The 143877-nt window shown below is 32.8% G+C and overlaps 15 protein-coding genes and 1 pseudogene across 19 annotated transcripts in view; 7 read left to right on the top strand and 9 right to left on the bottom strand.

The window, feature by feature from the left end:
* Positions 1-2523: 2523 nt before the first annotated feature.
* LOC145595655 (U-box domain-containing protein 62-like) lies at positions 2524-10761 on the bottom strand. Of its 2 annotated transcripts, XM_081652074.1 has the most exons (8): positions 9918-10761; positions 9027-9336; positions 8625-8706; positions 5703-5760; positions 5411-5499; positions 5086-5181; positions 4931-5001; positions 2524-2912 (listed from the first exon to the last, which is right to left on the bottom strand). In XM_081652074.1, exons 1-8 carry the CDS (start codon positions 10414-10416, stop codon positions 2789-2791), a joined length of 1329 nt encoding a protein of 442 aa, XP_081508200.1. In that variant the 5' UTR covers positions 10417-10761; the 3' UTR covers positions 2524-2788. The 2 variants fall into 2 exon arrangements, 1 of the variants encoding a protein (XP_081508200.1); XR_014102984.1 differs by lacking the exon at positions 2524-2912 and having other exon boundaries at positions 4929-5001; positions 5086-5204.
* Positions 10762-12497: 1736 nt separating this feature from the next.
* Positions 12498-17166, bottom strand: LOC145595657 (uncharacterized). The gene is made up of 7 exons (XM_081652075.1): positions 16622-17166; positions 16424-16517; positions 14736-15887; positions 14460-14522; positions 14141-14361; positions 13893-14011; positions 12498-12972 (listed from the first exon to the last, which is right to left on the bottom strand). Exons 1-7 carry the CDS (start codon positions 16688-16690, stop codon positions 12864-12866), a joined length of 1827 nt encoding a protein of 608 aa, XP_081508201.1. The 5' UTR covers positions 16691-17166; the 3' UTR covers positions 12498-12863.
* Positions 17167-21251: 4085 nt separating this feature from the next.
* On the bottom strand, positions 21252-22338 carry LOC145595658 (uncharacterized). The gene has a single exon (XM_081652076.1). It carries the CDS (start codon positions 22097-22099, stop codon positions 21398-21400), a length of 702 nt encoding a protein of 233 aa, XP_081508202.1. The 5' UTR covers positions 22100-22338; the 3' UTR covers positions 21252-21397.
* Positions 22339-27557: 5219 nt separating this feature from the next.
* On the top strand, positions 27558-30283 carry LOC145595660 (chalcone isomerase-like protein 2). The gene is made up of 5 exons (XM_081652079.1): positions 27558-27702; positions 28569-28649; positions 28979-29134; positions 29275-29498; positions 29934-30283. Coding segments are annotated over exons 1-5 (624 nt in total). The 5' UTR covers positions 27558-27701; the 3' UTR covers positions 30096-30283.
* Positions 30284-31111: 828 nt separating this feature from the next.
* LOC145594397 (RING-H2 finger protein ATL78-like) lies at positions 31112-31732 on the bottom strand. The gene has a single exon (XM_081650708.1). The coding sequence runs from the start codon at positions 31730-31732 to the stop codon at positions 31112-31114; it is 621 nt and encodes a 206-aa protein (XP_081506834.1).
* Positions 31733-37155: 5423 nt separating this feature from the next.
* Positions 37156-42929, top strand: LOC145593704 (LOB domain-containing protein 4-like). The gene is made up of 2 exons (XM_081650029.1): positions 37156-37599; positions 42271-42929. The coding sequence occupies exons 1-2, from the start codon at positions 37423-37425 to the stop codon at positions 42604-42606; spliced, it is 513 nt and encodes a 170-aa protein (XP_081506155.1). The 5' UTR covers positions 37156-37422; the 3' UTR covers positions 42607-42929.
* Positions 42930-45453: 2524 nt separating this feature from the next.
* On the bottom strand, positions 45454-47189 carry LOC145594398 (F-box protein At2g05970-like). The gene is made up of 2 exons (XM_081650709.1): positions 47134-47189; positions 45454-46774 (listed from the first exon to the last, which is right to left on the bottom strand). Exons 1-2 carry the CDS (start codon positions 47187-47189, stop codon positions 45454-45456), a joined length of 1377 nt encoding a protein of 458 aa, XP_081506835.1.
* Positions 47190-51618: 4429 nt separating this feature from the next.
* LOC145595662 (eukaryotic translation initiation factor 4E-1-like) lies at positions 51619-54643 on the bottom strand. 3 transcript variants are annotated; one of them, XR_014102985.1, is made up of 4 exons: positions 53385-53958; positions 52807-52972; positions 52603-52728; positions 51619-51750 (listed from the first exon to the last, which is right to left on the bottom strand). XR_014102985.1 is itself a non-coding variant. In XM_081652082.1 (4 exons), exons 1-3 carry the CDS (start codon positions 54052-54054, stop codon positions 52700-52702), a joined length of 249 nt encoding a protein of 82 aa, XP_081508208.1. In that variant the 5' UTR covers positions 54055-54643; the 3' UTR covers positions 51619-51750; positions 52603-52699. The 3 variants fall into 3 exon arrangements, 2 of the variants coding, with proteins under 2 accessions (XP_081508208.1, XP_081508207.1); XM_081652082.1 differs by lacking the exon at positions 53385-53958 and adding an exon at positions 53981-54643 and having other exon boundaries at positions 52827-52972; XM_081652081.1 differs by lacking the exon at positions 53385-53958 and adding an exon at positions 53981-54392.
* An 11220-nt stretch (positions 54644-65863) lies between these two features.
* On the bottom strand, positions 65864-67707 carry LOC145594399 (putative F-box protein At5g55150). The gene is made up of 2 exons (XM_081650710.1): positions 67539-67707; positions 65864-67189 (listed from the first exon to the last, which is right to left on the bottom strand). The coding sequence occupies exon 2, from the start codon at positions 67016-67018 to the stop codon at positions 65864-65866; it is 1155 nt and encodes a 384-aa protein (XP_081506836.1). The 5' UTR covers positions 67019-67189; positions 67539-67707.
* Positions 67708-69849: 2142 nt separating this feature from the next.
* Positions 69850-86069, top strand: LOC145593705 (uncharacterized). The gene is made up of 15 exons (XM_081650030.1): positions 69850-70392; positions 71675-72068; positions 72152-72326; positions 75098-75237; positions 75432-76629; positions 76714-76814; positions 76891-77035; positions 77400-77468; positions 77549-77594; positions 79451-79722; positions 79951-80030; positions 80136-80271; positions 84059-84263; positions 84348-84430; positions 85584-86069. Exons 1-15 carry the CDS (start codon positions 70284-70286, stop codon positions 85716-85718), a joined length of 3288 nt encoding a protein of 1095 aa, XP_081506156.1. The 5' UTR covers positions 69850-70283; the 3' UTR covers positions 85719-86069.
* An 11209-nt stretch (positions 86070-97278) lies between these two features.
* Positions 97279-99579, top strand: LOC145593706 (expansin-A8-like). The gene is made up of 3 exons (XM_081650031.1): positions 97279-97524; positions 97936-98248; positions 98890-99579. Exons 1-3 carry the CDS (start codon positions 97386-97388, stop codon positions 99191-99193), a joined length of 756 nt encoding a protein of 251 aa, XP_081506157.1. The 5' UTR covers positions 97279-97385; the 3' UTR covers positions 99194-99579.
* Positions 99580-101936: 2357 nt separating this feature from the next.
* Positions 101937-104455, top strand: LOC145593707 (expansin-A8-like). The gene is made up of 3 exons (XM_081650032.1): positions 101937-102178; positions 102688-103000; positions 103748-104455. Exons 1-3 carry the CDS (start codon positions 102043-102045, stop codon positions 104049-104051), a joined length of 753 nt encoding a protein of 250 aa, XP_081506158.1. The 5' UTR covers positions 101937-102042; the 3' UTR covers positions 104052-104455.
* Positions 104456-110604: 6149 nt separating this feature from the next.
* Positions 110605-112398, bottom strand: LOC145593708 (expansin-A10-like). Its single transcript, XM_081650033.1, has 3 exons — positions 112193-112398; positions 111681-111993; positions 110605-111350 (listed from the first exon to the last, which is right to left on the bottom strand). Exons 1-3 carry the CDS (start codon positions 112332-112334, stop codon positions 111047-111049), a joined length of 759 nt encoding a protein of 252 aa, XP_081506159.1. The 5' UTR covers positions 112335-112398; the 3' UTR covers positions 110605-111046.
* Positions 112399-125011: 12613 nt separating this feature from the next.
* On the top strand, positions 125012-130018 carry LOC145593710 (uncharacterized). The gene is made up of 7 exons (XM_081650035.1): positions 125012-125312; positions 128254-128302; positions 128397-128499; positions 128615-128710; positions 128792-128866; positions 129219-129288; positions 129631-130018. Exons 1-7 carry the CDS (start codon positions 125064-125066, stop codon positions 129703-129705), a joined length of 717 nt encoding a protein of 238 aa, XP_081506161.1. The 5' UTR covers positions 125012-125063; the 3' UTR covers positions 129706-130018.
* A 94-nt stretch (positions 130019-130112) lies between these two features.
* Positions 130113-136157, bottom strand: LOC145593711 (reticulon-like protein B16). The gene is made up of 6 exons (XM_081650036.1): positions 135764-136157; positions 135507-135672; positions 134254-134434; positions 133994-134135; positions 133227-133296; positions 130113-130388 (listed from the first exon to the last, which is right to left on the bottom strand). The coding sequence occupies exons 2-6, from the start codon at positions 135652-135654 to the stop codon at positions 130222-130224; spliced, it is 708 nt and encodes a 235-aa protein (XP_081506162.1). The 5' UTR covers positions 135655-135672; positions 135764-136157; the 3' UTR covers positions 130113-130221.
* Positions 136158-139802: 3645 nt separating this feature from the next.
* The window catches only part of LOC145593709 (UDP-xylose transporter 3-like), a 9038-nt pseudogene continuing 4963 nt past the window's right edge, over positions 139803-143877 (top strand). The window contains exons 1-3 of the transcript XR_014102795.1: positions 139803-139900; positions 140059-140116; positions 140226-140412. The product of XR_014102795.1 is annotated as a UDP-xylose transporter 3-like (transcript). The remainder of the gene's footprint in view (positions 139901-140058; positions 140117-140225; positions 140413-143877) is intronic.

The raw sequence follows: 143877 nt of genomic DNA on the forward strand, positions 1-143877 counted from the left end.
TACTGTATTAAACAATCATATATTAGGGTTGGGCTCTATAAAGAAACCTAATAGGTAAACTTGATAAACAGTAAAATAAATTATCTCGCTAAAATTACTTCATTCATAATGACTGAGTCATTTGACCTAAATTCAGTATGAAATTTATAATCCGAGTCACTCGACATATATGAAATTTATCTAACCTGATTTGTAAATAACATGACTCATCACTTAAGTATGATCGAAACTAAAATCACTCGAATTGAGCCCAATAAAGAACGGTAAACTTCTAAAATTTGATAATCATTCACATTCACATAAGAAAGCAGCAATGTTTGCTTGGCTGAAAACTAACACAATTTTTAGGATAGTATAAAGGGAGAATCACTGACTTTATACAACAATCATTAAAGTATAAAGAGAATAATGAACATCATACATCCAAATATGGTGAAACTTTATCCTATTCATTTCCCCCTTAATTTTCATACTTTTATGATTGTAAGGGAATGCCAAATTTATAGCTAGATGGATGAGAGGAAGTGATTTTTGTCAATTTTAGAAGTTACTGAGGACATTACATACAAAAAAAGGCTACGGAATATAAAAAGCAATCTCATAATAAGTTATCTCACAAATCACAAATTCACAATAGTATCATACAATAAGGGTCTGTTCTCATTGACTGAACTCAGCTGAACTGAACTGAACTGAACTGAATATTTTATAAGAGAAGGAAATTAGGAGCTGAACTGAGCTGAACTGAACTGAATTGAGCTGAACTGAACTGAACTGAACTGAACTCAGCTGAACTGAACTGAACTGAACTGAATTTCAACGTAAGAAAACAGGCCCTAAGTTGTGTAAAATGAGATCACATGAAACTTGCTCTTAAAATAAGATAAAGGAAAAACAAAAAGTGTTCCATTACCCTAAAAAAAACTAAGACAAAAACAAGTGGTCCAATACTTAAAAAAATATATCCAAAAATCATCGGATTTTTGCACTAAAAGAGAAGAAAACCCATTCTTTTCCACATTCTTATCCACAACTATTCAAAATGTTGAATCCTTTAGGGCTTTAGAGCTAACTATAACCATTTTAGGCTTCGTTCGGCATCGCTGTGGTTTTCTATTTTTTGGTTTTTTGTATTTCAAAATCATATGATATATATCATATAATGAATACAAAATTAGTCAAATTTATTAAACCCATGGTAATTTTAAAAACTGACAACTGAAAAGTGGAAACACCTTTTTCTTGTTTCCTGTTTTTGGTTTTTTGCTTTCAGAAAAACGAAAAACTGAAAACAAAAAACGATGTCAAACAAGCCCTTAGTAAAATATTTTCAAAATTGTCAAGTCATACACTTGGACGCATACTCGTGTCAGACATGGATACCTGAGTGCGAGTAACATAGTTGAAATGTCTAGCTGAAAACTTGAAACTAATTTAACAGTATTCGAAGAACAGAGGAATTAGTTCGTACTCTAAATTATTGTTAGACAACAAAAACTTGTGTGATGCATTATTTGGGGAAAGACTAAAGGTGTTATGGTAGGGACTAAAACAAAGTTTTTAGGGGAAAAGAAAAGGAAGTGTAAACATCAAAATGTGGAGAATATTACACAATGATGGAATTGAATATAAATTTAGCCATAACTTTGTAATTCCACTTTATTGAGAGACGAAAATGATTCTCACTTTAACTTCGATTTTATGGAGCGCATGTACGTTGTTTGCCTTTGTGGAGCAGGGGTGTTAATAATGATAAAACCCAATTATTTATGTATTGTCATTTTTCCATTTATTTTCAGATGTACTCGGAAAAAAACATGTAAACAAAAATATGTTTATTTTTTTTAACAAGATAATTTTTGGAAGTAAAGATATATGCAATTTGAAGATGGTTTAAAACCTTTAATTGACATTATCATTGTATTTAGAAATGAGTACAACACTTCATTTTAAAAGAAATAAGTATGAGAGTGAGGAATAGACGGATAGCTCAAGTGGTTAGAGCTTCCCTCCTGACCCGATTCCAGGAGATCTTAGGATCGGTTTTCATCCCCGCCCTTATAGCTCTCTTAACACCAAAAAGAATTAAGTATATATATCCCTTTTCAAAGTTTTAGTAGTCTTATACACATTTTAGAGCTTGAAGTCATTACATTTACCTTTTAAAACATTCACTTCTACTTCCGATTAATTTAAACGTATACCTAGGTGTATGTAAGAAATTCTAAAGAAAGATAAGGCATAAATATCGGTATTTTAGGGCGAGTTTTAGAAATTCACTTTGGCAGTGAACCTCTTTCATTTGCACAATATTATTGGACTGGGCTTCTATCAATGTCCTTCACTAAAACAGTACAACTGCCTCCGGGCCGGGTGCTCTGTGAATCTGGGCCGTGGTTCGATTCTATCATCATAAAGGTACCAAACCTTCCACACCAAAAGCTCCCTTAGGACTTTATAGATCATGTTCCTATGAAGATCAGAGTAGCTAAGTCTATTTATTTTTTATTTTTTTTTTTCAAATATAAAAGCGCATATTTTTTTATAAAATGGCTTGTATTAAAATACAAAAGTAGGATTTAAAAAAAAAGTTACATACAATGATACAACGGAATAGAAGTAATACAAAGGCGCATATACTCATAGCCCCAGCAAAGTTCCCCTATCCTATGGCGAAAAGTGAAATGGCTCCCTCTATTTACAAGACCTCAAAGTGTCATCTTCAACCTCTCAAGATCCTAACCTAAAATTGTTTTGTTAGATTAAACACCACCAAAGCATGTTGTGGCTACAGCCAATTTGGTGTCACCTTCTCTGAAATTGGCTTTGAGGAAGGGTTGTCTGGAACCTTTTCCAGTGACCGATATTGCAGTTTTACACTCTCTGCATTGTCCAGTGTCTTCACCACATACCTAACAAGTGAATCAGGGATTTTCAGTAATGTTCGTGACAAAGGACGCAAATTATACCATTAAAGCCAAACTAGATGCAAACTGATAACTGATTCAACAAAAGCTACAATGGACTCTGTAATAAGCAAGCTAGCTTTATAAAGAGAAATAAGTAATCTAGAGAGTTGAGACTAGAGATAACAGCGATTGGGAGGTGGGTTGAACTCCAAGCTTTATTAATATTATTATTTTAAATGAATGAAATTACTCAATAAACCAGCTTTGTGGGATGGTCATAGTACTCCACCCAGCAGCCCACCTCGACACTTTTACTTGGTCACTATCTTAAACTCTTAAAGAACTACTCCGTATAAACTATCCTTTATAACCAAATTTTTCTAGAAGAGTTCCAAACTACAATGTTGCTCAGACTCGGTAAACTTTCTGAAAACAAGTGTGTCATTGAGTCAAACATTAGCATTTTGCTCATTTTAACATGTTTTTGAATCAGATTGAAGTGTCTGTCCATATAAGCAACCATGTCAAGGCATCTGATACCCCAAGAACTTGTTTGTTTAAGGTTTTATATTAAATGAGTTCAGAAGTTATCATCAAGTCATTTTTGATTAATAAGTTTTTGATCTTTAATAATGCACCTCCATCATCAAGTAGCTGATTCTCTTCACTGATTTTTATTACAACAATAGTACAATTACCACCCAAAGATATGGTAGGAACTAGATAATAAGAATAAATCAGTGTTTTCTGATCGTAGATGTGTATGACTTTGGACATTCACATGAGATGTAAATACTCCTTAAACAAAATCGTTACCAATCATTAGTTTATTACCTTTCACCAAATGAGCCATTACGAATAATGAAGAATTAGGATGCATGAACAACAAAGCAAATTCAACTATTCAAGTGCAAAAAAACTCATTGTAGAGTTCTTCTCTCTCTTTTTGTTTTCTTTTTTTCTTTTATTTATTTATTCATTTTTTTTTTGGGGGGGGAGGGGTGGTGGTGGTGGTGGTGGAGGAGGAGGAGGTGGTGGTGATGGGGTATTAGGTTCAAGACCAACATGTAGTGGGTACCACAGGTTTCAGAAAGGCTATGTAGAAAAATTAAAAAAGAATTAGTTCAAGGGTGGCAAACACATTCCTCTTAGTCAGAAGGAAGTTAAGAGAAGCTTGGGCAATTGGCACGGCGGTGCAAGGAGCATGCAAGCCTGTGCTGGTCATGGTATTCCCATGCCAAGGAGTATTTAGTTTTCTTAAAGATGTGTAAGTTTAGGATATAAAGAGGCCTAGAATATATTTTGGTGGCAGTAGAATTCCATGTCCTATATGAGAAGGTAATGGGTTATTTACTCACTACCTATGTAACTATGTTGTTTATGAAAGTTCTCAACACTTCCTCTTACACTCTCTCTATTACTTTATCCACTTTTTTTTCCTTACACCCACTAATCACAATACACTCTCCAATTGCTTTACTTTATGTGCAGACAGTAAATGTTAAGAACTTTCAGAAACAAAGGTAAAACTTATTTTGTGACTTGTGGATAGACTTGTGAGGGTTGTGGTGAACACAAGAGGACAGCCAAGGGGTGGTGTAATTTATGTAAAAACAGCCTAGTTTAGGTGTAAGTATGAATCTTACACCTTGCGAGAATTTCAATGTTAAAAGCCTTGCAAGTATACATTAATGATGTAATCTTAGGAAGTTAGAATCCTAGAAGGTTGATATTCTCTAAAGAAAGGTAGAGTAAGCTAACGGTTGAGCGTTCTTGGGATGAATTTACATACTAACACGATCTATGGAGATTGTCTCGGTTGTGGTCTATCACTAATAGGCTTGATTAGTTATACAAGATTGTGGATTTTTCACCTATTTGATTAGTGAAGTGTTCTCTACGTATATTTTGTGGTGATTAATATATTTTGTAGTTTGCACACCCTTCCATTGGATGAGTAATGTGTGTGTTTTCCAATAAGTAGGGGGGGGGGGGGGATAGGACGTAGTAAGTCAACTGACCATCCATTCAAGCATTGTGTCGTAACAATTGCCTCACGGCCCACAAAGCGTTGTGGTGTCCTCTTGTTTCCCTGATAGAAGTTACAGTTCTATCATCAGTTTCTAACCTCAAAGAAAATGGCCAAAACAAACAAAAACGTGAATATTTCACTAACCTTGATGATGACTCTGTCGGTCACAACAAATGGAAACTGTACACCTCTTCCTCTTGGTGAATCTAAGAAAGATGAATCACCATAATTACCCTTGTCCTGCATAACAGACAGGCAATCAACTGTAGTTCGTTTCAGTTACCACGTAAAATCTAGTTCGAACAAGTCTGATTGTCTACTATTCGCATCACACATGAATTGTCCACTCGCCCCTCACCCTTCCACCCAACAACTCACACTAAAAAAGCCATCTCTTGAGAATACCTAAATTTTCCATTAGAAGGAAAAAATAACAGTTAATTTGAATTCACTAGGAAACAAAAGAAACCTGTTCAAGCCTCTCTCTTCTCCTTTTGGAAGCTTTGTACATCTGCAAATCTTCATCACGTCGAAAAGCTTGAACAGCAGTTCGAAGAGCTGAAAACAACCAGAAAATTATATGAATTGTAAGAATAAAACACAACCTACAACTAAACTAAAGGTTGAAATTCGCACAGAAATTCATTTCTCCTAAGTGGATACAGCAGATTCACAACATGAAGGGAGTTACATTGACCTCAATATCATGAGCAGATTATTCATCGAAGCTAAAGTTTCAATCTCTGTATTTAATCACTTACAGAGATTTTTTGCCACCGACTCTTCAGTTACAGGATTCGAGCACGTATAGCAAGCTTTCTGCAAATAGAAGAAAAGACATAATTTGATCATATTTTCTCAAGAGGTAATAAAGTCAAAGCTTGAGAAAATGCTGAACTCTCCAACACATTAGTAAGTAACCAAGTATGAAGGATTTTGTTAGCAGGCTCCCGTGATTCAGTAATTCACTGTTCTATTCTACTTTACATTAACGTTGACCAAAGAACAAATGATAGTCATTACATTAACAAGGAGAGATGTAAAATGCCTGATGAATGACAAAAGGCATTACTGGGTATATACATTTAAAACTGAAATCCATAATATTAACACGTGTGTGTGCATGTGCTAATCAGACACAAAAAAACACTCTCACACACTACCCTACAGTCCTACACAGGAGACACACTCAGAGAGACAAAGCATTTTATAATAGCAAAGAAATGCTGACACAGGTTAAGATTCGCCAATAATGGAATACTCACAGAAGTTCTCAAGGGAGCATGTATTACTGTGCAAAGACAAAAATTTCCTTTCATGAAAAGGCTTATCTGATTTTCTAAGTCTGAATGAACAAACAAGAGAAGTTCATGACTTTAATACTCCTCCAGAGCCTCACTGACCAGGATCTTTCCTCAGGTACATAAATTACAGACAAATGAATACAGTAACCCTGCCCAAATATCTGTCAAGATTGACAGGTATCAGAAGTAGGATAAATTTTAGGATACTTTGGAGGACTCTTCTAGCTTTTGTGAGCTACCTGGAGAAATTTGAATCTTCTGGGAAATATTTGGGAAATAATATCAAAGGTATATAGAATATATCAAAAGGTTGAGTCAGTTGATTTCGCGACGATAAATTTTCTTATTAATGAATAAAATTAAAAACCTTGCTGATTAATAGTAGTGATATTTTGTATATTTTTTTAGGATAATTATGCTCCCTGCATTCAGGAAACTTCTCATTTCTCCTGGGCAGAGGTTCAAAGTCTCAAAGAAGAGAAATTATAGTGGAGTTTTGTTCATTAATAGTGAATAAATAGAGATAGGTATAGTAGAATGATTTTCAGGGAGGGAAGATGAGTGAAAGGGGGGACCCAAAGTGGGGAGGTTAGAGAGGATTAAGAACAATCTTTTCCCAAATGAGATTTGGGACGTTTGATAGGGGATAAACAGTATGTGGGTAATGGATGGAGTATGAAAGTCTAATGAGTGGGAAGACAGACCATTTGATCCAAGTTACATAGTGGTTGGATAAGAATGTTCAAAATATATTTCTCCTTGAATAGGAGTTTTGTGAAATCTCTTTGTTCCCTTTTAAACAAATGAACAAAAATACTTCGTACATAAAACCAAAGTCATTGATAAAAAATTGTCTAGTTCCTCTTTAAAGCTTCTTTTTTGTATTCAAAGAGTCATTTGTACTAGTTACCCAAATCATGAGCTTGCAAAAAACTGTCTTTTAACAAGCCTTGATCCTTTCTGAACACAAAGTGTGGGAAGTATATAGAAGTCACAAGACCTATAATTAGCCAAGTAAGAATTGACTAAGGAGAAAGTGCAACAAGAGTAAGAAATAGCCTAGTATGTAATTGTCTAGAGAGAAATATATAAAATAAAGCTTCTTAAATAAAAAATCGTCTATTACAATAACAGCTGAAGATCAGGTTTATTTAGCTAACATCAAGGGCATGAGACAGACAAGATTAAAATGTGATAAAGAGTGTATTGGATATCATGCAGTTTTCAACATTCGTCTGGAATGAAAATAATTATGTGTAATTGTAGTCTTTACTGGGGTTACTATTAACCAGATCAGTTGGAAACTAGTGTCACCTCAGTTGGTTTTGAGATTCAACAGTGACCATTCACTTGCTTTAAGGTTCCACAAAGTGATAGCCTAAGCTCTAAAGCTCGTTGGGAGCTTGTGGATAGTCGGATCATGAAATGTATGGATTGGGGGGATAAAGAACACACTTTTCATTGGGTGGGAAGATTAAGTTGCTTATAATATGTCATCCTTTACAGCCTTTGAGGACATAAGAGCATAGCCCGGGAGGAGGGGGGGGGGGGGGGGGGGGGGGGGGGGGAGTATGGATTCAGAACTTGTTAAGAAATTTCTTATTATTGAAGAGATGTTAAAGGGTTATAGTCAAGGTCGATATCACTGGGTTGATTTCTTTATCAATTGACAATTTGCTCACAAAACTCCTCAAAGAATGTCTTGAATCACCTATATCCATCCTGAAATGGATATTCACTCGTGAATTCAAGATTAAATGGACATAAAAATAATTTGTGGAAGCTTTCTAAGGATCATTAATTCCTACTAAGTATATTCCAACCAAAGAATTCATATAGCTGAGGTCACCACTCACCAATCAGCAAAGGGCTTTAATGGGTGGGTTTGCTGGCGTTCCAGCTTAGTAATAGATCAACAGGCTCTGATAAAAACCTGTGCCTACTCAACCTACATGAGATTCATACACTGAGTTTTATAATATTCACAGCCATTCACCAGGCAGCAATTTAAGCATTGCAATACCCTCATGAAAGAAGTTAATTGATCATGGCTCATCAATAACATATGGAGTATGCAGGAAGGTAGGTAAACAGGCATAGGCGCATAAGCCCATATAGCACATGGAACCAAATAATCCAAGCCAGAAACTTGGGTTATGCTGACAGATCAGTGATCAAATCACTATATCAATCAATACTATATATGCCAAGTTGCCAAAAAAGAAGGTAAATCAACATTGCAGACATATCAAATTGACCTTACAACAACTTCATATAGAATGCATCAAGATTCAAGGGTGCTAGGGAGGGGAGAGAGGAGGGGGGTGGAGGTGATCATCAGCTACATTTCATTTTACATAGGAATTTCAGATTACTCACCATTTTGATAACCTGCTGAATTCCACCGCCTCCAAAGGAGTGTCCACAAGGTAATATCATTGCATCATCCATTAGAGCTCCCCTGTGTAACCAAAACTTTGCAGCATAAACACTCAGATAAATATTTGGGTCATGGCGAGCTAGCGAATAGAGTCTTCAGAAATCACTCACTTGGAAACTCTAAGATAGAATATAATAATACAAAACATAAAAGAATAGCGAAACCCATAGTCTTAGGCTTCAAAGGAAAGTAGGGGAAACTCATATTCCATTCAATTGAACCATTATTGGCTAAATCTATGACTGATTCCGTCTGCATGCCTTTAAGGGAAAGTAGGGGAAAAATAAAGTATTTCAGGCCTCTGGTCAAACAAGAGAAGTTTAATTTCCACAAGCACTCACGTTATTGGATCAGAGAAAATTGCTCTCAGTGACTCTCCTGGATCACTAGAAATAGCGATGTCCTTCCTTCCACTGAACCCACAACCATTGTCCCCAGCTATATCCTTCTGACCTTGGCTGCAGCCTTCTGTTCCTTGCAACAACTGCATATAATACACATCACCACCATCATGCTCTGCAACTGTAACCATTTTTTGATAGTTCCCTACTCTTCCTTGCTGGTCATTCTCACTCGTAGTGACTCTATTCGCATTACCCCCTGGTTGCAAGATACCCCCATCCTTGATCATTATCTGCCTAGTTGATGAACCTACCATCACAAATTAACAGATTAACCAAAAGCTTTCACACCCAAACAAATTATAGAACTGGTCCATAACTTTTCTTATCATTACTCCCTCCCAATTTGAGATATCCAAATTCCTCGATACTGTGCATAAGATTCTAAACAATAAGTTTAGGCTTGAAATTGCATCCATTTCTCTATGAGGTGAAAAGAATGATCACATAACATCTCTAAATTAATTGAACTAGCAACTTCCAACCATTATCTATTTCATACTTTCATAGCCAACCTCCCTAATTCAAGCTATAAAAACGAATCAAATGCAGCATATAAAATCCTACAAATTGAAGATAGACACTCAATATCAACCCCAATTCTATCTCCATTACCCAATAGCCCAATACCACTACAACAATCACCACCACAATGCCACAAAGCTAATAGCATTCTCATACCGCGAATTGGGTAACATTGATCATCACTACTCATGAATTGCTAATTGTGAAATAAATTCAGACTTAAGATCACATTTAATCAAATTCATTAATCTAGAAATTAAGTAAATAAACCATGAAACTGATAAAATAAATTAACACATAACTTACCCAATAAACCATGATCCTTGGAATTACCAACCCCAATTTTCTCCCCAATTCCACTACTACTCCCTCCACAACCACTACTATGACTATTCTTCCTCCCACCAACAATTCCCACCAATCCCAACACTTCACCATCACCTTCCTCATCCTCCTCCTCCTCATCATCCTCATCCTCATCATCATCCTCCTCCCCGCTACTCGGTGTCGAGGCGGGTCCACCCCCATTCCAATCCCGAGACCCGCCTCGCCTCGGAGAAGCGGTCCCCTCTTCATAAACACCTACACCATCGCCACCTCGCCGGAGCTCCGGCGAGAAGTACCCCCTCTCACGGTGATCCATATCAAAGAGCTTGTTATCCAAATACCCGGGTTTTGAACCCGGATTAACGGGCCCCCGCCCGAATCTTAAAGGGTTGTTATTGCTCTGAAAAAGGAGCTGAGAATTCAAGTTGTCTTCCATTCTTTGAGTTGGAACCAAACCCATGTTCTCTGACGCCGCCATTTTTGGTCTGTGACCAACCTCAATATTTGACTATTTTGCAAAATTAAGGGAGAAAATTGAGGAGAAATGAATTTTGGGTATGTAAAGATTTATAAATTCGATATTTTTAGCAGAAATTAGAAGACAACCCCACAAAAATTGAAGTTTTTTTTGGTAATTTTTTGAGGGCAAAATAAAAATGAGCTTGGTGTAGGATACATAAAGATTGAATTTTTAATGCTAATTTCTAAGTTTGATCTTTGAGTGTGACTTTTTTTTTTTTGAAGACTCTTTGAGTGTGACTTAAAAGTGGGGAAATATAGAGATTTTGCTGATGATAAAGATCGAGGATAGGTTTGGGGCCAAAGAAGAAAAAAGTAAGCATAAATACATAATCATGAATTTTACATCATGCTGTTTTTAATATATGCAAGAAACTATAGACTGCCATGCTCCTCCTATCTGGAAGGAAATCGGAGATAGCCTTAGTTGGGGAGTGTAGGCTCATCACCTCATGTGACTTGTCAATATGTCTCGGGCTTAAGCAAATAGTGCCAGATTTTAAAAATAGTTATTTTGTGTCGAGTTTGTGCCTTTTATTCGTATAATTTTGGATTCTTGGTAAATTGGTAAGAAACAATTAGCTCGTGCAAAATATAAACAAATATTAATATTCATGCACGAATCATGGCTCACCGGTGTGCCTTATGTGCCAAGTTAGGCTTGTGACGAACTCATGTCAGATTTAGTCATTTTCTTATCATGCATATCAATTGATCAGCCCTCAATCCCTCATGCTTAGGCCTGTTCACAGATCGGATATCCGGTCCGAAATGTGATTTCAGATCAGATATCCGAATACTCGGATATCAAAAATTGATATCCAAATCCGATTTGAAAATTTTGGATATTCAAAATTTTCGGATCAGATGTTTCGGATATCCATTATCCAATATTAAGTAAAATTGTTATGATTACAATCTAAACTTCACTAATTTTACCATTTTTTACCCCTAAGTTGTACAACATATTTTCTTTTGCAATAACTATTATCATCAAACATATTAATAAGTTAATAATACAAGGTTACTTTTATATGAACAATTTTAAAAAATTTATATATTTTCACTATTTTAAGCTTTATATTTCGGATATCAGATATCCTAAATTTTGAAAATTAATATCCAAATCCACGTCCGATATCCGATGCGAGATGAAAACTCGGATCAGATATCCAAAAATTCAGATCGGATAATTGGATTTTCGGATTGTTTTGTACAGGCCTACTCATGCTAGCCCACCAAGCCAATATGAAATATACCGAGTACATAGCATTTTTTTTTTTTTGGGCAAGAGTACATAACAATTAACCACTTACGAACCAAGGATATATTAGGCTCGGCTCGTACGATTTCAAGTGAAGACCAAACTTGAGTCAATCCAGCTATGATAATAAAGAAATTTTGATTTATTAATCCCAACTTTTCATAATATTTTGAAAAAAGCTGTTGAAAATAAATTACTCCAAATTACTCACAATGTGAAAGATGACGACAACGACAAGACAACAATTATAATACGGAGTACTATATTAGTGATAAGAATAAATTGTTGAATCAAATCCTAAGCTAGTTTGAGTGATCTTACATAAATTACCCTAAGTCTGGATGTGGAATACACCAACTCTCCCAAGTGAACGAGCCTATCTAGTTGACAATTTTGTCCAAATCTAATGCTGGTAGTGTCATGAGTGTAATCACAGGCCTTCACAAAATGCTGCCAATTCACGACACACAGCCTACCAAAGGCCTTACGATAGACCACACCCCAAGCAGGTTTATACCGGCCTGAATGCTAGTACAGCCTGCTGCTACTTAATATAGAAGTATAGAACAGATCCCGCTTGTATTCCAATGAGGTATTGTAGGGTGTAATATTTTATCAACATAGCAAGCTCGAAAATTAAAACATCAGAGATCCAGGCTTCCAGGTATAAACTAGGGCTCTTATTTTGGTCATTTCTCTCTGGTCATGCAGAATTTATTGTATTTGCCATGTTAAGATCAATTGATTCAGCAACAGCCAAGCAGACAAAAATCAGATCTGAAACAGAATTATTCATTCCTCTAAATACAATAAAGCTCAATGGCTTAGCTACTTTCTACGAGTAGCATCGAGTAGCAGTAAAAGGGTAAAGAAAAACTTCTCCTAACCACTGACATGAATATCCAACTATCAGTTTCTACACCTAACATCTAAGAAAATTGAATGGATACATGGGTAAAGTCACCAGCTAATTCTACATGAAACAAGCTCAGACAGATCAATATTCCGCCCGGGAACAAGGTGAAATCGGTAAATGCACATGGAGATCAGAGGATCTCCTCGAACTATGAGAGAAAAAGGGAGGGGGGAAAAAAGAGTACTATAATTGAAAACAAGGGATTTAGAGATGTTGTGAGGAATGATCAGCAGCAGCTGACGTTTTCCCTTGAAGATAGAAAATTGCATGTCGAGTATATAGAAGCTGCAGCAGCTCTCACGGACAGATCTTTCTCTGGATCATTAATCTTTGATCTGTAGTCAAAAGAAGAAAAGGCATACCTTAATAGATTTATAAATCTGACCATTGGTTGATGGACACAAGTCAACTTTAAAAATCATCATATCCAAATAATTTTGCAAAGCTAAAGAAACGCAGCTTCTAACAAGCTTTAGTCAAAAAAAACCATTTTTAAAAAATCATTAGTTCACAACATCAGTCCTCATTTTGTTAATGCAATTGATTAAATTGGTTATCCTTGATATTAGTTTTCCATCAAAAACCCTTCTATAAGCTCTTCTCTACTTCTTTAACCTCTGTCAAAAATCAACTAAGACAAACATTGGTGTGAAACACGAGGTTTAGAAAAAAAGAACTAAGACAAGGACTCAAGGAGAGGAAATAGAATTTACATGCTATAAGCTTCACATTCAAATATACAACCAAACATCACCCCACTATGCATGGAGTAATAAATTTCCTTAAGCCATGTGATTGCAAGCACACATCATTCACACCCCAAATAAAACCCTTTTTTTTTTTAAGTACAAATCTTCTTTTTCTACATATATATTTATGCCTACAATTCTCCTAAGGTCTATAAAAACACTTCCTTAGATATGCCAAGCAAGCTCTTACACTCATGCCTACAATTCTATGCTTCCCATATATCACTGATGAATTATGTAGCCAGAAATCATAATAGAGCCAATTATCAATAGCAACCATGGTAAAATTTTCTAGTAGAATAGAGCAAACAGTTTTTGCAGATCGAATACATATAAGAACCAAAGCACGCATCAGTGGCATAGGAAGTTATCAAGTAATAATAAGCAATCACATCTTCACATGCTAAATCAGTTTAATCAAAAACTAAGCAGAAATCAGATGGTTAGCATAATGAAATGAACATATACTCTCATTAAAGCATTAGTGAAAAGGACTAAAGCTCTACCTTAAATTGTTATCTACAATTCCCATATGCTGCATCTCAAATATAGCGTTCCAATGTACATGTTGCAGGCCTTGATCACAGTGAAGCATCATTTCATTTACTTGATTCAGCCAGCATTCCTACCACAGGTGAAAGAAGGGTAATTTTAGTTGCTTTCATCTAAGTAACATATTAGCAAATGACTTTTAAGGAGTATATACAAAGTGCTCAAATTGTAATACTAAATTACCAACTTCCTCTTAACTTACCAGCTGTTTCTCTTCTTCGGAAAGAGAGCTATCCATCTGATTGAACAACTTACTCCAGTGCGACTGATGCAATTCAGCTGTGGCCTTATTAGGGTTACCAGAAGCAGAATCCTTCAAAACACTAGGATCATTTCCCTGGTTGGGAGGGAATTCTTTTGACAAGAGGAAAGGCAGCTCAGTTGTAATAACAGCACGTACTCTCTTCTTACTACGTCGCAAAGCTGCAACAGAACCATAATTACACCAGCCCATTTAAATAATCCACTCATCATTAATAATGAAAGCTCACATGTAAAGCGGTCAATGAATGCAAACTCACCCGCAAGACGCCCTTTTATGTCCTGATGTAGAAGTTGTAGCCATTGGGAAGCTACTGTAGCAGCTGAGCAAAGGAAATTAAAAAGTGTTAAATGGTCATCCAGAGGATACCTTTATAACATAGCCAATAACCTTTGACTTCAAAGAATCAAAACAGGAACAAAAGTTAAAATAACACACTGTCGAGTTATGTGCTTCACCTTAAATGCATTCAATAAACGCTGCAACAATGAGCACTTAAAGCAAAAAAAAAGCCAAAATATGGTTAAGAACTCACCTTTCACAGAAAGAGTGTCAACACTGCTACCATTTGCTGATTCCTCATTTGAAAGACAGCTAGTACTTTCTGAGGCTTTAGTTGAAGATGCCAACTTTAGAGCAAGTATATCATCCTCAATATAATTCTTGGAGTTTGAAAATAAAGATATGTTTGGATAAGACCTCCTCTCCTCTGTGGCTGAATCCCTGTATCCACTCCTATCTTCTGAACTATATAAGGCAGAACTATGTTGCGGAAAATGGTTCTCACGGATTGAATTGCTTTCTGGCATAGAACCGAGAGATGAAACTACATAAGAGAGACCAGATCCATGAACCCCAGAAAAGTTTACATTATCTTGTTCCGTGCTTCTTTCAGATGGCCCTCTACTCTCAGCTCTCACCTCATTTGCTTGTCTACGATTTGCCCGTTTCTCAGATTTCACAAGTGACTGAATTATTGAATGCACCTGCTTACTATTCCTCACATGGTTAATAATCCCAGGGTTCAATCCATTTAGCAATCCACTAGGAGCAGCAATCTTCGTAAACCTATCAACTTGTTCTTTCTTTGCTTGTTCCATCTTCTGCTTGAGCACCTCATTTTTGCTCTTTCTTCCGCGCTGCTTAGGCGCTGCTGGTATGCCTCCATAGCCATAAGAAGATGACATAAAACCATTTTTCTTCATCTCTTTCCACTTTCTTAGAGCATCTTTATCCTCCAAGCGACCTGTAGTTTTCCCACTATCAGAAGTGTCCCTCGTTTGCTGGTTATTTTGAGATTTATGGGTGTTAAAAGGTTCATGATTAGCTGAGCTAGCAACGTCCTCAGCATTAAGATCCAAGCAATTGCCACCCAAAGGCATACGATTATGCTCAAGGATTGCTTTGCCTTTTGCACTTGAGGAATGCTTTTTGGGACCTTCTAAAGACACAACAGCAACATTATAACCGGAATTTTCATCAGTGCACATTTCAGTATTGAGATCCAGTGGCATAGAATCATTATGGTCAACCAAATGTGTTGATTTTGTCAATCCTCCTAATTGTCTTGTATCTGCATTTTCAATGGCATTCTTGTCAAGAACTTGCGAGCTCTGGGTCTCTACAATGTCCATGTGTTCTTCAGTTTCATCAATTTTAGAGCTTTCAGGTTCATGAGTATCAATTCCTGTGGCAAAAGACCTCATTAATTTGACTCAAGCGGTTATAATAAAATAGATGCACTATTTTTAAAAATGCAGTTCTGAAACAAGGCCAAATGAGGATTTTCATTGTTAATAGTTTAATACATCAAAACGAAAGCACAATAACTGCTCGAAGTATCATACTTAATCTTACGCGATATACATAGTACATCATCATTGCCATATAACAGTAAATTCTTAGTTAATTAAAAAAATTACCTACACCATGAATTGCATATACCAACATGTTGAACCACATCATTTTTGACACATTTAGAGCGCAAAATTATAGAAAAATTACTCATCATCATTTATTCAATACCTACTTTGCAAACAATTAAAGAGGGTTTACAATTCTTAATATGATAATGTAGATAAGAATTCCACTATATAATAACGATCAAAGCAAGCCTGCCAACCTAAAAGCAATTCAGATCAAGTAAAGCTAGCCAACAACATCTATACAAAGCAAACCAACACCAAAATTTCGAAACTTTCAAAGGCAAACCGATCATTATACCTTCCGATTGAAAATCCCCCGTTTTAATCTGCTTCCGACTAACATGAGAATCATCCTCCAACTCTTCGCCTCGCCGCTTGGCGCCCACCACCACCTTCAAATACAAAATCCACAAAAACAAGTCAAAATTTTCAAACGCATAAATCACACCAACAAAAAAAACAACTTCTTTCTCAAAAACAAAGTCAAAATCCTAACCTTAGAATCAGATTGTGGGATCTTCCCAGATGCCTTAGAAGCACCATGAGAACACATTTCATCTCCCATTACCAACTCACACCACAAAATTGACCTCTTTGAACAAAACCCAAATCCCCAATTCGAACAAAATCAACCAAAAATCAAGAAACAACCCCAGATCAAAAATCACACAAATCTGAAATTGCTGAAAAGGGTTGGTAGAAAACTCTTCAAACTTTGATGGGTAGTTGATAATTTCGAGAAAAACTCAGAAATGAAGTGGGGTTGAGATGAAAATTGAGATTGGGGAAGCGCGGGTATTAGGGTTTGTTTGTTCTTGAGGGTTTTGAAGTATAAACAAGAGAACCTTTAGGGATTTTATATTTTTAATTGAAGAAAATCATAAATTGGGGATTTAATAAATTTAAAAAGAGTAGAAAATTGAATTGAAAATAGAAATGGATTTTGAATTCAAGTGAAGCGCGGTGAGATTAGTGTACTTACTACTGCCGCCTCCAATTGTTAGGAAGTCATGTGTATTTTCTCTCTCATAAAAGGGCTAATTCCCGCAGAAATGAAAGAGGGTTGGACAAAATAATGTGCAAAATTTATTTCAAATTCAAATCAATTGGAGGGTAATTGGTCATTACTCATTATTTCTCCCTCGGTTGTCCCTCCCCCCAATTTTTTGGACAACATTATAATTTATTAATTAATTAGTTAGTCACTAAAAAAACTTAATTAAGTTCTTTGAAAGAGTTTGTGATTGATTTTGTTAATTTTTGCGAAGGTATTGTACTTGTAGTATTGTGTAAGATTGGACTCCCGTTGAGCCCATTATACAATTATATGATTATATCATATTTTGACTTTTTAACACGGAGTATTAAATTAAATTTTGACTTTTTTATTATCAGATTTTGATTTTTGATATCAAAATTTGATACTCTTGTACTCCGTATTAGATTTTGACTTTTTCAAATCAGATTTTGAGATTTTTTTATATATATATTAAAAAGATTAGCATTTGATATAAAAATATTCAATATCTAATACGTAGTACTCCGTATAATTTAATATCTAATACTTGTGTAAAAAATATTGATAACATTAAGAACCAATTTCAGGTCTTACAACCTTTGTTTGAATCCCATTACTCACCTTCTTCACACTACCACCCTTAATATCTAATACTTGTGTAAAAAATATTGATAACATTAAGAACCAATTCCAGGTTTTACAACCTTTGTTTGAATCCCATTACTCACCTTCTTCACACTACACCCTTATATTTAGATCCTAAAAACCCCAACCTAATGACCTTTTGAGAATTTTGGCGGTTTTGACGCTAGTCCTTGAGGCTCAAGTACCTCAGAGTTCCAGACGATTAAGAGATTTATTGAGTGATTGCTAAATATATGGTTATTTGTTCATTTTTCTACTTCACTTCGGTTCAACTCGGCTCATAGTAGCTAGAAAAAATATGAATAGGGCTATGTAACTAAAAAAATCCAAAAAAATTCTAGTAAATGAATATAAAAAGCATGCATGTGGAGGTTTTTAGAAAAACAAAATTCTAAAAAAGTAAGACATATAACAATAATAATGGTAGAAAAATAATAGCTAGCTAGGATGAGTAGGATCCAATATATTTTTATGAGTTAAGGCAAAGAATTTATCATATTTAGCATAAAATGTCTTTTTTTTGTAATAAATGGAATTCAAAAACTTGCGGTGTTGGATGTTTTTGGCTCCTTAATTTATCATAAATATCACAAGTAGAGAAAAAAATATTAATATGTCGGTGTACACTATCACGAAATGTACAATTAATCCAAAAATACAAGTTTCTCAAATTGAGAACCATTTTACATATTTCAAAGGGGTAAATTCATCATTTTTATCAGTAAGTTAGGTTAATGTTGTAATTTTGTCTAAAAAAAACTGTATCTTCAAGCAAAAACAAAACCCTCCAATGGAAAACCGCAAAAATTCAATGGAGAAATCAATGATGGTAAAATGTTTCAATGGAGGAAGATGCAACCTTTCCTTGGAGGGCTTAACCATGCCATTTTCTCTCTTGTTGGTTAGGATTTTCGTTTAATACAATAGCAAAATCGCCAAAAATATGGTGCTGAAAGTGGTGGTTAATGAGCCACTTTCAATGGATCGGAGGAGGTGGAGGAAACCACGAAGAAGATGGAGGATGAAGAAGATGGAGTAGGAAGAAGAAAAACAACAACAACCAAAATATAAAAATGTACAAAAAAATATTAAAAAATTCACACAATTCCTTTTATTTACAAATATGCCATTTTGAGAAACAATCCATATGTTTTTCATGTTGGGAAACTATGCTAAGGCTCTCTCGCAATTAAGTATCTAACATTTTATTTTGGTTGGCCCAACTTGTTCTCCAAATAAATTGTACCATCGAACCATTAACTTTACTTCTCGACCTAAATCTTTTTATCATCGTCATTATTAATTTATTACTATGCACTATTATTGAAAATTGCAAATTAAAGACATAACAAGGAATCTTATGGGAATGATATTGTAACATGTACACCAATAAGATCATCATCAGTTCATCACATAAACTTTAATTTTCTCCCCACATTTCTTAAAATTTTCATATGAATTTGCTAGAATTTGGGTGAATTTAACTTGTAAATACATATTTATACACTTTTTGTTAGAGCAAATGGTTGATAATGAAGTAATTAGCAAAGAACAATTAAGAAATTTGGTAGTAAAGGAGATAAGAAATTGGAAGGTGGGAAAATCCTTCAAGCAATTGCTAATTTGCTATTGCTTGAAGACCATAAAACCCACCCAAGAACAAGGAGAATGTTTGTATTGATTTCAATTAGTCTTTACAAGAGTAATCTCTCACTAATTTTCAATCTAAAGCACAAGGGTTTCAAGAACAAGAACCCTAGCTCTAATTGTGCTACACTCAATTTCGGGATAATAAACAAAATAACCCCAAATAGGACAGAGCATCAGGTAGGCACGGATATGCCAAACAAGCCCAGATAAATCATTCCAGTAGCTTTTGCTCGTCTGGAACTGCAGCTGCACAGACATGCCATATATGGCACAGACGTGCATCCCTGTTCGGGTCAGCAATAATAGCTCATAGTAAAACAATTATAACTTCCTCATTTCTCATTGGAATTAAGCTTATAACCTATCGCTGGAAAGCTCTTGAAACAAGCTTACACCTCCACCGTAAATCATCTCAAAACTCCAAGTAGTTTGAGAGATATGCCTAGTTGAAGTTGACCCATCCAATGCTTTCTTGCTTGACACAAGTAATTCATCCCCTTAATTAGCTTATATGACAAGCCTCGATTGATTCTCGAGTCATATCCCAACACTTTTCTCTTTTACATTCGGGTATCTTCTCCAAATCAACAATGACTTTGAATAGAACATTATCACTGATTTCTTTATTATATTCTCTCAAGTCAATAACTTCTTTTTATTTTCTTGGAAGAGGCTCCCTTAAGATTTTGCCTGAGCTAAACAAACATAGGTAAAGCAACATTATCTGTTGGAGTTATCTTGAAAATTAATCATGGACTTGTCATCCAAGCATTATTCCTGCAATTACAATTCGAGTACCATGTATCCGCTTGTAATCAAAGCCATAACTTTGAGACTTTTTGTTTTAACTATCTATTATTACATTTGTTAAACATACACGAATTACATACAAGTATTTTTTAATAACTATTGACACTACCAATGAAGATAATTTATAAGAAATATTAACATACCCATAATAATAATGTATAGTTGACTAGCTGTATATAGAATACCTCTTATGGCCTATGGAGTTGAACATACATCAATATCAGCCACTCATTATAAAATAAATTAAATGTAAATTGCGATTTTTTTTAAAGAGCCAAAAGGGCGGGGTGAAAATCAATCTCAGGATTTCCTACAACGGGTGGAAAACTCTAACCATTGAGCTATTTTTTACTCTCAAAAATTGCGATTAGTGAATATAAGAGTTTATTTTCAAATCTATACATAGAGAATTTGGCATCAATATTTTTAGATATCACATGAATAGTTTTTTATGTACTTTGTTGAATATATTTATCAAAGAATATATTTATGTTACCTAGTTTCTTCAAGTATGAATGTATAATGAATTAAGCTTTGCATGGGTTTCTTTTCCTCCCATGTGACTATGTGACTATGTGTCTATGTGACTCTACGAGAAGAACTTTCTTAAGCAATACTCTATACTACTTCGTAGTACTACAACATAAAAAATACGGTCATAATTCATAATACAGAGTATTTAATTTCAAATGCATTATTTCTCAACAAAAAAAATGTGGTCATAATAGTTATTGCGCACTATTAAATAGTGTAACAAAATATCTATTCAACATATTACGTGTACGTACTTTTCACATGTGGTGTATGTGAATGATACCCGATTTTAGGTAAACCACACAAGTAGGCAAGAATCCGAGTTTCATCGACCAAGAAATTCCATAGAGAAATAAACAATTCACAATCAAGTTGATAATAATTCTGTGCAAATTGTAGAATCGCATTGCTTCAATCATCAAACTAAATCAAATCTTTTGTACAATAATAGAGTGAATCAAGCAACAACTAATCAAATTGTTCTAAAATCATAAACTATATTATAAATTGTTTTGTACATCTTAAACAACCAAATCTCTTGAACATTATCATAATTTTCACAGTTCAATTCCAAGAAATCCATCATCGCCCATACTATACTAATAATGATCGACACTATACCAACCAACAACTCGTAAGTTGTGACCGAGCCGTTTCCCTAAAACTTTGAACCTTGACCAAACAATAATGTGTGCAAAACACCCCCAAGTTACCGCACCCAACTCTACTAGTCTTCAACAAGTAACAAGCAACACCCCCATCCTCCCCTTTGCCTTGTATCAACACTCCCCACGCCTTTTCGCAATCCCCGTTTTGCCCCTCGACTTCTTCGAAAATACCCATATCGTCCTCTTTTAACTCTTCCACAAGTATGATCCCTTCAGGAGAGGGCTCCTCCCCTTTTACCCATTTACCCTTCAACTCACTCCAATTCTCTGCAACCGCTTTCTCTGTTTTTAGCCTACTCTCGGGTCCTCCTCCACCGTACACGTGTACGAACAAGGGCGCTTCTCGTAGATTCTTTACAATCTCACCCACTGATTCTCTAATCCAACGGTCAAATTTCTCCGGCTCACCACCTCTCATGTGGGACCCACTTTCTTTCCCTCTTGCCACCTCCACCGCCGTCAAAGCCACCGTTGCACACTTCGCTGTCATTGTCTTAATCTTTCGTGTCGTGTCGTATCGTGTCGTGCTCGAAACCCGAAATTGATTGTTGTTCAGAGTATGATTATTCGGTAACTTGTTGACCCAGTCTCCAACTCTGTGCCCCCGAATCGTTATTTCTCCTGCTGAATGGAGACCCAAACACGCCATCTTCCCAAACAACTCCGATAAATTCAAAAATCAAAAACAAAAATCCCAGAAAATTTCAAGAAAATACCCAGAAAACAATCACCAGAAAAATTCAAAATCAGCAAGAATAAAATCAAAGTCGGAAATTGATGAGATGGGTAGGGTTAAAATCAAGAAATATAAAGAGGGTGAATGTTAGATTTTTGATTTGGGTTAGAATTTGAGGAGAGAGAAAATTCCTGGGTTTATATTTTCGAAGATAAAATAAATAAATAGATCTGAATTTATTTTGGAAGGAAGGAGTTTGAAGGAAGGTGGGATTGTTGCAAGGCGCGAGTTTTTTGTGTGCCAGAATTGCCACGTCATGAAATTAAAATTGCCACGTAGGAAAGTAAGGGAATAATTAATGACAGCGTGGCAGGAGAGAGGAAAAAGGGGTGAAATAATAAGTGCCACGTAGGATGAGTGATTGGTTGGTTGAGGAGGGCACGTGGTGGTTGTATGTTAAGCGCGCGTAAACATATGGTGAGATTGAATGAGGTTGAGCCATACGTTAGTTGTAGCTTATACGCGGCCTTTTGCTTGCGTCGAAGTTTCTTTTTCTCGTGGTAAATTAATATCCTTAAAAAGTTATTTGCGCCGACTATGTTGAATTGTTGACGGCCCAATCATTTGGCCCAACTTTAGCCCAATTAGAATCGAGATAGAGTGGAAGCCATATTATTGGGGAAGTAATTAATAAAAATAATTTCAGTTAAATTGTTTTTTGAACGAGAAATAATTCCAGTTTAATAAAAATAAGTTTCAAGAAATGAAAATAGTAACGTTAAAGAACATTTATGATAGAAGATCAGTAAGACAGTAATAATAAGTTTAAATAAGTATAAAATAACTTTAGTTTGTCAACAATAATTTTAGTTTTACCAACATAATGTCAGCATGATCTAAATCATATTACTCCCTCCGTGTTTTTTAAAGTGATACATATTGACTGGCACATAGTTTTAGGCAATTTAGTTGACTTAAATAAAATAAGAGGTAAGTGGGGTAGTGGAGTATTAAAAAATTGTTAAAGAAAGATAGTGGGGTTAATAGTTTATTGAAAAGTAATATATGTGAGAGGAAAGATATAATAAAAAAGTAGTAGTGGGTTTGGGTGAGGACCATGAAAGGAGAGAGATATAATATTTTAATGTATTGTTTTGCCAAAAAAGGAAATGTATCACTTAAAAAAACACGACCGAAAATGAAAAATGTATCACTTAAAAAAACACGGAGGGAGTAAAAGTTTTGATAGGTAGCAAAATTGAAATTGAGATGTTTGTGAGGTAGCAAAAGTCAAATTTCCATATTATTATTGTTAGTATTTCTAATATTAATACTATGTACTATATAATATCTAAATTAAAAAAAATAATATCTTAAGTCTTCATCATCTCTTTTTATTTTATATATCTGTCTTCAGTTCTTGACTACCCCAATTTTATAATTAATTGTTGATCATCTAAAGTTCAATATTTTTTTTTAAATTGCAAGTAATTAACTATAACATGTACTTATATAGAATACGAGTAAGACTTATGGTTTTTTCCTACTCACCGTGTCTTCATAGTTTATACATATATCTCGCTCTACCCATCGTTTTCTAGTTCTTTCCAACATTCCCCATTTGTCCTATTCCCTACACTTGACGTAACTCTATTGTAAATAATAAAAAGGGGATGTATAATAAGAAAAATTATATGGAGTATTTAGTAACATGTTAAGTGCCTAGTGACCTTTTCTTTGAAGTAAATTGCCTACTTTCAAATCATCAAGATATCCTAGCTAAACATTAAAATTTTGATGGAAGTAAAAATTAAAGAAGAGTCACTCGTCGTATAGGCATTGTCAGATAATATAAACTCCTTAATTAGAGTGATTTCCATTGATCAATATTTATAGGTTACAATCAGAAACCTAATTATATTAGGTAATAATCTTATACAAAATATATCCTAAACTTAGGTAGGGATATTCTCTATCACAGTCCCGCAGTCGGAGCGGGAGAAAAATTGAATGCTCAAACTGGATCTGAATCTTGCATCGAACAGTAAAGGATATTATGGTAACCCACGATCAAAAGAGAAGCAGCCAAAGAGTGCCGATGATGACGAGGAGAAGCAATAGCCACAATCTACGCATAAGAGAAAAGAATGCTGCTAGGCCAAGTAGAGATTGAAGGGCCGCGCACGGGTTGCGAGTTTAGGCCATATTGCAGATTCAGAGAAAAGGAGAAGATCGTACCACCGTCGAAAGAGAGAGCACTAATGCTGCAGGAAATCACAATTGAATAAAAGCAAATAAAATTGCTTGGAATATACTAAATTCCCACCGCTAAACCACTTAAAAACATCTACCTATTAAAAAAAATGACCACACGAAGAGATAAATCCCACCAAAAACTAATACAAAGTAGTGGGTGCATTTAGAGAATGACAAAGCCCACCGTATATATGCATTAGTAAGAAAATTAAAATTAATTTAAAAGGTCAAAATTTATTGGCAATTTGAGCAAAAATAATCTAACAACTCCCCTCTCTTTATATTGTACGTGAACATGACTCCAAAGAGGAAAGATGACCACTGTTTAAATACCTCCGCTTGGAAGGGTGGCATGGAGTGTGACGACAATAAATTAGGAGGTGGAGGAAGATTCTGCCTTTGCTGCTACCGCTGCCGATAACGTCAAGATGGAAAAAAAAATATTTAAAAATGAAGGGTGGTTCATCTTGTGGGTCTAGTTCATCTCACACTAGTGATACCTATGCAAGATTGCAAGTCACTCACAGATTAGGTTAAAGAATGAGGACTATGAGTGAGCTAGGTGGTGTATTAAGTGGAGAACCAAGATATAGAGGTGGTGCACAAAGCTCCCGTGCGGTGGGAAGTTGGAGCACAAGAGGGGTTTCCGGTGATGGTAAACCATCGTACCCCATACTTAAATTGCGGAAGCGAAAAAAAATGTATTTTGTGTAATTGTTTGTGAATTCCGCCGGTGGGTTTAATTTTCTAACCCACCGGCAGGGGAAGAGAAAATTTTAGATCTAAACAATCCCAAGATCTAACCTAAGCTATAATACCATGTCAGATAATATAAACTCTTTAATTAGAGTGATTTCCATTGATCAATATTTATAGGTTACAATAAAAAACCTAATCGTATTAGGTAATAATCTTATACAAAATATATCCTAAACCTAGGAGAAAATATTCTAGGGATATTACCTAGGATGAGAATATTTATAGGTCCACTAACAGGCATGACAAATTGCTTGACTCATTAAAAAAAAGGATCCTTGTTGACTCATTAAAACTCTTCTATTTTCATCTTTCTAAATCCATATTTAAAGTTTCACATTTTGTTAAACTAATGGCTAAAAAGTTAGGTAAGATCAACGGTGGCTATTCCCCAATTAAATATTAAAAGTCAACGGTGGATATTGATTATTGGGGCTCAGTGGCTCACATACATGGGTTAATTACATTGTCTTCAATCTTCAAATTATCTTGAAAGGTAGTTGAAAAATACACCAATGCTTTTACTATTCAGCTTGTTAGGTAATATTCAACTATGTATCTTGACTTAATTACTGCGTATGTATCTTCACCAAAAAAAAGAAAAAGAAAAAAAAAACCTTAATTATGCATACAAGCTTCAAATATGGATGCTATCATGCTAATAATATTCAATAAAATAGTACTTGTATTGTATAGTCAATTACATTTTATGGACTCGTCAAAAAAAAAAAAATATATATTTTATGGAAACACATTTTCTGAATCATTCAAGTCGGACAGCTCCAATTTTCTAGTCCATTAATGAGACTTTGACTGTTATGTTTTACTTAAGTCCAAATTGAAGTATAATTTTTAAATAGAAGTCCAAATTGAAGTATAATTTTTAAATAGAAATATAAATGTGTATTTTGTTGTAAGGGTTAATTTTACACTATCTTATATTCTGCATCCTACATGTTCATATGTTGTACGTAAGAAGAAATACGTAAGATAAACACAATTTTTTTTTTTTTTTTTTTATAGCTATAACAAACGAAACATAAATGATTTTGACATACTCCGTATATATGTAGGGTTACACACTTGCACTGTTCTTTAAAAAGATGATGATATTGAAGTCTAATTTAATTTTCTTTCAAGTTTCAAGGTTGAATGGCAATTAATAAGTGATCAACTTGTAAAAGCATTTGGACTTTATTGTTAGCCTAAATCTTCATAAGAGAGATGTTTTAAAGCTTGTACGCATGTTCTATATCTACAGGGTCTAAGTTTCTTACTTTAGACCCTCTAGAATCTGGAATTCGAATTCTACCAAGTGATGATGCTGGGGGTAGAGATTTTGGACAAAAAAACTACAGGGGTTAATAAAGTCTAGTCAGAGTTCTCCTTACCATTAAAAATATTATTAACAAGATTATAATAAACAATAAGAGGGTTTGGGGGCCTGTTCTCTTACGTTGAAATTCAGTTCAGTTCAGTTTAGTTTAGTTTAGTTAAGTTAAGTTAAGTTAAGTTCAGTTCAGTTCAGTTCAGCTCAGTTCAGTTTAGTTCATTCAGCTCCTAATTTCTTTCTCTTATAAAATATTCATTTCAGTGCAGTTCAGCTCAGTTCAGTTCAGTTTAGCTGAGTTCAGTCAATGAGAACAAGCCCTGACTTCGACATTATTCACATGCACCATTTTAACCAATGATTATGCTTTAAAAATAAGATAAAACAATCCTGTGAGTGATTGTTAAAATCATCTCAATGCATAGTATCCAAATATCAATTTTTTTTTTTTTTTATAATTTATAGTTATTGATAAATAAAGAAATAATTAATCAAACTTTCACATTAACAAGTGTACTTGTCAAAATAGGACAATTAAAAAAAACATATACTATTATACTCTCTCCATTTCGTATTAATCGCAATACTTTCCTTTTACATCGGTTTTATATTAATTGCAACAAAACATATTTGGAAATGATCCACAATTAATTTATAATTTCTCTACACTAACCCTACTTTTACAATATTTTATTATTTCTCTTTCCTACTAATCTCACTTATACTACTGTACTTTTTTTATTAATTCTGTTTTGGATCATATTTAATAAATTTTCTTAAACTTTGTGAACACTCCAGTATTATGTTTAATATGAAACAGAGGGAGTAATATGAAGTGCACCTAACTCATGAAAAAAATTATCTTTATATTTTCCGTTACACATGGACCCCATAAAAATGTCATTAAAGGAGGGCGATTTATGGAGCTTAAAATAGAGCTCGGCGGGCGGTGGGTCCCACCTAGACCAAGAAAGAAGGGCAATTATAAAAATAGGTACACAAATTTATTGACTAGAAATTGAGAACGTAGAGAATAGAGCAACCTCTCTTAAGCTTTACCTACCCACTTTTCCTTTGATTGTTAGCTACCCTTGAATTGTATACTTTTATTTATAACTCAACTAATTTTAATTTCTAACATTCATACACTTTGCACTACACTTATTTCCTCTGTTTTCTCTATCATCTATTAGCTCTGCTTTGGAAGTTCTTCTTAATTATCCTACTATTATCAGTAAGTAGTTTTTTCCTTTTTTTTTTTCTCTCTAATTTATTAGATTTGTGTATGATTAAGTTGTTTTCATTGATGTTTATGAATAATGATGTGATTAAGACTATATATGTATGTATGCATGCCCACATGTATAACTTGTTCATCATCTATGATATTTTTATTCTTCTTTTTCTTAAGCTATATGACATGTAAAATTGTTAGTTGGTCATTGTATAGGATGTCGATGTCGTATGACTTTATTTCAATGTATTTTTTCACAGTAGTTGCATTTGATCTTAGGGTTGCATACTTGCATATAACAAGTTACAAAAAAGAATTTTAAGCTAAATCAGTTATTAATTAATTATACCAATCAACGCAAAAATTTGTCACATGGTTGCATAATTGCATACTACTAAAAAGTAAAAAAAAAAAGAAAAAGAATTTTAAGCTAAATCAATCATTAATTAATTATACCAATCAACGCTCAAGAGATAGTCACCATACCCTACCCAAATTGACATTTGATCGACAAAAAACAAATATAGGTGACATATCATGTTAGCTACCTTAATTGCTTAAATGATATAGTAATAGTAATTTTGTTTTGGGTAGTATGTACAGAATTTGGATCAAGTCTTTTCTAGATCATTATCTTTTGTGACTTTCTAAAATTCGAATTAGTTGGTACGTTAAGACTAAAATTCTTTATACGAGTATGTAGTTATGTGGATGAGAAGGGGGAAAAAGTGACTAGTGTAAGCAAAGTGTCCTTAACAATATGGCACCAACCAAGCACCTAGAAGGCTAGAACTTGCAATTGCTTATATTAACATCAAACCCTATTTTTAATTTGATCACTAATTTGGTTTTTACTAATGATGCAGTGGGAAACGATGTAATGGTTGATGATATTGCTTTTGCTCCTGAACTCACATTGACAAAATCACTACCTTTATTAGGTTATGGTAAGTGATTCTATTTAATCAAGCTTTTCTTTTTGTAATCAAGCTTGATTGTATCATCATTGAACATATAATTGAAGAAAATCAAATTATTTCCTAGATGTTTACTACTTAACTAATTGCAATGTTATGGTAAGCCCAAAGTGTACATTAGTTAGAAGAAATTCATCGAACCCGGGCCGAGAGCCAGGGGACTGAAGGTGCACCTAGTTGTGCAGCCTAATTACACATCACTAATTAGTTGCATTATATTATCAATCTGTTAAGATGATCTGATTCTGTTTTGCATCAGTATCTAAGCAAATATGAACAATCTGTTTTGGACACAACAGGGTGCACAGAACTAGAAATCCACTTTCTGCAAATAAAGTTCACAGCAATTGGAGTGTACATGGAGAAAGAAGTGGTACAACACTTGCAGAAATGGAAGGGTAAATCAGGAAAAGAACTCGCCGAGGATGATGATTTCTTTGATGCTCTTACCGCAGGTAAAAATACATGCACAAATAGTAGCAGACTAGCAGAACAAACTGTCTTTAACAAATGATTTGTAACTTTGACAATTTGAAGTTCTGAAGAATTATAATGCTAATGTAGCTTCTTTGGATGATGTGTGTTTTGTTTGCAGCACCTGTCGAAGCAGTGATTAAGGCGGTGGTGATCAAGGAGATTAAGGCCTCACAATTAGGCACGCAGTTGGAGGGTGCAGTAAGGGATCGATTGGCAGCTATCGACAAGTACGAAGAAGAGGAGGAAGCTGCACTTGAGAAGGTTGCAGAGTTTTTCCCTACCAGATACCTTAAGAAAAACGCTTTCTTTACTTTCAGCTTCTTTGCTTCAGGCACTGCTGAGGTATACTTCTTATTTACTTACCTACTGCTCGAATTAGTAATGTTAGTAGCAATTAGTAAGTGCTAAAGAGTGGTACAAATATTGAAATATGTCTTTCACTAAAACACTCAGCTTGATTTACTGTACTAATCCGCATGATCAAACTAATTTTTCGAGTTTGAAGTGTTTTTTTGTGCCTATATTTCCTTGTGTTGGATTTACGGGGTTGGATCAAATTTACGTTTGTTTAGGGGGTGGAGCAGTTTTATCATTTCATGCCAATATGTGAATCTCAATTTTCGATTTGAAGTGCATTCTCAAACTAAATTTTCATGGTTGTTCAAAATTTCAAGTCTATGTTGTCATGTTGATTGGATTTTCTTAGGCAAAATATGGGTTTAGCCAATTTTTTGATAGGTTTACAAGTTTTGTTGATACGGAATATGTTGATGTCAGATCACTATAACAACGGATGAGAAAGAGGAAACGAAGACAGCAGTGGAGAACAAGAATGTCGCGGAGATGATCAAGAAATGGTATTTGGGAGGAAGCAGGTCAGTGAGTCCTTCAACCATAGAATGCTTGGCTAACAACCTCTCAGCCGAGTTATCCAAATGAATGTAATGTAACGTAACACAAATGGATGTAAACTCTAGTGATCATGTTGTGCACTTGTGCCTTGTTAACTTTGTGCTGTTTAGCAACTGGTGGAAACTAATGTATGTTTTGGTGGGATTTCTTTTGATTCATTATGTTTCATGTACTAATAATACAAGTGCTCTTTGGTAATAATAGCTCTTGCAAAACTCTCACGATCTTTCATTTTGGTGTCCTCTTTGATAGAGTATAAAACATATTCTTGGGCCTCAACTATAAGCTTAAGCTTTTCGTTTTGATGTCATCTTTTAAGCCACCATTTTAGGCATTATTGACTTGTATCGGTTAATACACGAAAGAAATTGATAAGTCGCAAGTAATCCGAGATGAATATGATGGTGTAGACTGTAGAGAGTTGATACCTGTTTAACGTAACAAAAGTGACCTATATGGCTATATACGATTATATAAACAAAACTAATAAATTGTACTTGTATAAAATTGTCAGATTCAGTCTCAAAACTGCATGCAAAAACTTGACCCAATTATGGCCCAAATTGAAAAGGCCTCACCTTTTGATCCAGCCCAAATATCTAGTATGATTAACAATTTAACATTAGAAGTAATATACTCCGTAATTGAAAACCAATAGAATTGAAAGACTAAACACCCAATGTATGACCCAAACCGAATTAACCCAACAAAACCAATAGTCCGAACAATGTATTTGCCACACCTAGTCATAGACTCGTACACGTCGTAGTACATCTAAATGATCTAATACTAAGAACGAAATAAATGTGTGAATGCAACTAGCTTTGTATCGTCTCATTAAAAAAATAAATGGTATATACATGTATTATGAACATACACATACAAAGTACAGTGGTGATATATTACAACATAATTACATATCTACAAAATATCTCATTTTTTTAAAAGGTGGTTCTTCAAAGGTACATTGACATGGATGCTTCACACAACTTTAGTTCATCTCATTCATCAATCATCATCCTAACAACCACACAATTTATTCTCTAATGCCTTTGTGTAGCATCTTCAACACCACGTACCTCACGATTCGAAAAACCCGTACGATTCCCAATAATTTCCATAGGCACCACAATGGCATCACTTGCCGTCCATTCCGATAGTGATTGCCGGCATGTAGGGCAAGTCGAGTGCGAAAGCAACCATGTATCAATACATTTACTATGATACCCATGTTTGCATTTTGGTAACACTTTTATGTTCTCCCCTTCAATAAACTCCCCTAGACATATCATGCAATCTGTTGACATAACACTTGTTGCAATATGATATATTGTTGTAGGGATTTGCCTTATGGTGCTCCTCTTTAGCCCTTGACTTATCGCCCCCACGTATGTGTTACCTAGCTCTTGCCGGTTGTGGTGGTGGTGGTGGTGGTGGTGGGGTTGGCCGGTGCAACAACGGATGGCACACCGGACAAGTGAGTTTAACCCTAGAACACATAACAAGGCAAAAAGTAACACTCCTAGGATGACTACCATGTTAGCATCTATACCGACATAATTAGCTCTTGTGACATGGGCTTCTTCGTCGCTATGTGGTGAGGTTGCGGTGGGTGGTGGTGCTACATGGAGGAGGTGGCGGTGAGGCGGCCGAGGCCACACCATTGCTAGCACTTGTGCTACTTCTACACTATTTGATGATTTATATAGGACAAAGTGTGTATATGTGTAGTGTAGGAGACTAATGATATGATTGTCAAATCTAATTTGGATGAAGTGAAATAAAGAAGAGAATAGTATTTGTGGAAAATTGGATGATATATGAGGAAAATCATGAGAAGACAATTCATTCATTCACACTTGTAGATTGCTTCAAACTTGGGGGGAAAATTATACTTGGTAGATTTTTTTCTTGTATGATTTTTGGGGGTAATTTCTAGGAAGATGTTATATGGTATATATGTTTCTTGTTAATCCACTAAAAGTGGAAGTGGCATCACAAGGAGGGTCGTATCAAGTAATAAAAAGGCACCCAATGTCTTGTCATGAGATTCTAACTTGATAACTACGATTAGCATTAAGAATATCACTTAATTAAATTTTAGCAAAGTGATTCTTTGTTAATTAGTAGGCAAATTCAAGACCGGTACGGTTTTGGTTCTTCGGGATAGAGTTTCTCATTATTCTTCTCTCCTTCACACTCTCAAAAGGCATGGCCCGTTAAGACTGATATAAGCAGGTAACACGTGTAGTGTTAAATAATCCTGCTACGTCATCTATGTTATTTATTTGAGAAAAATAATTATGTCAAATTGTCGATTATAATATGAAAAAAACTTATAAAGGGTGTTATTTTAACTATGTAATTATTGTATTTATATTTGCTTATTCTCTATTAGCCAATGGATGTGCTGGACCCTAACAATTGGGATAAAGCCATTTATATCATACGTACTTGATTGACTCCCAACATTAGGCATCTTGGTCTTTGCTTTATGAGTCATCTAAGTACCAAGAGCGGAAAAACCACATTCATGCTTTAAGAATCTTTGTATTATTGTCAATATATACTATAAATTAGCACCAATGAATTATAGACACAATCGGAAATTCCTAGAAACAGGGAAAAGACTGGGTTATATGCTTGCATATATAATGGCAATAATGCAACCATATATAATTTTGAAGTTTAAGAGCATAGTTAAAGTTAACAAGACATTGTTAAGGGAGAATTTTCTGTTGTCCATAGCTAAGTAAAGCCGGGCCTAGCATATTGTGTATTTGTGTCATACTCCAAGAAGTTAAGAGTTGGAGCTAGCCAGGCTGACCTAAAACATAGCACGGCCTAAGGGCCCGTTCTCATTGACTGAACTCAGCTGAACTGAACTGAACTGAACTGAACTGAACTAGCTGAACTGAACTGAACTGAACTGAACTCAGCTGAACTGAACTGAACTGAAATGAATATTTTATAAGAGAAGGAAATTAGGAGCTGGACTGAACTGAACTGAACTGAGCTGAACTGAACTGAGCTGAACTGAACTGAACTGAACTGAACTTAGCTGAACTGAACTGAACTGAACTGAACTGAATTTCAACGTAAGAGAACATGCCCTAACATGGGTTTAGCTTGGCACACATGACATTATGCTTGCTAGGTCGGGGTTGACATTGGAGTGAAAAGCATGACATGATATGTGGCACGAACAATTGAACATGGATTAAATTCGCAACACAGGCTTGTGAGCTATTATGACCTGAAACACTATCTGACACGAATGATCCGATAAATATAATTACCATTTTTATCAACTCAAATTTATGTATCTAACACCTAAACTCCTACATTGTTTCATAATCGCTTTATAATTTGAACAAATAGTCGAGATCATGCTGTAAAATAGTTAATTAGTGCTAAATAAAATCATAATAATAACTAAAAGCTAACATTGTATAATTAGATATCACATATCCATATCCAATATTTGATACCCAAATTTATAGGTTATCAAAAACATTGTATAAGTTTGGTTCATAAATAGCATTTTTTGTAGGTTATCAAAAACCTAATCCGATAACAATAATGGTTTGGATATTCGACTATGCTCATCTCTACTTGCATACTTGCATTAGGTATTTCCTTTTAGAGAGTGGTCTTTTAATGTCTTTTTTTTTTTTTTTTTTCTTACTCTTTCAAAATTAACTTATATATAGTGAAACTAATTACTAATAATAATAATTATATGAGTAACAAAAAAATCATAATTTTGGAGGGAAGAAGCTTATGTTCCGCAAAATTCCCATTCATTCATATAAGAACCTCTCATCACAAAAATTCCCTCCAAAAATATCGCTCCTCCGCCCACACATTCCATGTTAACGTCCCTTTCCTCTCCTCTCCCTTCTCTTTTCCTATCTCTCCTCCCTTTCTCCATTTTTTCGACGGGAGAATTCGCATCCTCCCGTCATCAATCATCACCACCACCACCACCACCAATAATTTTTCGAGAGGAAAAGAGATCAAACAAATTTTTTTAAAAAAATATAAAAACATAAAAAATAATCGCGGCACATATAGTAACAATATGTCCAGGTCAATGTCAATGGTAATGCTAGCGTAGTCTCTGTGGTAATGGGCCACCGGAGAGTTCACTCAGAGATCCTTTTACGAATTCCCGACGAAATTAGCTTCGGGGGTTCCATGGAAGGAGGTGATGAGGCTGATGATCTCTTGGCTACTTATATGGATATGGAGAAAATCGAGTATTTCGACGATAAACAAAATGATCCCATGAATTCTCATAACAATAATGCTCCTCAGGATCATCAAAATAACAATAATAATAATAGTAATCAAAAGCTTAGACATTGCATGTTAGTCGATGAGTTTTCAGGAATTTCGAGTAATAATGACAATGATAATGAAAATAACAATGATTATACCAAGATTAGCAATAGTAATAATTCTGGGATTGCTTCTTGTGAAGCTAAGAAGGCTATGTCTCCCCATAAATTGGCTGAATTGTGGATTGCTGATCCTAAACGAGCTAAGAGGTTACCCCTTTTCTTTTTCTTGCCTAATTATAATCTTATCTACTACATCCGTTTCTTATTATCTGTAACAAAAGAATTTTTTTATGTCACACAAATTATACTCCTTTTTTGCAATTAATCAGAAACGGAGGTAGTATAAACAAAGTACATGTCTATTTTTTATATTAATGTTGATTGTATATTCTCTAATCTCTATCACATATCAACAATTTTGATTTTCTTGGGGAAAAAAAGATAATGTGTGCAGGGGAGGATCTACATTAGAAGAATTGAGGTCAATTGTCCTCAATTAATTGAGTTTATATACTTGTTACTTACAAAATTTTAGTTATTATAGAACCGACCCCTTAACTTTGTTGTTTTATGACTTTTATCCCCTCTTAAAATTATATAGACCGTCGATGTTTATAAGAAGGAGCCTTTTGAAATGTGGGTGGGGGATCGGAGGGGATCATGAAGGAGGTTTTTGGAACAAATTTTTTGCAATCTTATTTCTCAATTTTGACATATTTCCCTCATGTACTTGGTGATTGTAATTTTCTTAGCAAGAATACTAGACATATACTTGTAAGTTGTAAGTTGTAACATATATGACTTAAAATGAAAATTTTCGTGCAGGATTCTGGCTAATAGGCAGTCTGCTGCTCGATCGAAAGAACGAAAGGCTCGATATATGCAGGAGCTAGAGAAAAGAGTCAAATCTTTACAAACTGAAGCAACTGCACTCTCCGTACAGCTCTCACTTTTTAAGGTTGGTATAAAAATTGTTTCCCCTGAATCTCCTTGAGCTTTACAAAAACATAACCCTTTGTACGAGTTTTCGTGCATCAAAGATGATAGCTAGTCAATTACAAGCTTAGGAAAAAACCAACCATGCTAAGAATTCTTTCTCTTGTCAGAAACTATGTGGTAGATGTTGTGTTCTAGGATGCATCTATACTGTAAATAATGTGATAAAATCTAGTGTTATAATTCATCAAAATTGCTTTTTTTGACTGCTTCTAAAACCAGATTTTTATGCATTTTGTTTTCCCATCTACAGAGAGATACAACTGGTTTAACAAACGAGAACATGGATCTCAGACGTCAATTAGAGTCAATGGAACAACAGGCTCAACTACGTGATGGTACGTGTAACCCCCGTTTACTGTCATAATTCTATGCTAGTAATGAATTAGGCATATTAAGGACATTGCAGCTACATTTAATAATGTTATATGTATAGTCTGAAGCATATTAGTATAATCAACTGAATCATGTTGGATGTTACCTTGTCAAACAGCTTTAAATGACGCGCTTAAACAAGAACTAGACAGGCTTAAGGCTGCTACTGGAGATACATCAAACACTGCAGACACCTTTGTTATGCCAATACAGAACGCGCCTCATCATTCGCAACAGCAGCAACACCCCCACCGCCAACAGCAGCAGCAATCATCCTGTCCATTCGACTCAAACATGCTCATGAGCCCTCATCACATCGACTCACATAACTCAAAAATGTCCTGTTTACAACCCTTTGAGATGAACATCTCCCGCCCTTCTCCAGCACTCGACTCACACCAAACAGAACAAATCGAAGCAAACATGTTCAATAACATTACTCAGCAACCAAAAGTACAACAACATTTTCCCATTGATAGAGGCAGTTTTCTTCCATTCGAGTCATCTAAACCAAGAATAATGCCACAATTTTGTACAAACGAAGCAAATATGAGTTACCCTCCTCAGGCAATGGACTCACCCCTTGGAAATATTTCACCATACGCGTTTGAATCAAACAGTCAAAGCCCTGAGCAAGAAGTATACACCACATCTCGAACACATATGCTTGGACAAATGCCTATAAATGATCATAGTAACAAATGGCAAGGTCTTGATAATATCAATGGTTTAGACTCTTATCATGTGAAAGTAGAAGGTCCATCTATTATTGCCAATGAAAACATGAAAGCATTTTAATCTAGCTAATTCCCCTGCTTTGTTTTTGTCAGCTGATTAAGATATAGAAGAAAGCATATAATTTTTTTTTTCAGCTTTCGAAAATCTTTGTTAGCTAGCCTTGCTTAATTGGCTTTCTTCCATGCCAAACAATCTCTGTATGTAATTTCAAAATAGTTCATTTTTTAATTTAAATTGTAAATGTTTTTTTTTTAATCAATGGTTAGAAATAGTATTAGCCTAGCTTCAAATCGGAAAGGCAGTAGATCGGATGTAACTATTAATAATAAGCGCTGAATACCTTAAATGCACCGTGCACCTGAATGTATACCATGGGCGCACCCAGGTAGGTAGAGAAAAGTAAACCAAGAGTGTGACAGGCAAAGGCGGAACAAATGAAAGCAAGACCCAACATGTAATAATAATAATAAAGTGGGTCTAAAAATCCAATCCGAAAACGATGTTAAGGCCCACCAAAATCTAGAATTCTTCATAGGTTGGGCCCATTAAAGATACTCTTGTCACTACAAAATTTTTCTATATAACGTCCACCAATTTTCACTTCTTAGCCCCCCTTTCCTCTTCTTAAACAAACAAACCAATACACTTGTCTTACATACTTTTCTAACTTTCATATATAATAACTTGCACTTTACTCTTGTCCATAGTACTTATTATTATTATTATTACTAAATAAAAGTAGCATATATTATATATAAAGTACATAAAAATCAAGAGTTGTTGGTTCGCTACATATATTTATTTGACACAACGTTTTGTTTAGAATAGAGATTGAGTTGCTAAGGATTAATCAAACAACATATTACAAAATCGAAGAGGTTGTACGTGTGGAACGAAAAATGAAGGAAAATGGAAGGAAACAAGGGGCGGTGTCTCCTTGTGCAGCATGCAAGTTGCTACGAAGAAGGTGTGCGCCAGATTGTCTGTTTGCGCCTTACTTTCCAGCCGACGAGCCTCAGAAATTTGCTAATGTGCATAGAGTTTTTGGTGCTAGTAACGTCAACAAGATGCTACAGGTACGCCACTTTAGTTCCTTTTTCTTTTTATTTGGTGTTTAGTAAGGGCATGTAATGAGAATCGATCCTATGATCACCTGAAATCAGGAGGGAAGCTCTGACCAACTAAGTCGTTATAGTCCCTTACTCTCACTTTAGTTCCTTTTTCTTCATTTTACATAGTTTCATGGCTTCTTATGATCATGCATCAACATGATTTTCATGACAAATTGTCTTCTCTTATCATTGAGCTAACTTAGAATTCTAAGGAATTATGTACGGTATCCTAATTTTTTTTTTGTTGCTTATCATTAATGTTAATAGTTAAAAGTTTGGTGGTGGTTGTCAACTTGTGAAAGGGATATTTTACCACCCTTGGCATGGGTCGTTCGAGATAATTAAGTAAAATTGATCGCTGAAATATTTTTAAAAAATCGAAAAAAACAAAAAAGAACAAGTTCATTAACAAATTATGAAACATAATAATGATATTACTAATTACATCCCTTGATTAATAATCCTAACAATTTCTATTTGCTTTAGAATAATTTGATTAATTAGAGAAATAATGCAAGAAAAGGTACGTAGGGGATTAAGGTTAGAGGATAAAAGTTGATTAATTAAGAAACAAGATGTAAAATAATGTATGTTGTGTGGCGAGAGGGGTATGGTATTAAAAAAGTTTGTAATAAAGTAGGTATGTATATATTGTAAAACTAGTTCATTTTGCTCGGATATTCACGGGGAAAAACTTATATTTATATATTATTATAAGTTTGTATTTGTTTATAGGTTGTGTATATTTTTAATATTTTATTTATGTAAATTTGTTGTATTGTTCTATTATTTAGGCTATATTTTTTTTTTTTTTTTTGAAAAAGGTTGTTTATTTTTTTTTCAACAATTATCTTCTTATTTTCTAAGGAAAATAATATAAAAATAAATAAATTAGTTTTTGGCGGGAAATGTTTTAATGTAAACGTGACACGTGTAATTCTAGAATATTCTTGGTGATTACTTTAGTATATAGTATTGATTGATGGATGTAAATAAGTTTATTAAAAAAATTAATTATAATTACGTCATAATTTCAAATATTGTCTCATATACAAAAAAACCAAAAAAAAATAAATAAATAAATTCGTGGAAAATAATGACCCTGAATATTGTCTAAGACATATATTAGTTTAATGGAGTATCATTAAATGTTGAAATGATGCACCAATTATCTACTTTTTGGCGGGAATGTATATGGTTTTTTTTTTTTTTTTTTTCAATTGAGTACTTGGTATTTCTTAATATGGAAGGATTATTGAATTATGATGGTTATGCATCCAAATTTTGTTTCGTATTCTTTTTCAACACACAAGTATTTAGATAAGATTATATTATAACTTTAGATTTTCAATTACTTATTGTTCAATATCTTTAATAACTTATTTCTAAAATATGAAAATTACTTTATTAAAATTATACAATAAGACATATCTAACAAAATTAAATTTTACAGTTTTATTTTTATCTTCTAAATTAGTAACAAAATTGCAATTAATCTTGGTCAAATTTAAATTTTACTCCGCATATAGACTAGATGAGAATACTCCCTCCATTTTTAAATACTTGCTCCAATTTTCTTGGGCACGTTTGCCGATACTAATTTTTGATCAATTATTTCTTTAATTATCCATAAGTATAGATTCTAACAATTAAAAAATATTAATAATTTATTCATCGAGACAATTAGAATAAGTACCCACGCGACTATATATTTTCTTATGTATAAATCACAAACATTTGTCAAAGTTGAATAAATAAATAATGCAAAAAATATAAATGAAGCAAGCATGTATTTATAAACGGAGAACGTAATTTACATCATAGTACTTGTATAAGACAAAACTTTATTACAATCATATCAAATCACCTTAGCTTAGGTGACATAAAGTCATAAATCACATAATACACTTACTCATGTTATTATTTTGAAATATTATCCCATTTATTTTTTGTTTTGACTTTTGACATATTATGTCATAAACTTTATTTTTTGTATTGCAATTTGTAAGGTTAGTTATCATGTAAAAAAACTCCTTCACGCGGTGCAAAAGTTGGTTGTCCCCCATAGCCTTTTGACCTCTATCAGTTGTAGCGGTTAATAACGGTCTGGGGACCTACTTTACTTTTTTTAAAGATCACTTAACCGTACCCTTTACCAATTAACAATGCGAGTATTACCTCAACTATACATTTTTCAAGTTGACATCATTTTTTTTTTTTTTTTTTTACGCTTATCAATATATTATCTTAACTATTAATATTTTTAATTATCGACATTGTAAAATTATGGAAAAAAAATTGATATACATCGAGATGATTCAAATAAAATTTCACATGATTATGTTTTTAATGTATCTATAAATCACAAAAGTTAGTCAAAGTATAATTTATGAATATTGCAAGAGTCAAAGTGTCAACTAAAAAACTGGGAAAATTAAGTTTTTTTATTATTACACTCTAACCCTTTAGTATAATTTTTTTTTTGATATACCTTAGTACCAATTAACTATAATTTATTTGACCTTATCACTACTAATTTGATTTGATTTGATATCTTATGTCTCCTTAGTCATTTTGCTCATTGCGCATTTTTGTCACTTTTCACTATGGCCTTAACCCTTTTTAATTTATTACTTTTTCCATCACTTTTAAAATCTTTATTAAACATTAACTGTTTTTTTGAAATAAAGATTATATTTGGTATACTAATTATTGGAATAATTAAAATTAAATAAAGTAATGCAAAGCACGCAGCAACTTTTTGACCACTAAGAAGCCTTTTCGTGCACATTCCTTAGCCTTTTTATTCGAAAATTATTATTATGAGTATATCCTACGCTTCTTAAGAGATTTGTAAAGCATGCACAACAAAAAAATGTTACTGATTTTGATACGATGGTAATATGTATAATGGCATATCATGTAGTTCTTCATTTTTTTCGTAAAATTTACTAATTATTCACGTCAAGATGATGTCAAATTGCTTAGCAAACTCATCATATTAGGTGATGCACTTGTGTTTACTTAAGTTTAAAGTCCCATTGATTGGTCTACTTTAGAAAAAAAAAAAAACGGATGTGATATGCAATTTTTATAAAAAAAAATGGTTGTAAATTATGGTGATTCACTTAAAAAAAATATATAATAGATGTGAAGAGAAAGACATAATAAAAATTAGGAGAACATCTTTAAAAAGGATGTGATACACACTGTTTTACATTAAAAAGAAAAAAAAATAATAATAAATAACAGAGGGCGGATAATTTGGTTTGGGTAGACTTTCTGGCTATGATCTACATCACTTGACCATGTAGTACCCTTGTGGCCTAGTACATAACAGGATTACAAGAAAAATGGTGAAGAATCAACTTTAGCCTAGACAAATAGTCAATGACTTTATTCAATTCATAGTTATGTTCTACAGTAATTTCTATAGTCTTAATTCTGTTATGTTATCAAGTTCAATGGTCTTAGAACATGAATATGTAAATGTCAAAAAGAAATTTAGGCAACATCATTTTATTTGAACCACTTATGTTCATTTATGTTTCCTTGGATTCTTTGAAACTAATTCATAATTAAGCCTTTAGTTTCAACAACCACAACAAACATGAATCAAAATTTTCACACTAGACAGAATGAAACACAAACAAACAATCTTTGAGCTCATAAAGTGTAGTTGTTCACATTTATGTCATGTTTGTTGCTTATTTTTTATGTTTTGAGCAATAATTAAAAGTAAAATAAAGTTACATGTATCAATTTGTTTTTCTTTTCTTTTTATCTTTACTAACTAGAGTTTCACAAAATAAAACTAAGGACCATATTAGATAAACAAAATGATTTTATTAATGTACAAGCTAAGCTCATATAAAGATTTTCAAAAATTAAAAAGAAAGAAACCTAATCAAATATTTGAGTTGGTGTAGGAGTTGCCATTTCACCAACGCGGTGATGCAGTAAGTTCAATGGTATATGAGGCAAATGCAAGGATACGTGATCCGGTTTATGGGTGTGTAGGAGCGATATCATCACTCCAACAACAAATCGACGTTCTCCAAACCCAATTAGCCGTAGCTCAAGCAGAGGTGGTGCATCTACGAATGCGCCACTTCCCTTTTTAGCATGGACATGGAATTATTAGATCAACCTAGCTAATATATGATGTAATATTGTTGTCCTTAGCAAAATTAATTGTGGATTTAGAAGGGACCTAGTTGTTCCTTTTCTGTTTCCTTAGTCCTATACATTTTTAAAGCAAGTTAGCACATCTCTATCTCACTCTCTACTTGATCTAGAGGTGATGATGATGATGGTGAGAAGGATTATTAACCTTATTGTACATGTACAAACATATATAATCATGACTACTTATTATGTAATATAGTATAATTAAAGTAAAATTGACGGTCCACTTTTCACTTTCCTCTTATAATTCTTTTTGTATATTTGCTTAGTGCTTAATGTGTATCATTGTTCTTCCAAAATGGGCATCTTATTTTGTTTTTCATTATATTGCTTAGACACTTTTTTATTACATAATTAACTTTGAAAATTTACAATACTGTATACGGAATACTGACATTTTGATGATACATAAATCAAGATGATATGTTTTAAATGGATATAATGTAGGAGTTGCCAATGCACCAACGCGGAGATGCAGTGAGTTCAATGGTGTATGAGGCTAATGCAAGGGTACGTGACCCAGTTTACGGGTGTGTAGGAGCAATTTCATCACTTCAACAACAAATTGACGTCCTCCAAGCCCAATTAGCCCTAGCACAAGCGGAGGTGGTACATATGCGCATGCGCCAATACTCCGATAAACCTAGAGTTGATCATCATCAAGGCACTTCCTCACCTGAAAACTCCCCTTCATCTAAGATAGTATCTTCACAAGCCAAGTCCCTTTTTATGGACATGGTTGTGGATCAACCTAACATGGAAGAGTCACTTTGGTCATGTTAATGCATACATGCCCTTGGATTAAATTTAGTACCTTTTTTTTAAAAAAAATAAAATAAAATTATATTCTCTCTTTTTATTGGTGGTGGGAGTTTAGAGATATAATATAATATACATATTAATAAAAAAATTATTTGTATAATGGAAATGAGTGGTACGGTTGTAATTTAATTCTTAGGTTTTTGGGACCTAGTTGTTTCCTTTTTTGTTACCTTAGTCCTTTACATTTTTATAGCACTAAGATATTATTAACCATATTGTACATGTATAAAATATTTTATCATGAGTTCATGACTTATTATGAAGTTTAGTTTAAAGCAAATTGACGGTCCACTTTTACTCCTATCTCTTTTGTTTATTTTTATAATTATTTTATTTATTTTATTTTATTTTATTGAAGTTATGTTTTAGCTTAGTGCTTAATGGCCATTAGTCTTTCTAATGGGGCAAATTAGTGACCGACAAATTGATATAATATGGAAAACATGCCCCATCCATCTCTTTAGTTGAATTTTACACTATTTGTCGGCTGATCGATGTGCATGTTTTTGTCATTCCATAGATATTATAGATCGTTTTGAAAGGGATGGATGTGATAGTATATCACATGAAAGGGGTATTAACATTGGTGGATTTAGAAATTTAGTGCGGGTACGAAATTAAACGTAATAAAAAAAAAAATAAAGAATAATATTTGGAGTTTTATTTTTTTTTATTTTTTTTTTTTTTTTTTGCCAATTAAAATTTGAGTTATTAATTCATCTCACAATTGTATTAATCTTTGCATGTACAATAAACATATTCTTTAATTCGGTGACTAGGTCTATAAATGAGTATGTAACGAAATATATTTGTACGAAAAAAATGATATAAATAAGAACTTGTTTTTTATAACGTCTCTTTTGTCGAAAATCACTGATTTAACGTCAGAAAACAAATGAACTTGTGAATGACATCCAAGAGTAGGTTTTTCAATAGCCAACTCTTTGATTTTAACCGGAAAATAATAGGCAAACTAGGCTACTGACTTGATTTATTAACATAACAGTACCTAAGAGACTGATTCTGGGTGTATTCTATTCACCTGATTTTCACTTATCTAAACTTACCTGAAATTACCTAAACTGATTAGACCTTATTAAAACTTATTTTAGATGTAATTTGTACATGGTAACCCTTATCAGAATTTATTAATTACTTGAACTAAGCTTATTTGAATGTAAATGAACTTATTACACCTGAAATTAAGGTGAACAGAACACACCTGAAGTCCATAAGAGATTAGGATTTAGGAGGTCTCTTTGTCATTTGGTTTTTTTTTTTTCTAATTTTTTTAAATTTTTTAATGGAATGAGGGTACAACTATACCTATATGTACCTTAGATTCGTCACTAATTACTTAGCTACTCCATGTTTGATTGTAACCTACTTCCTCTGTTTTATTTAAGTGTCCCATTTTGACTTTGACACTACTCTTATGCACCACTTTCACCAATGTTTGTGCTTTATATGTAATATAAAATATTATCAATGAATACCTGTTAGAATCGTCTCAAAACATAGTTTTCGAATATACCAATTTTTTTATTTTTTATTATTATTTTATTATTATTATTTTTATCTATACTTAAGTATGTATAATTATATATATCATTAGTCAAAGTTATGCGTTATATATGCAGGTCAAATTGAGACACTTAAATAAGACCAGAAAATGGGAGTAATATTTATCATCTAATTTGTTCACTTTTACTTGTTTTTTGTTTTCTATTTTAAAAGAAAAAAAAACAACTGAAAACACACAATGATGTCAAACAAGCCCTAAAAATTTTGAATTTTTTTTTTTATTTTTTTTTTTCACCTACATAAATTTGTAAAAAAAAATTGATATCCAAAACATAAAACTCCCTTTGATTTTTTGTGTGTTTTACCTGACTTATTAAGTAAAAATAATTTTAGTTCAGTAAAGATAAGTTCAGTTTAGTAAAATTAATTTCAGTCCAGTAAAAATAATTTCAGTTCAGTAAGAATAAGTGCAGTTCAGTAAAATTCAGTTCTCTTAACGAAGAATTATAATAGAAAATCAGTAAAAATAATTTCAGTTCAGCAAAAATAATTTCAGTTCAGCAAATTAAGGTGAAGAGAACGGAGCCTTACTCTTTTATTCATTTATTTTTTTTAAAATCAAATCCCATTGCTGATAGCCTTATATCATGCAGCTAATAGGCCCATAGCCATAGCCCAACAAATTTAAGATCGTGTGCAATTGAGATTTTGCATTAGCCAGGTACTAACTTCAATTCACTAAGATATTACACTTTTTAATTCTTTTACAAGCGGTTATGGAGCTAGCCACACACAAGACGGACGGTAAAAAATAATAGCTTGGAAATGTTTTAATGACAGTTTAGAGTTGTCGGTGGTACCGATAGTAGCCGTCGGTGACTTCGATACTCCGACAAGCAGAGGCCGTTTTAAGTACATTTTAAGTAACTTTTCTTTACAAAATCATACTCCGTAATTGAAAAAATAAAAGCTCTTTTAAGTACGTTTCTTTACATATTATAAGCTAATCACACGAACTACATAAATAAATTGGGGAAACGCTCACATTGCATAAACTAGTCAATGTCAATGTAAGACATGTTAGCATAAATTAGTAGTTTTGAAGTCTAAACTCCTGTCAAAAGGGAAAATTCAATTCAATAATATTCAGGTCAGAATTAATATTTACACTCAAGAACATTGATACCATCCAAACAAAATCCAGCAAATAATTACAACAATAAAATACAGCAAATCTAAATTAATGATTGTAGATATATAAAAGTAACAAGAAAAAGAAGAGATTTAGATTGCTGGACGAAACCACATGGGACAACAATAGGAAGAGCGTAAGTGGGTGTTATTCTCCAGCTTCAATGGCCGGATGATATTGTCACCCATTTGAAAAACACCAATGTCATGTCCCGCAAGTTTATCTTTGGTGGCACTGGAACCGAACGGGTAAGTATCTGTAAAGTATATGCTATTGCGTTGGCATCCCGTCTCACTTGCACGAACAGACATAGTTGCATTGTTACCCACAAATAGAGCAACATCTTGCAAATCTTTCAACTCTTCCCAACTCCTGTCATCAAACTGAAACTTGTAAACCTTAAAATTAACCGTCTTGTAATGATTAATATCATGTTCATCTTCTCTGACCTTTTCTTCAGCGTTTATTTCCGTGTCAAATTTCCTCAATACCAAGAGAAGATCCTGACCAGAATTAACTATGTAGGTAGAGTGATCGAAAAAATTAAGATGTGAATCTGTATGTAGAAATACAGATTGTATATACGGTACGTAACATCCGTACCAACTTAATGCCAGAGGTTTCTTATTCTGAACATCATCAAGGTTTACCAGTGCAATATTGCCACTCTCATCCACGAATACAAGTCCATCGGTACCAAGATTATCCCTACGGTATAATACATCCATAACCCTCCGGAAACCTTCCTGTTTTGGAATTATAATTGGTATCCACCGTGTGTCCCCGGGCTTGGCAATTGCAGCTCTAAGATAGCAATCATATATAAGTACCACCAATAAAGTATCACCTGACACCTTAAGTACAATTGCCCTGTCTATGAAACATGCACGAAGGAATTCAGCAGAATTATCCCAAAGGAAGGGGATTGTACGACGACTAGGGAGATCGAGGCGATCCTTGGTAAGAGGATTGAACAAGTAGATGTTATCATCAATCCCATGAGTTAGTATCCAACCATGAGATGATCCCCAACAATTCCTTCCATATCCTAGATCACACTCGACATTGTAACACCTAACTTTCTCCTGCGTTAAATCCAACAAGCCTTGAGTAGTATTAATATCATCAAACTTGTCTTCAACACTCTCTGCTTCAATCACATTCTCTAAACAATCAGGTTCTAGATAACATATCCATTCATGCTCGGTGATATCCTGGTTGTCATCAGTTAACATAAGCCACGGCATTTGACAATCCCACTTCTGCTTCAAATTGACTAATTCAGAAGCTTTGCGCCACGAACGACACACACCGGAAAAGGCTAGACCGTCCACGAATGATACTATGTGTTTATCGAGTATATTAACCACCAAACGGCAGGTCTGCCAGTTAACCTCCATCTTAACTTTTTTCCTGAAAAAAAAAAAAAACAAAACACATCAATAACAGCAAACATCCATCTTAAATAAGCCAGCCACATCATAAACTTCACTAACAATTAGAGGATGTACTAATTATATCAACAATAACAATCATCCAAATTTAATTTACGAGATAGAAACGATTTTGCAGGAAAAAAAAAACACCAAGAATTAACCAAATAATCAATGAATAATCAACCTATCCAAAGATTCAAACAACAATTTAGATCCAACATAAAAACTACCGACCCCAACATCACAAAATTAATCATCCTATAAAATTAAAAAATTAAAAAAATTAAAAAAAAAAACATAATTGAAAGCTCAATCAAAATTTATGAAAAAACAAACCTGGGATTGAAGATTGTCTCCTCACGAATACGCTTACAGATCAGATTAGATGGCATGATTAATAAGGAAGATAAAGTGAACAAATTTAATTTGGTTTTTGTTTGTTTGATTTATAAGGAAGATAAAGTGAAAAACCAAACTCAAAAAAATAATGATGTTATTTTCACTTCTGAGTTTCCAATGTCTCAAACTTCCCAACTCTGACTATTTATTAAAAAAAAAATCCATACGCGTTTTATTGTAAATTAGGAAGTAAATTTTTTTGTGTTCGAAAATAGGAAATAAATTATTTAAACAGATATTAGGAAATAAATCCTTTTAACAAAAATTAGGAAACAAATCCTTTTAGAAAGATATTGGAATAAATCCTTTTAAATTTTTTTTAAAGAAAGTTAATACAGAAATTAGGAAATAATTTCTTTTTAACTAATTTTTGTTGGATTATGAGCTTAGAAGTGTATGTACTCCACATCTATATTAAAAATAAAAAAAATAAATTAAGCAAATTTTTTAAAAAAAATAAATACTACGTACATAATTATCTACATCTAAGAACTTAGAGGTTTATTTGAACTCAATAGCATGACCAGTGGCCCTATAGAAGGCCCCATTAGTATTCTCTTATATATCTCTCATTCTATTCTACATCATTATAATTTTATCGATATGGTATAAGTTGTGTAACATCATCTTTTTTTAAGGTTAAAAGGACACTACTGAACTGACACTTCACATAGGTTTAATCAGCTCAGCTCCGCAGGTTATCGCTTTAAAAGTAGAGGGGGGAAATAAGGGAATCCCTCTACTCCCAACTTCCCAAGCATTTTGCAGATTGGTGGGGTTCGAACTCGTGACCTCAAAATCACAAGGTGAGTTCCCCAACTTCACCAAGCTTTGCTTGGTATATTATTATTATTATGGTTTTGTACAATTATAGTATATTAGTATCATACACATATATATAGAATATACCATCAACATTCTAGTATACATGATATTTTATTACCGTCTTTTGTCAAAAAAAAAAAAAAAAGATATTTTATTACCAACAACCTTAATATTTTATTACTTATACATTTGGCTCTTAAGTACTCCCTCCGTGTTTTTTTAAGTGACACAGTTTTACCGGCATAAAGTTTTAGGAGATTTTATTGATTTTAATAAAATAAGATGTTAGTGGGGTAGGTTGGAGGAATGAGAAATGATAAAGTAAAAGAATGTGAGAGGAAGTAGGGACCATGAAAGAAGTGAGAAATAATAAAGTAAGAAATAGTGGGGTGAATATATATTATTAAAATGTAAGGAATTTCTAAAAGAGGAAGTGTGTCACTTAAAAAAAAACACAGCCGGAAATGAAAAGTGTGTCACTTAAAAACACAGTAGGGAGTACTTAAGAGCCAAGGATTGTTATATAGCTAAGATTAATGCTCAATGACAAGTTTACTAGAAATGACAGCAACTAGCATTTTTTGAGTTAAGCGCAGTTTTTTTTTTATCCTATGTAAACGTTTGCAAAGTACAGTCCTTACAAGTTTCCCACAGAATGGGCGTGCTACAGCATACTGCATACATCTGACGTGTAGCAATGGTGATACCCCAAGGGGTGGCAACTAAGCAATCCCTAACCCGACCCAAAGTTACTGAGAGAAACCCAAACTTGAACCGAATTAAATCCGGATTCGGCCAAATTTCATATTTCGTAATAATATTACGTTTTACACTATTTTTGATAGTTTCTATGCAAACTCAAAATCGATCCAAAATCTGACCCCAAACCTGACCTGATGATGACCTGAATTACCACCCCACTATCTTGAAAACATGAGCTTACCCTTATCCCCCTCCTCTTTTCTCTTCTATTTTTCCATATTTTCCAAGTCTTTTCCTACGTATTAACCCCCCTATTGATTGACTAAATAAGACAGGACATAGAGCTTCTGATAGGAAAATTGCGGTGAAATTATTCAGACGACAAAACACACAAGCACAACTTTCTTGAAAATCTACTTCCATTTCGATTATTCCGCAAGACAAGCAAATTTTGCTACAAGAAGCTCTAGCCAATCATACAATTTTTGCCACTTTCTAAGACATAAAAACACTACAATATCTCAGAGAAGGATAAATTCCTACATCCAACCAAGTGAGCAGCATTTTTGCTAGTTAGGAGAAATATGTAAAATCGGGTAGAATCATAAATCGAATCGTATGACATGCATAAATTGTAAGATTAAAAGATTTAGATCGGGATTTTAATAACAATGATTTCAAAATTGAAAGCTCAATCAAAATTTATGAAAAAACAAACCTAGGATTGAAGATTGCCTCCTCACGAATACGCTTACAGATCAGATTAGATGGCATGATTAATAAGGAAGATAAAGTGAAGAAATTTAATTTGGCTTTTGTTTGTTTTATTAATAAGGAAGATAAAGTGAAAAACCGAACTCAAAAAAAAAGTTATCGGTGTTGTCTTGAACTCTGGACTTCTGAGTTTCCAATGTCTCAAACTTCCCAACTCTGACTATTTATTTTTAAAAAAAAAAATTGTGACCTTCAAGCGTATTTACGCGTTTCATTGTAAATTAGGAGATAAATTATTGTGTTCGAAAATAGGAAATAAATTATTTTAAGAGATATTAGGAAATAAATCCTTTTTTCCTCAAAAAAAAAAAAAGGAAATAAATTCTTTTAACAGAAATTTGGAAATAAATTCTTTTTAACTAATTTTGGTTGGATTATGAAGCGTATGTGCATAAATTATTAAATTAAAATAATAAATAAATAAATTAAGAAAAGATAAATACATAAATGCACGGTTATCTACATTGAACAACTTAGAGATATATTTTTTTTTTAAATAAATAAAATACAAATAAAAAGTTAGTGATACACGGACTTTTACCTTGATGATGTTTAGAAAAAAGTAACCTCTCCCTCTAGTGTACAAGAGATATGCAAGAGGATAAACGTAGTACTGTAGTACTGTACTAGTAGTGATATGGTGGATATCTATTTTCAATTAACATATAAGAGGATAAAATAGTGTTGTATGTTCACATTTACTTAATTTCACTTTAGTTCAGTTCAACTCCTATCAGGGGGCTCGGCTCGGCTCGGCTCGGCAGGCCTTGAGTTTAGTTTAATTTAGTTCACTTCAATTAAGCTTCAATCACTTCAGTTCAGTTTAGCTACTAATTTCCCTCTCTCATAAAATATTCATTTCAGCTCAGCTCCAATCAGTTCAGTTCAATTGAACTATATTCAATTCAGCTCAGTTTAATAAATGAGAACAGACCTTAAGAGATTAAAAAAATAAATAAATAAATAAAACTTAGAGATATACACGGACTGCGGTAACAAGAGGATAAACGTATATTGTACTAGTAGTGATAGGATAACTAACAAAATTAATATACCCTTGCTAATTTCATTCTTATATGTTTTCTTTTAAGGGGTTAATATGTGCTTTCAATTATAGTTAGGGGCTTAGGGCTGATATGATGCGATGCAAGTCAAGCTCGAGTATCACTAAGCTTGACTCGAACTCATTAGGCTCGACTCGAGCTTGAACACTCAAGCTTTTTGAAAAAGCTCATTTTAGGAGCTTTTTCAATAAGCTTATTCATTAATTAATGTGAAATGACACTTTAAATGTAATACCTCGTATTTTCATACGTATCTTCCAAATTAATTAGTTAGGAATTATTTTATAAAAAGGGTATTTTAGTAAATTAATTATTTGGAGCCAAAATAATATTTGAATTTTGGCGCCAAAAGCATTTTGAAAACTAATCATTATTTTGGATAAGATTTATTATCCATTTATCTTATTTTAAAAACCGGATTATTTACATATTTCGGATATTTTAATTTAAGAGAAATAATAATTTATAAATTAATTATTATGGCCGAAAATTCCCATTTATTTAGCTAGGAAATTTGGATTTTCTATGTATAGAAAAAAATGAACTAATACTATCAAATCAAGGAGCCAAAAACTGAATAATAGACAAAGTTCCTTAAGTTCTGGAAAAAACAATGACTGATGCTACTAATGATTTCACCAACCGATATGTTCCTCATTCTAAGTTTGAGAATTTAATCACCGAAAAAAGTCCATATCCATCAAATATCCTACCATATATTCTACACTTCAATAACTTCGGTCCAAAATCTTTTATTCTAGTTGGACAACTAAATTAAGATTCAAGTTGCAAAGTAGGCTGAAAGTACATAATTAAACCGCAAAATATGTAGCGGTTACATTCCTGGAATGAACTAAGCTTACTAATGTCAGATATGTTAAATGTTCTATATTATCTAACAACGATAAGGAGCAAGGAAAACAGCAAGGGACTAATCTTACAAACAGCCATATTACCCAGAATAAAAGGATAACAATAATTAAAACCAAACAAATTGCTGAAAGGAAATTAACCCCCCCCCCCCCCCCTCCCCAATCACTCAAAGAAAGTAAACCCACCTTGTAATGTGGACTGTACATGGCCACCAATTTTTGCATAACGTGATCTGGTAGCAGCATTAAAATCAGGAGTTACAGGTCCAGAATTTCCCCTTGATTGTCCGCCTTGAGAATGGTTAACCTTCTTGTAACTGATCATAATTGCAGGAAAAAAGAAAATTCAGTAACATAATACCCCCTTCAATGAATCAGTTCTCGCAAATTAGAGAGAAACAAATTACGTAGTATCTTTCCATTCCCTCAACACAATCATTCTCCTTATTCTTTAAATATTCTCGTATACATTCATTTATTGTGCTGTTAAAAATAAAAAATTCTAATCAACCCATCAATTTCTCACAAGACAAAAGCAAAAGCTAAAATCAGTGCCATTTCCGAAAAATAACAAAACACATTTAATATGGCTATAAATTCATTAATTCCCAAATACAAAAGAAAATTCAATCATCAATATATCTCCATTCCCTCTGAATATCTCTATTTCTCTAAAAAAAAAAATCTTTTAGCTTGATATTCTCTCAAGTAAGTCTAACTATGCTATGACAAACCCAAATCCTAATCGATACATCGGTATTTCACAAGTGCCACAATAAATAATAACATAAATGATAAAAACACCCTTCAAGAAGATTATCAATCAATCCATTCTCTCAAAATAAGTAAAAATTCAAACATCAATCATCCTCCAACCCCCAAAAATACTCTCTTTTTTGTTATAACCTCACACTTTCTCATGAATGTTGTCTTGATTAATATGCTATGACAATCACCAAATCACAATCTGTATAGAACTAAGGAGCCATCTTTAATGCCAATTTAAAAAGATCAAACTCTTAATGTACAACAATCAGAATTATGGCATGGTAAAAGGGAATTTTATGTTTTTTCAAAAAGTATAGAACGAACATTTAAGCCAGCACAGGTGTTTGTGAAAATAAAGAGAGTCTAAGGAAAATATATGTGCGGCCATAGCCTAGACATACCTGAGCAAATTCATTGGCAGCATTCTTGGTCCTTATGGATATTTTTTCTTGCCTAGCCCTAACATCGACAACTGCTCCACACATCTCATCTCCATGATCAAACTACTCCCCTATGATCGCCAACAGCTGGAAATCAATCACCTAGGTCAGAGGCAATATAGAAATATGCATTTAAAAAAACTGTAACATGATCTCAAAGTATACCGTGTAGAACCAAGATGTACCAGATTTTCCTTTTTGGAAGGTAACTGTCCACTTGCCTCCATTAGGACAGATTGGATCCTCCCATTTAGGCTTAATCTTATTCTTGAAACAGTGAAAATCTGCCCCTACAGCCAATTTGTTTGGATGGCGCATGTTGTTGTGAAGGCTGAAATGGAAAAAAAAGTTAGCGAAATAACATTCAGGATATATCTTAATAATATAATTAGAAAGAACAAAACTTTAAAGTCTACAACATGTTCAAGTTGTTGCTAACTCTTGTTTTCATACTAAGAAAAAATTTCAAACTAAAGTTCAGATTTCTCAAGTATCATTCCAATATGCCACATGCTGAGAGTAAAGACATAAGACAATTCTTTATAACCTACGACATGAACCACTTCGCAATTTTACACTATTAAACTCTATCACTTCATCCACCCCTGTATTTTAAGGCATGAGTTGGCGCACTTTGATGAGCAAAAAGTAATATTGGGACATCAATAACATGGATATCAGAAATGTAATATTCATCAACAACCAAAATTCAATGAATAATTTCTCAAGTAGTGTCACTTAACCAATAGACCTATGATATTGTTCTTGCAAGCAAATCCAATAACCCGGTATTCCGGTAATACGGTTCTTCCAATATCCGAAACGAATGCTCCAATCTATATGAAAGAGCTAAATCCTTCTCTTCCCCCTAAATATTATCATCAACAATATACCAAATGACAGTTGAAAAATTGACGATATTAGACTATTATATCCATAAATATCACAAGAAACCCTCACTAATCCTATCAAATGCCTCAGAAAAATCAAGTTGTTCACATAAACCATTAACCCTGATTCACAAATTCCACATTCCCATTTCTCAATCCAAGCATAATGATCAACATTTAGCTACGCTAATCAAGAAACTAACGCAAGAAATCAAACTAAACAAAATCACACAAGAAAACCTTAGTCACCCACATAACATTTCTCCAAGAAAACGAACTCAAAACCCTAATTCAATCACCCACATCACAAAAAGATTCAAACAAACCAAATTCAAAAAATTCACAATCAAATTAATATAAAAAACTAAGATAAAAAGAGAAACTTCCAGAATTCTTCAACAGTAGAGAAAGTGTAAATGGGTCGAATGAGTTAATAATAAGTTAATCACCTTCCCAACTCGCATTGAAACAAGAGGAACACAAAAACACCTCGCAACTTCAGATGTTTCAAAGTGATGTTCATTCAATAGACAGAATCAAAACCTAAAAATTAGAATTCAAATACGAAATTCAATTTCAGCAAACATTAGAAATTGTTCTCCCTATCACTCTGTTGAACTTCAATTTCAAGTCCAAAAGAATCACCTGGTTGAGATGAGAGAGAAGAATCAAACCCCACAATATCCCGATTAATAACACACCAAAAAAAAAAGAACAATCAACAAAAAATCAAAATAAGAAAAATAACAAAATAAAAAAGAGAGTGAAATTAGGGCTGTTCACATTTACTTAATTTCAGTTCAGTTTAGTTCAGTTCAGCTTCAATTACGTAGTAGTTCAGTTCAGTTCCAATCAGTTCAGTTCAGTTCAGCTCTTAATTTCACTCTCACATAAAATATTCATTTCAGCTTAATTCAGTTCAGTTCAGTTCAGTTCCAATCAGTTCAGTTCAGTTCAGTTCAATTCAGTTCAGTTCAGCTCAGTTCAATATATGAACAGGCCCTTAATTTTAGTTCAGTTCAGTTTAGTTCAGCTCCAATCAGTTCAGTTCAGTTCAGTTCCAATCAGATCAGTCCAGTTCAGTTCAGCTCTTAATTTCCCTCTCACATAAAATATTCATTTCAGCTCAATTCAGTTCAGTTCAGTTCAGTTCCAATCAGTTCAGTTCAGTTCAGCTCCAATCAGTTCAGTTCAGCTCAATTCAGTAAATATGAACAGGCCCTTAGTGTTAGTGAAACAAAAAATGCAATGCAGTTTAAAGTGAAAAATACAAGAGAGTTTTTTATTTTAAAAAAAAATGAAGAAAGAGAAAAGGTGGAAGGTTAAGAAAATTGGCGAAAATATCCAACAGGCAAAAAAAAATCCAACCAAGAAATCAAAACCATGAGCCAAGAGAGTTTCCTAAAAAATAAAAAATAAATAAAAAAAAAAAAAAAAAGAAAAAAAGAAAAAAAAAAAGGTAGGCATAGCATAATGAAGGCAAGAAAGAAGTTTCCCGTAAAAAACGAAGGCATAATGAATCGGAAGGAGGAAATTGCTGAGAAGACATCAATTAGTACTCCTTTTACACAATATGTTTCAGTTTTTTTTTTTTTTAAGTATGTTTGAGTTATTTTGCGTACACTTTATGTTTTTTTGCGTAAATATTGTGTTATTTTGTTACAATAATATGTTATTTATTTCAACTTCAACTCATGCTATTTTTAATTTACATAAAATAACAAGTACTTATTTAAAAATAACATGTATATAAATTGAAATTATAATTTCACATCAAAATAATATTAACAGCGTTAAGTTTTAAGAGAATCGAACACTTCAAGAGGTACTAAATTTCTGGACATGAACACATTTGAGCCCTTAAATAGCTTCAAATCAATTGATTTATTAGAAACCCAGAAAATTGGAAGAAGAAAAGAGGAGAGAGAAAGTGTCTTTGATTTAGAGTTGGAGTAGTGAGAGGAAGAGAGAGTGAGTGAGAGTTAGAGGTTGATTTTTGGAAAATTAGAAGAAGAAAGGAAGAGAAAGTATGTGATTTTGAGTTGGAGTAGCTGAGAGAGGGTGATAGAGAGTGAGTGTGGGAGGAAGATGACTGTGGAAAAGGGTGAAACAACATACTCCCTCCACGTTTTTTAAGTGACACAGTTTGACCGACGCGTAGTTTTAAAAGATTTTATTGACTTTAATAAAATAAGATGTTAGTGGGGTAGGTAGGAGGAGTGAGAAATGATAAAGTAAAAGAATGTGAGAGGAAGTAATTAAAGACCATGAAAGGAGTGAGAAATGATAAAGTAAGAGATAGTGGGGTGAAGATATAATATTAAAATGTAAGGAATTTCTAAAAGAGGAAGTGTGTCACTTAAAAAAACGATCAGTTAAGGAAAGTGTGTCACTTAAAAAAACACGGAGGGAGTACATTTATGTAAAAATAACATATATATAAATTGAAGGAAAATTTGATTTAAATAATCCAACATTTAGCGTATTTATTTTTAATAATCCAACCTTTTGATTATTATACAATAATCCAAGCTTTGGGGGGTGTTCTATTTTATTAGGCCAAACAGGTCACTTACCCTATAATAATAGGTCACCTGCCACGTGTTGCACTATTATTTGTCCAGATATATAAATGGATCAAATTATGGAGATAATTAAGTTCGTACTTTTGAGTCGTCGTTTTACCATAGCTAGAGGTACTAACGATCTTTGGACTAGTAAAATAGGCCAAAGCCCAATCGGACGGATCCTATAAGGTCACACAAAGGGGCTAGATCGAGCATTAGAGGACATCATGGGCCTCATCACTCTAGGTGGCCGGCCATATGGGGATTAAGATGTGGTTTTGGGCTTCGTGCCCTGGTCTAATTATAATGAGATTATAAATAGACTAGGTGTCTAGTTTTGCAAGTACAGAAAAGAAGCAATTAACTGATAAGTGTGATCAAACCGTAATTAGCAAACACGAAACCCAAACCCTCTCATAGTCCTCTCTCTCACACGGCTCTCTATCTCCTCCTCCTAGGCGCCGGTGGTGTGTCGTGGTGGTGGTTCGTGCGGTGGTCGGTTGTCCATAAAGGTGGTGATCGTGGTTTTCCTCAATCACTCGACCATCTAGTATTGGTGGACGGCTCGTTCGAATCTCGTGGACTAAGTAAAGGAGCAACGCTTGGGGCTCTATTCTCTCCCTGATTTGCCTGTCAAATAACTTCGTGGAATTCACGCGTCATAGGTATGATTATGTGTCTTGTGTGTTATGCATGTGATTCTTGGGATTGGTACTTGATTGAATATGATTCATGTTAATTCCGCTGCGTAGTACCTATAAACTCCTACAATTACTACACCAAAATGAGTAGGGAAATGTAGGGAATCCACTATTGCTAAAATGTTGCGCTACTCCCGTAAGGAACAGTAAATGTGTTACTTTGACTAGCTTTAACGATTTAGGGTCTATTTTCTTCACCTTATTTTCAGTTTAGTTCTAATAAGTTTAGTTTCAGTTCTTAATTTCCCTCTCTCATAAAATATTCAGTTCAACTCCAATAAGTTTAGTTCAGTTCATCTCAGCTCAATTCAATCAATTAGAACAGGCCCTGTGGGGTCTTGATTGTTAGATTCATCTCGACTTATATAATTTTAATATCTAAGGTTTATAATTTTTACATATTGGTAACTAATGATATTAACAATTGAAAACATGCATCGACAAGCGTAGAAAGAGAAGTGTTGCAACTATAAAAAAAAAAACAAAGGAAGTATATATTTTCTCCTAGCAACCCCAGCAGGCCACCTTATCCTTTACAACTAGTTACCATTCACGTGACAATTTCCAATTGGTCAATGTTTTATTTTTTTTTTAAAAAAATATTCTGAAAAATAAAATAAAAAATAAAAACTTCTACATCCTATTTAGGGGTAGGGAGATGCAGGTAATCTATCATATTATGGTACCATGTAAAAAGGATTTGTAGAAAAGTTAAATATTATATCATATCATATATAATAATTAATTATTAATATATAGAGGTAAACTTTTAACCAGGTTACAAAAAAAGTTAGTTTAGAATTATATTTGGATAGAATTTTAGGATAAAATTGTTAGTATTAAATTTTTATTTTCGATAAAATACCAATATTTCAGATGCATAAATTGAATTATAATATTATTAAAAAAAATTATAATTCTAAAAAACTATCATATAAATTTATTTTTTATATCATAATATTTTGTATATGAAATAAACTATACTGTCATTTGAATTATAACTTTCTATTCAATAAATTTAAAAGGTTCTCTTATTGACATCTACCTTTAATCCTTTGTATTATATGTCAGTTCATAAGTTAATGTCATCTTGATATATATGTAGTCCATTTTATAAACTGAAATCATCTTAAAATATATATTGTCAATAAAACTACACTAGTTTGCGGCCATTCATTGAAATTAAAAGATACTCTTACTAAGCTACCATTATTTCTCCCTCTGTTCTTATTTTTTTGTCCCATTAATCTATAAGATTTAATATAGTCATATATGTGAGATGTTGGATTCGTTTTTATAATTATGACTCCCTCCGTTTGTATTTGTTAGTCCCATATCCTATTTTAGGCGTTCAATTATATCTACCTGTATTGAATATATTCAATTTTAACTCCTTGTAAATTGAAGGTAGATTGGTTAATAAAATGTGAAAAAAAATAATTGATTGTGGATTGACGTCATGGCTTTAAGACTAAGGAAATTACTCACTTGAATTATGCAATTATGGCTGATGCTAAAAAAATAAAAAAAAAAACTTAAATAAGACAAAACTAATTATGAATTTTTTTTGTACTTTAATGTTAGATTCCAAAAATTCTTATTTTTTGTGATTGGTTCCATATAAAACTATCATATGAAGAATTGAAGACAGGGGGAATATATGATTATTATAGAAATAGAGATATATACATTTTCACACATGTCTTATAGATCGTGAAAGTCAAATGAAGCAAAAAGAAATAGTGACAAAGCTAGTACTATACTTCATTTTATAAATTAATCACACCTTAAAATATAAATATTGTCCTATATCCCAAACTATAGTCATTTGAACTATAGCCTCCGGTCATTCACAGGTTAGAAAGGTACTTCTATTACTCTATTAGCTACCCTTAAAGTTACTGTTATGGCACAGTTTATCAAATATTGTCAATTTAAACAATATATAGTCAATAAAATCAGTAATGTTGTCATTTGAACTTAGCTTTTAGCTACCCTTATATTTATATATTAATATATTTAATTTTTTTTTGGGTGAGAATATTAATATATATATAATATAATGCAATTTATCAATTATTGTCAACTTAATATAAAATATATGGCCACTAAAATCAATAATGTTGTCATTTGAATTATAGCTTTTAGCTTCCCTTATACTCCGTACTATGTAGTGTTGTTTTATCAATTACTGTCAACTTACAAAATATATTGTTCACTAAAATCAATTATGCTGTAAGTTGAACTGTATCTTTTATTTACCCTTATACGGAGTATTATATAATCCCTCCGGCCCCGAATGATAGTCACTTTTAAAGAAAAATTACAGGAATTAAGGAGAATTAAAGAAAGTACATTGAAAAGGTAAATTTACATTGGGTATGTAAAAAAGTAGAGAGAGAAAGTAATTAAAGTACATGGGAAAGTAAAATTCACATGGGAAAGTTAAATTTGCACAAATATTTATGCAAATGTTAGAGAATTTTGGTAAAAAAATAATATTAATGGTACTTGAAAAAAGCAAATGTGACTAACATTTTGGGTCACTAAAAATGGCAAAAGTGACTATCATTCGGGGCCGGAGGGAGTATATATATTGCAGTTTATCAATTACTGTCAACTTATGAAATATATGGTCACTAAAATCAGTATTGTTGTCATTTGAACTACATCTTTTAGCTACCCTTATACGGAGTACTATATATTGCAATTTATCAATTGTTTTCAACTTATAAAATATATAGTCACTAGAATCAGTAATGTTGTCATTTGAATAATAGCTTTCGGTTATTCATTGAAATTAGGCAAATTTGCCAAAAAAAACCTTTTAAATGCACCTTTTTGCGAAAAAAACCTTTTAAAAGCTTTATCGTTAATAAAAACCCGAACTTAAAAAATTTTTGTTCAAACAAACCTAGTATCACTAATTAACTCAATTAACCTCTAATCACTTCTAATTACTCTCTAACACTCACTTAACTATTAAATAATTATATTAATTTATAAATTTTAAAAAATAACAACCACCACCACTCTAACCACCAACCCAGCCACTCCCACCTTCCTTTCTCTCCCTTTCCCCTGGCAGCCACTCCCACCATCGGTGACCCAACTCCACTGCCGCCGACCCTCTTCCCTTTCCCTCTTACCACCTCAAAACGGCCTAACCCCCACTGGAGAAAAAAGGTGATTGGAGATAAAAGGGAGTTAACGACGGGGAAAAGAAAGAGAGGAATAGCAGAGTTGTGATGTTTTTGAAGATGATGCCATTGATGGATCAATCAATTGCGGAGGTGGTGGGTAGGTCATTTGTCAGGGGTTTAGGGAGGGGGAGGGTTGCGGTGGAGTTGGGTCGCTGGTGCCAGGGGAGAGGGGTGGCTGGGCTGGTGGTTAGATTGGTGGTGATATATTTTTTTTTAATTTATAAATGAATTTAATTATAAAATTGTTGAGGGCAGCCCAATAATGCACTGCGTGAATCTCTCTTTAGCCAACATAATCCTGTTTTAATTTTCAAGAAAATGCTGACTTATGATGATGTGCATGATGCTAGTCTCGTTTTACCGCAATCAGATATCGTCAGACATCATTTTTCAAATGTCGGGAAGGTGTTCAACGCTTATGAAATGAACTTTCTTGGATTTCGGAGATTCCGGTTGTTCAAAGGGAACCCTCGGGGAAAGTTAGGCTTCAAAGTGAATGGTCCAAGCTGGTGCAAATTTGTAACATCACATTCTTTAATGGTGGGTGATGCAGTATCGATTTTTTGGGTTGAAGATTTTCAAAGACACATGATTGAGATTGAGAGAGATGTGAATGGGTTGTATAAAAGGGAGGAAGAGATCAAGAAAAGTAATAAAAGGCTCAGGGATGAATTAGAATATTGAGCGTTGGTGGATCTGTTGAGGTTTCTTTAAGTTATTGGAGTCATGTTTTAGAAGTTATTTCAGTGTTCTTCAGTTATTAGAAGTCCGTCACTTTTCTTGTTTCCTGTTGTTAGAAGTTTAAGTCAGAATTCTTGGAGTCAGACATTAGTTATACTAGCTAGTCTCCAAATTAGTGAAAATTCTCAACTCAATATAATATATAAACAAAAATAACTATGTAACATATAACATTTACGTAGTTAGACATAATTTGTTATTTTATAATAATTTCACGTAATTTGTTAATGCATAAATAATTATAATATTGGTTTAATATTTCGTATTTTAATAACTAATTTTATTTCAACAATAATACCGATGGATTATACAAGCTTGAATTAGATATATATAATATTATATAAATATAGGAAAAATTAGATATAATAATCCCAACTTTCATCAATTTTGGTAGAAAAATCTCAACTTTGAATTATACAAGATGAAAGCCCGTGCGATGCATGGTTTTATCATATATAAATCTCAAGAAAATATATTTTCGTATACAATCTAAGTTTTTTTTTTAAAATCATTTGATTTATTTTACTATTTAATAATTTCAAACAAAAAACACATAATTTATTAATCAAAGTGTTATTGCTAATTATTACAAAAGTATATATTTTTTTAATGTAATTTATAATACGACTTTAGTTATTTTTGTTTTGTATTTTATTTGTGGTTGTTAATTATATGACAACTGAATTTTAAAATATGAGTAAATTGTAAATATGATATCTTTCAAAAAAAAAAAATGTTAATATGATATATTATCGGTTACATATTAGGTTAAAATCTCTAATGTGAAAAGAATTTTTTTTTAAAAAATAATTTAAATCCTAAATTATTATTCACTGTTTTTTTTTAAAATAAAAATATTAAATATAATAAAAACATGTATATTATTCATCTTCTATTTCGATAAAATCACCAAATTCATTCACAACCATTTCTTTTCCATCGAATCAATATGGGATAAAACATGTTAGCAAAAATAAAATTTATAAAATTAATCTTTATAGTCTTTTAAAATAAATCCATATATATATTTACCAGGAAGTGAAAAATTGTTGTGAAATTAATCTAAAAATTTAATTGTAAAAAAATCACATCTATGCATTGGAATTTTTTCATCGTCCCCAATAATCCGAACAATAGTATTTTGAAAATTAAATCATTGTTTTGTTGTCACTGACAATGCGTGCGATATTACTTCTTATTTATAACGATTAAAAAGTATCTAGTGATGTAAACTTTTCTTTCAATTAATTTTGGACGAAATTGTACAAAGTTGACTTTAATTGAGGCATGAACCCAATCACCCTATATTTAAAAATAGAAATTAAGTTAATTTGATGACTTGATTATGCTACCTAAATCACAAAAAATTTGTTTAAATCAAGAAATTAATTAATAAAAACTAAAAAGATTTATAAAAATTTAATATATGTAAACGATTTATTAAACTACAATACCTCTTCGTACTTTGATTATTTTCCAATCATTTTTGCTCGAATGTGATTCTCTGATTAAATTAGATCTAAATACATATAAAAACAAAATTCAGTAATCAAATCATAAACATATAAGCATTAAGTATTCCAAATAAACATAATGTAAGCAATATCACAAATATACATATAAACATGGATTTTAAAAATTAAAATAAGAATTACGCAACCATTGATGACCTAAAACTGATACAACTGACACAAAATTAGCTTGATTTGGTTTTGTATTGATATGAAATTTTATTTGTGCTGCAGGATGCGTCAATTTATAGTGGCAGGCATTACAAATTTTAATTTAATTATAATTAAGGAATAATACTTTTTATCATAAACACTATAAGGATTATCTTAGATAAATAAATCTTATGTCTAAAGATGACATTTTTAAAAGATAATTTTTAGTTTTTTAAATAAATTAAATCCTAATAAATCATGATTCGTTGTTTTTACCTACGTGGCAAATTTCTTAAATCTCATTCGTCGCTTTTATTTAGGTGGCAAGTGAATTTTTTAATTCTAAAATAAAATAGAAATCTAGTTTTTGATTGGTAAAAAATATACCTTTGCTTATGTGGCGCGCCGAATTCTCTCCAAAACTGCCTACTTTATTAATATATATTAGATTCTTGGCAGTCGTGGTATATTCTTGGCAGTCGTGGTATATTCCTGGTATATTCTTGGCAGTCGTGGACAAGGCGGTTGAAATGTCAGCACCACATCTCCTTCTGCTTACTGGGTAGATATCAGTTGCGTTAGTTAGTCTGTGTTAGGAACTCAGTTGAGTTAGTTATTCGGTTGTGAATAAATGTGGGTGGCATTTGTCAGTAGGACTGATTTAGTACGAAAATAGATGTAGAAAATAATAATAATAACTGTATCTGAATCAGAGACATTGCAATAATAATAGTGAAGTAACTGATTTAGTACATTTGGCATTTGTGTTTTCGTGTTCATCATCGATTCTTTTTCACATATTTCGTGTTGTAGAAAATTTAAATAATCCTCTACTTCCCTGGATTCTTTATTAACTAGCTAATTGATTTCTTGGTTGTGAAGTAAAAATATGCACTACATAATATAACTCATTTACTCTGTCTTTCTCTGCTATCTTTTTATATAACTTCACTTAGCTTGCAAATTACTCTTTATCCAATGTAGAGATCTTAAACAATGTAACATGCTTCCAATGTTATGATTAAAAAGAAAGTAATTGAGGAACTACTTATTGAATAATTCCATTTATGTTTTGATTTGTATGGAACAGTTGGTAGAAAGCCAAGATTGGCTTAAGCATTTGTTAATTTTGATGTTTTGGTGAAAAATGAGGAAATAAATTTAGTGGCTTTGTGCCTTTTGTCAGACTGCTATGTCAGTCTGTTGCACCCAGGTGATTTTGATACTTGACCGGTTGGGTTTTAAGCTGTAGTTAGTAACACGTGTGAAGCAACACTATCCTTCATTTGGTTTACTTTTTATATTTTTTTTTCCCTAGATTTTCACTGTGAATTAAGGGGAGTAAGTTTACTTTTGGTTTTAGGCATATAATTTGAGTTTGAAGGCCATGTAGAAGAAGTTGTTATGTGTAATATGCATCATACCTTCATTTGCAACACCCTGGCGAGCTTTGTTCTGTCACCTTGGATTTTTTTAAATTTCAACTAAAACGGACTTGAAACTTTGAATCCTTAACAGTACAAAGAGATTTTATTTGTATATTTCTGATTTCTATCTTTTATGGTCAATGTATTAAAAACATCACTCTGTGCCCCATTATTTTCACTTTCCTTTCCATGTTTATCCTCTAATCTTTTTTTTCTTTTTTCCTCCATTATCTTCTTTTTTTCCATTGATGCTTTTGACACCTGATAACACACTCTTTCTATCCATGTCAAACGCATAATCTTCCCCCTTTTTTTTGTGATGATTTTGAGTTATGCGAGCTGTAAATCAACTATTTAAAACTTGAATACCTTTCATCTGCAGGATGGAATGCAGAAGGAGATCTTCCTAAAGCTGGTTGAGAAGTTGGAAGAACATTGCCAGAATGTTCTTATCGGCAGTGAGATAGATTATCGCCAACTTGTTGCTCAGTGCTAGTTACTTCATGCCTATCTTTGCTTTGTGAATTGTCTTGGGCAAATATTAAGTTAAGGTGTTATATTTATTGATCTGTCATTTCTCGACTCAGATATTGTGTGCTAAATTTTGATAGTTAGAAATATCAGTGAAATTATATGGCAGTGTGTTACTGGTTAAAATATAGGGTGTTGAACTGTTGATACTACTGATGGGAATTATTGTTGGCCATACCATCCAATCTTCTAATAAATGTATTTCTAAGCTTACTTGTAATGCTGTTTTGTATAGCTTTGCTTCGCCCTTCCTTAAACATAAGCTGGCCACAACCGAGATCCATGCTATATAATCCTAAGTGGCTTGGTATGCCCCATGCCTATCATTGTTTTTATATGAAATGTTGTTGGAAATTTCCTTAGTTTTTTGGACAGAGAATATCGGCTGCATGCCTTTGTCTGAATATTTAGGCACCCATACAAAGTCAGTGCCTAAAATCAAATGGTGCTTGAGTTTATAATTTTGATCTGAACATCACATGATGATTGACCGCTATGGAAATTAGACTGCAAAACTTCTTAACAAACTTTTAACATGGGTGTAACTTTTGGCTTCTCTTTATATGCTGTCTTCAGGTCATCTGAATGCTAAGTTGTTAAGCTCATTAACAGATGACTAGTCTTCAGGTTATATGAAGTGCATAACTAATTATCATGTTTTATTGTTTTAGTGCTGTAAGTAACTTGGTTAATGCAAGTACTGAAGGGAAATTGAGAACATTTATGTCATGGAACTTGTGAAAATTTCTCTTGTAAAGCATTTTTAGAGTTGATGAACACTGACAGAATATGGCTTTTTTTTTTTTGTCCAGTTTTCAAAGCTTCGCAGGGATGTCTTAACAGAAGGCAGTATGGGTTCTGGTGGTTCACCAAGTGGCATCATATCCATACTATCTGCACAAGAAGAAATGTTTGCCTTCCATCGAGCTGTAAGTGGTTACTTTTTATGCAAATCGTACATAGAGAATCCTCTTGGCTGGTTTTATGTAATTCGAATTGCTGCTTCTTGAAATGTACAATTGAAAATAAAAGTACATTGAAAAAATAAAAGCTCTTTTAAGTACATTGTCGGTGACTTCGATACTCCGACAAGCAGAGGCCGTTTTAAGTACATTTTAAGTAACTTTTCTTTACAAAATCATACTCCGTAATTGAAAAAATAAAAGCTCTTTTAAGTACGTTTCTTTACATATTATAAGCTAATCACACGAACTACATGGATAAATTGGGGAAACGCTCACATTGCATAAACTAGTCAATGTCAATGTAAGACATGTTAGCATAAATTAGTAGTTTTGAAGTCTAAACTCCTGTGAAAAGGGAAAATTCAATTCAATAATACTAAGGTCAGAATTAATATTTACACTCAAGAACATTGATACCATCCAAACAAAATCCAGCAAATAATTACAACAATAAAATACAGCAAATCTAAATTAATGATTGTAGATATATACAAGTAACAAGAAAAAGAAGAGATTTAGATTTAGATTTAGCTTTAGATTGCTGGACGAAACCACATGGGACAACAATAGGAAGAGCGTAAGTGGGTGTTATTCTCCAGCTTCAATGGCCGGATGATATTGTCACCCATTTGAAAAACACCAATGTCATGTCCCGCAAGTTTATCTTTGGTGGCACTAGAACCGAATGTGTAAGTATCTGTAAAGTATATGCAATTGCGTTGGCATCCCATCTCACTTGCACGAACAGACATAGTTGCATTGTTACCCACAAATAGAGCAACATCTTGCAAATCTTTCAACTCTTCCCAACTCCTGTCATCAAACTGAAACTTGTAAACCTTAAAATTAACCGTCTTGTAATGATCAATATCATGTTCATCTTCTCTGACCTTTTCTTCAGCGTTTATTTCCGTGTCAAATTTCCTCAATACCATGAGAAGATCCTGACCAGAATTAACTATGTAGGTAGAGTGATCGAAAAAATTAAGATGTGAATCTGTATGTAGAAATACAGATTGTATATACGGTACGTAACATCCGTACCAACTTAATGCCAGAGGTTTCTTATTCTGAACATCATCAAGGTTTACCAGTGCAATATTGCCACTCTCATCCACGAATACAAGTCCATCGGTACCAAGATTATCCCTACGGTATAATACATCCATAACCCTCCGGAAACCTTCCTGTTTTGGAATTATAATTGGTGTCCACTGTGTGTCCCCGGGCTTGGCAATTGCAGCTTTACGATCGCAATCATATATAAGTACCACCAATAAAGTATCACCTGACACCTTAAGTACAATTGCCCTGTCTATGAAACATGCACGAAGGAATTCAGCAGAATTATCCCAAAGGAAGGGGATTGTACGACGACTAGGGAGATCGAGGCGATCCTTGGTAAGAGGATTGAACAAGTAGATGTTATCATCAATCCCATGAGTTAGTATCCAACCATGAGATGATCCCCAACAATTCCTTCCATATCCTAGATCACACTCGACATTGTAACATCTAACTTTCTCCTGCGTTAAATCCAACAAGCCTCGAGTAGTATTAATATCATCAAACTTGTCTTCAACACTCTCTGCTTCAATCACATTCTCTAAACGATCAGGTTCTAGATAACATATCCATTCATGCTCGGTGATATCCTGGTTGCCATCAGTTAGCATTAGCCACGGCATTTGACAATCCCACTTCTGCTTCAAATTGACTAATTCAGAAGCTTTGCGCCACGAACGACACACACCGGAAAAGGCTAGACCGTCCACGAATGATACTATGTGATTATCGAGTATATTAACCACCAAATCAGTCGGCAGGTCTGCCAGTTAACCTCCATCTTAACTTTTTTCCTGAAAAAAACAAACAAAACACATCAGCAAACATCATCTTAAACAAGCCAACCACATCATAAACTTCAATAACAATTAGAGGATGTACTAATAATGTCAACAATAACAATCATCCAAATTTAATTTACGAGATAGAAACGATTTTGCAGGAAAAAAAACACACAATAATCAGTGAATAATCAACCTATTTCAAACAACAATTTAGATCCACCATAAAAACTACCGACCCCAACATCACAAAATTAATCATCCGATATATAAAATAAAATTATAAATAAATAAATAAATAAGACAAAAATTACAAAGTTTATTAATTGAAAGCTCAATCAAAATTTATGAAAAAACAAACCTGGGATTGAAGATTGCCTCCTCACGAATACGCTTACAGATCAGATTAGATGGCATGATTAATAAGGAAGATAAAGTGAAGAAATTTAATTTGGTTTTTGTTTGTTTGATTAATAAGGAAGATAAAAGTGAAAAACCGAACTCAAAAAAAGTTATCGGTGTTGTCTTCACTTCTGAGTTTCCAATGTCTCAAACTTCCCAACTCTAACTATTTATTAAAAAAAAAAATCGTGACCGCCTATCAAACAATACGCGTTTCATTGTAAATTAGGAAGTAAATTTTTTTGTGTTCAAAAATAGGAAATAAAGTATTTTAACAGATATTAGGAAATAAATCCTTTTAACAAAAATTAGGAAACAAATCCTTTTAGAAAGATATTGGAATAAATCCTTTTAATTTTTTTTTTTATTTTTTTTTTAAAGAAAGTTAGAACAGAAATTAGGAAATAATTTATGGGGAAGATTTGGAGAAAGGAACGAGATGAAGATGGAGGTGACAGAGTGGAGTGTTTGGAATTTTGATAACAACAACTGGGAGCCTGGGAGGAGACAGTCAACTATCCAAAACTGAGTTACATACTTCTAAATTCAAATTAGGTCTTAGAAATTTCATTCTATTTTTTTTTAACTTTTAAGGGATTAATACGTTCTTTCAATAATACTCTATCTGTAATTTTTTGAAAAAAAAAAACCCTAGCCTCCTTTTCTCTCTTCTCTCTCCTAAACCTAGTCTCCATTATCAATTTTTAAGGGGCTTCCATCGGATTTCACCGGTGGAAAGCGCCAATCTTTATTTTCTTTTAAGCCTTTTGTTTTAGGTTACAATAATGTCTCCCTCGAAAGAAAGGGTTTATCTCCTTCGAAAGACAAGGTTTTTTCGATCTCCTTCGAAAGACAAGGTTTTATTTGTGCTTAATTGGTCTCCGGTTGTGCGGGGCTACTATTGATTAGGGCTCGAATTCGGGTTACGGAATCAACACAAGAATTAACTTTCTTACAAAATTGTGAAGCGACGACGGATCCACTCAAAAAGTTGTATGAGACAACGAATCGAGAATATGCCGAATCGTTATATTTATGTATTTGGATTCTTAGCCCTTCCCCGATTAATTCTTGTTTGATTTTGTTAAATTCGTTTTCATTATCGTTCATTGTCAATTGTAGATGCCGTATGGCTTATATTAATGAAATTTAGTGTCCTTTGGGACTTCTTTCAAAAAAAATAAAAAATAATACTCTATCTGTTCGCATTAGTTGCAACAATACTATATTTGGAAAAGTTTCACCATTAGTAATTACTCTTTCCCACTAAGGGTGTGTTCTATTCACTTGATTTTTACTTATCTGATCTTATTTAAACTTATCTGATCTTATTTAAACTTATCTGAACTTATTAACCCTTATTAGAACTTATTTTAATTATAAATTAAACTTGGATAGCCCTGGTTAACCCTTATCAAAATTTATTTATCCTGAACTTATCTTATCTGAACTTATTTACCCTTATCTGAACTTATCAACCCTAAGGTGAAAAGAACAAGGCCTAATCCTACTTTCACGAATATTTAATTATATTTCTCTTTCCTAACAAGTACCAACCCCACCCACACTACTTTTAATTTTTTTATTATCTCTTACGAGCAATATTTTATATTATTAGCCTAGTCTATAATTTCTTTAAACTATAAGCCAAGCCTGCTGTTGCAACTAATGCGAACCGGAGGGAGTAGTCTCCAACTCTCCATCCCCCTAATATAAAATTTGAGAGATAAGGGGTTATTTTTAATCCTTGTCCCATCCTGCTCTATAATCCATGTCTCTTCATTTTATTTTATTCCTCTAAACAAACATGATGTATAAGTACAACAAATTTATTTGGATTAGGCCATTATACTCTAAATTAGCGAAATGTTATCACACCATACGACTTAGAAATGACTTGAGTTAATTATGATCCGTAAATTACTGACTTGAACCGAACCCGGCTCGAACCCTAAAATGACCTTAACTCATTTTAATCCGAAATAAATCTGACCTATTATTCACCCGACCTATTATTGATCTGACTTGAACCCGACAAGATGTATGACTTGACTCAAGCATGACCCAACCCGAACCCGACCCGCATAAGTTACAATATTGGCCCGACCCGAACTAACCCAACTCAAACCCAATCCGTTTATCCAATTTGACACATCTCCCATGGATTAAGTGGAACAAAATTGATCTTCTCAAAAAAAAAAAAAAAAAAAAAATGTTTGAACTCCATTGACACATATTGGACCTTCATAGTCCAGAAAAAAAAAAAAATAAATAAAAGAAAAAAGCTGGTGCACATATATATGAATACAGAACACACTGGGTAGTTGAAATTTCTAGCCAAATTCCCCATTTCGTAACTTTCACACTCAATTAGGAGAGAGAAATCTCCAAACCTAACATTCCGCGCGTTTAATTGGATCATCAATTTCTCAAATTTCCCCCAAATTTGCTTATTCTTCCCCAGTAATTCTTCGATTTCATTGCTTTTGCCCTAGTTTCAATCTTTGTCAGCAATTTTCAATTGATCTTCATGTTTTTGCTGATCAATTTCTGCTCAAGGTTTCTTGATTACGAGTAAAATTCTTGAAATTTCCAGCATTTTGCTAATTTTCGATTCTAGTATGAATGGTTGATTGAGTTCAAAGATGATTGTAGAATTCAATTGAGATGAAAATTTGATTGGAATGGTAAATTAGGAGTGGAAATGAGTTCGCAGAGGCGGTTGGTGACTACTCGTGACTTGGTTGAAGAAGCTAAGAAGCGAATTGTCATTCTTTCGATATGTGTTGTCGGTCTTTCTTACCTCATGTCCTGTAAGTTCACTCAATCTTTGCTATTTCCTGAGTTTTTTCGCTTTCAATTAGCTTCTACTGATTTTGTTGAGTAATTGTCGCTTTTAATCGTAGTTCTATGTTTTACTTGTGTGTTGGGAGTTTGGGACAATGCCGTGATTGTAATTCGTTTCGGGTTTAGGATTACACTGCTTATACTTCGTGCATTTTAGGTATGATTGCATTTTACACCATGTTTCGATAGAGAGAATTGGAGGGAAAGGAAGAGAAGAGAAAAGGAATTCGTTTCGGGTTTAGGATTATACTCGTGCATTTTATGTATGATTGCCTTTTACACTATGTTTGGATAAAGAGAATTGTAGGGAAAGGAAGAGAAGAGAAAAGGAATTCGTTTCGGGTTTAGGATTATCCGGCTTATACTTCGTGCATTTTATGTATGATTGCCTTTAACACTATGCTTCGATAGAGAGAATTGGAGCGAAAGGAAGAGAAGAGAAAACACAGAGGGAAGGGGAAGGAATCGGAAGGATTCATTATCTTTTCCCTGTAATCCCTCCACTGTTGGAGAGGTTTGGAAGGAAAATGAAAGGTCACCTTCCCCCTCACCTCACCTCCCTTTCCGAATTTTGAGTTATTGCATTGGTGATCAAAGTTGACAAGTAATTTGAGAATAGTGGGTATATAGTGATATGATGGAATGGAATACAAATTATTTAAATAATCCACGGATTTTGAATGCGGTATGCCAATTTTAATGGTTTACTAGTTGTCACTAGAAGTGGTTTTGGGAAGAATTGAAATACTCGCGAGAAAATCATCTACTTTGAGATGGAGAAACGTTACTTTATAGTTTGGAAATAGTGATAAGATAAGCCTTTACGTATAAATTCATGGATTGCAGGAAGCAAGATATCTAATTTTTTATGTTTCAATAGAGTTTATCTTAAATGATTTGCTCCATTTATCATTAATTGGGCATTTAATGTTTTTATTGTGTTATATGATGGTCGTATCTTTCGAATTCTCCTTCTATACTTTTACAAGTTATGGTACACGGACGTGGATGTTGTATATAACCTTGACATATCTGACATTTGGATGTGTACATAATGTATTATTTACAACACTTGTACCGTTGTACGGATGACTAACCTAGTTCATAATAAGAACTTAGTAGTGGATGCTGGAAGGTCAAAATGTTATTGCTGTACTAATTAGCAAAGTTGACAAAATCTTCTTGTCATTTTTATGTTTGTAAGCACACTTATAATCTGCTATTAATTGTTTTGCACTCTTAATGAAGTGACAAGCACCTCAGTTTGGGTGAACCTGCCTGCTGCGGCTGTCCTAATCATTATCTTCCGCTATTTTTCATTGGATTTTGAGTCCCGGAGAAAAGAGGCAGCTTACAATAACAGGAATACTGAAAAGAGTACAATTCAGGAGAAGCTTCTTGATGTACCTAAAACTGCTGTTAAGAAGGATCAATGGAGAGGGAAGGTCAATTCCCTTCCTGTTGAGGATGCAATTGACCAATTCACTAGACATATAGTTTCCGAATGGGTCACAGATCTCTGGTATTCCAAACTAACCCCTGATCGGGATGGTCCAGAGGAACTTGTGCAATTAATGAACGGCGTTATAGGAGAAATCGCATACCGTATGAAACATATTAATCTCATTGATCTTCTGATGAGGTATTTACTTGCATTAACACTTTATGTATTCATGTCCGTAAATTTCAATAATAAACTGCAAATAATATAATATTATGTTGCAGGGATGTAATCCACCTGATCTGTAAGCATCTGGAGCTTTTTCGTGTATGCCAAGCAAAGATTAAGAAGAACTTGACGTCACTTTCTTTTAATCAACGGGATATGGAGCTAAAACTAGTCATGGTCGCTGAGGATAAATTACATCCACTTTTATTCTCTACTGAGTCAGAACATAAGGTACTCTTCTCAGTGATGTATGTGTATATCTGGTACCAAAGTATCCAAAAAAGATTCACATAATGTGATAATTGACTATCCATGCAAATAAACCTTGTCTTGTCGACAACTAACATTGAAATATGGACTTGCTGAACCCCATATCGGCTGTGTTGTAATGGATATGGCTTGTAGCAGATGGCTAGAATGGGTCTTGGCTAACAGGGTATGAAATTCTTCGAAGTATTCACATTAATGGACTTAATCCTCTTGCATTTTTTTTCAACATGATATAATTCTTCAAAATATCATGCTTCATAAACTTTATAATATATCTGCAAAACTTTTTGGCCAATACGGACAAAATAATAAATGTAAAGTTGAACTTGTGATGATACGGCGAGTCACTGTTATGTAATAGATGACACGAGCAGGAAGATGTTATCTTTGTTGCGGTGCTATCTGAATTTTTGAAACTGCTGAGTTAATTTCAAAGACTTGTTTCTAGGGGTTTTGTAAGGGTAGGGATAAGAAGTTGTTTTGGCACAATGCTTTCATGACACTTATGTAGTGTGCGCGGTTGGAATCTCACAGGTCTTTTCAAAAGTTTCCTTTTCTTCTGATTTGTTGTGAGATAGAGTCACTTATTTAGTGTCGTCCTGGGCTAGGTGGCTGGGGATTTCAAGACACATTTGATTAGGTAAGTTCAAAGAAATTGGGTTCATCTTTACTTTAATATTTGGGTGCTGTTATTGCCTAGGCAAAAAAATCACTTCCAAGGCAAAGTATCTACGCGCTGCCCGTAATCTTTGAGAATCTAAATATGTCAAACTATTTAATTCCATGAAATACTTTGTTATCTTCTAATAATATTTTGTTGCTGATAACAACTTAATTACTTGATTCTCGCATACACCAAATCAGCAAATGATCTGCATCTCAGCATATACTAAATTACTACATGTATGCACATATGCATTCTAATAATCAATACAAGGAGTATCAAAATTGAATTAAAAATATGAATTGATGATTGCAATAGATATAAAACCAAAACTTCCAACAACTACAATAATGGTCCAACATTTATATAAATATAAATAATAAAAAAAAATAATAAAAAAACCAAAATTGCATTGGATCAGTGATCAATTTAAGGGGGGGGGGGATCAAAGTTTAAATTACAAAGGTTTTAAAAATAGCAGACAATATACATAACTAGTCATCATTCTCCAGAGAAATTTTGCTTATGTTCGAGGAGTTCTATATCATACGATTCATATGCATAACGCGAAACGATATACGAAGTAGTAGTTAGTCAAATGTTAATATTAAACTAAAAGATTAGTATATCATTAAAACTAATAATAACTAAAGGAGTATAAAACCACTTACATGATTAGAAATGAACTAGCCAAACAGCAGCATTAAGATCAATTGAATTTAGTGCACATTCACCATGGGTTGGATAAAAATTATTTGACTCATGTATAGGTACTTGATACTTAAAACGTTTCAATGATGCTTCTGCTATTTTAAATTGTGACGAGTCAATGATGGTGAATAAAATAATTTATTGCGGATTTTAATGAGAATATTTAGTAGTTGGAGTTGGAAAGATTTTAATTGGGATATATAGCTACTAATATGATAGGCAACAAAATATTTCACTGAATCAATTAGTTTGACATATTTAGATTCTCAAATATTATGGGCAGCTGGTAGATAATTTGCCTTGGAAGTGATCTTTTTCGCCTTGACAATATCAACACCCTTATATTTTGTTTAGAGTACAGCTTGTCCTTATTCTTTGCACTATTCACTTTTTCAGATATTACTATAGTATTTATTTCTTATAGTGAAATCTTGTTGAGATGGGGTCCTAGCTAATAAAACTCTATACTTTCATAATTATAGCCATGGCTCTAAATTAGTGTGCAGATAAGGGATGGGAAATATATAGTAATTAAATATATGCAATTTTTACACTTTATTTGTAACTTGTACATGATGCACTGAAAGCAAAATCCCAATGGGTGAAAAAAGAGAAGTTAGAGAGATTAGAGCTGGGATAGATAGACTTGAGGGCAGATTTGAGTCATGTAGTATCATTTACCATGTTATGCTTTATCCTTCTATTCTGGTAAGCCTTTCCGATGTGAAAATTCTCTTGTACAACAGTAACATTATGAATAGTCATTCAATACTCCCCATGAATAAAATTTTCTTGTATATATGTCACTTAAATAGCTGAAGACTAGAGAGAAATGGCACTGCCTTAGTACCTTAGTATACCAAAAATATATACCCACTTGTCCCATTGCATAAGGATTTTGAAATTGATTTCCTACAAAACCTCAATGTTATTCAACTTCTGTTTTAGTTACTGATTACTGTGGAATTGAGGAACATTGTGCCATATGTATTTAAAAAAAAAAATCATATAACTGGTTTTGCAGCGTAGGTAAGGATTTTGAAATTGATTTTCTACCAAACTCTTAATTATTTAGCTTATTTGTAGGCATGTGAAGCTAGTATTTTAAGGGGTTTTCTGTTACTAATTATCGCGAGATTGGGGGGCATTGTGCAAATATACATTCTTTTTGTGGAGTGTGTTGGGGGGTGGGGAGGGGAAGCTGTCCTGCTATGGTTTTTCTCTTTCTTGCATGACGCAAGTCTTTTGTTTTGTTTTTTTTTTTTTTTTTAAATTGAACTTTATTAATAATTTGTGGCTGGATTTGGGATCAAATATGATTTGCCACATGAAGTAAATAAATATATCGTATTAACAGGTTTTGCAGCACATTATGGATGGTCTTTTATCTCTTACTTTCAAACCTGAGGATCTGCAGTGTTCTTTCTTCCGTTATGTTTCTCGAGAGCTTCTTGCTTGTGCTGTATTTCGACCAGTGTTGAATCTGGCCAACCCAAGGTACTGAAGGAATTGAGCAGTTCTAAGATTGTATTTTGTGTTTTATTTTGTTTATATGAGGATTTCTGGTTTGTGTTCCAGCGGTGTGCATCAATCTCTCACAAACATCTCTTTTGCCGGATCTGCACTGTATTGTTTGTTGATGTTAGGTCATATTCTTACTTAATGTTATATTTTTCTTGATGCTGTTGTAGATTCATTAATGAAAGAATTGAACAAGTAGTGATATCCGCGAGAAAGAAAAATGGAGAAGCTGCATCAACAAACAATTCTTCGTTATCAAAGCAAAATGGAGGTACTTCTGATGACTTTTCTCCGTTTCCAGATCCCTCTGTCTCGGGTGTTGAACTTGTTCAGCTTAAGAGCAGTCAGTCTGCAAAGTCTATGGATAAACTTGACAGAGAGAAGGTGCATAGTGAAGAAGACGCCTCTAAGGATCCTTTACTGTCAGTTGATACTCGATCTACTCGTTCTTGGAGTTCTCTGCCTTTAGGCTCTACTGCTGCAGCTGGTAATCATGTTGATCGATCAAGCTCTGGAGGTGAATGGGGTGATATGTTGGATTATTTCTCTCGCAAGAAGAAACAGGCTCTTGCTCCTGAACATTTTGAAAATATGTGGTCAAAAGGGAGAGATTACAATGATAAAGATACTCAAACAGTGAATCATGTTAATCCAGAGTCTTCAATAAGGAGATCTGATGCAGTTAATTCTTCAAAAGCCTATGCGAAACAGAAGGAAAGTGGACGGAATATTGCATCTGCAGAGAGAGGTATGATTCTTCCTGGTTCCAATATGAGGCCCCAGTCTGAAACCATGTACATCCATGCTGATAGTAACATGTTGACTCCACCTCCTCTTACATCTGATGAAGATGATGAGCACAACATGTCTTTAGACGAGACAGATATGGTAAACAGTAGTCAAAGTTCCTCAGGTGATGAAGAAAATAGAGTCACGGGTCTAGATTCTCCAACCACCAAAGTATGGGATGGTAGAACTAATAGGAGTTCTGGTGTCTCTCATATTCACCATCCTCTCGAGGGCTTAGAGGGAAAGAAGGGAAAGGGTAATAGAAGGCAGCACCAAAAATTGCATAGACAACAAAGTGGTCGGAAAAGGTCTAGATTAGGCAGTCAAAAGGTGCCATTGTGGCAAGAGGTTGAGAGGACAAGCTTCTTACCAGGAGATGGACAAGATGTACATCCTTTGAAACCTAACGTGAAAGATGATGACTCTAGTGATGATTATGACATGGAGATTGTGGGTAGACTTCAGAGCGGAACTACTGCTTCTTCGTCTGCTTCATTATTACCTGGAAGCTTTACATCATCTGTTAGCTCCTCACAAACTGCATTCTTAGGTGATACATTTTTCAAGCTGAGATGTGAGGTATTTATGGTGATCACCGGCTTCTTTTTAGGGAATTTTAATTATTAATGTATATACTTTTTGATGGCTATGCATTCTTTACAGGTTTTGGGTGCAAATATTGTTACAAGTAGCTCGAAAACCTTTGCTGTATATTCCATATCAGTCATAGATGCTGAAAGAAACAGTTGGTCGATCAAAAGAAGGTACTTAATACTTTGGATTGTGACATTGTCAACTTTGCAACTCCTTTCATTAGCTAAAATAGTTTGCCTTTGATAGATATCGACATTTTGAGGAGCTACATCGACGTTTGAAAGAATATCCAGAGTATAATCTTCATTTGCCGCCGAAACATTTTCTGTCAACTGGTCTTGATGTGCTTGTAATTCAAGAACGCTGTAAATTGCTTGATCAGTATCTGAAGGTTTTGTGCTCTTTCCTCCTGTACCTTTTTCCTTGTATTCTTCTGTCATTCATAATTTTTTCATTAGCTTGGAGTTTATTGCATAGATTGATTATGCAGATTTGTTACTTGGTTTGTTGTAGTAGTGTTGCTTACCTAGCTGATTGCTATGTGATACAATGTTATCATGCTGGTTGTTGCACCACACTATTTGCGATTATGCCTACATGTTTCGAGCAATAGTTTACGGAGGACTAGCGTTACACTGTCTCTTTACTTAAGCTCCTCTTGCTAAATCACTTTATTTCTAATCTTTTTCTTCCTTTTCCTCTACTTTATAAACGAATATTTTAGTAACTCTTTCATGTTTTTGCTTGTTCCTCAGAAGCTCATGCAGCTTCCAACTATTTCAGGATCGATTGATGTGTGGGATTTCCTAAGTATTGACTCTCAGGTTTGCTATTTCTAAAACTTTGTGTTACAACTTGCCTTTGCTCTGTGTATGAGCTCTTAAAACTTTTGTTGACTGTGCAGACGTACACATTTTCCAGTGCCTTTTCCATCGTTGAGACATTTTCAGGTGAATTATTTCTTTATCAGTAAAGTATATTTGACCTTTTTTTCTTCTCTAGATGTTCAGCAGAAATGAGAAAAGCTTTTGATGTAATAGATTTTCTATTGCTTTTTTTATTTGGTGGTGGGATTTGAGATTTCTCACCTTTCACATCGCACACTCTCATTTAGTCATATTTTTCAATAAAATAATAAAATCATATGTTCCACTGTTGCTGACATGTTTTGACTTGTGACACTATTTACAAACTCTACTTTGACTTGGTGGGGGGATTTATAGATAAGAAAAAACATGGTTATACTTATGTGGGATCTTGCTAGATTTGAGTGGTGATAATAAATGGTCGGGCCTTAGTACAAAATCTTTTGCCAAAACCCGCCAAATAGTGTTGGGCTTATCCGGCTAAAGCGGGCTTTACAGGGTTTTCGGTTAGGCTTGAATACATTTTTAGGGTTTTCGGTCGGGCCATTGTTGATCACCTCTACTAGATTTCTCTCATTGTTTATTTTCAAATAAATTTTTACTTATCAATTTGTAGAGACTTTATGATTGAATTTATGGAATGGAAAAGAACCCTACTTTGTTTTCGTTTAATGTTCCCACTTTCCATTTTGAGGTGTATTTATTTGATGTATCCATTTCATTTTTTTTTCGTAATTTGTGAAACATTTTTTACCGTCCTAATAATCAAATTTGGTTCATGTAGCTGACCCCGCTTATAGGAGTAAGGCTTTGATTGATATTTTACCGTCCTAACCCACAATATTTACACTTTTTCAGACTTTCTTTTACTTTTAGAAAATTTTCTTATACTCTCCCACTTTTCACACTCTTTCTTACTATACTTTACACTTTTTTCTTACACCCACTCATCTTTTCACACTCTTTTACTATATTCACCTTTTTTCTTGCACTGATTAACCTTTTCCAACATTCTCTCTTACTTTATAACCGTTTCCTTATACCCACTCACCACTTTTAGAAACAAGAGTCTAGAGCAGAGGCGGATTATAATGGAGGCTGAACGGGCATAACATTTTGGATAAAAAAATTTAGTTAGTGTAAAGGCCCATTTTTAAAAAAAAATAAATAAAAAAATAAATAAAAAAAACCTAAACTGATTACTTTAGCAGCCTAGATAAGCTAATCTACCATAACTACCCAATTCCCTTTAAAAAGGTACCGACAATCCGAACCCTTTCCCCTCTTTTACTCAACACGTTTTCAATCCTCATCAACACAATTGATAAAGTATTTTCAATTTTAGATAGCAATTCAATTTCTACTTCCAAGAACAAGTGAAAATACCAGGTATTCATTAATATGTACGACTGTAGTCGACTACTTTTTCATATATTTTTATTTTTACATTTTATTGCAATTAAATTTCTATATTATATTGATTAGTTTTGTAGTTTGAGCACGCATTAAAAAAACAAATTGCTAATTTTAGGCGACAGTACGTTATCAAGGTCAATAAATTATCAGTTAAAAATATAGAGTACGTTTTTGCCTTCATTGATATATCGTTTTTTATTTTTCTATTTAATCTATCAATTGACAAGTTGTTTTTAACTTTTGTTTTATACCTGTGATTTGTGTATTATAATGCATTGATGAAGAAATTAGTCACTAATGTATATATGCTTAAGTGCTTAAAGTTAATCACTAGAAATTATTGGCCCTCGAAAGAAAAAATTTCAAGATCCGCCACTGGTCTAGAGTCTAGGGTTACATTTTGGAAAATAGATGGAGTAGTTAGTTCACACTCTTAAAGCAATTTGAAGCATAATCATCCACCCTAATATTTCATACTTTTCTAGACTACTTTTAATTGATGTTGCTATTATGGATTATTTCAGTTAAGCCACAAGAAAACAGTGCGAGTATGTCCTGTCTTGGTGGCCCAAAAGTGAATCTCATACAACCTAGGAGTAATCATGCAGAACCTGATAACAAAGATCAATTACCCCAAAAAAATCCTGTAAAAGAGTTTGGGAAACCTGTGGAGAGTTCAGGTGGAGATTCAGATAACAGAATTCAGAATATTGGAAGAAAGGGGAATGAAGGTGATGAGCGGCAAAATATTGGAAGAGAAGGAGATATGTTTGATGATCCAACGATTCCTATGGAGGTACTGAAAGTTGAACTTACTGAAGTCTTTATTTAATCATCATTAGTTTGTATTGAAAAAACTTGTGTGAAAATCAAGTATGTTGCTGAGGAACACTCGTATCAGTACTATTCACTGGCCTAGTTTGTTCTCCTATTAAGTCTGTGTTCTTTTTTGGGGTTCTTTCATTTCTTTTATTCTTTTCTCTTCTACTTCACTGGTTCACTGACTGACTTCCTTTGATTTCAGTGGGTGCCACCAAATCTGAGTGTCCCCATATTGGATTTGGTAGATACTGTGTTTCAGCTGCAAGAAGGAGCTTGGATCAGGTATTCTAGGAATCTTATAATACTACCTTATTTTACTTTTGGGCCCAAGATTGTACGTTGCTTCATGTGTAAGCATATCCTCTCCTATTTTGTGCTATATGATAGGCGGAAGGCTTTTTGGGTGGCCAAACAAGTGTTGCAGCTAGGGATGGGTGATGCACTTGATGATTGGTTGGTTGAGAAGATCCAGCGTTTACGCAGGGGATCTGTAATTGCTTCAGGGATTAGACGAGTTGAGCAGGTAAGAAGTTTCTTCTTTTTATGGATCATGAACTTACAACATTTGTCTTAGCTTTTTTGAATGTTGCAATGTCTGTAGAATGATGGAAGAGTATTGGTTACAGATGCTTACTAATTCGAGTTCTGATAAGTTATTTCTTTAATTGTGTTCAATGGAATCTCAATGTCATTGTCCTAGTGTTAATTATGCGTGTGATGTAGGGATTCCTTGCCAATGTAGGGCTAAACCACTAATGTTGTGGAGCAGTCTCCTGTTCTTATTGTAGTATGCTGTCTAACAAAAAGTTTAAGATTTTGTATTTTCTGGGATCACTCACTATAATCTCATCACATTATTTTTGATCAATTGGTCTCTCTTAAGTAATAAAAACTGTAAACCATTCTAATGACCACCATCACCTTGCCAGCATTGTGTTTTTTTTTATTGATTAACTCAGAAAATATGATAGTCTTTTGGGGCCAATAGTACTAGTCACCGGAAAGTAGAAGGGTTAGTAATATTAATGATCAGGATTTTACCTGCACTTTCTTTCTGGTTGGCAAGATGGCAACTCCATGGCTGGCATGAGGATTGGATTGTTGTATTCTCAGATTTCTTTGGCAACTCCATGGCTGAAATAATTGCTTGCGAACAAAGGGGGAAATATTGGAACTTGTTTATGTGACATCCCAGTATACTAATAAGGAACTTCTTCCTGGAGTAATGGCTTCCTTGTTTCTGCCTGTTTAATGACAAACCCTCGTAAGATCCTGGGTTCTACACCTATTACTTTGCAATAATTCCATTAGTGCAAGGTTGCAGGCTCTTGCTCCTCCATCTTATATCACTCAATGGGTCAGTCATCCTGTTTTGTGGTGTCTGTTATATGGATTGTGTTTGATTTTAAAATATAGGGATAGGTTCCACCAGCATCCCAGCTTCTTCCTGGGATGTGCTTAACAAGTTCCCTATTAGGTAATTTAATGAGCGTGGCTTACATTGATGCAGTAATTATCTACAGATCATATCATATAACTAATATATAAAGCTAAACTTTTAGCCGGGCGACGAGACAGCGACACTTGGGCGTTCCAACTTTTCGCCAAGTGTCACGCTAGGGCTGTACACCGGTCCATAACCGGACCGGACCTGAATGGACCGGGACCGGACCTGAATTAACAGGTCCGGTTCCGGGTCAGACCTGAACAATCAGGTCCGGTCCGGGTTTGGACTTGAACAGACCCGATTCTTGATTTGCGTTTTTTTTTTCCCTAATAAAAAATCTGCTGGACCTATTATAAAATTAAATACAAAAAAAGAAAAAGTGATTTCAAAAATAAAATAAAATAAATTTTTATAAAAAAACAAGCACCAGCAATCAACATTAAAATTTGAAAGGAAAAAGTAGTAATATTACTCCAGATCTAGGCATAGGAAATTGATACTTCGTAGCCCCTCACAATCTCTTTAACTTGATAAACCATTTAACAATCAAAGGTGGGCTATCACTATATTAAATAGATCTAAATTTCTCGCACAATTTCATATTCCTTTGGCGTGAAACTAGCAGCGGGTATCTGCGAGGACGATGGTTGCTTGTGAATTCATCATACACGCTTGAAGGTGGTTGCTAGCAGGGGTACGCGGCGGCGCTCGTGACCTCTTGGTACTTGATTAGGGTGGTTGCTCGTGAGAATACGAGGGTGGTGTGGTAGATTGGGTGTTGGTGTGGTGGTCTAGTGTGCAGATCTGCTGCGTAAGGGGGTGGGTGTTGGTGTGGTGTCGGCTGAGAGAGAGAGTGAGGAGCGAGTTAGGGTTAGTGGGTTACAAAAATGAAACTGACTTGTTTTCAAATTTGGAACTTTTTTTTTTTAAAATAAAAAAACGAATTTTTACCGGGTTTCAGGTCCAGACCTTAAAACCCCGGGTTTGGACCTGATCCAGACCGGGACCGGAAACCTTGATTTTCTAGGACCGGGACCGGACCTGAATCTACAGGTCCGGGTCAGGTCCGGTCCCAACAGGTTCGGATCAGGTCGGTTTTCAGGTCCGGTCCCGTTTATGTACACCCCTATGTCACGCCACGTAGGATAGAGTTATATAGAATTCAATTTGTAGGATAAAAAAGTTAGTTTAGAATTTTATTTTCAATCAAATTTGGATAGAATTTTATGATAAAACTGTTAATTTAGAGTTTTATTTTCTATAAAGTACTAATATTTCATATGTTCAAATTGAATTATAATTTTATTCAAAAAATAATTCGATTTTAACTCTCATAAATTATCATATAAATTTATTTTTTGTATCATAATTTATTTTTGGAGCCAAGGAATCAATTCAAAATGTACCACATCCATTGTTTATACCTGTCAATCGGGTCGGGTCATGAGTCATTTTGGACAGGATCATTATTTCAGGTTACGAGTCAAGAAATGTTTTTCATCGATATTATTATTATTAGTCATTACATGCCTACTAAATTGTTTAAATCGTGACAAAAACACATCAATTCCTAACTAATTTTGTATCAATATGTTTTAAAATTTGACATATAAATTAAAAATTTATTTTAAAATTCAATAAACAACCCGGGCATCGCACGGGTACAAAACTAGTATATATTAAACCTATTTGGATTGACTAAAGGACTCTTACTTACCTGGACTTCTGAATTTGTAAATATGCTAGTATTCATATGCTACTTCTTATCCTGGCAGTGCATTTTAACAAATTGTGCAAGTCACACAGAGCAGGTACATGCTAGGACAAGCTTATTGTATTTACTGTATTACATTCTATGCAGCTTCTGTATATTATAATATTGCTGACATTGTGTCAAGCTTCTGTGGTGCATTTTTGTCTGAAATCGGATAGAGTGACCTTTTGCTTGTTCACCTGTCTACTGTATAGGCTTATAGCATATATGAAAAGCATCTGCAGTTTGAGTTTTCTGTCTGTGAAATCAGTTAGGGTGAGTTCTCACCTGTTTTCTGTTTTAAGGAGTAGCATATATGAAATGTGTAGGGAGAGTTTTTACTCCTAATTTCCCAGTCACCGACATCAAAATTATTATATGAGGTTCTTGCTCGATGCCAAGTATCATATTAATGGAGACCCATTTCCTCATATGCATGATAAGCTTCTTCCTGTGAATTAAAGGTGTTCCACTGTTTGAATTAGAGGCATTAGAGCAGTGTCTGGTAACGCATGCAAAGCTAATATCATCTTCCCTAATGTCAAATGTATTACATCTGAATATGATGCCACCTAGAAAATAAGGCGGGGCCGTGGGAGCGATAGGAAAACCTTTCTAGTTAAGCATTGAGTGCTTGAGTTTGCCTTGCCATGATTTCTGCTACATACTGAACACCTTTGTTTGTTCTGTCATTATGCATGAGCGATGAGGCAAAATTTTGTTTTACTCGTTTACGGATGAAGCAATCATCAGTGAATTATGTAGTAAGCTCTTTCTCATTCCTTCCCGCTCCATTCTATTAAAAAAGAATGAGTTTAGCTGGGCTTAGAATGTATGTACGATAGTTAGGAGAGAGGGTAGGGTGCCTCAACAAGTGAAAGCAAGGTTATAAGCAATCTCTGGAATGTCCATCCAGAACCACGAGTGCAAACATATCTGAATAAGACTCACAGCCACAGGAAATGTGTCACCTCTCTTTTAAAACAATGGTCATGAGTTACGAATGATTATCCGTCTTCTGATTTACATAGTCTTTATCTGATTTGCTGAAGTTGTCATTGTCACTTTGTCATTAAGTAGATGTTTAACACTTGGAAAACTTGTATGCAGATACTTTGGCCAGATGGAATATTCATCACAAAGCATCCTAATAGACAAAGACCACCTGCCACTGATAGCCCGCCTCAGAATTCTTCTCATGGCCAACTTCCTGATAGGGTTTCATCACCAAAGGCCGAGAATTTTGAGAACAATGCTGAGCTTCAAGAGGAGGAAGCTGATAGACGTGCCAAATTTGTCTATGAGCTAATGATTGGTAAGTTATGTAATAGAAGTGTATGAGCACACCTGGGTGTTATCATGCATTGTGGGATGATCAAAACCTGAATTTTTGTTGCAGATAATGCTCCTGCCGCTGTTGTAAGCATTGTTGGTCGTAAGGAGTATGAACAGTGTGCTAAGGATCTGTATTACTTTCTCCAGGTAACTTATTGTAGTTGGAGAAAACTATTTCTGCCTTGTTAATATTGTCCGTGCTGTACAGTTAATTTTAATCTCCCTTGTATCTTTGGCTGAGTGATCCTCCTCCTACCCTGTATCACGAAGTGCTCATTTTGTTCAGTTAGACCTGAAAAGTGAAAGGTATGACTAAACTAGGCATGACGGTAATGTGTGCATGGAGGCGTGCTAATTTGTATTGCTGTGGACATGGGCATGTATAAAAAAATTAAAAAGACAGTAAAACCTTAATCTGTCTTTGAAGCATGATTTCGTCTGAATGGCTTCAGATTTACTATTTTTCAGTTGGCTACTTTGCAATAAAGTCCCGTCGTCTTGACAATGTGGTTCATTAGTTCGTATGAAAGTTAAAGTCCACCTTTGAAATGCAGAAGGGTGTATATATCAAATAAGTAAATGAATAAAAAATATATCAAGATTAAAAAAAAAAATTAATGGTTGCTGAAGGACACTTCAATTTTACAAGTGGCTATAGATTGCCAGAACTTAGCCTTTCTCCATTCGACTTAGGGAAAGTATGCTCCTTGCTTGTCCTCTGGGAGAAGTGGATGATTTGTGGGTTATCATAGATACTTTGAACCCTAAAATTGGCTTTTTAAGTAGAGAAAGCTGAATGAATGATTAATTGAATTGTTTTGTGGAACCAGTGACTCCCATCTTGGTATCTGGGGTTACTTCCCAGTTCCCACCGTTCCTCAGCTGTCTTGTTGTGGCATGTTGTTAAGCTTTCAGCTTTCTGATGATGTCAATTGTTGTTTTAAGCTATATAATTGGATATTTGAGGGAAACTAAATTTCACTCTAATAAGACGTGTAATAAAATCACTTTCTGATTGTCATTTGGTATTTTGACTTACCTGAGTTACCTCTCCTGTGTGGTACTGCTTGTCCAGTAGATGTTTTTTTTGCTGCTTTTGTGGGGTTTTATTTTGTGAGAAACATTTACTAGTACATATGAGCATTTTATTATGGAATGAATTCTATAAACCATGTGAAATATGTAGCGTCAAGTAGCTGCACAATTAATTGATTTATTAGAATCTTTTTATCATGTTCATATTTCATCAATATGGCAAGAGGACAACTGCAAGCTTTCTGATATTGTTTGTGCTTGGCAGTCATCTGTTTGTTTGAAACAGCTCGTCATGGATCTCCTTCAACTCGTGCTTTTGTATGCATTTCCAGAGCTGGATCATGTTTTTAAGCCGCTACATGAAGAAAAACACAAGTTTGGAGAATTCAAGGCTGCTTGAAAGAGTTGCAAATATCTGCCAAAAACATACCCGTTTGAAATATCTAGAATGTCTGTAACATGTGTAAATCTTGACAGCACAGAGTGAGTCCCTAGTTCTTTCATTGATCGGACTGCTGAGTTCTGTAAATTTTGAGGATGTTTCAGATGAACCACAGAAATTTCCATTTACCCCCACAATGTAAGTGAAAGCCACTGATTAAAGCACTGAATTGTGCTTAAAAAGTGTAATGTAAATTTTGAAAATGTTTCAGATACATTGTCAGAAACCTTGCAGATCACTAGATTCAGTTCCTGCTCCTATATGGGATTCATTTCCTCCTTATTGCTGGACAAATTTTTAAATGTGCTAAACCAAACGTCGATGTTTTTGTTTTAAAGATCCCATAGGTGATAACAATACTCCTACTCGAATATAATTGTTCGCCGGACAAGCCATTGATGGAGAAGTGAATGACACAATAACAGCTAGTACACCTTTCCCCATTGGAATACAAGAATTACAAAGTACATAACAGCTCAATCCATTGGAATACAAGAATTACAAGTACATAACAGCTCAATATGGTGATAAAAAATAATGGCTAGTACTCGCCAAATTGTTCACTTTATATGAGGTGATTTATGCGAATATCATATTGTGACAAATGGTAGCAAGTTACACTACCTAAAAATTAGTATTATTTCTAAGGGAAAAAAAAGAAAAAAAAAAAAATTAAAGTTTGATACATAAGAAAGATATAGATGATGTGTGTACACGGCCTACCACGTAAGAGCCACATGAACCAGCCGTGGTTTGCGGTCAGCTTCTTTATAAATCATTTTCATCATCCAAAATAAATGATTACAATTTTTGTTAATCTTTGTAGATTTCCCTACCTTATAAAAAGTAGAAACTTACTCTTATGAATAGTGTAATGCCAATTATACCCTTTAAAATGTGCATTTACATATATACCCTCATTAATATGTACAAGTTTTTTTAATGAATAGTGTTTGGACAATTATACCCTCTGAAATATTTAATTACGTACTTATTTGCTTTCATGCATTAATGTTAGTTGTCTTGGATATTTATACTCATAAACATAGTTGTGTACATATTTTTTTGTCACTAATTTTGCCAAAAACTAAATTTGTGCTTTTAAGACCAAGCCGAAAGAGTAACTAGATATGACTAGCTATGCGCGCGCATCGCGCGCGTTAGCTGCCCTAGTTATATAGAAACGTCCCCATTTTAGTTGGTTAGGATTTATTATTGTCTCCTTTGGTAAGTCGAGGAAATGAAGATGAATTTGGTGTCAATTATTAAATCACTTGCTTTGTTGTCTTAGTTAGAGATGGAAATAGACCTGACTTGGTATAAGCCCGTCATAAGCCCAACACAACACAAAAGGAATGTTGCTAGATTATGGCCTAATTTCAACTCGCTTATTTTATTATACATTTACTTATTAATAATAAAATAAAAAAATTATACAAAAAAATAAGTGGTTTGCTGGCCGGCGTTGCATGCGGGACATGTTGTGCACGAGCCATCATTAGAGCACAAATATTTCATGGCTCATTCTAGACACGAGTCACTTAAGCACGAGACAAGTTGACCTAACACGTGGACCTACATGGCATGGCCCATGCCCATCTTTGGTGTTAACCATAGAGAAGCCAATAATGTATATGAAATTAAAAATTATTTTAGCTTACTACCTCTAATGTTTCCTATTGATTTTCTTACATAGTATTTATTTTATCGGCGCATATCGTTATAAAATGTTATATATATATATATATATATATATATATATATATATATATATATATATATATATATATTTATATTTATCTCTTGCTTTAGGAAAACATAGACTTCATTTAGCTCGCCTTGTTTTCACTGATTTAAAAAAATTGAATAAAATTTGTCAATGGTATATAGCAAAATATATGAGACATATTGAGGTTAAAATAAATTCTAGTAAGTTAATACGAGTGAAAATCAAATAAACAGGAATATGCCCTTAGGATGTGTTTTTTCACTTGAATTTAATTAAATTTTTTAGGCCTAATTGATCATGATAGAAATAGATTTAATAGACCTAACTAAAATTGATTTAAATATAAAATAAATTTTAATTTTAAATTTAAAATTGTCGTCGGAGGCCTAAAGGCAACATAATTAAATTAGATTGAATTGCTTATCTTTAGAAATTAAGGGGTGACATTGAAAGACATTCTTGTGGAATTTGTGGAAATCTAATCTTTGAGAAAGCAAAATTTAAATTCCTCTGCATGTGCATGAACCAAAACATGATCGAGACTAGTGTTCCTCACTATTCGTAGTCCATCAACATCTACTGACCCAACCATTATGACTTCACCCCCACAATCAATTCTTAGCCCATCAACCATAGTCATTGGCCAACTTGGCATTGGGGCAATTGAATTTTATGGCCAACGCACGTCTCAACCCCTTAATTTTATAAATATTTTCTATACTCCACAATTTATATAATTATATTATTAATATAATATATGTTACAATTATCTACACAACACATTATAGAAACAAGATAAATATTTTGTGGACCATTTTATAGAAACATTACCACTTAATATAATATGTACATGTATAGTAGAATGAACTTTATTCACATGTAAGTTGGCCAACTTGTGAAATTGAAATTAACTAAACCATGTGTTTATAGTCAACCAGAACATTTAGGAAAAAAAAAATTTATTACCCCAAAGTTTAATGTCCCATATAAACATCATTCTTAGTCTTGACATTTAGGACAATACTTTATGAATGATGCGAAATTTCTCCATTTATCGTAACTTATCTTATCCTTATAATAATTCTCTTTTACTTGTATAATAATTCTCTTTTACTTGTACTATAAAATCTTGAATTACTTTTTAATTTTTAAAATAGAAATTAAGACTAGTGATACAAACTAACTTTGATCGATACGAAATTAATTACAATTTATTGTAAATTTTAGTGTGTTTTATTCATCTTAAATCCAATTATTAAGGATTTCAAATCTTAGCTTATTAGGCTTAAATAAAATTGACTTAATCGAATTTAGTTCTCTTACCTTAAACTTGAATTTGAGCTTATCATATTATGTTTTTCTTATTGCCACAAAACGTAACTATTTGAATATATCAAAATTATTATTCATAAATTAAACTTAGTCTAATTTGTCTAAACTTGTTAGCCTTGAAATCAAATTAAATATCCTCCAATTTTATTAAAATATATAAAACAAAATAAAAAAAATTAGTAATCATCCTAACTCCTAAGCTAGTTTAACTATGATGCCAATTTCATTGATAGGTATGTAGTGTGTACCTTTTTTTTACTTGAGGAGGTTGATGTTAAAATCCCATGATTTGTGAGGTTTTGACTAAATAGTATCTTGGGTGATTAGTATTATTGGTTTTATATTTAGAACTCTTATAAGATCAAGGGTGATTTTGAAAACAATACCAATGTTTTATCATACACATCACTGAAAGTCTTTATACATATGTGATTTTTCTTCGATTTCCGAGTTTTCACGAAAAAACTATTTAGTGTCACTTTATTGTTATTTCTTATGTATATTTTCCATTAACATAATTAGGAATCCACGGTCCCATCATTATTCTTCCAATCAAACTGATTCCGGTCTAATCCAATCCGATTTCAGATTTGTGCAAGTCACATTATCCTAAAAGAAGAAAGCATAAAAGTTGCATACATTTGTGGCTTCAATATTCAAATAATCAACAAAGCTTGCGTTTTCAAAGCTCCACATTTAGTTATCCATGTGTCTTTCTTGTCATGGGACCAAAAACATAGGGGGAGGCAGACTGAATATTTTTGACCCAACTTCAAATACTTGTTTGTTTAAGGATGGTCCCAGGTGAAATTGCTCTTCACAAGCCCTTGTTTGTAAGTATATATGCCCTACACTTTGTTTTAGATGGACCCTAAAAACCAAAAGACAAGCAATTGCATCCTCATGTTTTTGCCCTTAAAACAAAGGGCAAAAACGGTGCAAAGAGGACCCTACTTAAAGGATCCAAGGCTAAGTGAAGGAGCATAGAAATTTAATGCAAATTCAATTCAGTTCAAACCAACTCCCCCCCATGTGCATTAATTTTTGATTTCTAATGTTTGTTTGTCAGTGTAGATTCAATGGCATATTGGTATGGAATATTATGTTTGTTGCATCAAGTGTCTTTCATGTTTCTAACTTACTATGTAGGTTCCTTAATAAGAGTGAAGTTAAACCGAATTGCATATTGACTTATTGATTATTCGTGTATCTAGAGGCAGTGGAAATAAGCACAAATATGGACGTCCGAGGTCCTTACTCAATAATTTAGCAGCATTATTAGAGATAGGTGTGGCTATTCTATGTTTTATTTGTCATTACTCCCTCCGTGTTTTTTTTAAGTGATACATATTGACCGGCACATAGTTTTAGGCAATTTAATTGACTTAAATAAAATAAGAGATAAGTGGGGTAGTAAAGAAAGATAGTGGGGTTAATAGTTTATTGAAAAGTAATAATAAGTAATATATGTGAGAGAAAAAATATAATAAAAAAGTAGTAGTGGGTTTGGGTGGGGACCATGAGAGGAGAGAGATAGTAATAAAAAGTAATATATATTTTGTTTGTCATTCCTAACCCAAACCCGATGAGTGACATTTCACCGCCATTTGTCTGGTTGCGTATCGCATCTGAGAATTGCTTAGCCTAACCCTAAACTGATTTAATTTTAAACCATTTAAGCCCATACTCGTTTACCAATCAATCTGATTTATGTGAATCATAACTTTTATGAAAATCTTGTATATTTTTGAATATGTTTTGAAATAAGATTTCCAACGAATAAGCCCAAAATTGATTTAAAACGAATAAAATATGAGCTAAAAAATAAGCCCGATCCAAAACTAACAACCTTGCACTGTTTCGTGCAGGTCTTAAACTCTAACAAATAATTTTACCTAATTCCAATTGGATTAGAAAGTAGACTTCTATATCTTTCTAGTGATATTTCATATGTAAACATGCCTTATTACGAGTTACATATCAAAAGTTATACAAGTTTGAAAATCACATGAAAATTTCCTAAATGTCATGCCACATTGCCATCGGCAATTTTGTTGTGTCACAAAAATTTTCTGCCTTTTTTTTCTTCCGCAATCTAACTTATAAGTACGAAACCTCTTCTAAGATTTCGGGCACCAAATTAGACGCAAAAATAGCTCTATTTTACATATTTAATACTCCCAATCATTTCTCCTTCAAGCAATTTGAAAAGATGCTGTAATACTATACTTTATTTAGTTTAATTCTTTTCATTCAATTTATATTCTTTTGAACTTACTAACGTTTAGTTTAATTTACGATGTAGCAATTTAAAGGGAGTACGCTTGAAATGTAAGTAATTTTTTATTAGCTTTTGTCTAACAATTTTTGTTGTATAATTTATTTATTTTGATCACATTTTGCATGTGTAATCAAGAATCATAATTGAAAATCATGAGTAATAAGATAATTTGAACAATCGGGTTAGCTTTCCTTTTAAGCTAGTGTGAACTTCATTATTGGTTACAATGTTTAAAATTATGTAAGCATTAATATTCAACCAACCTAGTAATTTTTAGTTTAGAGTAAAATTAACTTTGATTGTATATTGATTGAATCGCAAAATAATAATACTTGTCACAATAAGATCAAGTAGAGGCTAATCGTACCTTTATCCTTGAACCTTCAGTCGTGGTTCATTACCATATGGAGTAAATAATCTCATGGAATATGAATGGCATGTAACCTCATTGTTTGCCTACTCGACTCAATCAACCCTAATTCTAGCTTATTATCATTATTACTACTTATAATAGACAACCACGCACTGTAAAAAACAAGTGTAATCAATTTAGTTAATTGAAGTTAGTACCTAGCTAATGCTAATCTCAATTACACACGATCTATAATTTGTTGGGCTATGGACCTATTAGCTGCATATATATAATCAGCAAATCTAATGGGAGTAATTAAATTAACAAGAGGTGTGTTAATTAAGTAACGAAGTAACTGTATTAACTACGGCACATCTTTTTGTAAATTCTTGAAATTGTTGCTAGGATCTTACCACATGTATTCTCTTAATTGAACGAACATTATTGCAAGTATGACAATATTTGTTGATCCTTAGCATTAATTTAATTATGAGATTTAATCAAGTTTCTAACAAACCATATTTTAATTTCTTTGTTTTGGAGTATTGAATTAATCAACTTGTAATTACCGACACTTAATACTCGGAGATTAACCACCGATAGTAGTTGACTATATATATGTGATTATGGACTTTATGGTAAATGACAAAAATATGTTGCAAATTGTGTTGCACATTTTGTGCTCTTACGGAACCTTTGGTTTTTTGTCCTTTCCACTTATACATTTGATAATTTGAAAAATAATTGTATGTACATATAATCCCTGATTTTTAGATCTTAAGTGGTTCATTTATTGGATTTTGAATAACTTGAGTGTCTTACTAGGGGTGTGCTCAATCTTGCTATTTGATTTCCATGTACTTGAACTTAGTTTAATTTATTGAAATGAATTGGACATCAATGATTCTTACGAGCGTATAAGATGTTATTTGTACTTACTACAGAGTCATTTTAGAAAAATCGAATCCGATCAAATCAAATTTTTTTTTTAAAAAAATATATTAGTTATACAATTCACATGTGAGGAAGAGTGTTGAGTCTATGCAAACTCACATATGAGTGAATGTATTGTCTAATATAATATTAAAAGAGTGTAAAAGTGAAAATTATTGAGATCATGGGATTAATTATGTCCACTTAATAAGGCTAAAGGGCTAATCCCCTTTTTGTCATATGGAGTTGAGGTGAAACCTCCTTGGTCGTAAAAAGTTCTTATGGCGGATGTGGCCTAGGTCCGTTTATCAATATACGTTTATCATACTTGTATCTTAAAACATTCATACAAATTTCATATTAGATGTTTTTAGATTTCTTAGTGTATATTTCCAACACATTATTATTTCATAATTTTACTAGCTACTCCGTAGTTACTAATAGATAATTGAATATGAATGGTCAAAATTTTGCATTATTAACAAGTGTATTCGTCAATTATATATTATATTTATCTTGTACTAGATTTATTAAGAGATGCCAAAAAACCACAACTCTTCGAAAAATAAAACGTAAACTCTTGAATTTGATTAAGACTTCTGATTTCTCAAAAAAGTTTATATATCCAATTCAACCCTTCTCTTAAAAAAAAAATTCTTTAGTTTGTAAGATATATTGTATTATTTGTATATCATCTCATTTTATTGTAAAATGAACAATATAATTTATTATATCAAATTTCTTGTGCATGCATATTTCTGTACTTATAATTAAAGCCTGAACGATGCATGATCAAAGAAAGATCTTCTTAATTTATTGCCACAATTTAAGCTATGCACGTTAAGAGAGATCGAGTAGATGTTGGCCTTTCTTGCATTTTCTTCTACGATTGATCTTACAGATTAAAAGGGACACTGCTTCTGTTGTAACACATGTGGTTATGATTATATTATGAATGCATAAAAATTATACTATCGAGAATATTTGAAAATGTAATCAATTTCAAACACCAGCATGTACGAAATGTACCTTCATTAGTTCAATATACTACATAGGTCCTTTCCTACTAATTTCTAAACACGTAGTCATATAAATGAAGTATAGAATATTATTACACATGTATTTAATTAAGTACTACCTAGTAGTATTTGGTATAAAATAAAGTCAATAATAGTGTTTGACATGACACTACACGACATAACCTAGTATGATAACAAACTCAAAGCTATTAAGCTAACACAATATGAGTACCACTAAATTATTGTGCAATAACACGAAGTTGATAAGACACAAAACCAACCAGTTTATCACTCAGATCGTCTTGATCAGCTCATCATATAGACTCATAGTATGTGTTTATCCTACATTATACGTAGTTTTGTACTACAAGAGCGAATAGAACACAACGCTACATAGCACAGTTGCCAACTCTATTTAAAAAAACATACATCAATACATGCATTGATAAATTCATCATATCTTCTTTCTTTTGACTAAAAGAATCGAAGTTACTTCAGCTACTCCCTTGGTTCCATATTTACATATTTCGTGTTACCTTGTAACTTTGTAACTAAACTACACTGTTGTGCTTGTGTGCAGTTGTGCACATATTGTTACGCAAGGCTCAAAAGACTAAATGTTACGAGTACCTTTTTAAAAAGGACTTAAGAGCTTTTTTTCTAATTACAGTATATAAAAAAAACCATGAGCGCACTTTATTTTAAGTCATCCATACATCCCTACATGGCTACACTTAACCAGCTAAGGTCCTGTTCTTTTGAGCTTCTGGGCAGAGCAGATTTCAGTAGAGCAGAGTAGGACTAAACTTCTACACACTACGGGATAAAGTAGAGCAAAGCAGGACAGTGCAGAATAGTTACGATTTTAGCAGAGCAGAACAGCTCTAAAGAACAAGGCTCAAATTAGTTGATATTCACTTGTACCAATTGAGGATGTGAAACTCCATACATCATATGAACACAATAAAAGTTACAGAAGAGACAATTTACGGCATGGGAGCAATGCAAGGCGCTAATTAAGCACATAATTACATTTCTTACGAGACCAGAATTCGACATTTGACTGTGTATAAGCTAGACAAGTGGACACATGCATTATTATTTAGTTTTTTTTTTTTATTTTTTTTATTTGTATTAATTATTTATATATATATATTAATATTTTATATTTGTATGCTGAAAAAAGGTAGTTCACGGATTAGTCGGTCCAAGAAATATTTTAGAAGATGCTCTCCTTTTGACTCTGGGTCGGACACACCTTTTTTAACGTAGACCTATTCTTTTTTATTTTACCTTTCTTTTCTCTTCATTTAACTACCACTAACTACTTTTTATGAAATAAATTAAATTTCAACTAACTATATTTATTTTTATAACAAAATCTACTAGGCTACCACTAACTATTGTACTACACTACTACGCTACGTTCATCAGTTTGAATTTGGTTAAAGTATTTACATATATATAGACTTAGGGCCTGTTCTCTTACATTGAAATTCAATTCAGTTCAGTTCTGTTCAATTCAGTTCAGTTCAGTTCAGCACAATTCAGTTCAGTTCAGTTCAGCTCCTAATTTCCTTCTCTTATAAAATATTCAGTTTAGTTCAGTTTAGTTCAGTTCAGCTGAATTCAGTTCAGTTCAGCTGAATTCAGTCAATGAGAACAGACCCTTACCACATGAATATGAATATAGTTTGGGATAAAACCGATAAATCAAAGTCATGCGGCTCATGCCATAATTAAACTTAAAGCTATGTGTATGCAAAGTTTTGAGTCATAATGTTGTCTAATTTAGTCTAAAAGGAATGATGATATGAACTAAAGACTTGGTTTTGAGTCACATATGTTGGCTCTAATATTTTCTTGCTTACTACATGCCTACAAGGTATCCATTAGTTAAATCTTTTTATCGGATTTTAAACTTTAACAATAATGTGCATAGAGTAATAAAGCTTGAATATGCAGCCTTTATGGCTAAAGAAAAGAAAGTTTAAAATCTACTTCATCACATGGTTGATGGTTATACGTCATTCTTTCACAAATAAGCAATAATAGTAGATACAAAGTATTTATTTGTACGTCATAATAGAAGTATTAGGAAAACAAACCAATTACGACATAAACACAGTACACAATACACTGAGATATTATCGTCTAATTCAACTCTTTCCCTAGACGTTTGTGTATACCTTAACACAACCTCATATTACTTTTTGAGCTACAACCGACATGCTTAATGTTTTGCGATATGAGGTATTAAGTTATACATAGAAGTCAGTAAAAGAAATGAACATTTACTATTTTAATTTGTTAGGCTTATACATTAGTCTAGCATTGAATTGGACCCATATTTTATGGTAACTCCAAAGATCTTAATCTAAAGTGACATATTTAAAGATGTCACAGAGTTTGAGCACCGATAGATGATGGGGTTTAATGGTTATCAACTTATCGTTGTTGCACAAGTTGAATACTTTAGTATTTGGACTGCCTCACCGTCAATTTATTAACCTCAAATTTTTCGCCTGCAATTTTTTTGCGCAAACTTAGGAATAAGGTGACGGAATTGAACTATATACGGCCATGTACATTCCCATTTTGCTGCACGAATTGGTATCAAAACTACATGCTAACAATTAACAATTTCATTTGTCCAATTATATTGATTGGTGCTTCCGTCGATCTCTTAGTCTTAGCTTCCCCAGGTTTAGGGGTTCGATATAAGTTAATTCTAAAGGAAAACCGTAATGGATAAGTGATATCGTGCACGACGTAAAAATATGTTGCTTTAGTTTTACGTACGTTCTCAGGATTTATGACAATTAATATTACAATATTACTCTTTATTTATCACAAAAACTCATTAATTCAAATTCAAATTAGGGGGAAAAAAGTTCAAACCGAAATTGAAACATATCATAAGATTCATGTTATTAGATCACCTTTTTGATTTTTTTATATAGCTTTTTACTTTTTTGATCTTGTTGTTGTTGCTTTTAACATCATATCTTAGAACTTTATTATTATGGGACTCAATCTTAAGCAATCCTTGTCCCTTGAGCATTTATTATTGTCACATCATTAGGTATACTTCAATTTCAATAATAATAATAACAATAATAATAATAATAATAATAATATCAAATTGCTACAAAATTAACAATCAAATTACAAATTGAACCTTTATCCATAGATTAAGGGACTGTTCTCTTAACTCAAAAAAAAAAAAAAAGGGACTGTTCTCTTTAGATTAATTTCAGTTCAGTTTAGTTCAGTTTCAATAAGTTCAGTTCAATTCAGTTTTTAATTTCCTTCTCTCATAAAATATTCAATTCAGTTCACTTCAGTTCAGCTCCAATAAATTCAGTCCAATTCAGCTCATTTCAGAAAATCAGAACAGCCCTAAGTCTCCTAAAAATTTAGATTCTTTAACAACTAACACAAAAAAGAAAATAGAAATGAGAGGAAAAAAAAAACAATAGAGACAGTTTACAAATTACAAAGTGCATGTGCAAGTAGGACCCTGGACCAGAAAACTGACGTTAAGCAGTTTGGCCTGGTAAGTCTACTTAAGACAACTTCCATGTGCAAGATTCAACCTTGCTAAAACAAATCCCTTTATTTAACTAAACTAAATCATTAAATAAACAAGATTACTAGCACACAAATTTTTTTATATTTTTTAGGTTGGCTTACTCTTCAATTTAGGTATTTAACTTACCACTTTATTATTTTTCCTCAATTTAAGTTGGTGCTATTTTTTAATCAATTAATTGATGGTGATTTTGTCATTTTGTAATAGGTTAGTTAATCACTACCCCACATAACCTATAGCCTTGAGGTTTCTATATAAGTAAAACCTTTTACCACTTCCTTACCACAAAGCAAAGCAAATAGCTTTCTAGTCATTTTCTTTCAAACTCTCCCTTCTCTTTTTTCCCTCTCCCTCCCAAAACTAAAACTCTTACACTAAGAATATATGGCTTCTCCTACCATGTTGGCCTCTTCCCTCTTCGTCTTTGTCATTAATATATGCCTTCGCGGTGTCTACGGTGACGCCGGTTGGACGAATGCCCATGCCACATTTTACGGTGGAGGTGACGCTTCTGGCACAATGGGTAAGTTCACATATATATTGTCTATACATTAGACGTTTAGCATTATGTTACATACTCATATACACAAGTTATTTACCAACATTCATAACCAATGCTGTTGTTCAGAATTAATTGTCACATTGTCGTTAGTTGACAGTTGACTACTGTTATGTTCATGCACATGTCTTAAGAAGTTATTAGTCACAAAAAGTCACCAAAACTGACAAATAAATTAGGGTTACAATAAAAACAAGTAACGATGCATTGACATTGTAAAACCAATACAATATGACATGCAATAGTTTTTACTAGTAATTAGTAAATGTAGACACTGTACAGATTTTTACTACTGCAACAGTTAATTTGGGACAGAGGGAGTACGTATAGTTTATATTTATATGTATCTAATTAGTTAACGTAACGAAAATGCAGGGGGAGCATGTGGATATGGAAACTTGTACAGCCAAGGGTACGGGACTAGCACGGCGGCACTAAGTACCGCGTTATTTAACAGTGGAATGAGTTGTGGAGCTTGCTACGAACTAAAATGCAATGACGACCCAAAATGGTGTGTAGCAGGGAGTATTATAGTGACTGCTACCAATTTTTGCCCACCAAATTATGCATTGTCTAATGATAATGGTGGATGGTGCAACCCTCCTCTACAACATTTTGATTTGGCTGAGCCTTCTTACTTGAAAATTGCTCAATATCGTGCTGGAATTGTTCCAGTCTCTTTTAGAAGGTACAATCTTTATTTATATTTTGCTTATGTACTCACTATTTTTATTTAATTGATATGATTGAAATCTTTTCATGAGATAAAAATTTGAAGTAATAAAAACAAAAAGGATCAGAAAGAGTACTAATAATGCGGAGTATTTTTCTTTAATATTTCAATTGATAAATGTTACGTAGTAAATGTTTCTTGAAAAAGGGGGCTACACTCATATGATTAAGTTGAATTTGGGATGCAAGTAGCCAAGTAGGGATTAGGAACATTCTTGTAAAATGAAAACAAAAAATTTGAAAAGAAAAGTAATGAAAATGACCCTTAGGCCCTTTTTTCTTCATTAGATTTTTAATGACCTTTTTTAATTAACCAATTATTATTGATTATACTAATACTACGTAGATCGTTATTGATGAGTGGCTTAAAGGAAATTCATTAAATAAACATTAATCATTTATAAACATTTTATACCAACAAAATACGGAGTAATTTTTACTGATTAAAACTAATTTTTATTGAAATTTGTTATTATGACTAGTCGCCCAAATAGGGTAATATTTGGTATTTAAATATGCATAAAGGGTTATTTAAGCCAATTGTTTCTTGGGGTATATAATTCTAGTAATCTAATATGGTATGCTATAAATTTTCAGGGTACCTTGTGTAAGAAAGGGAGGAATAAGGTTCACAATCAATGGACACTCCTACTTCAACTTGGTCCTAATCACTAATGTTGCCGGTGCCGGTGACGTCCACTCGGTGTCGATCAAGGGTTCGAAAACCGGGTGGCAACCCATGTCAAGGAATTGGGGCCAAAATTGGCAAAGCAATTCTCTATTAAATGGGCAAAGCCTCTCATTCCAAGTTACTTCTAGTGATGGAAGGACTATTACTAGTAACAACATTGTTCCTGGCAATTGGCAATTTGGTCAAACTTTTGAAGGAGGACAATTCTAACTTCAAAAAAGAAAAGGCCAACAAAAATTCCAAGGAAATGATATAATTTCCTAGGAAAATTTTCTTCAGGAAATTAGGAAGAGAATCTTAGAATTAAAAGGAGGCTTTTTTCTCCTTAATAGATTATGGCCAATATTTTTGCTGTGGTGCCTATACTAGCACCCGCTAATGGCCATTTTCTTTATAAATAGTGATACATAGGCTCTTGTGTTTTTTAAATTTTGGGAGTCTTTATAAGGAATGATGTTTTTGTTGCCTGATTTTAATGGGCAAAAACATCAGTTCTTTTTTACTCGCAACATCTTGATTTTAACAGGCGTTGTAATTCTGTTTTACATCCTGTAGTATGAATTTTTATCAAGGTAATACGAAAATCTTTCAGTTCAGCTGGCTTCTTCTAATCTCTTTATTTGTATGTGTTTTGTGTTGAACGCTAATATAGTTTGTATTTTTTGTTCAAAGCATATGTAAAAAAAAAAAAAAAAAAATAAAGTTAAAAATAAAGTAAATTGATGATACACTTGAGCAATTTGAATATAAATCAAAATGTGTGGAATCATTTATCACATTAAATTAGTAAAATAATCTGGAATCAAACCAAAAGACTCATTAAAAAACATACTCTTCTTGTATTTTGAATGTTTCAAACAAAATAATTGAAAGAGAAGATCAAGTAAAGAATAAAAGTGGGGATGGAAAAGCGTTGTAAGGGAAACCAATTGGACATCAGCGATGATAACACGGGCGAATACTCTTCTTGTATTTTGAATGTTTCAAACAAAATAATTTAAACATTCATAAAGTTACATTGAAAGACCTGCAAAAGATCAAAATATCTTGCAACAAAACTTAAATTATGCAATTTGTATACATCTTGCAACAATAACATAATGTGATTGTAAAAATATAGCTTAGCTAAAATTCTTTAAAATGCTTGTCTTAACCCGTCATAAGAATTTAAAAAGTTTTGAACCATCCAAAGAGTCCGTCCTAAATTGGGTTGGGTTGGACCATTTTTGATCACCTCTAGGATGCAAAATAGCGAGGTCAACTCAATGAACATTTAATTTTATGTAAATTAAAGTATGTTATGTAACAAACGATAAATTTTGGGTGAGACAGACTCACTGTAAGTCTGCCGCCATGAACAACACTCACAACACCGTACCATTCCCATTCCCATTCCCATTCTCACTCTCAATTCAACCTTCTTCTTTGTGTGCTTCAATTTTTCCTTCTCTTCTTCGCCAATGTTGTTTTCACCATCAAATTCCAATTATCAGCATCAATGCGATGGTCGAAATAAGGGAATAATAGCAGAGAGAATTATGTCTGAATTGGATTTGAATCCGAATGAATTCAGCTTTGAGGGAGAAAAATTGAAGATAATAGCCGAATTCTAGGGTTTTTTTATTGGGGGTTGATCGATAATAAGACTGTTGTGAGGAGGAGGAATCGTGGATTCTTCAACCTCCATTAATGCATAAAAGAAGGTTGAATTGAATAATATAATGGAGAAGAAGTAATCAAAAGAGAGATGAAGAGAGTTGTGAAAATGAATAAGCCCTAAAATATTAATGTCAGCCGTCAGGTATTAGATTATTATTATTTGGTATTAGATTATTATTGTCAGTGTCATTAGATTATTATTGTATGGTATTAGATTATTATTGTTTTGTATTAGATTATAATAATTTGGTATTAGAATATTATTGTCAAACATTAGATTATTATTGTATATATGGTATTAGATTGTTTCCTCAAAAAAAAAAAAAAAAAAAAAAAGGTATTAGATTGTTATTGTCTAATATTATAATATTATTGTCATATATTAGAATATTATTGTCAAGACATGTTGGACTCACGGTGAGTCAAGTCTCACGCCAAACCTTCTCATGTACCAGATCCTTTAATTTTTAAGTGAATTTCTAATTAATCTTACTTTATAGAATTATAGTGATATCTTTTTGTGTTATGTGGGTACAACTCACATAAGGGCTTTTAATTCTTTTTTTTTCCCTGGCCTAATAACTTTAATAAATACATTTTGATAGTCGTATCTTTTACATTTATTGAGATTCACCACAAAAATATCCCAATAATTAAGAAAATCATCAACTAATATGCATATTGGATGGTTTGTTATTATTCTTACAAAATTTAATAATAATAATAATAATAATAATAATAATGATAATAATAATAATAAAAGGAGGTTGTTACATTGTTGAAGCGGATCCTAAGTTCTCGAAGACTCAGGATATTGGGGCACGTGCTGCAACTCATATCTTTACTAGGATCAGCTTTTCTATAGTTAGAGGAGTGGGAGCCCAGATTGTATTTCGGCTTCCCACTAATTTTCTATAGGTTGTATAACTTTATCTGTTTTTATCATAATAATAATAATAATAATAATAATAAATAAATAAATAAATAAATAAATAAATAAATAATTAAACAATCAAACACAAAAACATAATACATACTTATTACATTGATCATCAACAATGATTTAGAAGTGCATGTGGAGATGGGACCGATTTACTTAAGCAATTGAGAAGTCCTACCATGTGCATTCATTAAGTACTTAAATACGTGATATTGGCCTACCTAAATCAAGTATTATGTCATTGTATTTAATTTAATTACTCATATTGAGGCATTGCAAGCTAAGATAGTCATTATCATTTAGAGACAACTTTGCTTATACATAACCCTACCTTATGCCTATATAAACATTACCTTACTCCAAAATGTACTACCAATCATCACTTAATTCATCCCCTACTTTGTTTCTAATCCCTAGCTAATCTATAATTAAAACTAATTTTGTCATTAACAACGACATAATGGCAATCTCGTCAACATTATCTACAACTTCAATTTCCTTCATCTTAATTAATCTATTATCACTTTATGGTGTAGTTTTTGCAGACTTAGGTCATGCTACTTTTTATGGCGGAGAGGACGCATCTGGCACGATGGGTAAGCCTAATATTATCTATTTAGATGGCTACATTTTTTCTAATTAATACTTTCTAGTGGTATCCAATCAATTAGTCCAATGTCCATCGTTAGTTTTATAGGTCATTACTCTACATCCACTACAATATACCACAAAAAAGGGTTATTATATATATAGAAAATTTTAAAACAATTGAAATAATACATTATTAGGGCTTACATAATTAGAGCTCTTTACGTACAAATTTATTCCATTGCAATTTGTCATTAGTTAAGTTAGTTGGATGTTAGCTTATTGGTTAATTAATGTCTTCAATTTATAGACTTAAATGGTTTTCGAATTTCTATCAACTCAAAACTGCCTAAGGAACAAGCCGTATGTTTTGTCTTGTGTAAAATTGCAAAGTAGGAAGTTGATTATACCAAATAAAAAAGTTTAAAGATAAATAAATATTCTAATGTTGCATTTTGAAGATAAACGTGTCATTTTTTTTATAAGTTCATTTTATTCATTATATTGGAAAATGTAGGAGGAGCTTGTGGATATGGAAACTTGTACAGCCAAGGGTATGGGACTAGCACGGCTGCCCTAAGTACCGCGCTATTTAACAGTGGATTGAGTTGTGGCTCATGCTACGAACTTACATGTAACGGAGACCCGAAATGGTGTCTCCCAGGGAGCATTATTGTCACAGCTACCAATTTTTGCCCTCCAAATTATGCCTTATCTAATGATAATGGTGGATGGTGCAATCCCCCTCTTCAACACTTTGATTTGGCTGAACCTTCTTTCTTGAAAATTGCCCAATATCGCGCTGGAATTGTTCCCGTTTCTTTCCGAAGGTAATTTTAAGTGCAACTGTTACACGAGTAATTTATTATACATAGACTATGTTCTCTTTAGATTATTTTCTACTTTCTAATAATTAACGTGCATGATTACAAATTTTAGATTCAAGTACTACATTTTCGCTAATTTTGACAATTTCGCTAATTATTATTGTAATTCTTTATTCAAATGTCTTGTTAAGAACACGTTCATATAAAATTGTCTTCTTTCATTTTGACAAAGAAAATATGAGATATACGAAGTAATGAATTAATTGAAGTGAAAAAGACAACAAGATAATACAATAGTACGATTTTGAAAAGTCGCACGTGAACACTTCATTTTCGGCCCTACGCTCTTAATCAAAGTTGGTTGTAATTACAACAAGTGTTCGGTAAGACGGTTATTAGCTTAATTATTAGAAGATGCTTGTACGAAACCTTTTGTGAGCTTGGGATGTACACTAATTTTATTGTATTATGGTATGATTTAAATATTACTTTTATTGTTAACGTGTTTAACTATTTATGTACATTTAGGAAAAAGATCATGGGTAATTTTTAACATTTTTAGCGTAACTGTACATGCATCTTACATTATACTGTACAACATGTTAATATTAAGAGTTTGTGACGCTTTTAAAAGTATAAGATAGTCAACTTTAATTAGTAAAGCGGTTTAATTACCATTAGAAGAAGGTAATAACTTATGGCTTACCCTCTAATTTGTGTTGCTTACCCTCTAACTTAACACTTTGACAGGGTACCTTGTGTGAGAACAGGAGGAATAAGATTCACAATAAATGGACATTCCTACTTCAACTTGGTCCTAATCACCAATGTAGCCGGAGCCGGTGACGTGCACTCGGTTTCTATCAAGGGTTCAAAGACAGGGTGGCAACCTATGTCTAGGAATTGGGGTCAAAATTGGCAAAGCAATGGTTATCTCGACGGCCAAAGCCTCTCTTTCCAAGTTACGGCTAGTGACGGAAGAACAATCACTAGCTACGATGTTGCTCCTGCTAATTGGCAATTTGGCACGTCTTATGAGGGTGGTCAATTCTAAAAAATAAAATCAATTTAATTAACAATATTATGACAAGAAATCGATGATAATTAAAAGGAACACTTGAGTTGATTTTATCTATGTCAATAAATTGCCAGACTTTCTACATATATATTTTATGTTACATACGAATGTGACAATTAATCATGGACAGAGACAATAGCTTGTAATTGTCGTGGTGTATATTGCCCCCCGCGAAAATTCTTGTGACTTTACTCCTAGTATTGAACAATTGATAGATGCTTAGGCAAGGTGTTCTTATTTTTTTTCAAAAAGCTTATTTTGCCCGATACAAACTGAATTAATTGGCGTTAATAGCCAAGATTCTCAATCAGTTTCAATGTATACATCATGATTAAAGCCTTGTAACTATGATTATCATGAATGAATTTGATTGAGCTTGATATTTTTGGAGTTCATCAAATTAAAGAACAATATTTTTCATTTTTATTTTCTTTAGTTGGATTTATAAGGAGCCACTTGGTACAATATCGCCATGGAGTTTGGTTACTTATATTGTATGGTCTATTTAAAGTTTTTCAAAAGTTATAACAATTGAATGACATTTTGGATTGTTTTACTGGTCTAAGCTAAGGGGCAATAAATCAATAATGCAAATGACAATTGGAAATGACGGGATTTGATTTTTTATTTTTATTTTATTTTACACACGCACGTTCTCATTATTAAGCACTAGTTTAATTACGTGGTGTTGTTGTAACATTGTCATGCGACATTGTTGATCTATCCTACGGTCCTACCCTTAGCTTTGAAAATAATACTTCCTTCGTTAATGGTTATTTGCAACAAAGGAATATTTTATATCTCACAAATAATACCCCTTTGTTGCAAATAACCATTAACGGAGGAAGTATATAAAAATGATTATAAATTAAAAGTTAAAATGAATAAAACTTTATAACATTTGTTTGTTTGAAAAAATTGTAAACTCTCAAATTTACCTCATTTTTCTAATGTTAGTTAAATTTGAGGTATAAAAATATAGGGGTGGTATGTTAAACATACTTATGTTTGACTTTTAGAAACATAATGATGCTATTAGTAAAACTTGATATAAGGGAATTAGGATTAGCTGATTAAAGACTGGAATAAGGATTGAGAATCAGTTGTCGGATATTCAAAAAAAATATATTACTACGTCATGCAACTGTTTTGTAGTAGGTGGGAATGTATATGAATATCGAAAATTCTACTATGATCCCTTTATTTGGACCACCACTATTCTTAATTATCATTGGTTGATTTTTTTATTTTATTTTTTTTTTACCTGATCAAACCATTTGGTATTTTCCTTTTTTAATTCATTTTTTATTTTACAAAATTTAATTACTGAATTTACAAAAATCACTTTAATTATAATTTCGAAATTTATTTATTAAAATCAGATTTTAATTAAATAAAAAAATAAAAATAAATTAAAAAAACGAATAAATTAAAAAAAAATCAAAATCAAAAAATTGTTCATCATGTTCTTCTTAGTTCATCATCAATGTTCATCAACTTTTTTCATCCATGGATGAGATTAAAAATGAACACATGATCAATGTCCATTACCATTCACTCGCGCATCGAAAGCGATTTACAATATGGCTCGAATTAAAAAGCAAATGCGAAATTTTAATATACAAAAAATTTGGGATCGTTGCGACTTTGGGCAGCGATTGAAATCCCTAAATAATAGGTTTGGATTATACAAGTTTGCCAAAACGATGATTTTATGTAATCGAACTCACAATTTTTAAGTTTTACGGTAATCGGGGTTGTCATTAACATCTGAAAAAGAAACCGCATCATTATTTTTTCGAAACCTTGTTTGATCTAAAAAAAGAGAAATCGAAATTGAAATCTTGTTTATGTAAAATGTTTTACCCAAATAAAGGATAGGACATTACCTGAAAATTGTAATTATTAAAACACACATCGTATGACATTAGATTCTTTTGGACATCACCAATTACTGATATATAATTCATTAATATCTTGTTATCTTCTTAATTGGTAGTAAATATGAATGTGGTCTTCACTAGACAACCACAGTTCATGTTAGCCAGGTTTGGTATGAATGGTAACTAATACGAAGTATATATTTACTACATATCGTGGTTTGCTTTATGTATGCATATACTTCAATATTAGATTAAATACTTTTAGAGAAACTATTTTTGTATTTCCTTGTTAGATCCCACAAAACTTAGATTGAAATTTAAACCTTATTTATGAACAAAGAATTTACCAAACATCCAATAGATATTTGCATGAGAAAACAAATTAATTAATTATTGGATATGGTCATAAAATAATGTTGTGGACACTACCAATTTTTAGATTATAATTTGTTAATATCTTGTTATTTTTGTTGTCTAAATAGTTTTGTATTTGTCTATCGTGAATCGGGGGGGGGCTATACCATTCTTTGTGAATTATTCTAGAGTGCGTCGGAGGTGGACTTGGTTTCATGACAACCCCAATTAATACAAAATCAATCAAGAGGCCAAAGCCGTATTACTTTAGATTTATGACTTTGCGCCGTCTGCGTCAAAAAAAAATGTACTAAGTAATTATTATGTATTAGTAGTTTTTTATCTTACTAAAAATGTTTTCATTAAATGTAGTTGTGCTGAACAATTATTATGTAATGAGTAATGTCATGAATGGTAATTACTAATATTGTGTTTTGTTTTTTTTGTATGTACCTCGAGTTTAATTGTAGCTATACTTTTGTTACTCCTTATTGTTTACTTTTTTTTTTTTTGAGAAATTTAATTTTTTTTTGTTTTTTTTTTTGTTTTTATTTGTTTGTCACTGGCACAAATAAATGACAAAAAATATATCCTTTTGTCAGATTATATAGTTTATTTTCATAAAAGATATAATCTTTGATATCATGGTACGACATTAAAAAATTGTTAACAAAATAATGTGAACATATAAATCTCACTTATTATTTTTGTCACACCATTTCGTATTATGAAAATAGGAAGAAAAAAAAAAAAATATTGTGATTTTACAATTTCTTAGTAATGAGCTATAATTGTGGTAAAAAATTATCCAATAATATCACATACATGGGAGAAGATTTGATTATTTGAATTGTTATTGTTATCTTTTGCAATCAAATAATATGATTATTTGAATTTCAATTGCTATCTATTGTAATTGCATAATTTATCAATATCAGATTACAATTTCCATATTGGAAACCTAACATATATTATCATATCATTTTTAAAATTTTAATCAATGATAAAATTAAATAACTATATTATAATTGTTACGTGTATTCATAAATTTCGCTTCATAATAGCTCCATATCCTAAATAATCCACACGAAGTGCCTAGAATTATGGCATAGCTGTATCCACCACTAGAACTTTGTTCATTAGTGGTTATCATTTTCCCTTTTATTTTACCAAAAAGAAATGAAAAAAAAATGAACTTCCTTTCTTAAATCGTGTGAACATATATGAATATATTTGATTTAATGATTTTTGAATATATATTATCCATTTAACTCCAAATTATATTCTTTATATTTTTTTTTCAATAAATAGATATAATATATATTTGATTATTATAAAAGGTTTGACAATAAGATATGACGAAATTTATTCTAACCTAAAAAAAAAAGCTAAAAATCTAAAATTGATTTACCTATAACTAACCCCTATCAATATGATTGATTTTAAGTTTATCAATGATGAGAAAGTTAATATGTAGTACAAAATGATAGTTTCGACATGCATATATTATGCGACTATTAAGGTATTCATTATCATTTAATTCGTGGAAAGTTTTAAAATTACATTTAATTTACTATAATTAAGCTAATAGTTATATAAGTTTAGTTATTTACTATTTTTATTTTTTTTTCCCGTCAAAATTAAGCTAACAATTATGAGAAATATATATACAAGTCAACCTATAGCCTAACTATAGCCTACAATCAAGGCAACGTATAAGGCAAAGATATACATAGAAATATATACTTAACTAATTTAAAGATTTGTACAATAAACTTAATATAATATAATCATATCATATAATCTAACATAACAGTCAACACTAATGGTAATATATGGCAAGTAAAAACAAATTCGAATATCAGTATCATATAAAATAATACAAGTTTTTGGATATATTTCGAATATCGAAAAGGAAATGATATAAAATCAAAACTCAGTACTATAAGAAATAGTACATGTTAAAACGATCTTAAAACTAACTATGATTTATTTAAGTACATGTGTTACTGTTGGATAGATTTTAAAGAATAATTATACACGTTTATTAGGAATAATTTATATGCTGGTATTTATTTTTTTAAAAAAATTACATAAGTATGTAGACTGAAAATTATATATGTAGGACAACATTGGTTGTAACTGCAAAGTTAAACATTTGGAAGGAAAATAAATAAGTAGTTAATCCAGCATTATACAATAGGTCAATACCTACCATATATATTGAAAATACTCATAACAATTTTATTGAACATTAAAAAGTCTCAACATTAACAATAAACTGAAATAAAATCAACTTGATTTTATCTCTAATAGCTGACATTCGGATCCCATAGTTTATTTTTAAAAATTTAATCATTAGATAAGATTCAATTAAATAATTTTGCAATTGTCGTACATTACCAATTAATTAAAAGTAGTGTACGACAATTGCAAAATTATTTAATCGTACATTTACGTAATGTCCAACATAACGTATGGTCATAATCGTTTAATATTTAAGATGTAAATAATAATAGGTAATGTCTTATCCGCATGTAGGTAAATTCCTCAAATACAAACACGATTAGTAATTTGGTCTCCGTTTTTTTTTTTTGGATCAAACAACGTTTCAAAGAAAATTATATGGTTTTTTATCAGGTTTTCTTGAAGAACTTAGATTATCGAATAATTCAAATTTTTTTGACCGAATACATAAATTCGATATTTTTGCATCTGTTGATTGATATCATACAAGTGAAATATATTTTTTTATAATTAAAAACCTCCGCCAATATGCGCTACAACCCCCGATTTTGCAAATTCGACATTCGGAACTGTAGATCTTATTTTGTTTTCTCCATCCACGCACGAATATAGATCTTCTCTATCGGTTTCTTTATTGATGCACGACTGTAGATCTTAATTTATAGAGAAATTCATCGATTGTTGAACAAATTTGAAGGACGTTGAAAAATGTCGATGAACGATGATGAAATACGAAGAATGAAATACGAAGAACGTTGATGAAATTTTTTTTTATTTTGTTTTTTTAATATAATCTTATTTTTTGATTTAATTAAAAAATGAATATAATAAATAAATTTCGAAAATTATAAAATGATTTTTGGAAGTACAATAACTAAATTTTGGAAAATAAAAAAAGAATTAAAAAAGGAAAAATACTAAAATTAAGGTTTGACCAAGGTTAAAAAAAAAATAAAAAAAAAAAAAAAAAACTAAAAATCGACCAATGATAATTAAGTATAGTGGTAGTCCAAATAAAGTGGACCACAGTAGAAACAATCCTAATTTGAGACTTTGAGTTCATCATCATCAACCTTTAAGCTTCAACATCCCTAATCTATAACACTAGCGAATTTGTATGGGTTCTTTTTCCCAAAGTTACAAACTTTGGCGGACCTTGATTTAGTTTAATAAAGTGTCATTCCGTCTTTAAAAATAATAAAATAACCACGACATATTTCCAATGTTGAAACGAAAAAAATAACAAAATCATTCTAAAATAAATCGAAAAGAGTCTTACACTCTCTTGCGACTTTGTTAAGTAATACCCTCACTGTCCTTCCACAAAAAAAAAAAAAAAAAAAAAAAAAAAAAAGAAAAAAAAGCTCACTGAGCACAATAACTTGGGTAAGTAGTAACCAACTAACCACTGTTTCAATCCTTATTCCTTACACCTTTCAAGTATTTCTTTGCTTGTGTCATTTTCCTTATGTTTGCTCTTTTGTTTTTTTTTATACGTAGTAGTAGTTCAAAGACGCATCAGCACATGGATGATGCTTTCTAATACGCTTCACATTTCCAAACAGTTAATTGCCCTTTTTGAAAGCTTATCTTAAGATCAGATTCTTTAACTAAGATTTTCAACTTTTTCTTTAGGTACGTAGATTTACATATAAGCACCATGCCTTCCTTTATATCACTAGCCCTACTCGAATAACAACTGATTCAGACTTAAATCGTGTAGGCATATTAATTTAGTATGACTCAAATTTGAAATAGACCTGGTTCTACAAGGGTGGCCACGAGTTGCACAATTACGTGTGAAATGCTAGTTTGGACATACCATTGAGAGAAGCATGTTGCTTCCTTCTATCCGTTACACATTTACAATGTACAAGTACATATATAAAAGGTCGAGCTAGAGTTATAAATGGTAATTAACTAATTTATGGTGGCGTAGTCTGTCTACTTCATAAGACCATAAGTTACTAAATAATTACTCTATACTGTAATTGAAATAAAGTTTAAAAAAAAGTCAAAATTGCAACAAAATACTCAGTACTACATAATTGCAAAATCTGAAATCATCATTCTCATAATAATTGATTGACTAAATCAGATCACTACAGAGTACAAAACACTCGAGCAATCACTCTAGTCTTTACATACAGAAGAATATACTCTAATAATATGATATAATCCAAAAGCTTTATAATAATAGCTATTTGGAAAATTCATATTTTCATAAAAATATCTAATTAACTAATTAATTACTCACTTTAAAATAAAAATTACCAAAAACAAAATAAAGGGCTTTAGCGGGTGCCAAACATTAGGCACCACAGCAACTCCAAGCCACAAATATGGCCAACCACCTTTCCCTATCATCTTCTCTCTCCTCTTTCCAAATATAATTACAAATTTTAATTTTTTTTTAAAATTTTACACTCTTCAAAATATTTAATATTTTATAGGAAATTAGGCAATAATATGTTTTAATTAATTTAATTAAAACTGACCACCCTCAAAAGTTTGTCCAAATTGCCAATTAGCAGGAACAACATTGTTACTTGTAACGGTCCTTCCATCACTAGCTGTAACTTGGAATGAGAGGCTTTGCCCATTTAATAGAGAATTGCTTTGCCAATTTTGGCCCCAATTCCTTGACATGGGTTGCCACCCGGTCCTCGAACCCTTAATCGACACGGAGTGAACGTCGCCCGCACCACCAACGTTTGTGATTAGGACCAAGTTGAAGTACGAGTGTCCGTTGATTGTGAACCTTATTCCTCCTTTTCTAACACAGGGTACCCTGCCAATTTTTCAACCATGTAACGTATTAGCGTACTACTCGTCTACTCGACTACTTAAAGAAAAATGTTACGAGTACAACATAAAAAGTCTATCTACCTAACTAGTTAAGCACTTAGGCAACTAAAAATGTCCAAAACAAACATATATTAATAAAAACCACTTTACAGGTTAAATTAACATTACTATGTTAGTTTTTTAGTTATTGTTAACTTTTTGCTCGGTTGAAACCGCACAAAAGTGAGAACTAGTACGTGTCAATTTTTAATGATGTAAAAAGTATCTCGTTTAGTAGGTGAAAATAAATAAACACGACATTAAAGTAATATACCTTCGGAAGGAAACAGGGACGATCCCAGCACGGTATTGGGCAATCCTTAAGAAAGAAGGCTCGGCCAAATCAAAGTGTTGAAGAGGAGGGTTACACCATCCACCATTGTTGTTAGGCAAAGAAGGATTTGGAGGGCAGAAATTGGTAGCAGTCACAATTATGCTACCAGGGCGACACCACCTCGGGTCGTCATTGCATCGGAGTTCATAGCATGATCCACAGCTCAATCCATTGTTAAATAACGCGGTACTTAGTGCCGCGGTGCTAGTCCCGTACCCTTGGCTGTACAAGTTTCCATACCCACACGCCCCCCCTGCATTTTGATCATAATACAATTAGACAATTATGTGTCGAAAAATACTTATTATTTTTATAATAAAAATTATAATGTGTGACAATGTAACAACTAATAATGATTAATTAGTTAACAAATTAGCGAAATGCTAAATGTGTAACGTTTAAAATACGTAAATGTACGTGTCAAATGTAATACTCCGTAGTTGTGAACTTACCCATAGTGCCAGAAGCGTCACCTCCACCATAAAAAGTAGCATGAGCATTTGTCCAACCACTGTAACCGGCATAAGCGCCTAGTACGTAAACATTGATCAAAATGAGAACCAAAGAAATTGAGAATGTAGGATTAATTGCCATTTTTTTTGTTGAGGAACAAAAGTGGAGGAAAATAAGGAGTGGAGTATTTGGGTAAGTGTTGCAAATGAAAATTGATAATTGGGTTGAGAGAAGTGTTACTTTATATAGGCCAAGCAAAGGAAGCAATTGCAAATGTGGTAACGACTAAAGAGAGTTGTAAAGGAATTGACCACTCAGAAAATGACAAAGGTTTTTAGCCTGCAACTGTTTCAACTTGAACAACTGCCGAGAAATTAATTTTATCAAAAAAAAAAAAAAAAAATGATATAATTTTTTTTAAAAAAATATATAAAATTTATATCAATACTATATTTGATGTTCTTTCCTACTCGTATTTATTTTATGGTTATATTTTTCTTGGCAGTCTTTTTACAAGGAAGGGTCTAGTATGTTTATAGGGTAAAGGGCTTTAAAAAAAAAAAAAAAAAAGCTTAGGCTCGATTTTTACAATTAGTGTTCATAGACACTTGTTAAGTCATACTCTGTATTTTACATTTTACGATTTAATTAATGTAACAAATAAAGAATATTTTCATAGTTAAACATTTCAATGTCAACAAATGAAATAAACTCTCCTTTTCGATTCACCACTTATTTAGTTTTACTTAAGAGGCAATTTTAATTTTTTAGTTCTTTGCCGTCGAAAATATTACACTTTTATCCAAACAACTAAATAAGTGATGTCTTGCACTCGTTAGAAAGACAAATAATTTGAATCAAATTCTCTATCGTAGATTCTCCAATTTTGAATCAAGTGTAATGCACATTGAGCTTGATATAAACGACCCGATTACTACCTCTCCGATGTCCTTATTAATCGATGCCTATGAATGTGACTATGAGAATCAACTAATGAAGCTTGCATATGATACGAGTAATAGAGAAATTGAACTACCAACTGTTTAAGCCATGGACCCCCATCGGCACATGGCAATTCCCAACCGTCTTGATTTTCTTTTTCAATATCATCAATTATATATAAAAATTTCCATTTATTTATTACGTGGCTCTTTTATCTTCTTTTAATTTCAATTTTAATTTCTCTTTCAATAATAAATATTGTTAATATACTACGAGTACTACGTAACAAAATTAGTTCATTGTACCTAATACTAGTAGAGTCTATTAGATATATCACACCTACCAAATTTTGTAATTGAATATTTGAGAAGTATATTCATTTTTAACAAGCAACAATTTGTGCCTGAATTAGTGTTTCCAATTTCCCTATCAACAATTACTTCTTTATTTTATGGTAGGTAGCATTTAATGTACATGATACTGTAAGAAAATTTAATAAACGTAGTACTTACAAATTTATTTTTTGACATAATTTCCTTAAATTGTGTCCTCTTATAATCTGATTTCATCCTCACCTCTAGTAACTTTATTCAACACAGTTATGTGGGGGGGGGGGGGGTTGCGGGATTTTTTTATAAAAAAAAAAACTTTATTATGGAAGATCGAAATTCGAGTATGTAATCTTGGGGCCTGTTCACTTCAGCTTAATTTTACTTTAGTTCAGTTCAGTTCAGTTCAACTCCTAATTTTAATCTCTCATAAAATATTCATTTCAGCTCTATTCAGTTCAGTTCAGTAAATGTGAACATGCCCTTAATTCGAAAGTTGTCTTTAAGGGTTGCATATATGATGATTGAAAATTTATTAGTCATGATAAAATTATCAAGATTTTGTTTTTGTGTATAAATCGTTGTTAGCTGACTATCCTTGTAAGTTGTAATACAGGTATTTTTGATTAAAACTAACATAATTATCGCCCTATTTTGTGAGAAAATTTCATGCACATGGAAGTTTTGGCTATAAAGTATAATACGTGAATTTTGTCAATTTTATTAAACTTTGACTAAGACTTTGGTGTATATTAGACTTAAACTACTCTTATCTATTCAATCACCGTCAGGTTTAATATTACACAAATTGAGTGCAATTCAACATGCTTGTATAGTTGTATATAAGAAATTTCCTAGTAGTGTGATTTTAGTAACCTATAATTGTGTGCGCACAATACGCGCCGCAAATAAGTCTTCGGCAATTGTCTATAAAATTCTAATTGTCTATGGTAATTCGCCATTCTTACTCACAATCCATAACTGAAAATACTCACACTTTAAAACGAGATCAAGACATATTCTAATAAAATTTATTGACTATTGAATATAAACTAGTAAGTAGCTCGAGCGTTGCCCCGGGTTACTACTTTTATAGTTGCGCAACTACTAATTGTTAAGAGCATCTAATAGTTTGTATGTAGTATGTGTTTTCAATACTTTGTAATATAATATTATTTATTGTGCAATGTTAAAGCATAATTGACATTAGCCTAAATGGGTAAACAATAACTTTTCTTCTAAGAGGTTAAACCTTCTCATCCATATATTTTTTTCAATATAGTTGAGACAACATATGGGTATTGTTAGTTGTGTGGATGACGTGATATATATATTGAAGAGTTGAGAGGATAACGTAGCATATTGAGGAGTTGAGTAGGTGATGACGTGGCGAAATGAGGGGATCTACGTGGCGCATAGACGTTCTTAGAAACACCTTTTTATTATATTAGTATAGATTGAACAATATATTAAGTAATTCCTATAATTTTATGAATCTAAGTTTTACAGAAAAAAACTTTCTTAAGTTGGGAGTTGACTCTGAGTTCACTCTAAAGTCCACTCCACACCATTCATCAATCAACCATTTTACATCAACCATACCAAACACGCAAGCCCTAGCTAGAATTAGTTAAGCATTAAATTACGGAGCTATGACTCATAAATAATCTTAAAATACTCTAATTAACAAGGGGTTAATAATATGTACATAACTAACCCAAAGCTCAATTTTCTTTATAAATTTGTCCTTTGTCAATTTTGTTTCTTTTTTTAATTTTTTAAATGGAGGTGGTTTGTTAGTTGTATCTAACATTATGGCTACACACCAAAATTCAAGGTCAAAATTAAACATGTACACCAAATAAAATGCACGATTTCCTTGGGCATCCAATTTGTGTGCTTTGGAGTAATTAGTCGTGATACATGTGGGAAATCAAAATGCTTAAAACAACAAAAGACTCAACAAACCTTCTTGAATTTGGTGGTAAAAAGGGGAAATTTTCCTTAGTTTTGTCAATGAATGTATCAATTTCACATTTTCACACCAAATGTAAGCTTTTGTATTGTAATTAAGGTGTGAAATTGCTCATAATTTCTTTCCATAATTTTTCTCCTTCACTTCTCAATTACTCATGATGACTAAGAAAAAATTAAGATTGGTCTAAATGACATCAAGTATAACTCTGGTGCATAACTACATATAGCACACAACATAACCACGAACGTAACAGGCACACATTCATATTACATTGTTTGATACAATTAAGAAGTAATTAACGAACACAACAAAAGTTGTGTAGGAAGTTCTAGTCAATTATGTCATATATATTAGCACTCGATTCATCAGCAATTTAATTTATCATTAACCAACGCCATTAAGTTAAATAGTTCACTTGATTGTCATAATAATTATTCATTTATGTGAACTTTAATTCAACAACTAAGAAACGATTAACTATGGTTCAATTCGTAGCAAAATATGGTCACAATTTAGCCAATAACCTACAAATTTTTTTTCAATTATTACTTGCTTGATTTACAATTTTTGATTTTAAGAAAATCGAAATTAAATCATGTAAATAGATAGAGATTACATGTAAATTTAATTAGAAGAAAATGATGATATCAAATCAATATGTACAACTTTGATAGTTTTACAATCGAAGTTTCAATTATCAAGTATTAACATACAACTACAAGGAAAAGTATTGTGTAGAACGGACTCACGTGAGTCCAATCATACAAAAAAAAATTTAATCACTAAAGTGGCAAGTTTAGCATAAGGAAAATGGATGTGGTGTGTTTGAAGGTTATAAACTGGACTCACATGAGTCCGTTCTACGCAAAACTTTCTCCAACTACAAAAACACGATTACTTTTTTTGGGTTGGGGATAATTTTCCTTACCCTGCCTCTATTTTCCAATGAGCTTGCTAAGTTGAGAAAGATACTAACGTTGGCATGGGCAAGGTTCAAGTCCAGTAGGGCGCTTTAGCATTTTTAGAAATTAAAAATAATGATGGCTGAGAATGTAACAACGTAGACGTCTATAATCAGTCACAACTCGTGAGATTGCGTTTACAAAGTCTTTCCAAAAGATGTTTTGAGTTTTTAATGTGAGAAAAAGATATACCGTTACATTCTGTTTAGATATATCGTACTCTATGTTGGGGTTTTACGAGGTGAAACTGTTTCAAATATCGCCTTTTAATTAGGGTTAAGTATAGATATAGAAATATTGTATCAAGTACATGATATACATGTTGATCGATAATAACAAGACATTTTTGGGGTTGCATGTGTGATGAGAGATGTTTGATGTTTCAGTCAATATTATTATTGTAATTAAGAATGACAAAAAGAACGTAATCATATTATGCAAATTGTACTTAATCATGCAATAGTATCAACATTTGTTCTTCATTTAATCTTTTCGAATATATGTAATGTTACATCAACCATACACATCTTGATTCTAATATATATTTTGGTCAATTATCACAAGATTGCATGTGGGATTCTTCCAAAGCAACCACCTCAAAATGTTTAAGTACTATTTTAATTGCATCACTAACTAATTAATAATTTTCATCAAAAATTAATTAATTAAATTAGATATAAGGATGCTTTCAATTAACGTCTAAATTACTGTAATTTTGAAGTGATTAAGGGCCTACCATGTTAGAAGCACATGCAAATGCCGTTATTTTCCTGTTCTTCCATATACATCCTTTTCATACAATCTCTACAATATATGTTTTTTTGTTTTAACGTGAATACTAGAGAATAAAGGCTAATATTTGAAAATTAATAATTAATTTTGGATTGACTTGTGGAAAATGAGAACAAAATAGCAGATATGGATGTTGTAGAAAAGAAATCTTGTACTCCTATTCTTTTCAACCCATATGATGTGCTTGAAGGGAAATAGGAGATGGGATATATTTATCCTTCAAATCTTTAAAGTGTAATACAAGATTTTAAATGGATTTGATTGGTGTGATTTATCTTAGCCAGTCAATTATATCACTAAAGCCTATACATATGTGCCAATTTAGATGTAGGTAAAGCGCTTTATGCACCCCAGTGCACAATGCTTATTGTGTACCATTTTTTTAATATAACTACTAACATATACCATTAAATAATTATATTTAGAAAGAATATAAGAACAAATTACAAAAGATCATAATGAAAATAAAAAAAACAAATAATTCGAAACTCAGAGAACATAATAATAATAATAATAATAATAATAATAATAATAATAATAATAATAATAATAATAATAAAAGAACATTGATTTTATAAACATATAATTTAAACTCAAAGAACATAGGTTGTTGTTCGAGTGCACCATACGCATTGTGCACTATTTAAAATATAAGGGTATGTCCTGTTTAGTTCAGGAAAAATAAGTTCTGATAAAGGTTACCTAAGTATAAATTACAACCTAAATAAGTTTTAATAACGTATAATAAGGCCATGTTCACTTCACCTTATTTCTGCTGAACTGAAATTATTTTTACTGAACTGAAATTATTTTTGCTAAACTGAAATTAATTTTACTGAACTGAAATTATTTTTACTGATTTTCTATTACATTTCTCTTTAAGTTTATTGATTTTTACTAAACAGTTATTATTTTAACTGAATATTATTTTTTTAAGGTGAAGTGAACAAGGCCTAAGTTCATATAGATAAGTTAATATAAATTTAGATTAGTGAAAATCTGGTAAATAGAACACACCTTAAATTCAATTCAATAATTATGTTTGAATCTTCAAAGCCAGTCACTTAAAATAACAAATAAATAGCTAATCATTAAACATAATTTTTAATCAAATAAAATACGTAGTAGTAATAATTTAGGTTCGGTATATGTTAATTGAAATTCAATTAAAATAAGTTTTTTTTTGTTTTACGGGGCGTTTGGCAAGTGGGAATGGGAATTTGAGGATTAAAGGGTTGGGAATGGTTTGGGATTTATAGATGGGAATTCAATAAAATATTGGCAATCCCTTGTTTGGGGTGTGAAGGGAATTGATTGGGATTAAGTAGCAAATTTACAATAATACCCTTACTAATATTACATCATTATGCTTTCATTAATGGCAAAATGGTATTTTTCTATATATTCCCAATCCCTACCTCTATTACTTTCTCCCCCCAAGTAATAAAATCATGGGAATATACCAATTTTATTCTCATTCTCAATCCCACCTACAATTCCCCTTCCCACGAAACAAACAAAGCAATACATACTCCTACCTCCTCAATTCCCATTCCCAGCCCCCAATTCCCACTTACCAAACACCCCCTTAAGGAAACTGGTTGTTTCACTTGTTTGTATAACGTTTGGAAAATTGTTATAAATGACATGTACTTTATCAAGTAAAGAACCTTTTGCGAGCTGAGAGGACCGACAACTTTTGCGTGAGAACAACCTTATCGTGATTTCATTATATCTGACAATAATATTATAATATCTCACAATAATATTCTAACATATGACATTAATATTTTAATATCTGACAATAATATTTTAATTAATATATATGTGACATTAATAATTTAATATATCACATTAACATTCTAATATCCCAACTTCTCATCACTTTATCTCTTTGCCCCATTCAATCACCCTCCCTGAGTTCCTAGTCTCCGGCCACAATCCACCCATGACCCACCCAAATTAAAGATCCCAATGTACATGTCTCCCACCAATGCACATACAAGAAAGTGTTTGTAGCCCCGATCGCTAGCTAGGAAACGTGTCAAAGTTAGCTTTCTGTAAGGTCGTGTAAGAGTTGAATTTATTTTTAAAAAGGAAAAAGGTGACAAACGCTCCTAGGGCTTAAAGATCAATAAGAGAATTAAAAGTGAAAGATTAAGGTGAAATAAATATTTTATTACAGTAGATACGTGATTTTGGTATACATTTCAAACTAATATAAAGTATAATTTTAGATAATATATTAATTATTAAGGTCTGTTCATATTTACTTAATTTCAGTTCAGTTCAGTTCAGCTCCAATCAGTTCAGTTCATTTCAGCTCTTAATTTCCTTCTCTCATAAAATATTCACTTCAGCTCAATTCAGTTCAGTTCAGCTCCAATCAGTTCAGTTCACTTCAGATCAGTTCAGTTTTGTTCAACTTAGTTCAGTACATGTGAATAGGCCCTTAGTTATTTAACATCCCGAGATGCTCGTTAGCAAGATCCTTTTAAATAGTTTCATTGTTCATTGTACATAAAATTCATTGAATCGGGTGACAAGCTTTCGGCGAGCCCCATAGGTTGGAGCCTCATGGGAATTCTTATATCCTAATAGGTCATCCGAAAAAATCACACTTTAATTTGATCAAAAACATCAAAATCATAGTAAATAAAGAATATTATACTCAAATCAAATGAACAACGTTTAACAATACCCTATGAAACCCTACATACAAATGCCGCAACTATTATAGATTTGGGAAATCTTTCTTCCCGGCAAAACCACAATTAAGAACTTTTAGTGAACGCAAGATTGAGGATGATATTGTTGTGATCTTAGTGATATTTCCATGAAATAAATAGGTGATTTGTAACACAATATTTTTGACATGTGATTATGTTTATTATTCAAGCATAACATGTAAGATGGCCACTATATAATTAAGTGACCATGACATTAAAAAACCGACATGCATGGTTACGTCTCATGTGATTGGTTTTATTAAGATCAACAATATAAAATGTATATAGACCACAAAAATGGACTTCAACTATGATGAGGAGGTTAGAGAATGGAGATAAGCCAAAATTGATAGTTTGGAAGAAATCTTGGATAAATTTGACGTTAACATGAAAGAAAAGGAGATACTTTAATCGATTGAATTTTAGTACATTTCATTCATTGTACGAAAAATGTAATATTTGGGACCTTAATTCAATTATACTCGTTGCTAGTTTTTTTTTTTCCCCTTTAATTTTATATTATTGTACACAAAATTAAAAGAGTTCAAGCTAATATCTCAAGAACTATTAGGCTATTTAAGGCTCTTACATGAGCAAAATTAACAAAACGAGCATTATTAGTTCCTACTAGACTTGGTATCATACATGCGAGTATCTTACATGCATAAAGACGTAGGTCTTACATGTGAGGAGATTAGATGTGTTATAATTTGATCCTATGAAACATCATATAGGTGACTAAGGTGTGTGTCCTACATTGATTAAAGGAAAAACAAGTGACTCTTTCCTCTCGATGATTGCATCTTGGGGTCATATTTAACACATGTAATATATAGACAATAAACTAACAGTACACATGCATTGATTTACACCATCCCTTTGTCAAAGAGTGCCTCTTCAAAGAAGCAACTACTATGAGGTGTCTTACTCATCGTAGCTTGAAAGGATGTCCGGTTCGATGTCCATGTCAATGTGTACTACTTGGTGCAGAATGTGATCCATCATTAACAAATTGGTATAACTTGGATTGGGCTTGTTGTCCTTCATCTAGGAGATCCTTTACAACTTGGTTAGTATTTGTCGATCGTTCCTTGGTTTTCTAGGTGACTAACAAACAACATACTGTATATAATTTCTCGTTAGTTCTTTCTTCGGATTTGAAGTGGCTAAGGTAGTCTTGCCTAAGAGTCTTGACTCTTGAGTACATCGAACAATCACATGACATGATCCTATTTTGTGATTCTAATTTTACCTTACATGTTACTTATTAGAAGTTAGAACCTAGGTCAAATTTTAATAATATAGGGCTAGTATCATTGTTACTATAATACTAGCTAGCAATGTATCGACAATTACTTATTTCAAAAACTTGATATATCATATGTGTAATCGGCATGTTCCAACTTATTAGAATTATTTTATAAGAACTAGTAATTAACCTTTTGGGCCTAATTACTTGTCGTATTGTACCATGGGTTAAGGCTCTTCTTTTTTTTACTTAGGTATTGAACAATCAAATACAAAACTAATGAAACAATTTTTTCTCTGTTTCAAAAAAAAAAAAAAAAAAAAAAAACAACAATTTTTTCTCAATTATAGTCAGTTAATTTCTTCCTCACAGTTTGGAACTTATTTTTTTAATATTAATTGATCAAAATTTTCAGATTTTATGTCGATTATTTGATGATGATTAAGATTTCCCTCTCCTTGCACACATTGTATAGTAACAAAAAATGCATCACATATTTAATTTTCATTCATGGTTACATATTCTCGTACTTGTATCAATTATATCCATACAATATTGTACGTGCAATACACAATTTACATAATTACATTACACGCGAATAAATAGATACATAAATTCTTTAAATTAGCTTAAAGAGTTAATTAATGGTACTATGGTAGAAATAATGTACGCCTCCATTAACCTCTTTGACCTAGATTGAATGCAAATTTATTGGCAAAGATAGTGAAATTTTTCTTTTCACGAAAAAAGGAGTGACATATAAGCACGAGGAAGATATAGTTGTCCTATTTTTCTTTTTTACTTTCTTATAATTTTTGGTGGATATAAATTCAGGTAAAGATACTAACTAGGAGTCTAGGACAACTAGTATCAAGAATTCAGAATTCAGACCCTATATCTCCACACAATATCTTACATACATGTCCCCTATACCCCTATAAAAACATTATATTGTTATTGACTTTAATGTTGTCCCATAATTAAGGATTTAATGCTCATCCCTACAAGAAAAATCCAAGTTACTTAACGTGAGTAACAAATTGTGTTACTTAAGGGTTAATATTGTCTTTTCACTCAATAACGTTTGGGATAAAAATGTCTTTTTTTCCTCCCTTTTGCAATCCTCCACCATAGTCAAGTAGCCAATTGCACCCTTCTTCCTCCACGACATTATAACTGCACACCACCACTACCACCACCCCTATCGTACTTACGTAGATTAGAAAATAAATTAAGTTAAGCTGGTGTAAAAAAAATATATAAATATAAAGAGTTATACAAGAAAGATAAAGGTTTTGTATAGCTTTTCATTTTAAGCACGTTAAATAATACAACAAGGTTCTAAATTTCAAAGACATCTTAATTATGTAAGAAAAATTACTGAAATGCAGTTATTTCAAAAAAGAAAATCTGAGAATAACTAAACATTATTATTTTCAGTAATCACATTGATCAATGTGTACTTTTGTTATAAATTTTCAAATTTATATGAAACCATTAGGGGACTTAGAGCTATATATAATTAACATTAGTGTTAAAATAGACTTAAAATATACAAGTAGGTTTGAGTATTATTACAATTTTATATATATATATATATATATATATATATATATATATATATATATATATATATATATATATATATATAAACCTGTTTTTCATCTTCCACAAAATTTATTTCGTATTTTAATTGTTAATTATATATGTATTTTTTTTTTTTTTTTTGAAACAATTATATATGTATTCTAAACATAATTAAGTATTTCTCAAAAAAAAAAAAAAAAACATAATTAAGTAAAAGTAGAAAGTTAAAATGGGATAATATGCTAAAAAAAAAAGTTAAAATGGGATAATAAGATTAATTATTATATGCAATGATACGTAATTTTTTTTTTCTATTTACATGTAATTAATGATGTTTTTAAAATTGTAAAATAATCCCTATAGTTGTATGAAAGTGGAAGTGTCCAACAAAAATAGGGGTAGCTTGGTATTTGCGTGGTGATACCCTAGTTAAAGGAACTTCAAAACATGGAAATGTGGGTAGTACAACAAGAAGACGACGTTTGGGTGTTTGGATGGTTGAATGGCAAAATAGGAGGGTAAAAAGGGCCCACAATAAATAGAGACTAGAGAGGGGAAGAAGGTAAATTAAATGAGACCCAAACAATCCCCATGTGCCTTAGCCTTTAGGGGTTAGCATCCCAATAGATGTAGGTCACCTTTCCTCGTGATCCTTCCTCTTTTTTTCCTTTTCTTTGTTGTTTGTTTTGTGCTACGTAGTTCCCAGCCCCTTGTTTTTGTCCCCACAATATGTTATGTCATTTCCAGCTTCCACGTACCAATTGGTTGTTGGTGTAGTGATAATTGAGACTGCACTTGGTAGAGAGGATCCGTGTTCGATCCTCTATAACAATAATTAAAAAGGTACTGGAACTTAAACACTCAGAATTTATCCTGAATTCGGATTAGCCTAAAGAGTGAACTGGGTAGAACACCAAAAAAAAAAAAAAAAAAAATCGAGGTCGTGTTTAAATTTAGATTGAGCTAATTCAGATTTGAGTCATGTTAAACAATTGTGTTTACGGAGATTAAATTTTAGGTTAGTTCATTTGTTTACTATGTATTGGATTATTTGATTTATTTCAAATTGGGTCATGAATTGTGTTCGGCTCAAATTTACACCTACTCGTTTATATTAGTGGGTTGAGATAAATGAGACAATATGCAAAAAGAGACAAAAGTTGCATTGCTTAAACGTTTCGAGAAAAATTAGTTTGGTTGTGGATCAGGGCCTCATGGGTGATGAACTGGTGATGGACCGATGGTGCATTTGATGAACAGCCAATGGGCTTGTAAATGGGCTACCACCTATCAGTGACACCCACTAACATAATTTTTTGTTTTTAAAGAAATTCTTAAGGAATAAGGACCCTACATTTCATTGATTAGTCATACAACATCTATGATTGACAATTAACGATAATTAAAATAATTTACCAAAATCAAACAAGAATTAATCGGGAAAGGACTAAAAATTTAAATACATAAATATAACAACTCGACACATTATCAATTCGTTGTCTTAAGTACAACTTTTATTTTGAACGAAATAAGTATGATAAAACTTTATACACCATGACAAAGCATGACATTAATAAGTGAAGGTCTAAGCATGTAAACACCACATGACTCAACACAACGTGCATGTACACTTGTGGTTGTGCTTGGTCACATTTTAGAAAATTACTTGATCAGACTTTAGGTCGAAAATTTTAGGTCCAAATTAGCAAATTTAAGTTAGGCATTGCAAATCATATTTATGCTTGGCTAGTTGGCTTACATAACCTTTTCACATGTCTAAACTCTTCTCTTTTCCAGGTTTTGACACAATTGACATAGGCCTACATAAAACATAACACATAGCCCAAACCTAAGTTTTGATCAATTGGTACTTACATGTAGCCTCATGCCCAAAAATCCCAACTAATATAAACTAATCTTGTTAGAAACTTTTAGCCCAAAAATTGGGCTTGGAACGACTCTTCAGGTAGACACCCGATCACTTTTCATGTACACATGTAGTATTCAAATCCGACTTGTGATTACTTTAAATGTGTCAAAACCTGACTCGACCAATCTAATTCACGAGAAGACTCAATTCAAATTTCGACTAGTATCGATGATTACTTTCGACTGGAGTTATCCGACCTCACTGAACCGAACACCCAAATTGACACTTCTAATCACCTCAAGCCAAGTAAGCAAACAATAGTGCTTCAAACTTCTAGAGTGAGTGAATATACTCTAGAAGTCAATCAAGTCATTAGTTTGAGTATCAAAATTCAAAATCCAATCATCCACTCTCCAACAAAACACAAATGAAATGAGAGCAGCATCACTTCTCAAATTCCTTCCAAACCCTTCTTCTTCCTCTCTTTCTCATACCTTCTTCCCCAATTTCAATCAACATTCCAATTTTCCCGCCATTTTCTCCAAAATTAGGGTTTCTGCAATGTCAACTGCCGCTAATTCAGGAGATTCAAAGGAGTTCGCTTTGTCTTCTTCTAGTCGTCTCAAGATTCAGAAGGGAGATATCACCCAGTGGTCCGTCGATGGCTCCTCTGACGCCATTGTTAGTCCTCTTCTCTTTGCTTTTGCTTTGATTTTTGTTTGCATGTCGATTTTTTAATACTAATTTGTTCTCTGTATTTAGAACTGTTGATCATGGATTATGGATTGATTTATTTATTTTTGTTATTGTTTTTGCTTTTGGTTAATTGGATTGTGATGATATGAAAATTTTCAATCTTTGTTTTGCAATTTGCGTGATTTAGTTGTATGATTGAGTTTGAAATTGCTAGATACAATCTAAAATTATAAGTACTTCGTACTAAATGAGCTACATAAAACCTAACAATGCGTGATTTCGTAGTAAGTAAAATTTGAAATTATTTTGAAGTATTAGTATAGGAAATGTATTTGATGCATAAGTGTAGCCCTTAGAACAATGTCCACATAATATTTAGTATTGGAAGAACATGGCATTTGAACTTGCTAGCAAATTAGAGATTGGATAATACAAAGTAACAAGTAATATATACACTACAATATGTAATGCAAACTATAATATGAAGTATATAACTTTCCTAAAAGAGTAAAGTTTGACCCTATATGATATGACCATACAACCTCTAATAATGGATTCTAGGCACCGTGCTGGTCATCTATTGATTTTTTGTTTTTGGGGCGTGGCTAATTGCAAGCTAAACCGATAAATTTTGATGCATGTTGTGAAGCCCACATGTTATTTGATGCGACACATATACTGATATTGGCGTGACATCCGTCCCTTGCTAAGCTTTTCCTAACGGCATTATATGCAAAATATATATTCCATTTGTTTTAGTAAAAATTAGAAATTTGATACAAAAACTTACCAATGGTCATTTTGTTTTAAGATTTATAAAAAGACGCGTTTATTGATATATTCTAGTTTTCTTCTCCTTACCTTAGTTACTTATACTACCTCCATTTTTCTAATATTCTCTTACTCTATAGATATGTAGTTTAAGAAAATTTTGAAAAATGTGAGTAATTAAAAGACAAAATAGAATAAGGTAAGAGATAATTTTAAAAGTTGGGTGAGTTTGAGAAAAAAGTTGAATTGAGTAATAGAGAATAAGATGTAATTATTGTAGGGTAAATGAGGTAAAACAGTGAAGAAGTATACCCAAAATCCCAAATAGACTAAAAAAAGAGAGTATAAGGTGAAATTATTTTAGGAAATTAGCAAAATTTTGCTCACTTTGATTCTTCTTTAACATAACATCCACAATTTCATGACTTTATTTGAAAGATAAGAGGAAATAATTCTAATTTTCTACAATTTCACCTAAACATTTTCCTACACAAAATTTCCGTCTCCAAGTTTCCATAATCATTCCATCCCACATAATGTATGTAAAGCTCTTATAGCTAGCAATTATTGCTATTATTTTTTCACTAGATTACTTCCTTGCTTTTTCTTCATGGGGTGTTAGTGAATTCTTAGTTAGCAAAGTTCACAACATATCCCACTTGACCTTCATTTATTCTAACTTCACACCAACTACATGTGCTCCTCCTATGGAATTTGTTTTTCCTTCTTCCTTTTCTTATCATGTTCAAAATCCAATTTTTATTTGTGGAGATACAATGTCATAATCTCTCAAATATGCATGTATTCAAAAATCTTTGTCCAATTATATGAGTATATGACAACCTTTTAGGTACAGTTTACGATCTTTCTTTACTCCATTCCTTAGTTTTTCTTCACCCCTACTTTTTACTCATGATGTTTTCGAGTACATCACTTTTGCCAATACCACCATCATGCAATAGGAATTTCAACTTTATCTTTCTTTGACATACCGATTCTACTTTAATGATGCATCATTTTGTCGTGTTGGATTTGGTGCTCTTTCTCTTAAGATAAGAGTGTCATAAGAGCATTTTTTTCTATCTTCATTCCTTCGTTATCATCTTCACATTCCTCTTTATTAATGAAATTTGGGGAGACATGATTATATTTAGATTTCACTAAAGGAATATTTAGATTTTTAGAAAGGAAAAAAAAAACCCTTCTCACCGAGCACCAAATGTGGATGAGAGAGGTTAAACTGTTATAGGTTAATCAGATTTTTTTTTTTTTTTTTTTTTTGATATAGCCTTAATTATATGTTAAACGAGGATGATTAAGATTCATTTATCTGTTGAATCTATGAATAACACTTTCTTATTAAGTAAAATGACAATATCTAAAATAATATTATATATAAAAATAACCTTGGTTCATTAGCAAAAAAAGAATATGAATTTTATAATTAATTGACGGAGTGGAAAGAATAACGTACAAGTAAGAAAATATATCAATATGAGTGTTTATTTATAGATCTAAAAAAATATGACGTTGGTAGTTTTTTAATTTCTAATACTATACAAAATTGTTGTAAAAAAAAAAATACTATTGTTGCATATATAATCCTTGGGAAAATTTGAGCAAGAGAACCTTGTCACATGCAGATCGGTCCGTGTACTAGTATGCAATTAGGAGAGTTTTATTTCGTGGGATGGCGAAGCCCCCCACCCCCCACATGAATAAAGACGTGATTTTGTTCATGCCATGTTATAGCTTTGGTTTTGTCACGCTGTGAATTGATTATTTGTCATAGATGAGATCCAAGGTATATTTTTTTTTCTTTTTGCTATATATTCATGTTATGGCTTAGAACAATAATGCACAAAAATCACACATAATAGAGATGCTTTAGGAACTTTGGTGTTTAGGCTGTAAATAGCTTTTCTTAGTCGATTTGAACGTGATAAATTGGGATTTATCTTGACAAATAGTCCCTCTTATTTAGGATTTAATCTCGTAAATGCTTGATACGCTGATGACCAGTTGTTACTAAAAACTTAATAAAGGTCAATGTGGACTCACTGTCTTTTCTCATTGTATTGACTTATGTATCACACATACATTTTACCTTGAGTCAGTTATAGGCTTTTGTTTTTAAGAAGCCATTATTTGATAGGTTAATGCTGCGAATGAGAGAATGCTGGGTGGAAGCGGTGTAGACGGAGGTATAGCAATCATTGACTGTTTCTTTGAATAACTTGATGAGCTGATTTTTTTTTTTTTTGGATATGATTTAATCTGTTAATTTTCTTTGTTTAGCCATTCACAGAGCTGCTGGTCCAGAACTCAAAGAAGCATGTTATAAAATACCTGAAGTTCGCCCTGGAGTTCGCTGTCCCACTGGAGAAGCAAGGATCACTCCGTATGTGTCCAAGTGTCTTAAGTGCCCCTGAGTGTACACACTGTTGTGCAGAAATAGTTTTGTTAAAGGTATGTTAGATATTTATTTTACTAACATAAATTATGTCATGTTGCAGTGGTTTCAGATTACCTGCAGCTCATGTAATCCACACTGTTGGTCCAATATATGATGCTGAAAAAAATCCCGAGGCCTTGCTGAAGAATGCTTACAAGTAACTTTTGTGCTTCAATATGTGCCATTGGTCATTTTCTTTTTCTTACTTATGAAGTCATATTACTTGTGTCTGATGCAGAAATAGTTTGCTTGTTGCGAAAGAGAACAACATTCATCACATAGCCTTCCCAGCCATATCTTGTGGTATTTATGGGTATGTTGCCTGAATTTGATAATCCTTCCATAATTTGCTCTTTCTTAGGAATAAGTTGATTAAAATATCCATAGTATTTTTTGTAAGTGCTGAAGAAAGTTTCTTGATATGGGATAACAGAGTATGATTTTTGTAGCATCTGATGCTTAATCATGCTGTGCACAAAAACATTTAGCTTACATCAGAGCTTGAGTCCTATGAATTTCAAAGTAGGCTTACATTTTGCAATGGGTGGAGTTGTTTGATTTTTTTATTATTATTATTATTATTTTCTAAGGAATCATTATAGGCTGCTGAGATGTTAGTCACTCTTTTTAATGTTTTAACTTGGTAAGAAATTTCTCTTCTGCAGATATCCTTATGATGAAGCAGCCAATATTGCCATATCCACAGTTAAGGAATTCGCCAATGACTTCAAGGAGGTACCAGATTGCTCTATCAAAGTCTGATATTTCTTTCAGTATTATAGTATCTTGTCAAATTGTACTCTCTCTCTCTCTCCCTCCCTCCCTCCCTCCCTCTCCCACTCTCTCTCTCTCTCTCCCTCTCTCTCTCTCTCTCTCTCTCTCTCTCTCTCGAGTTCCATTCCCCAATTCCCACCCATTTTCCGTGTGCTGTTAGTTGGGTAGAATTATAGATAACAAACAGTTCATATCATGACTTGCCGCTATCTACAGCGGCATTATGTTACAATGGCTGCATACAATCTAATGACAACAATGACCTTTGAATAATTAACAAGATTGATCTTAATCTCTTTTCAGGTTTATTTTGTACTGTTCTCTGATGACATATACAATGTTTGGTTGAAGAAAGCAGAGGCGCTTGTTGGAAATTAAGGCTATTCTTCTTGACTTAAGATATGTGCTTAGATAAGCATGTACTGCCAGAGTTGCTCTGAAGTTTACATTGAGCTGCTGAGAGGAAATTTGTATAAACAAGTGTTAAAAGTCTAAGTAGAGCTTAATTTGTTAGCCAATAATAACATAGGTTCATCATCGTGTTATCTTGTATTTCTTCTTGCACCCTTCTGCTCTTTATATGAAATCACTAATATGTAAGGATGTTATTGGTTTGAGGCATTGGGTTTCAACAAACACAGTACAAGGCATTATACATATACACATTCATGCTTCAGGCATAGTATCACGGCAAAAAGTTTGCCCCTTCCCCTCATATAAACGTGCATATCAAAGAATTAGTTGGTGCATTTTTCTGTATTGTATGAAAGAAATTAATCAGAGAATAATGCTTAGCAACAAGTTTTTCAAATGTGATATGAAAGCTATATAACAAAGTCTAGTTCTGAACTTTAACAAAAGCCTACTGAAATCCTGTACAAATTGGTCTAAAGATCATTCATCTTTGTCCTTAGATGTACTTCGAGACAGTCTTCTAATAATATCCTCATCGACAACTTTGTATTGCCTTGAAAATCTTTGGTGTACAAAGCCTGCAAATTTATCAATCTGCTCTTCATATCTGCTGTACAGAGCCGGAATTGTAACAAAAATTATAGTGCCTGTGAACAACAAATTTCAGAAGTGAGAGGAAATACAAAATTCACAAAACACTCAAACCAAGTGATATCACCCATCAGATCCAAGTAATGTGCCAAACATACTCCAACTCTCCAAGTGTCCGATGCGAGAGGAAAATATTAAAGAACCTTAAATTCTAAAAAATAAAAATAATAAAAATAAAAATAAAAGTTTTAACAAAAACAGAATACCATGGCTCTGGATTCAAAAGAAATAATAACCAAGAGCTGAGAATAGAAAAGGAGAGATAAGGCCAGGTCAGGCAAATGTACACTATGATTTTCGGCCACACATGGTGGCCTATGTAACTACAGATCGAAAAACGAAAGGGGTTCCAGAAGGGTAACTTAGTAATTGCATACCAACACTCGTTTTTTTGTTCCCCTACATGTGCCAATTATGATTAAATAAACACATTTTACAAGATACCCTTATGTTAAGCACAACAAAATAAGATCCCAAAACAAGGTTAGGGGAAATTGTAACCAGAAAATTAGTGTCAATACGTTGGCGGCCAATGTTGAAAGCAAGTAAGACAAAAAAGGTACACCTTAATAGCCGGTAGGAAAAGAAAATTCCCTAATAAGCACAAAATATTAACTATTAACTAGGAAGATTATAGTATCAGTTGCATGGTCAAGGAATAACTTGCGGAAAACAAAAGCAGAAAATAGCCACAGATAAAAAGCTTCTTGGAAGCTAACAGCATCTACGAATTTGTATTAGCACGGTACTATATTCCATCATGGGTAAAATTTGTCAAGGAACCTTATACAAAGAGGGACTCTGGATAATTAAGAAGGGAAGTGCATCCTGACGTAGACACTAGGCAACAGTAAACCCAAATCAGTTGGTTGATAAATTTGAAAATCTGCCGCAAAAAATTAATGTCTTTCCAGTGGCTTAACGGCCAATATTCCTTGGGCTTGTAAAATTAAGCCAGCCTGAAATAGACTAACAAACAAAGCCAAAGAAAGTGATTACTGATGTTGCTCAACTTCCCTCTATCTCTGTTATCATACTTCAATACACCGTAGTTAATACCTTCAAATTATTCAAGACAGAAAGCGTCTGCACTGTACAAGTAAGTGGGAATGTGTGCTACATTAAGTGGTCTAGCAAAGCCAAACCAAGCTGTTTTCCAGATTTAGGTTACTTATACTAAACCATATACAATGCTTTCCTAGTTAGAGGTAGCCCCACAAAGCTGGGATTCGTCATGTTGCCCAGAATGCCTAGATCTCTCTGGCAAACATCTCCCGCTAAATGAATGTTTTCACCCTAACTAGTTCACCAAAATTAGTCATCTTAGAGGAATTTTGCTCTTCAGCTGGTTAGTTGGTAAGGCTGCATAGATCATGAACTTGTTACATCCCAGTAGCAGCTGGGTCCCAACTTTGTTTTCCTTGACAAAATCCGACCCCTTTCTCCAGCAATGAGAATAGGCAGAATGTAATGGCTACCCTACCTCAGATTACATAGCACCATTTTCAGGCAGACAGGAGTGGACCAAACAGGAAAAAAATCAACTAATCCTTGAGCTATCTTCAGCTACTTTCAATCATGAGAAACCAGAGCACATTAAAGTGTTTTATAGTACAGTTTCAATATGCCATCCAGACCCCAAAAATAGCACAACTGCACAAGCATAGACAGCTATTGCGCAGATAAAGTCATCCTTTCTTAATATTGCATGTAACCCAGTATCCTTGCAAGCCCAGAGTGATAAACTATAATCTAATCCTTGGAAGGAATTGAATCAAATTTTGCCTCTTTGTTGCACAAACAGCAAATTTCAATACTCTAGGTACACTTTACCAAAAGCACAAGAAGATCATACTTCAAATTGTTTGGTTCTATGAAGTGCTAGACAGTATTATGCATCTGGATGAAATACTAGCAAGTTTACAATTCCACAGTATCAAGGTAATTAACTTGTCTTTAGAATAAGGGGAAAAGGTGATGAACTAAGACTATTAGCATTCAAGAAGCTGTAAAAACTTGCCCATATTAACATGACCTCATATAACCCCATTCATGTCAAGTATAAATTGCCGTCCTTGAGGGGTTCATGATCCTTCACGAACCTCAAATCCCCTATATTCTAACACCCTTTCTCTTACTAAAGATTCCTTTACCTTGCAAAACAAGTGCTACTAACTATAACTATATCACATGAATCAAGATTCATTCCATAAAGTCATCTACATTAATCCTTCTCTACAATTCTTTTACATCAAGTGCCATGTGCTCCCGCAGCCGCTAAGCACTTCATGTTCTTTTGTACAACATCTATCCAAGTCAACTTTAAACCCAGTATCGTGAGTCTCGACCAAAAATGATCAAATTTGGTTAACCTAAAATTCCCTTCTAACTCCAAACACTTTGCACAATAGCTAATCAACATCACAAGAATGCATCAATAACCAACCAGACTATCAAACTACGATTGCACTCGTGAATACAGACAACCAAATGCAACTTATGCAACAAAACGACTTGTGCAAAGTCTCCAACCACTAAAAGATCTAGTAGCATCCAAATCGCAAACCAATTTCACCAATTCTTCGTATCAGAATCATTTGGATGTAACCATCACTTGTTGCTTTCATACTTGAATTTTATGCATACTTTTATCATTCGAGAACATAAAATGTCCTAAAAATAGTAGCAGAAAAACAGAGAATATCTTGGCAAAGGTAGAAATGTCTATGAATTAATTTTTACTTTTCAAAAAAAAAAAAAAAAAAAAAAAAAAAAAAAAAAAAAAAAAAAAACATTTAAAAGTGTAATATAAAAGCAAGGATAAAACCCCATACCTACATAAGCAAGCGTAAAGAAAGAAAATAAGCTACCAACAACAGAAAAGAGCCACAATGCTGCCACCACCTGAAATAAGAAAGAAACATGGTAAGAAATTTTACACACAAATGAGTTGAAGTAATTAATAGGAATATCAAGGAAATAAGGGATTCAAATGGCACACGATAGGCACAACAAATCTACAATGTTAACTGAAATAATCAGAACTTACCCCAAAAAAAGGTAATCAATGTGGCAATTGGGAAAAGAGAATGATGATTAAAAATTGAAATTACGCACGAGTAAATTCAATTAGTGAAAATTTAATTTTTAAAAAATGTATGGAAGAGCGAAAAAAGTAATAAATATTGGCACGTTCACCGGATTTTTTTTTAAAAAAAAGAAGGGAAATTGATGGGAAATTTTTAACCATACACGAAGAAAAAAAAAATGAGAACTTTTTGAGCCATCCTAATTGAAAACAGGAGGAACAAATAGGATCGGAGGGAGCAGAACAAATTTCTATCCGAAAAAACAATGTAAATCTGAGATAGTATAAAATACATACTCAAAATGTAAGGAAAAACAAGTGATTTATGCTGAAATTTTTACAGCAGATAAACCTTGTAAGTTGAATTGATTAGACTTGACAAATGGACATTTTGAGAAGTTCAACAGGTAAGACCGGGAAGTCCTATGGTTTCAAACATGGAAAAAAAACTTGCAAGGTGTATTCATACATTGAAAATCAAAGCGCTCAACTTCTCACAAATTGATACCATACCTTAAAGAACAGTCTGAAGTCCTTGCCAAGTGTGATATCATGTGCCATCAACAGAAAGTAGTTAACTTTGACACGAAAAGATGCAGCAGCAGAGGTGACTAAATCTTCTGACAACTCTAGTTCAGGCAGTTCTTCCAACTGTCTGCAGGAAATCAGAGAAAACCTATGATGCTCTAAGCCTCTAACTGGAGAGCTGATCAACTATGAGACTATGGACAAGAAAATATTAATATGAAAAAGAAGTGAAGGGAAAGCCAGACCTATTTGTTACAACAGCATAATTGGCGCGAAGGAACTGCACAACTATCAAGATGAGCAGAACATCTGAGCTTACTGATAGGAATGGCAATCCAGACTGCTCAAACAATAGCCATGCAACAGTAGCAACAATAATAACCCCACAAGACAAGTGCCATTTCTTCCACAAGATCACATCAGCAGCTAAGCACAAAGAACAAAACATGAATCAAACAAATGCAACTTCTATGACGACAGAATCTAATACTCCTAAGTATAAGCCATAAAGTCAAAAGTCAGAAGTCTCCAAGTCAATTAAATGGTCTGGTAGGACTGCAAAGCTTGAGACAGTTGTAAATCATAAAGGAGCTTTCCTCAAAGAATCACCATAGGGTAGACAATGATCACAAACTCCAGAAATTTTCATCCTAAACCCAAAGCTTAACAGTGAGCATATATTTTGCATACCACAACAATCTTGAGTCTTGACACCTCAAGAATGCACTGAACAAACAAATAGCACACCAAACTCGTTTAACAGTAGTATGTATGGATGGTATCATGAGACTGAAGAGTTTGTCCTCTAACGGTCTTCAAACTTCAAAGTAAAATGAAGGAGCAATACAGTTATTTTTCACCCCATATCAAGAAGGGACAAAGGTCTAGATCATCTTGCTTGGTGCTCCTTCAATTACTTGTCCAAAACCACTAAACCTCCACTAGGTGAACGAGTTAGGTTCCTAGCACCAATCTATAAGGTGCATATGCATAGGTGTAAATGTGTAAAGGAAATCGACATATCCATCCTTGAGGGGATAGACAGGTAATTGGATTTCAAGAGTTCTGCAATGAGAATTGACAAGTCCACAAGACGGTAAATGGATTGTTTTGTACTGGTTTTTATGAACACACAGGACAAATTCAATATGAGAACTTGAAAAAGACCTGTTTCTATCTCTAGGAAAGGTTTGATTTTGATGTATTTATCCTAGATTAACCTTAGTTTCACGATTCAAAAACGATAAAGCACTCTTTGCAGCCCTTAAGAAAAAGCCTTCTTCAAAATGCAATTCAATAAGAATCACATATGTAACTTGCAAACACATGTAACACCATCATTCATAAAATTCACAAGTCACGACAAACAAACTTAATCAAACTCGAGCAAAAACAAAATAATGATCCTAAACCGCAACTTGAAATCAAATCCCGTATACATCATTGTCCTTTGCAACTTTCTAAAAAAAACAGTAGTGATAAATTATGTAACATTTACCTTGTCCACCTCCCATTATCTGATGCATCGGCTTCTGCCGCCCAAATAAACGGTAAACTGAGCTACAAGACGTTGAAGTAATACCACCCACATCCCTCTTTTGTTCACCATCCAGCTCACTATTACTCTGATCTTGTAAATGCTCCATTATTTCACATCAAACACCCTAAAAATTTTGCCACCAAAATTAATTAGCATCATACAAAATCAAAATCATTAATTTCTTAGAAAATTAAGGAAAAGTATGAAATACCCACTTGAGGAAATATGAGTTGAAGCATCAATGGAGGTCTGAGCGTAACATTTACTCAACCAAATTTGTCAAATCAGCAACCCCAATTGACCAACTAACCTTGAAATTTCAACCTTTTTGTTTCTGGGTTCTAGCAAGATTGAAAATTTATGAAGAATAAAACTTTTTTGGGGGGTTTATAAAATTTTTGGGTCAAATTAAACAAAGGAAAAGAACGTCACCCAATGTGATTTTCCCTTTGATCTAACCAATGTAAAGGGTTGAAGGTCAAGATGACGATATTAAAATTGGTAGCACGTTTGTGTTTAAAGTCAAATTTAGCAAAATTTTATTCGATTAAAGGCTAATCAAATTTGGTTAATTAGCTTGGATGATGCAATGTATAATGTATTGTTTGTTTCCTAGCTCAATTGTCAATCTAGTTTCCTAGTTATACATGAAATTGCGTTGTTAGCCGTTTATGAGTTATGACTATGGGCCTATGGGTCCTACCTATCCCATCAAAAAGAACTATTCCTTGCTTTCTTTTTTTTTTGAAACGTATTCCTTGCTTTCAATTATGGGTATTCAATTCTCGTCAAAAAAAAAAATAAAAATTATGGATATTCAATTTTATTTTGAAAATTAATTTAGTAAGGAGTTAATATTACTAGAAAATTCAAGTTTATAAGACTGATTGTAAAAAAAAAATTTGAGTTAAGCACAAATTCAGGTACTCAATTCTTCTTTTTTTCACCGTTTAGGTACTCAATTTTTTTTACTTTGCTTTTGGGTACTGAGTTAAGAATTTCGGCCAAAAAAAATAAATCAGCCTAAGAATTCAGTACCTTTGGTACCTTTGGTTAAAGAATTCAGTACCTTGGTTAAGAGAAAATGGGCCCCACCCGATTAAAAAAATTCACGGGTCACCCTTAATTTTTTTCCCTTTTCTTATTCTTTATTCCCCCTTTTTGCTCCCTTTATTCTTTCCATTTCTGGAAATTCTGCTGCGTCATTGTCGAAGAACACGAGCAAGCTTGGGCTCGATTCTGGGGAAAACGACCCCAAAAGCCGCCATTTTTTTGAGGTAAGCTCAATTACTCATGGATTATGTTGTTATTTTGATATAAATTTTGAATTTTTTGCCCATTTCTTGATGTTATTTGCGACCTAGGGTTTTCGATTTTTTTGGGGTTTTTTTTTTAACAAATTGATGATGTCGATTTCTTGTGTTTTTTGTGTTAAATTTGTTGCTTTGTTGTTGTTTGTTTGTTTGATTAAGCTAGTGTTGTTGTTGAATGTTGATTGCATGTTGTTTTAGCAGCATGTTGTTTGATTAAGCTAACAGCAGCTTCTGTTTTTTTTTTATATTTATTTCTAGAAAATCTTGTAAAACCTTGTTGAAGAATTTGTGCCTAAATAGACATGGTGAATGAACCTGTTTTGATGATATTTGTTGCTGGTGTATACAGCTTCCGTGTTGCTGTTTTTGTTTTGTTTTTTTTTTATTATTATTATTGAAATTGAATCAGGGAAAATCATTTTGGATGAATTTTGTTAAGAAAACATGGTGAATCTGCCCTAGAGTGACGCTAGTGTTTTGCAGGTGTTTTCATGGCATTTTTTGGCCAAGTTCATGCCCCTTTAAATAGAGTAATAACGGCTAGTTTCTGAGTCAAAGTTAAGAAATTTATTTATTTTTATTTTTAAAATATTAATTTTTTAATTATGTATGGTTAGTGATGAGTTAGTGGTGAGTTAGTTCACCTGAAAATCACTTTGAGTACCCAAAAGCAAAGCAAAAAAAAATCGAGTACCTAAAAGGTGAAAATTAGAAAAATTGAGTACCTAATTGTACTCTTAACTCAAAAAAATTGTATTACCAGGGATAATATGGTTATTTCTAAAAATAAATGAGGGGTAACTTTGTCATTTCACCTAATCAATGAAAGGAATTTTTTGTTGTTTTATTTTTTTTAAAGACAACTGATTTGCAAAAATGGTAAATCAGCCTGATTAACTGGATCTTCCTCAAATATTACTTCGTACTTGTGTACAAAGTAATATAAAGTGCTTACAATGAATTTTATCTTGTTGACATACAGGCAGCGAAATATTTTATTAATGCGCAATAATAGTCAGTGAAATAATAAGAACAAGAAAACAATAAAGTGGATAAACAAATAGCACATGTATTTATGTCGTTCAATCAACTAAACCTACTATGTGGGTTGAGATTCAATAGCTTCTCTGCACTATAATGGAGAAGAGAACAAAGAGGAATATACAAGGAGTCTTTCTAACTTAGCAATGTGGAGGTGCTAAGAATATGATCAGCCAATGGTTCTTTATACATAAGGGATCCCTAAATAATCTCTAATATACTCCCCACGTTAACTCCTAGTAGCCAAAGTAGAGATCTCAAATTAGGAATTTTCCATAATTACGCCACATAAATCTTAAACCACAAATTATGCGTGTAAAAAACGAGTCATACGTGCACGGTTCAATCTTGCGCGCTCCAGTCTTGGTTCTGAGGACAAAAGATGACTCTTTCGAGTTGTTGCCTTGATTAATGTATTCTTCATGTTGATGTACTGAGCGCATTATGCTACTCAATTACAAGTCATACCTAATATATTTCTACGTGTCAACATACTTGTTGAGATATATCGAACATGTGATTAAAGGAAGAATAATATATAATGTATATCAATGAAGGTTGGACTAAGGTACTGAAAGATTTGCCAATGGAGAGTAGATGAGCCATATGGCTTATTGCTTCTCTTGACTTGGTTGTTGAGTAGTCCTTCATAAGGCTCTTAAGATGATGGGCATGGTAATCAATATCATGAAATGGATGGTCCTGTTGCGAGAATATATAGAGGGTCAAAGGTTGATTTCTTCCATGCAACTCAATTTTAATAAATTATTTGCATGTGTATCACCATATGAAACTAAGACGCTTTTGGAGATTCAAACTTGTTTTGTAAATTGTAATGTTTGCATCCTCACGACTGAAGTGCTTTGCTACTCTCAAATAATAGAGAATTTTCCCTTTAGAATTTAAATTAAAGGACTAGGCTTGGTTGCAAGTTAATCTCAAGTTGAAATTCAAGTAAAGCATTTTAAGTCTCTAATCCATTGCATATGTGACATTGTGAAATAAGGTTTCAAATCAGTCATAATTTGAGATTATTCTCAGTAGAATGAGTAGAATAAATTATAGGATGCTTACCAATATGGCAGTCGATTTAAACGATATTTTAGCCTTAGTAATGAAGTCGAGTTAACCTAATTCCTCGAGAATACCATAAAAGAGATCATTGTTCTCGTTCTCAAATTAATTCATTATCAATACTATATACTAAAAGACACACCAGCAATGACACGTGTCATTTCCTGGTGTGTCGATTATATTTTAAAAATTTTGTTTTTAAAAAAATCCATTTAAAAAACAAATACATAAATAAAAGATTTGATCCGTCCTAATATTTATTGCCAATTATAAACTTAAATATAAAACAAATTTCTTACTTACATAAATAAAAATATTTGATGTATGCATGTATCCTTCCACAATCAAATGCATATTTTAAAAGATCTGCTTGACAAATGGGTTATTATAAAATCCATCATATTATTCACATATGTAAATTTACTTATACAATGTTAATTTAAAATTAGTTATTAAAAATTTTCGTGCATGACACGGGGTCTAACCTAGTATCTCTCTTATTATACACCCATGAAAAATTAATCTTCTAATAAGCACACGAATTTGTTTTACAAGAAAAAACTACTTTAAGATCGATTGTTTTCTTCGTAACTGAACACTCTGTCTCAATATAATTTTTAGTGAAATAACTAAAATTTTCTCTTTTTTCTTCTTTCGGTTCATTTGCTATACTATACGTCTATACTCTGTACATATGGTATTAGTTAGTATTAAATTGGGTATGGGAGTACGGAATATTATTTAATTGATTAATTGGCCATTAGATGAATTCAGAATTCAAGATTCGAGACAAAAAAAAAAAAAAAAAAAAAAATAGGGAAGATCCTTGCTTACTACTGTTAGGTAGTATCCTACTACCAACATTTCGAGATCGACAGCGCAACTTGAGCGTTCAACTCGCCAATTTCTAACTTTCATTTAAAGGCAAGATCTTCCTTTTCATTTTCATTTCTTTCTTATTCTTAAAATAATTTGTCACCCAATTTTTATATTTTCATTTTAATACCAAGTAATTTTAATAAATAGTGTTCTACCTTCCATCACCCTACCCTTCTACTACCCCTTTTATTGCTTCCAATCAGATCTGCTCTACATTCTCTCAAATTTGTTAAAATTCATGATCTTTACCCAAATTTCGAGGTGGGTTTTTCTTGAATTTCAATTTTTACCAAAATTTTCCTTTCTTTTTTGAAAAAAAAAAAAAAATTCATTTTATGATGTTCTTGCTTCTGATATTTTTTGTGGGTAGGTTTTGAAGTGGAAGATTGATCAGTGATAACCGACGAAATACAAGAAAAGGGTGAAAAGAAAAATGGGTGAAAATAGGGGTGGATTTCAGCTTGGAACTGTTGGGGCTTTGAGTCTCTCAGTTGTATCTTCTGTTTCAATTGTCATTTGCAATAAAGCCCTTATTAGTACTTTGGGATTTCATTTTGGTAAGTTCTTATAATTCAATTTTGGGTTTTTATTAATGTCCATTCATTGTTTAATTGATAAGGTTTAATTTCTTCAATTTCTTGTTGATTTGATAAAGTGCTATTTTTCTTAATTGATTTTGATACTTCGTATATGTGACCTTAAGGACTAACTGTATGCGATTAATGGCAATGTCACGCGTGAATCGGTGTTATTAAGTGATATTTTTATGTGAATCCAATGTGTGAACACGGCTCGGGTTTAAGCTGTACTGGTTCTTGATTTGGAGTGGTGTTGAGAATTCTATGATTTGTGATATAGTGATCTATCTATGCTTCATGAGGAAGAGGAAATGGGTGTTGTTTGAAATGAAGGAAATTATGGTTTACTTTAATTTTGGGATTTTAGGATGTCCAAGAAATGGGATTGTGTTCCGTGCTTTAAATGGCCGCTCTGCATCAGAATGAATTTGATGAAATTAAATCTGATTACTAGCATTTAAATGTTGTGGAGAAGTACGGTGCATAAGCTCGTATATTGAGTTATAAATGTTTTGGTTGATATCGTATCCATAGAATCGATATCTTTGGTGATTCTTTACTGTCGCGTCCTGCAAAAGATGGATTACACTGCTTTGGACGAGGATGTTGACTATAGGAGGTGGGTTTGTGGTACTATTTGAGGCTAAAGACGCTTTGTAATTTAATGCATCGATTATCTAATATCTCGCCTTTTTGGAAATGTAATTTTTGATCTTCAATACATCTCATATATGTCATGGGCTAGTATTTGTAGTTGCTATAGATTTATGGTGGTAATTGTATAAAATTTTCAAATGATAAGATGTACCTTCCATTAAGTGTTTTTCTGATGTTGGAATCCAGTTATTTTTAAAATTTTGTAAGTGTATCCTTTGTTATTGTGGGTCATGGGCTGTAATTTTTTTGGCTGATGACCCATGTAGTCTTTTTCATCGTACAAAGAAGGGAGCATAAACTTTTTTTTGGTAACATTTAACGTGTAGAACCTAGTTGTCGCAAGCAGACAAATATACATTAATCATGAATAAATATTGCAGCAGTTTTCAAATACTTGTGGTGACCTATGTGGCTATGTGCATGGAATTGATTTCAACCAATAAGAGTTCTCCTTTCAAATAATTTGTCTTATATTTGTCGACTTTTCATGTTTAAAAGGAGTTTCTTTTTCTTATAATTTATATTAATTACCTGTCGGCCAATCTTGATTTGTTAGAAATGAAAATTATACTGTGTCTTGGCATCCTAGATCCTTTAGGATCCACTTCGAGTCATGTTATTGCAGGGTGTCGAGTCTCTTCCGTCCGGCTACTCTTTCTTAAAATCTAATGATGGAACTTTTAAAAACAAAATGCTGTATGATTTCATAGTTGTACTTGTATAGCTGTATACGTTACCAATCCTCAAACCTGTAGCTTTGTGTTGTTCAGTAGTTGTTGATGCATACTGTCTTCGTTCTATTGCGACTGCAAATGTTGGCTGGTAAAGAATTTGTCACATTGACATTTACAAGCATTTTGGAGAGATTACATTTTACATTTTACGTGAACCTATGAAGTAGGATGGTATGTTTGTGCAGGGATGAAGCTAGAAGCTACTCAAGCTAGTGTCATAGGGGGCATAGACATTATCAAAAGCTTATAATGACCCAAATACATGACATGTAGTTTTCTATAATATTTCAAAAGAAAAGTTGTAGGTTTGTAGCTACCATATATTGAGTACATGCTTTTAAAAAAAAAAATAATAATAATAATAATAAAAAAATCAGGAAGCTTTTAAACTTTAAGCTGAAATTGACCTAATTTGATTTGTAATTATCAGCATTTTGCCAATGATAGACAGAACAGTGGTCAGCTAACAATTGAACAGTGATCAATGATTGGTCATATCTGGCTGTTTATAACTCAAGGTTTTGTTCCTCTAATATAGTGTCTTAAAAGGTAGTTGTCTGCCAAATTAGAAAGAAGCGTTATAAGCTACTTGTCATATGAGCCTATGAGGTCATTGACTATTTAATGAATACTTTTTTTGTTAGTTTTTATTTATTGTTTAGTTTTATGTATGATAATCATTAGGAGGGGCATAAAATCTTGCGTCAACGAATTGCCAGGTTTCAGGCAATGGTATGTATGATATCTGAGCTGGAATTATGGCATATAGTGCTGAAGTACTGAATCACTTGATACTGTACCAAAAGTATCTAATAATTTAATTTAAGTTAGATAAAACTTGTGCTATCCATGTAGACAAGAAAATTTATGTGAGTCAATCATTTGTCCAAAGTCTGTTGATAGTGCACGCTTTACATGTCCAGGGACTTAATTATGATTGTGATTGAAGAACCAATACAGTTCTTGAAGCTTGAAGCAAAAAAATCTTAATGAATGCCCTATCTATTTTTGTTCTTATAGTTAAATTGATGATCGTTGCTGAAGTGATATTACCTAAAGGGGTATATAGATAACTCAATCCACTCCTTACAAAATTCTACTTTTGGGTTTGTCACAAATTTTAAGTATATATGTTAAATGTGGCATTAAATCTGTAGTGGATAAAGAGAGAGTGTTTGGTTACATGGTAATAGAGTTTCTTTTATGGAGGGGAGAAAAAGGAAATTTTATTTGAATGGAATATGCAACTAGTGTCAATGGATGGAGGGAGTTTATGCTAGTTCTAATTGCTTTTAGTTATTGAGTTATCTCTGATTGATGGATGTTACATTATAACAGAATTGGTAAGAAGGAGGAGTCTTTAGATTCTCCTTACAAGTTATGAATGCAAAATAAATACTGAAAGCCAAACACCCTGTAAACCAGTTCTTATGGTGATTTTAGACTCTAGGGTTGTCATTGCTTAGAACTTTAATGCAGATTTTGAGGATATGATTAGGTACTGTGAGGATGATGAAGAGTAAAATCTAAAACTTTATGCATGACGCAATTGGTAACTTGTGAACTTGTAGGGTAACTCACACTTTTTAATTTATTATTCTAAGAGAATTCCGTAGCTGTTGTGCTGTTTCTCCATCTCTTTGGATAATATTGCTTGAATGCATGTAATTTTAGGCTTGTTAACTAAAGAGTAAAGTAGCAAACACTGTGTAATCTAACTGTTCTAAAGTCATTAATTGATACTGGAAAGAGCAAACACCTTGCAAAGCATCTTCTCTTTGCCACACGTTGCATTTTTTCAATATATATTGTGCTTGCGCTTTTCAAGAACTGCCCTTAACCTTCAATTATCTCCCATAATATATTTCTGCTAATTATACTACCCTTGTTCCTAGATGATTGATAAGATTACTGGAGCAACAGAAGCCAAGAGGAGTAGGAGAGAGAGATTTTATAGTATGGGCATATAAGAATAGGTTTGAGAAAGAGTGTTATAAGTGGGGCTTTTGTAAGAAGTCCGAGAGTGTTTTAAAAGGGCTACTAATGGTAGTAG

The sequence above is a fragment of the Chenopodium album genome, chromosome 19 (genome assembly GCF_948465745.1).
Source record: "Chenopodium album chromosome 19, dcCheAlbu1.1, whole genome shotgun sequence".
Lineage (NCBI taxonomy): Eukaryota > Viridiplantae > Streptophyta > Magnoliopsida > Caryophyllales > Amaranthaceae > Chenopodium > Chenopodium album.

Excerpts from the sequence above, each read along its gene's own strand:
- LOC145595655 (XM_081652074.1), bottom strand. The coding sequence starts at position 10,416 with ATGGCGGCGTCAGAGAACATGGGTTTGGTTCCAACTCAAAGAATGGAA. Across the intron at positions 5,002-5,085 it reads CCGACAGAGTCATCATCAAG|GGAAACAAGAGGACACCACA; the intron begins GTTAGTGAAATA and ends AACTTCTATCAG. Across the intron at positions 2,913-4,930 it reads ACACAATGCTTGAATGGATG|GTATGTGGTGAAGACACTGG; the intron begins GTCAGTTGACTT and ends TTCACTTGTTAG.
- LOC145595657 (XM_081652075.1), bottom strand. The coding sequence starts at position 16,690 with ATGGGAGATGAAATGTGTTCTCATGGTGCTTCTAAGGCATCTGGGAAG. Across the intron at positions 14,012-14,140 it reads CCGAAGAAGAGAAACAGCTG|GAATGCTGGCTGAATCAAGT; the intron begins GTAAGTTAAGAG and ends CACCTGTGGTAG. Across the intron at positions 12,973-13,892 it reads ATTGTAGATAACAATTTAAG|ATCAAAGATTAATGATCCAG; the intron begins GTAGAGCTTTAG and ends TTTTGACTACAG.
- LOC145595658 (XM_081652076.1), bottom strand. The coding sequence starts at position 22,099 with ATGGCGTGTTTGGGTCTCCATTCAGCAGGAGAAATAACGATTCGGGGG.
- LOC145595660 (XM_081652079.1), top strand. Across the intron at positions 28,650-28,978 it reads ACTACCTTTATTAGGTTATG|GGTGCACAGAACTAGAAATC; the intron begins GTAAGTGATTCT and ends TGGACACAACAG. Across the intron at positions 29,499-29,933 it reads TTGCTTCAGGCACTGCTGAG|ATCACTATAACAACGGATGA; the intron begins GTATACTTCTTA and ends TGTTGATGTCAG.
- LOC145594397 (XM_081650708.1), bottom strand. The coding sequence starts at position 31,732 with ATGGTGTGGCCTCGGCCGCCTCACCGCCACCTCCTCCATGTAGCACCA.
- LOC145593704 (XM_081650029.1), top strand. The coding sequence starts at position 37,423 with ATGAAGGAAAATGGAAGGAAACAAGGGGCGGTGTCTCCTTGTGCAGCA. Across the intron at positions 37,600-42,270 it reads ACGTCAACAAGATGCTACAG|GAGTTGCCAATGCACCAACG; the intron begins GTACGCCACTTT and ends GATATAATGTAG.
- LOC145594398 (XM_081650709.1), bottom strand. The coding sequence starts at position 47,189 with ATGCCATCTAATCTGATCTGTAAGCGTATTCGTGAGGAGACAATCTTC. Across the intron at positions 46,775-47,133 it reads GAGACAATCTTCAATCCCAG|GAAAAAAGTTAAGATGGAGG; the intron begins GTTTGTTTTTTC and ends TTTTTTTTTCAG.
- LOC145595662 (XM_081652081.1), bottom strand. The coding sequence starts at position 54,054 with ATGAACATCACTTTGAAACATCTGAAGTTGCGAGGTGTTTTTGTGTTC. Across the intron at positions 52,973-53,980 it reads TTTCAATGCGAGTTGGGAAG|CCTTCACAACAACATGCGCC; the intron begins GTGATTAACTTA and ends TTTCCATTTCAG. Across the intron at positions 52,729-52,806 it reads GTACATCTTGGTTCTACACG|CTGTTGGCGATCATAGGGGA; the intron begins GTATACTTTGAG and ends ATTGATTTCCAG.
- LOC145594399 (XM_081650710.1), bottom strand. The coding sequence starts at position 67,018 with ATGCCGTGGCTAATGCTAACTGATGGCAACCAGGATATCACCGAGCAT.
- LOC145593705 (XM_081650030.1), top strand. The coding sequence starts at position 70,284 with ATGAGTTCGCAGAGGCGGTTGGTGACTACTCGTGACTTGGTTGAAGAA. Across the intron at positions 80,031-80,135 it reads CAAGAAGGAGCTTGGATCAG|GCGGAAGGCTTTTTGGGTGG; the intron begins GTATTCTAGGAA and ends GCTATATGATAG. Across the intron at positions 84,264-84,347 it reads TGTCTATGAGCTAATGATTG|ATAATGCTCCTGCCGCTGTT; the intron begins GTAAGTTATGTA and ends TTTTTGTTGCAG.
- LOC145593706 (XM_081650031.1), top strand. The coding sequence starts at position 97,386 with ATGGCTTCTCCTACCATGTTGGCCTCTTCCCTCTTCGTCTTTGTCATT. Across the intron at positions 97,525-97,935 it reads TGACGCTTCTGGCACAATGG|GGGGAGCATGTGGATATGGA; the intron begins GTAAGTTCACAT and ends ACGAAAATGCAG. Across the intron at positions 98,249-98,889 it reads GTTCCAGTCTCTTTTAGAAG|GGTACCTTGTGTAAGAAAGG; the intron begins GTACAATCTTTA and ends ATAAATTTTCAG.
- LOC145593707 (XM_081650032.1), top strand. The coding sequence starts at position 102,043 with ATGGCAATCTCGTCAACATTATCTACAACTTCAATTTCCTTCATCTTA. Across the intron at positions 102,179-102,687 it reads GGACGCATCTGGCACGATGG|GAGGAGCTTGTGGATATGGA; the intron begins GTAAGCCTAATA and ends TGGAAAATGTAG. Across the intron at positions 103,001-103,747 it reads GTTCCCGTTTCTTTCCGAAG|GGTACCTTGTGTGAGAACAG; the intron begins GTAATTTTAAGT and ends ACACTTTGACAG.
- LOC145593708 (XM_081650033.1), bottom strand. The coding sequence starts at position 112,334 with ATGGCAATTAATCCTACATTCTCAATTTCTTTGGTTCTCATTTTGATC. Across the intron at positions 111,994-112,192 it reads TGACGCTTCTGGCACTATGG|GGGGGGCGTGTGGGTATGGA; the intron begins GTAAGTTCACAA and ends ATCAAAATGCAG. Across the intron at positions 111,351-111,680 it reads GTCCCTGTTTCCTTCCGAAG|GGTACCCTGTGTTAGAAAAG; the intron begins GTATATTACTTT and ends AAAAATTGGCAG.
- LOC145593710 (XM_081650035.1), top strand. The coding sequence starts at position 125,064 with ATGAGAGCAGCATCACTTCTCAAATTCCTTCCAAACCCTTCTTCTTCC. Across the intron at positions 125,313-128,253 it reads ATGGCTCCTCTGACGCCATT|GTTAATGCTGCGAATGAGAG; the intron begins GTTAGTCCTCTT and ends ATTATTTGATAG. Across the intron at positions 128,867-129,218 it reads ATATCTTGTGGTATTTATGG|ATATCCTTATGATGAAGCAG; the intron begins GTATGTTGCCTG and ends TCTCTTCTGCAG.
- LOC145593711 (XM_081650036.1), bottom strand. The coding sequence starts at position 135,654 with ATGGAGCATTTACAAGATCAGAGTAATAGTGAGCTGGATGGTGAACAA. Across the intron at positions 134,136-134,253 it reads TATGCTGTTGTAACAAATAG|ACAGTTGGAAGAACTGCCTG; the intron begins GTCTGGCTTTCC and ends GATTTCCTGCAG. Across the intron at positions 130,389-133,226 it reads CTTTACGCTTGCTTATGTAG|GCACTATAATTTTTGTTACA; the intron begins GTATGGGGTTTT and ends TGTTGTTCACAG.